The following is a 128970-nucleotide window of genomic DNA, read 5'->3' as shown; positions in this document are numbered from 1 at the left end:
TACTATAACATACACATAGTTTTTGGTGGCCATCACGTGCCTTCAACATCATGCTGGTGTGTTGTCTGCTCCATCGTGCATTGCTTAACACCGAGACGCTCAAAAGCTTACTCAGTAATGTTGCATTTTGCTTCCTCCGAAGCTGTCTGTTCTCCTCGTGGGGAATTTGCATTCATGTTGACAGAGTTGGAGGTCTTACAGGCAGCAGACTGGTTGGGTAACTACTCCCTAGTTGGCTTTGTCTTATGACAATCCTCTGATCCTAACTCAGAGGTAGAGCACCTGTTTTGCATACCTGAGGTCTCAGCTTCAATCCCGATCTTCTGCAGATTGGGTAGGGACAGCCTCCTGAAATTTGGTAGAGGTACTGCCAGTCAATATATGCAAAACTGGCCTTGGTGGATGTATGAGTCTGACTCAACTTTCACAAACTATTCGTGATCTAGTTTGCAAGGTTATTGTATGACCCATGGCTACTATCTGGGACTCTACAACTCTGGTTGGATTTATACTGCCATATAATGCAGTTTGGAACTATATACAGTGGTTCTCAACCTGGGGTCCCCAGATGTTTTTGGCCTACAACTCCCAGAAATCCCAACCACTTTACCAGCTGTTAGGATTTCTGGGAGATGAAGGCCAAAAACATCTGGGGACCCCAGGTTGAGAACCACTGCTATATGGTGTTCCAAATTGCATGATATGACAGTATAAAGGGTAAAGGTTTCCTCTAACATTAAGTCTAGTCGTGTTCGACTCTGAGGAGTGGTGCTTATCTCCATTTCCAAGCTGAAGAGCTGCCATTTTCCGTAGACACCTCCAAGGTCATGTGGCCAGCATGACTGCATGGAGCGACATTACCTTCCCGTAGAATTGGTACCTATTGATCTACTCACATTTGCATGTTTTTGAACTGCTACGTTGGCAGAAGTTGGGCCTAACAGAAGGAGCTTACTCTGCTCCCCAGATTCAAATCGCCAACCTTTTGGTCAGCAGCTCAGCAGTTTAACCCACTGTGCCACCAGGGGGCATATGGCAGCATAATACCTGTATAATGTGGTTTGGAGCTCCTGGTGGTACAGCAGGTTAAACCGCTGAGCTGCTAAACTTGTTGACCGAAAGGTTGGAGGTTCGAATCCAGGGAGTGGCGTGAGCTTCCGCTGCCAGCCCCAGCTTCTGTCTATGTACCAGTTCGAAAACATGCAAATGTGAGATCAATAGGTACCACTTCTGCGGGAAGGTAATGGCGCTCCATGTGAGTAGAGCAATAGGTACCACTCTGGTGGGAAGGTAACGGCGCTCCATGCAGTCATGACCTTGCAGGTGCCTATGGACAACGTTGGGTCTTCGACTTAGAAATGGAGATGAGCATCAACCCCCAGAGTCGGACACGACTGGACTTAATGTCAGGGAAAAACCTTTACCTATAATGTGGTTTAGCTGCATTGAACTGCATTATATGGGCCTATATGGCAGTGTAGACCAGACATGGGCAAACTGGCCTTCCAGGTGTTTTGGACTTTAACTCCCACAATTCCTAACAGTTGATAAACTAGGAGTTAAAGTCCAAAACATCTGGAAGGCTGAAGCTTGCCTATGCCTGGTGTAGACCCGGCCTCAGATGACAAAACTAACGAAACAGACCAAGGTATCTTCTACACTGCCTTATATTCCAGGATCCAATCCCAGATTATCTGCTTTAAACTGGATTATATACATCTCCACTGCCAGATAATTTGGGATCAGATCCTGGGATATAGTGACAGCATAGTATAGACCATAGAATCATGGGTCTGCTTTATCTGGGGTGGTCAAACTTTTTATCAGTTTGTACTTTTAATAATATTTGGTGGTTTGCTTATTTTTTTAATCTTTTATTTAATGTATTTTAATTTCACACTAAACTTTCAAGTGTTAAGTATCATAAAACACCACAAAAAGCCACTTTCATATAATCTAATATGAAGGGTGGGGGAAAACATATATATGGGTCATTGTGGCCCCGGGGTCTTGTTTCTTTCGAGGCTGGATGGCCATCTGTCGAGGGTGCTTTGAATGCGATTTTTCTGCTTCTTGGCAGGGGTTGGACTGGATGGACCACAAGGTCTCTTCCAACTCAAAGATACTATGATTCTAAGATCCCTGACCCTGAAAACATGCTGGTTGACCTTAATCAAGGCACACTCTCTCAGCCTCAGAGGAAATCAATAGCACGCCATCTCTGAACAAATCCTGCCTAGAAAAACCCATGACAAGCTCAACTTAGAGTTGTCGTAAATCCAAAATCCTTGAAGGCTCACAGCAGCAACATTATTGTTTCTGAAATGTCCATATCTTTGCTTTATGAAGGAGAATATTCCTGTCTGCATAGGAGATTCAATCTGAACATTAGGAAGAACTTCCTGACTGTGAAAGCTGTTCAGCAGTGGAACTCTCTGCCCCAGAGTGTGGTGGAGGCCCCTTCTTTGGAGGCTTTTAAACAGAGGCTGGATGGCCATCTGTCAGGGGTGCTTTGAATGCAATATTCCTGCTTCTTGGCAGGGGGTTGGACTGAATGGTCCATGAGGTCTCTTCCAACTCTATGATTCTATGATTCTATATATGATCTTTTTTTATATCCCAATATGAGTTGTACACCCATGTCCTTGGTGCACATGCAGAGAAGGATCTCCATTTAACCAAGTGACGGAAAATCTGGGCCTCAAAAATGAAAAGTACACAGAAATATGATGCACATTACTGCTGCATCGATACAATGTATCTATACCAGGCATGGGTAAATTTCGGCCCTCCAGGTGTTTTGGACTTCAACTCCCACAATTCATAACAGCTGGTAGCTGTTAGAAATTGTGGGTGTTGAAGTCCAAAACACCTGGAGGGCCGAAGTTTGCCCATGCCTGGTATAGATGATTGTCGGGGTTGTACAATGGATGCATATCTGAATCTAGGGTATTGGGAAATGTACCTGAAACTTGTGTGTGCACAATAGTATCATGTTCATTGTTCACATGTATCAAATTCCCATTTTGGAATCAATACTGGATATCATTTCCACCCCCTTAGGAGCCCCTGGTGCTGCAATGGATTAAACCCTTGTGCCGGCAGGACTGCCAACCGAAAGGTTGGTGGTTCAAATCCGGGAGTGGGATGAGCTCCCATCTGTCAGCTCCAGCTTCCCATGCGGGGACTTGAGAAAGGCCCGGATGGTAAAACAGATAATTTCTAGGTTCTATGATATACTGGGAGTGCTCAGGTAATTTAATGGTGTTTGGTTATATCCATGGTTTTAGGTAACTATAGGAGCCCACGGTGGTGCAGGACTGCTGACCAAGAAGTCAACTGGTCAAATCTGGGGAGCTCCCTCTGTCAGCTCCAGCTCCCCGTGTGGGGACAAAAGAGAAGCTTCCCACAAGGATGGTAAAACATCAAACATCTGGACGTCATGGAGCCACCGGTGGCGCAGTGGGTTAAACCCCTGTGCCTGCAGGACTGAAGACTGACAGGTCGCAGGTTTGAATCCAGGTAGAGGCGGATGAGCTCCCTCTATCAGCTCTAGCTCCTCATGTGGGGACATGAGAGAAGCCTCCCACAAGGATGATAAAAACATCAATTCATCCGGGCGTCCTTTGGGCAACATCCTTGCAGACGGGCAATTCTCTCACACCAGAAGTGACTTGCAGTTTCTCAAGTCGCTCCTGACACGACAAAAAAAAATCTGGGCGTCTCTTGGACAACATCCTTGCAGACGGGCAATTCTCTCACACCAGAAGCGACTTGTAGTTTCTCAAGTCACTCCTGACATGAAAAAAGCAACCAAAACACCCCCTTTAAGCATGAGCTTGTTGTATGTCAATGGGTGTAGTGTGTGTGTATAGGCAGACATATTATGTACATTTCTTAATACGCAGTTGTGTATGTGTCTATGTTGTCGTGTCTGGTAAACATGAGAGTTCATTGGCGTATCCAAAATTAAATTAACAGGGAGGGAAGGGGCTAGTGATGGGGGACGAAGGAGAGTGGGGAGGGTCTCTATGTTGTGGTGATAATATTCAGTCTTCCACCCACTCACCTCTCTAAGGCGCTCTGCCCAGGAGAGCCACAGATCCACCCACGGATCTCCACCGCCTCTCCTTCCCCTCCTCCTCGCTCCATCATTTCTTGGATCCTTGGCACCCGAACTGTGCCTTGCTCTCTTCCCCGGTTCTAGGACAACACCCCCCTCCCCAGTTTCCCCATATAGACACATCTCCCTGGCCAGAGAACCCAGGCATCCTGGCACTCTGCTTTCTTCCTTTCCTGGCTTGGGTGGTGTTTATGAGCTAATCATGCACAGTCAGGGCCGTTAGCTGTTCCTGGCAGGTCTGAAGTTGCCGGTAAAGGCACCGGTTTCCTAGCAGTGATTAGGGGGAAGCGAGTGCGTGATGGAATGCTAAACGGCAATAACCACACACACACACACACACACACTGAGGCAGAAGCTCTCCTTAGGGTTTTGGGGGAGAGTGTGGCAAGATGGGGGGAGGAAGGAACCTGAAATGGAGGAATGGAAAGCCAGCCTCAAACCTTTCTTCCCCCCAGCAGTTGTGTATGTGGCTATGCAAAGATATCATTTTTGCACCATGTGAAGACATCACTGAAGGAAGAGTGCCTCTGAGCATGCACAGAATCCTTTTCTGTATGAGCAACTCCCTCCCCAGCCCCATTGGATGGATACCCTCAAGATATATTGAACTGCAACTCCTGTCCCCATTGTCAACTTGCTGGCTAGGCATAGAATCATAGAAACATAGAGTTGGAAGAGACCACAAGGCCATCTAGTCCAACCAAAGCACTCCCAACAGATGGCCATCCAGTCTCTGGCTGATGGATTTTGGATTGTGCTTGCCTGATGGATGCTGTATCAATAGTAAGGGGGTCCCATTACATATGGTTTCGGTATCAACCCGTCTGAGCATAGAAAATAAACCCTTGTGCTGGCAAGACTGTGGGATGAGCTTCCATCTGTCAGCTCTAGCTTCCCATGCGGGGACTTGAGAAAGGCCCGGATGGTAAAACATAGATAATTTCTAGGTCCTATGATATACTGGGAGTGCTCAGGTAATTTAATGGTGTTTGGGCTTCAGTTCTGAACTGTGTCTTAGCCAAAATATAAGGGATCAATCCCATCCCACCCTTACTTTACTTACTTAGGCGATCCCTTGTTGTCTGAGTATGATGGCCTTCTAAGTGTAGTGTCTTGGTGGTGGATACGTAGGTGGCTGTGGAGCCCCATTCTTGATTCACATGTTCTTCCACAGTGAGGGCATCAGTTTCCAGGTGAAAGGCAGTCCTGGTCAGGGTTGGCTTGATGCATCTTCCTCTTGGCACGTTTCTCCCTTTCACCCTCCATTCGTGCCTCTTTAGATTCCGCAGCACTGCTGTTCACAGCTGACCTCCAATTAGAGTGTTCAAGGGCCAGGGCTTCCCAGTTCTTGGTGTCTATGCTACAGTTTTAGGGTTAGTTTTAAGCCCATCTTTAAATCTCTTTTCCTTTCCACCACATATCATTTTCCATTCTTGAGTTGGGAGTATAGCGACTGCTTTGGGAGATGGTGATTGGACATTCAGACAATGTGGCCATTCCAGTGGAGTTGATGGTGTAGGAGCATCACTTCAGTGCTGGTGGTCTTTGCTTCTTCCAGCATTTGTCCGCCTGTCTTTCCAAGAGATTTGCAGGATTTTTCAGAGGCAATGCTGATGAAATCATTCCAGGAGTTGAGTGTGACGTCTGTAGACAGTCCACATTTTGCAGGCGTATAGCAGGGTTGGGAGGACAATAGCTTTATAAGCAAGCACCTTGGTCTCCCTACGGATGTCCTGATCCTCAATCACTCTCTTCATTTGAAAAAATGCTGCACTCGCAGAGCTCAGATGGTGTTGTACTTCAGTATCAATGTTGCCTTTGTTGAGAGGTGGCTGCCAAGGTACCGGAAATGGTCAACATTTCTGGCATTGCAGAGGAATTGAATGGTGACTACTGGAAGAGCACTTTGGTTTTCTTGATGTTCGATGAGAGGCTGAGCTTTTTGCATGCTTCTGCAAAGGAGTTTAGAGTGGTTTGTATGTCTTCTTCTGAATGTGCACAGACTACGCTATCATCAGCATATTGCAGTTCTATAACAGATGTTGTTGTGAGCTTGGTTTTGGCTTTCAGTTTGCTGAGGTTACATAGCTTGCCATCTGTCTGACAGATGATTTCCACTCCGGTGAGAAGCTTCTCATCAACAAGATGAAGTATCACAGCGATGAAGATGGAAAATCCCATGACCCATTCCCACATCACCTGTCTCTTTTCCGTCTTGGAAACAGCTGAAGCCATAAAGCAGCATCTGAGGGTGTGCAAGTACTTCCCTTCCGCCAGGGATATACTGATACTTAAGTGGCTGAGGGGGAAAAGGAAGGGGCCTGAGACTGTTAGGAATTGTGGGAATTGAAGTCCAAAACGTCCGGAGGGCCAAAGTTTGCCCATGCCTGCTATACCAATCTGAAAGGCTTTCTTTCACATTCTTTTGTGAGAGTTTGTTGTCTGGCCACTGCAGTCTGAAGCTAACTTCGAATTGCATTAAATTATCAGTGTAGATGGGGCCTCAATTGAGAACAAGGCATGTTCTTAGTAAGCCACTTAAGTTTCATGCTCAATTGGGACTCAAAATGCAGTCTCCCCAAATCCCAGTTCAGTGCTTTAATTGCTACAAGAGAAACGTAGTTAGGTAGGGACTTGTTCCTGTAGGTTCATGTTAAAAGAAAGGATGGTAGGGAATAACAGAGGACAATGTCTGTGTCAGAATTTACATGCAGTGTGGTTACACAAGTGTGAGCATACTGATAGGTTGGACACAAGAGATTTTTGTACTGCAAGTTACAGCATTAATATTTCTACAAATAAATATGAGAGCGATAAGTTAGACACACGGGGTGAGCAAATACCACAAGGTAAATTCTATTTTATGCCAAATACGCAGTCTTCTGTCTGGCTAAACATGAGCCCTTTGTTTCAATAAGGAAAAGTTACAAAATCAAGGAGATACAGGCCTGGCAGGGAACACACTTGTGCACACACATGCATATAAGATGCAAGACAACAACCAATGAGAAGCATGGAAAAGATTGAAAGTTAGCCAGGTAGAGAACAACATAGGTAATGGTTTCCCCTTGACATTAAGTTTTGTCATGTCCAACTCTGGAGGGTGGTGCTCATCTCTATTTCTAAGCCAAAGAGCCAGCTTTGTCCATAGACGCCTCCAAGGTCATGTGGCCAGCATGACTGCCTGGAGGGCTGTTACCTTCCTGCCAAAGCGATATCTATTGATCTACTCAAATTTGCATGATTTTGAACTGCTAGGTTGGCAGAAGCCGGGGCTAACAGTGGGAGCTCACCCTGTTGCCCAGTTTCGAACCGCCGACCAAGTTGAGCCACTCAGTGGTTTATTCCACTGTGCCACTAAGGGACCCTAGAGAACAACATGCAAGTCTTTAAAATTCTACCAGAACCAGGTTTGGTAGGAATTCATTAAGCTTTGTGCTAGTGACTTCCTCTTTGTGCAAATAAGAAATCAAGTTCTTGTTTCTTCTTTCCTGAATCAGTTTCTTTCTTTCCTTCTTTCTTTCTTTCTTTCTTTCTTTCTTTCTTTCTTTCTTTCTTTCTTTCTTTCTGGCTTGAGGCACTAGAACACATTCAGGGTATCTTGGATTCAGATGACAATATTGATTATTAAGGCCCTATTTACACTGACCACATTTAATGCTGTTCAATGCCAGTTTCAAACTGCAGTGGCTTGACAACAAACTCCCACAAAAGTGTGCACCACTTCTCTGTAGTTTGTGTAATCCCTATTTGGACTTCAAACTGGTTCCATGTCATACACCAGAGCAAGAACACTTCTGACCTTAAAGACCACACCAGCTTGGTAAAATCAGCAAGCAGTTTATTATAGAATATGTGTAGGCAAAGCAGTAAAAAATTAGCAAAACAGTAAAAGTCCAAAATCCAAAATAATCCATAAACTTTAAAGGCAAACAAAATCCAGGAGTACATAGAAATCTATTAACCAAGGCATTTGAAACCATGAAACAAAACAGCAGGAAACTTCCATAGACAAAACTTAAGCTTGGCAAAAACTTGGTACATGAAACTCAGAGCACTTGAAAGCAAGACTGTGATACAATAACAATGTTGCCTCAACTGAGGCAACTCACTCCCACGAATCATAAACATTTTCCAGAACTCAAAACAGAAAGGAAAGCATTTTTTTCTTGAATTTCCCGCTAGATAATGGTTTGTTATCTTTCTTTTGCTGTAGATGAAGTGATCGCCTCATTCTCTGAAAGCTCTGCAGTTTACTAAAACTTCACTTTCTGTCCAAAGTTTCACTATCCTCTCCCTCATTACCTCCTGCGCCTGGCAAATCAATCTCAGCATCATTTTCAGACAGTTGCTCTGAGAAAAGTGGTGAAAGGTCTTTCCCAGGACTATGGCCTTGTGAATTTTCCTGAAACATCTCAGGCCTGTCTTCTGAACTTAACTCAGACTAAAGCAAACGGTCATCCCCAGGCCCATAATCAGGAACACCATTCCCATTCTCATCATGGGATGAGATGTTAATGTTCATAATGTTCCCATCATGAACATTAACATGAACATCAGACACAATCACAGCTTGAACAGGGTGACATACAACATTCCAAGACTTCAATACTGTTTTGAAATTGCATTAAGTTGTCAATGTATGAGTAGCAGCTTAAAGAGCTGGACATGTTTAGCCTGAAGAAGAGAAGGCCGAGAGGAGACATGATAGCCATGTATAAGTATGTGAGAGGAAGTCATAGGGAGGAGGGAGCAAGCTTATTTTCTGCTGCCCTGGAGACTAGGACGTGGAACAATGGCTTCAAACTACAGGAGAGGAGATTCCATCTGAATATTAGGAAGAACTTCCTGACTGTGAGATCTGTTCAGCAGTGGAACTCTCTGCCCAGGAGTGTGGTGGAGGCTCCTTCTTTGGAGGCTTTGAAACAGAGGCTGGATGGCCATCTATCAGGGGTGCTTTGAATGCAATTTTCCTGCTTCTTGGCAGGTGGTTGGACTGAATGGCCCATGAGGTCTCTTCCAACTCTATGAGTCTATAATTCTGTGTAGATGGGGTCTTTACTAGCAAGTGGAGCTGAAATACCCTGAAGGCACCAGATCCCATCTGATCATGGATGCTAAGCAGGGCCAGGCCTGGTTCGCATTTGAATGGGAGACCACCAGGGGATACCAGTTGCTGTATTTCAGAGAAAGGCAACCGTAAAGCTCCTTGCTTATGAAAACCCCAGAAAATTAATGGGGTCATGTAAATTGACAGGTGCTTTGAAGGTATACAGACACACAGGGATGCTGGTGATCACCTTTCCTTGCATGTAGAAAGAGGAGACTCACAGGTAAACAGACAAGGCTGCCCTCTGCTGGAGAAAGTGGGACATGCGCATCAGAGGAAGGAAAAGAACCATTGAAGAATGTGATGCTGGCTGTTGCTATGAGAATAACAAGCCCCGAGAAATGTTAGCTGTTGCCATTTCCAAAAGGAGAGGAGGGGGGGGGGGCCTCTTAGATTTGACCTAGTTTTCTCTTGAGGAAAGAAGAAAGGATGCATGGATCGGAAATGTGTAGATGCAATACATAGCCAGGCTCTAAGGCTGTCTTGAGTTAAATCAAACCGAAGAGAACCCATTCCCATTCTAAGTACAAAAATGAACTGAGATTAAGCCAGTCTGCATCCTTCAGGTGTGTTGCTACTAACACACACACACAAACCTGAAGGCAGTAGGTTTGTTGAAGGCACATCTCTCTAATGGTCTGCTACCACCTCTTGGAATGATGTAGCCTGAGGCAGCTGCTTCGTTTTGCCTTAGGGCACATCTACGATATAGAATTAATACAGTTTGATACCACTTTAACAGCCATAGCTCAATACTATGGGATCAAGGGAGTAGTGGTTTTACAAAGTCTTTAGCATTCTCTGCCAAAGAAAACCGATGTCTCACAAAATTATAAATCCCAGGATTTCATAGCACTGAGGCATGGCAGTTAGTGGTATCAAACTGCATTGATGAGGCTGCAGTGGCGCAATGGGTTAAAGCCTTGTGCTGCTGAACTGCTGACCTGAAGGTAGGCAGTTCGAATCTGCGAGACAGGGGGAGCTCCCATCTCTGAGCTCCAGCCAACCTAGCACTTCAAAAACATGCTACAAATGTGAGTAGATAAATAGATACCGCTTCGGTGGGAAAAGGCAAGAGATGCTCCAAGCAATCTTGCCAACCACACAACCAGGAGATGATAATACAGGCTGCTCAGCTTGAAAATTGAGAAAAGCAGAGATAGCACTGCCCCCAGAAGCCGGAAATGAAAGGAGAAGCCCCTGTCTTTGTTTGTGTTTGTGTATCTCGTTGTATATGATTGTAAAAGCATGGAATGTTTGCCTATGTATGTAAATGCTGTAATTCACTCTGAGTCCCCTAGGGGAGAAGATTATTATTATTATTATTTGAGTCCACAGCAGACACTGCTAGCTGTTGAATTGGGTCACACGTCAGATACTTCCCAAGTGTCTAGGACTGTGTGATGTATCGGCGAATAATGTGTGCATTAAGGCAGCCTTCTGCAGCTGGCAGATGGTAATTTTGTCAGCGCCGATTGTGTTTAAGTGCAGGCCAGGGTCTTTAGGCACTGCACCCAGTGTACCAATCACCACTGGGACCACATTGACTGGCTTGTGCCACAGTCTTTGCAGTTCGATCTTTAAATCCTCATATTGTGTCAGCTTTTCCAGTTGTTTCTCTGCAATCCTGCTGTCACATGGGATTGCGACACTGACGATCCATACTTTGTTTTTTAACATGATTGTGAGGTCAGGAGTATTATGCTCCAAAACTCTGTCTGTCTGAATCCAGAAGTCCCAGAGGAGTTTGGCGTGTTCATTCTCTGTAACTCTTTCTGGCTTGTGATCCCACCAGTTCTTTGTCGCAGGCAGATGGTATTTGTGGCACAAGTTCCAATTAATCATCTGAGCAACGGTGTTGTGCCTCTGCTTGTAGTCTGTCTGCTCGATCTTCTTACAGCAGCTGAGGATGTGATCTATTGTTTCATCTGCTTCCTTGCAGAGTCTAATTTGAGATCTGTTGTTGACTTTTCAATTCTGGCTTTGATGACATTGGTTTGAATGGCTTGTTCTTGGGCTGCCAGAATCAGGCCCTCCATCTCCTTTTTCAGAGTTCAATTTGTGAGCCACAGCCATTATTATTATTATTATTATTATTTATTATTATTATTATTGATTCTACTGTGTATTATTGATTCTACAGTGTAGATGTAGCCTCGGAATTGGTGCAAGGCTTCTGAGTGTTTGGGAGACTCCCAAACTGGAAAATCCAAAAGGAATGCAGCCATCCCCAATGAACAATGGCTGAGTAAAAATGGAGCACCAGGATCAATGTATTTTCCTGGCTTTGCTGAAATACGTGAGCAATGCACAAGTGCATGTACCCCTTTCTTTGACATTTCCCATTTATTTCCCTGAGGTGGGCCATCTTCCTGGCAAGGAGTGCCCCATGGGTCGGATTTGGCTACCTCCCATCACTCTGCTCTCCTTAATGGCACCTAAAACCTAATGGCCAATCCTTTGCCCCGAACACAGCGTATTGTTAAAAGCAACTTTACCTCTATAAGGCTTCAGAGGATAAAACATAGAGTTGGATTGGCAGTGATGACTTTATAGGGACATTGAGTGCAGAGCATGTGGTCCTTTGGATGTTGCTGAATTGCAACTTCCACCAGCCATAGGGAATGATGAGGAATTATGGGAATTTCAAGCCAGTGATCGTCTGTAAACCTTTTTGTAAAGTAAAGAGAGATTATTAAAACTGGGACTGTTTATTGTCACTTTTCTTAGGATATCTCCAGGCGGAATAAAGATATTATTATTATTATTATTATTTTACTGACACAAAAACACAGTATGTCACAGTAAGCGAGATCTATATGCTGGATTTTGTATCACAGAATCACAAGTTGAACACTTCCCAAGCGTCTAGGACTGTGTGATGTGTTTTCGAATTATGCGTGCAGATCCAAGTAAGGTGGCCTTTTGCAGTTGACAGATTGTGATTTTGTCAATGTGTATTGTTTCCAAATGCCCGCTGAGATCTTTTGGCACGGCACCCAGTGTGCCAATGACCACTGGGACCACCTGTACTGGTTTATGCCAGAGCCTTTGCAGTTCGATTTTGAGGTCCTGATAACAGCTGAGTTTTTCCTGTTGTTTTTCCTCAATGCGACTGTTTGACTTGTGATTTTGTGATACGAAATCCAGCATATAGATCTCATAGGCTGTGACATACTGTGTTTTTGTGTCAGTAAAATAATAATAATAATAATAATACTACAATCCAGAGCAGAAGAGAAAACTGGTAAAAGAAGGCTCTTCGTGGACAGTTCCTGCGAAAGATTGAGAGCCAAATTGACCAAGAGAAAACCTGGCTGTGGCTCACAAATGGAACTTTGAAAAAGGAGACAAAGGAGGGCCTGATTTTGGCATCCCAAGAACAAGCCATTAGAACAAATGACATCAAAGCCAGAATTGAAAAGTTGACGACAGATCCCAAATGTAGACTCTGCAAGGAATCAGATGAAACAATAGATCACATCCTCAGCTGTTGTAAGAAGATTGAGCAGACAGACTACAAGCAGAGGCACAACACCATTGCTCAGATGATTCATTAGAACTTGTGCCACAAATACCATCTGCCTGCAACAAAGAACTGGTGGGATCACAAGCTGGAAAAAGTTACAGAGAATGAACATGTCAAGCTACTCTGGGACTTCCAGATTCAGACAGGCAAAATTTTGGAACACCATACTCCTGACCTCACGATCGAGGACTGTAGTCTAAAAATGTAACTTCTTCAGGCCTGGGTTCAATAAAAGTCTGAGTTTTGCCAGCAAGGCAGGTGTTGGACACCCAGCAGACCATGAAACACAGCTAGCAGATCACAGCTGTGTGTGGTTTAATATTTTAATAGATCGGCATAGAGATAGCTAGATGTTTATTTATGATTTTCTATATTTTGCTCAGTCTTATTTGGAAGCGGGATTGTGATGTTATTTTCCCACACATTTTCTGTTGTGGAACAAAAGAAAACATTTGCTATTTTTGAGCATATGTGCATACGAAAAGAGTCTCTCTCTCCCTCTCCCTCTCCAAACACACAAACATACACACTTCTGTATATGTGTCTTACCAGAGCTGGCAGAAATGTTGCGACTCGGTCTCATCTTTTTCTGTGCACCTCATCTGTTCCCATTTGCAGGCGACAGCCCGTGTTTCCTTGAATCCATCCATCTACAATCACCATCTTTATTTTGGGCTTTTAGGGGAAATGCCAAAAATACAGCAGACAAATTGTGTAAATATGGTATGATTCCTATACCCGCAGGACTGATACCTGTGGTTTCATTTATCCACTTGCCACCAAATGGCATTTTCTATGTCCTCCGTGATATTTTTGGGCTGGAAGTCCTTCATTTCAATAAGGTTCACTATTATCTGTTGGTTTGTGTATTCATCTGAGAAGGTATCCCTTGTGGATTTAAAGAATTTTTCTCCCAATGTGAAGAAAATTACCAAAATTATTCACTGTTTCCCTCAAGAACAATTACTCAAGAATTACATCCCAGTGCTCTACTCATGTCTGGACAATCCTTGACTAGAGTTGGGAAATATTTCTGGACTAATGTGTGTGTGTGTGTGACATTGCCCAGGTGCCTTTGGGACTGCTGCCTGTCTACTTTCCCCCTTCTCCAGCTCTAACTCACAACGATAAAATGTCAATACCCTGGCTCTATGGAGCCCCTGGTGACACAGGGAATTAAACCCTTGTGCCAGCAGGACTGTTGGCTGCAAAGTTGGGTTGCTGACCTGAAGGTTGCCAGTTTAACTTTGGGGAAAGCACGGATGAGCTCCCTCTGTCAGCTACAACTCCACATGCCGGGACATGAGAGAAATCTCCCACAAGGATGGTAAAACATCAAATATCCAGGCGTCCCCTGGGCAATGTCCTTGCAGACGGCCAATTCTCTCGCACCAGAAGCAACTTGCAGTTTCTCAAGTCGTTCCTGACACACAGACACACACACACGAAATGCTCTAGCAATGGCTCTGTGGCTTTTCCTTCCATAATTCCTCTGTTTCCATCATACACCTTCTCCCGCTCCCTCTTCTTCTTCCTTTGCTTTCCCTCATATACCTTCCTCCCTTCTCTCTTTTTCTTTCCTTTCTCCTTCCTTCCTTCCTTCCTTCCTTCCTTCCTTCCTTCCTTCCTTCCTCTTGTCTCCCATCTTTCATCCCTTCTTTCCCTTTCTTTCTTCCCCTCTTCTCATACCTTCTCCCCTTTCCTTTCTCTTCCTCCCTCCCTCTTTGTTCTGATTAATGACTGATCCGACTGATGGGCGGAAAGGAAGGAGCCTTAGGCTGTTGGGAATGGTGGGGGTTGAAGTCCAAGGTATGGACAATCTTGAACTATTTCAATGCCTTCATGGTATACCTTAAAATAATGTAAATCAACTGTGGTCATTATTTTTGTTTCCTTAATGTTCAACTGTAAACCTACTTTTGACTTGCTTCAGTAATCTTTCCAAATCTGTGCTATTTTCCACTAGTAGTGTGATGTCATCTGCATACGTTAAATATTTGATGTTCCTTATCAAATATCATGCCTACATCCTCTGATTCTAATCCTGCTTTGTATATGATACGTTCAGCATATCACGTGGAGCCTCTGATGGTGCAATGGGTTAAACTCTTGTGCCAGCAGGTCTGCTGACTGATAGGTCAGTGGTTCGAATCCAGGGAGAGTGGGTTGAGCTCTGTCTGTCAGCTCCAGCTCTCCATGCAGAGACATGAGAGTAGCCTGCCACAAGGATGATAAAACATCAAATAGCCCGGCATCCCCTGGGCAGTGTCCTTGCAGACAGCCAATTCTCTCACACCAGAAGTGACTTGCAGTTTCCCAAGTTGTTCTTGACATTAAAAAGCATGTCACATTAAACAGAAAAGGGTGATAAAATGAATCCTGCCAACTAGCATCCATTAAACATTGAGGAATGTGTGACCACAATAGACTACAGCCATGGATATGCCAACTGTTTGGGATGATTGGATGTTTTCCATGAGCCCATCTGGTCCACAAAATGACTGCGGCTGTGTGCACATAACAACCAATGATGGACAAATGTGTTTCTTCTGGGTGTACTTGCAGCGCATGGCCACCAGGTGGAGAAGGAGGACTGTTTGCAAGGCGCATTGTTGCCATCACGGATCAAGACCAACTGTGACTTGATGTTCTGTAACAATAACTATTACATGCACGAATACACTCTTCCGAGTCCTGGAAAAGACCTCAGCCTAAACTGCAGGAGAGGCACTGCCAGTCACCGTAGAAAATCTCAAGCTAGGTAGATTTAATTGTTAACTCATAGTGAGGCCATTGGGTGCATTCTTTGCCAAAGCTTGGTGGTGCAGCACCTGTGTTGCATGCCAAAAGGCCCAGGTTAAGTCATTTCCAGTAACAACAGGATGAGGTATCATATGGAAAAGACCCTGAAGGAGCCTCTGAGTTCAGTATTGGTCAATTATCATAGATGAGTATAGTCATCTCCAACTTTCCCATACAATCACAGAAGAGATGAGGAGAAAAACGATGCGTTAATTACAGTGTTTTCCAACCTTCCTAATGCCACAACCCTTTAATACAGTTCCTCATGTTGTGGTGACCCCCAACCATAAAATTATTTTCATTGCTTCTTCATAACTGTCATTTTGCTACTGAATCTAATGTAAATATCCAATATGCAAGATGTATTTTTATTCATTGGACCGAATTTGGCACAAATACCCGCTTCTAATGTTGAGCCAGGAGAAAGGGCATCACCATCCGGTTCTTCCTGTGAACTCAGCTCATTGGTTGGTGTCTCCTACAGACAGAAATGGACAAAGATGGCATGAAGAATCCAACACCCTCTTCTTGCACTTTTAGTTTGAACCACTCCCTTTCCATGCACACAGACTTCTACTCTTAGCTTGCTGCATGTACATGCTTAAAGTTTGGTGCTGACCACCACCTGTGTTTAATATTTATCAATCATTTCCATTATTTTTTAAAACCATAGAACGGCCACAGACACCTTAAAACAGTGGTTCTCAACCTTCCTAATGCTGCAACCCCTTAATACAGTTCCCCATGTTGTTGTGATCCCTAACCACAAAATTATTTTTGTTGCTACTTCATAACTGTAATTTTGCTATCGTAATATCTGATATGCAGGATGTATTTCAATTCATTGGACCAAATTTGGCACAAATTCCAGATATGCCCAAATTTGAATACTGGTGGGATGTGGAGGATTGATTTTGTCATTTGGGAGTTGTAGTTGCTGGGATTTATAGTTCACCTACAATCAAAGCACATTCTGAACTCTACCAACGATGGAATTGAACCAAACTTGGCACACAAAACTCCCATGACCAACAGAACATACTGGAAGGGTTTGGTGATCATTGACCTTGAGTTTTGGAGTTGTAGTTCACCTACATCTGGAGAGCACTGTGGACTCAAACAGTGATGATCTGGACCAAACTTGGCACAAATACTGAATATGCCCAAATGTGAACACTGGTGGAGTTTGGAGAAAATGGACTTGGAATTTGGGAGTTGTAGTTGCTGGGATTTATAGTTCACCTACAATCAAGGAGCCTTCCAAACCCTACCAGCGATAGAATTGGACCAAACTTCCCACATAGAACCCCCATGACCAATAGAAAATACTGAGTTTTCTGATTGTTTTTGGCAACCCCACTGACGCTCCCTCGCAACCTCCCCCCCCCCCCAGGGGTCCCAACCACCAAGAAACACTGATCTATCACCCTTTAAGTGCCCAGATTTAGAACCATTCCTCACATTAGGCAACGTGAGGCAAGTGCCTTGGGTAGCAAATTTTGGGAAGCAATGGTAGTCACCCCAGACTTTCTCCTCCATTGGTAGTAGAGGACATTGTGTACCATGCAATCTTTCTCACATACCCTAAACTAGTCAGTTGCCCTTGGAGTGGTAGTGCTAGCTTCCCTTTAGGATCACCATAAGTTGGACATTAGTTAAGAGCACACAAAATTTAACATCAATAGCAATGCGAAAGCAGGAGCTATATCTTTTGCATTACCCACAAGCAGAGCTGTCTTATCAGACACAGTCATGTTCACATGAGCATCCCAAAGTCATTAGAAATCATACATGTATGGATGAAGCGGCCCTTAGTGCCAGACAATGCTTCCCTTCTACAATTCATTATGTGAAGCGAGAAGCAACCTGAAGGCATACGACAATAACAGTGTTTAATTTAGATCCTACCTTTTTCCAAATATGGAACAACAACAAAGGTTTAGAGTCTTTGTAGGATTTTCTGCCTCAGGTCTCAAAATAACATGGCTTGTGTGATACTATGTTCCTTCGGGCTCCACTCTTGTCTCAGACAGAAAAATGTCTTGAATTTGCCCTGCAAATGAGAATAATTGGGGGCCGCTGGGAACTAATTTCCTGATGCACTCCTAAAATCTACACGTCTAGGGCTGGCCCAAGACATTTTTCTGCCTGAGGCAAAATAATATGGGAAGCATTAGGAATTAATGTGCGAGGCAGTGTGGTGCAGTAGTTTGAGCTTTGGACTATGACCCTGGAGACAAAAGTCTGAATCCCTGCTCAGCCATGGAAAGCTGCTGAGTGACCTTGTGTAAGTCATACTCAACCTCAGAAGGCAAAAGCAACCCTGCTCTGAACAGCCTTCCCAAGGAAACCCCATGATAGGTTCACCTTAGATCTGTCATAAACTGAAAACAGCTTGAAAGCACACAACAACATGAAGTAATGTAATCCATACCAAGTGTACCCAAGGAACTGTTCTCCAGAGAAAGACAAGCAAGGCTCCAAAAAGCTACATTCACTTCTGTTAAAAAGAAAGTAAAAAAAGATTTTTTTTCAGTGTGAAATTTTTATTTTTAAAATTCTGTTTTTCTTTTTCTTTTTCATAGCTACATGCCAGAGCTGAATAAAGTTTGGTGTCAAATTTACTGTTTATGATCAGAGTAAAGGTACATAGGAGACTGATGTCGCTTGTATGATTTGTGTGTGGCTTCATGTTGTCTGATGACATATAGCAACCTCATGATTTTCAGAGGGTTTTCTTAGGCAAGGCATACTGAGTAGTGGTTATTCCAGATTCCATTTGGCTTACCTCTAATAAGAAGTCCAGTAACCCAGTCTGTAATCCTGAAAACAAACTATAGCTTCTAGGGCTGGGCGGTTTCGTTTCGTTAATTCGTAATTCGTTAATAATTCGTTAATTTTTTCAATTACAAAACGATAACGAACCATTCTGGAGCAATTATTAAAAAAAACGAATTTTCAAAAACGTTTTGTAAATGCTTCGTATTTCGATATTGTATTCGTTTCGTTATTGTTTTGAGGTCGTTTCGTTATTATTTCCGCATGTCTGGGCCAGTTTTATGGTTTAATTAGTGAAAAAAATTATAATATCACACCAACAGTCAACAACAGAGGGAGAGGGAAGCTTCAGAAGGTTTTGGAGGTTTTTTAGCGTATTTCGCGGTCGCGTCCGCCATTGACGAATCGATTCGTTATTGTTTCGGAAATCGATTCGTTAATTTTTTACCATTTACGAAATTTCGTAAATATCGAACTTTTTAAAAGGAAAATTTTGTAATTATTTTAAATATCGAAACAAAAAAAAACCCCAAACACAAATCGATTTTAGAAACAAATTTTTCCGTTGTTACCCAGGCCTAATAGCTTCTTGTTCCCTGGGCCTCAGTGTGAGCCAAAGCCAGCAGAGGGAGCTTTGGACAGCAGAGACAATATTGCTATAAACTTAGGCTCAAACAAGACTTGCAGCAGACAAACACTGTAGGGTTGTGCAATCTGGGTAACCTTAATCCGTTTTGTGTCCCAGCTTTCGGTGCAGCCCCGATCCATTTTTGGGAGCCTCCCAAAATTGGGAAGGCAGATATCAGTTTTTGTTCTGGGGTGCTGAAGGATCCGTTTTCTATTAGCCCATTATTGGGGGAGGGGGTGCGCTCCCAGGCTCCCCTTCCTGTCATTTTAGGCATTTAAGCTGTACTCTAGAGGAGAGGTGCTCAGTTGCAGGCAAGCACACATTTTAAGGAGGCTTCTTGTATCTTACTCTAGAGGGGATGCTCGGCTGCTGGCAGGCACACGCGCTTTCTGGGCCTGCACACCACACACACTTTCCAAGGCATGCAGGCAAGTTCACTTATTCCAGAGGAGGTGCTTGGTTGCAAGCAGACGCACACGCTTTCTGGACCTGCACAATGCCACATGCACTTTCCAAGGCAAGGAGGCAAGTTTATCCAGAGGAGGCCCTTGGCTGCAGGCAGACGCGCACGCTTTCTGGACCTGCACAATGCCACATGCACTTTCCAAGGCAAGGAGGCAAGTTTATCCAGAGGAAGCCCTTGGCTGCAGGCACACGCGCACGCTTTCTGGACCTGCACAATGCCACATGCACTTTCCAAGGCAAGGAGGCAAGTTTACTTCAGAGGAGGCGCTCAGCTGCAGGCAGGCGTGCGCAATTTCTGGGCCTTCACAATGCCACATGCACTTTCCAAGGCAAGGAAGCAAGTTTACTCCAGAGGAGGTGCTTGGCTGCAGGCAGCCGCACACGCTTTTTGGACCTGCACAAGACCACATGCACTTTCCAAGGCAAGGCGGCAAGTACTCTTACTCCACAGGAGACACTTGGCTGCAGACAGACGCACACATTTTCTGGGCTTGCACATCACACACACACTTTCCAAAGCAAGGAGGCTGGTCACATAAAGCAGGTGAGGAGCCGGGATTGGCTCCTGCTTGCTTTTGTGTCAAGCTGATTTTTGTTTCGGGGGGGGGGGGGGGTCCCATTACGTGCTCCCGAAGGTAACGAAAGTAACAAAAGAACAGATGTAACAAAGGAAAACTGATCCACGCAGAACTCTAAAATGTGTTTAAAGGATGAATCTAGAAGTGGCAAAAGGTACAGGGCAAGAAGTCAAAACTAAAATAAGATTGGGAATGGCCATAAGTCCACTCCTGGTTCAGGAAAACAAATGTTTTTTGAATACAGTGGGCCATGCAACTTGTTTAAAGGGCAACCTCATTCAGGAATGATTCACAGAGGGGCAATTCATTCCCCCTTTTGGCCAAAAAAAAGGGTAATCCGTGGTCTGGTGAGATCAAGGGTTGTAAAAAGAAGCAACAAGGTGGTAGTGTAGGCAATATATGACCCAGGTGTACCTTGCCCATCCAGTGTTAAAGAAAAGCAGCCTTTCAAAAGATGTTAAAATCAGCTGAAATGTAGGAGATGGAAACAAAAAGTGTGAGGTGTGGAAGAAAAAAAAAAGTTCAGGACAAATTATGAAACACATTTGTGCATGTTTCCGAGCAGCTTTCCTTTCGTTCCCAGAGCCAAAACTATTGATCTCTTTGTTCTACCTTAGTCCAACCTAAGAATGATTGAATTCTTTGTACTTTTTGTTCCATCGACTGTAACTAGCTTTGAGTTAGTATTCAGTCTTATTTCTTCATCATCTTTGGCAGCCTGTGCTGTGTTCGTGGGTTTCAACTCTGCTCAAAGATTGACCCAAGATTTATTTGGCTTTCAGGACTGTTCCTCATCAAAATTTCCTGAAAGCATCCTTGATCTGTTCTGCTTCTGAATCCAATTAATAGTAGTCAAACAGAGAATTCAGGCACTTTGGAAACTGCCATTTAATCACTTTTAAAAACCTTTGGATAATATCTTAGCTAACTTGCCTGCCTTGATATAAGCCTCCTTGCCCAAGTATGCCAATAGTCTTATCCAGCACAGTAAATGATGACGAATTCTGGGAGTTGCAGTCCAAGAACATCTGGAAGGCCATATGATTTCCCACCTTGCTTTATATAGAAGAGTGGTTCCCAACCTGTGATCTGTGGACCACCAGTTGTCCGCAAGAACTAAAATATGGTCTGCGGCCTCACCATTACTACACTGTTGCAATGAGAGAGACTGGTCTCACAAAACTCTCTTATAAGGCCAAGGCTTATTAAAAATATGGTTTTATGTGGGCAAGCAGATGAAGACTACTGGATGGCATATGTTCTGTATCAGAAACTTGCTGATATAGTCTATCCAATACATTTTTCTGAATGAGCTCCCCAAATAACCAAACTGAATAAAGTTGATCAAAAACTGATTGGCACTTAGTTAGTACCTTTGATGATTCATACCTTTTGGTACTAATGTTGAAGAGTGATCCCAACAAGTGGTCCCTGGTCAAGGTGGCCCCTTGTCAAGTGGTCCCTGGTCAAGTGGTCCCTGGTCTAAAAAAGGTTGGGAACCATTGATAAAGAGGTAAAGAGTTCTCCATAACTTTCTGATGAATCTTATTTTACCACCCAAACTAGGTATAGTTCAGGAAACAGATGATAGTGCATGACAAAATATACAATGTTTCTCAACCTGGGGGTTGGGACCCCTGGGAGGGTTGCAAGTGGGTGTCAGAGGGGTCACCAAAGACCATCAGAAAAAAAACAGTTTTTCTGTTGATCATGGGGTTCTGTGTGGGAAGTTTGGCCCAATTCTATCATTGGTGGGGTTCAGAATGTTCTTTGATTGTAGGTGAACTAGAAATTCCAGCAACTGCAACTCCCAAATGTCAAAGTCTATTTTGCCCAAACTCCAGCAGTGTTCATATTTGGCCATATTGAGTATTCGTGCCATTGGTACAGATCCATCATTGTTTGACTGCACAGTGCTGTCTGGATGTAGGTGAATTACAACTCCAAAATGCAAGGTCAATGCCCACCAAACCCTTCCAGTATTTTGTCTTGGTCATGGGAGTTCTGTGTGCCAAATTTGGTTCAATTCCATCACTGGTGGAGTTCAGAATGCTCTTCGATTGTAAGTGAACTATAAATCCCAGCAACTACAACTCCCAAATGACAGCATCAATCTCCCCACAACTCCAGCAATATTCACATTTGTACATATTGGGTATTTGTGCCAAATTTGTTCCAGTGAATGAAAATACATCCTGCATATCAGATATTTACATTATGATTCATAACAGTAGCCAAATTAGAGTTATGAAGTAGCAACATGGTTGGGGGTCATCACAACATGAGGAACTGTATTAGGGGCATTAGGATGGTTGAGAACTATGGGTATAATAGAACAATGTTAATGTATTGTCGAAGGCTTTCATGGCCGGAATCACAAGGTTGTTATAGGTTTTTTAGGCTGTCTGGCCATGCTTCTGGAACATGGCCAGACAGCCCGAAAAACCTACAACAATCCAGAACAATGTTATGTGTGGCACATGAAATCCTCATGTGCGTCCCTCATGCTAGACTGCTGCCCTCAGGAGTAGCAGAAGTTGTCCTAATGCCAATGTTGAAGTAAGTCCTCCTGAAATGGGACAGCGACCTTGTCTTTTTCCTCAGGCAGCAAAATCTCTTGGGCCAGCAATGGTTAACGGAATCACAGTTCTGGGTCACTTACAGGAGGATGTTTCCTTTCTTTGGGGATCCCTAGGCATCACACTGCACTGTTAAAATAAATGTATACTCGTGTTCTAATCAAAGGAAGATGAATCACGAGGTTTTGATTTGTCTCTCCAAGTGCTGCTAACTCTGGAGCCTAAACATACAGAATGATGTAGTAGAGTCTTGCCACGGTAAAACACTCTATAGCACTTCAATCAGGGTAGCATTGTTTTATCGCCCCTCACAAACTTCCAGTTTTTAAAACTATTCATCCATTATAATGAAATCAGAATATAATTTATTTTCCTTTTTGAAAAAAAAAAGATACATCAAGAAGAAAGACTTGAGCTCAGCCTACTCACTTGCTATCAGACTAATTTTCTCCTTGTGGAGTGTTTTTCATGAAAGAGTGATTTCCTCACTTCCAGGCTGAAGTGTTACAATCCAACCTACTATCTCAAGTCTCTTAACACCTCATTCGCACCTTATTCCCCTGCACATATATAGACTAGACCTCTTGAACAGGCAAGTTAAGGGGTTGAACAAGTTCAGGTGTTGTCATCGTACATGATGAAAGCTTTTGCTTCGAAAAGACAGGGCAAGGAAAAGTTGAATGAAAGCTTCTCCTTTATTTAAGAGACAAGCCATACTTCTAACACCATCCTCTACAACAGGCTTGGACAAACTTGGGCTCTCCGGGTATTTGGACTTCAACTCCTACAATTCCTAACAGCCTCGGGCCCCTTCCTTTCCCCCTCAGCCACTTAAGCAGATTACAGTAGAAACAAACAAAAATATATGGCATATGATGAGGTTGAATATATTTGCCTTATAAACACAACAGAATGAAACCCTGTGGTAAGAAGACAATTCCCCTAGATCCCCCCCCCCATGGGATGAGTTCCATAGGGGTGCAAAGCTGCATTAATTTCTACAGTATAGATGTCCCCTGAATTAATAGCATTAGTAACACTTGTCATCTTGACTACCTATGGGCCAGTTTTCATCTGCATAGGTGTAACACACATATGAAGGAGAAAGCTACAGACCACTCTATCCCAGGCATAGGCAAATTTTGTCCTCCAGGTGTTTTGGATTTCAACTCCCACAATTCCTGGCCTCAAGCCCCACAATTCCTGAAGCCAGGAATTGTGGGAGTTGAAGCCCAGAACACCTGGAAGGTCAAAGTTTACCCATGCCTGCTCTATCCTCAACAGCCCTGCTCATGTCTTGCAAACTGAGAGCCAAGACTTCCCTGATTGGGCCTATCGATCTGGGATGCAGTCAACCTATTTTCCAGCTGCCCTTTACAATCTATATAAATAAAAATGTAATGTTCGTTTGTGGTATTCACAGAAATCAAAACCACTGGGGGAATTGACACAAAATTTGGACACGACACACCAAACAACCCAATGTATGTCCTTCACTAAAAAAAATTGATTTTGTCATTTGGGGTTGTAGTTGCTGGGATTTATAGTTCACCTACAATCAAAGAACATCCTGAACCCCATCAACGATGGAATTGAACCAAACTTGGCACACAGTTCTCCCATGGCCAACAGAAAATACTGGAAGGGTTTGGTGGGCAGTGTCACTTGGTTTTGGAGTTGTAGTTCACCTACATCCAGAGATCACTGTGGACTCAAACAATGATGGATCTGGATCAAACTCTACAAGAATACTCAATATGCCCAAATGTGAATACTGGTGGAAGTTGGGGGAAATAGAGCTTGACATTTAGAAGTTGTAGTTGCTGGGATTTATAGTTCACCTAGAATCATACAGCAATTTGAATCTCACCAACGATAGAATTGGGCCAAACCTCCCACATAGAACCCCCATGTGGGCCACAGCAATGCGTGGCAGGGGACGGCTAGTATAGATAGATAGATAGATAGATAGATAGATAGATAGATAGAGATATAGATAAAGTTCTGTTTTCTCATGATTTGGCAAAAGTACAATAGTTTCAATGTAGTCATCTTGGCTTCTAGATAATGTTCAGTCTTGATTTGTTTTAGGTTGCATTTATTTGTCTTTTTAGCTGTCCATGGAACCACAGAACCCACCTCCAATGTCAGATGTAAAATAAATTGATTTTCTTCCTATCAGCTTTCCTCACAAACATACATAGAAATGGGAAATATGGAAGGATAATTGCAGGACCTTTTGCTTCAGGTGCCAGAATATCTTAAAGGATCCCTCAGAGTGGTTGAAACTTTTGGAAAATGGAAATCTCCATAACTGTTTTAGAGATTTTATTTTTTTTGTTAGAAGCCACAACCTTTTGAAAAAACGATGCCATAACTTCTTGGTAAAAAGCATGACCTCTTAGAATCATTACCTTTTGGGAAAATGGCATTCACCGGCATTCATTCATATATAGAGAGGGAGGGAGAGAGAGCGAGAGCGCATTGTTTCAGAAGTGTTCTTTTTAGTTGTCCAAAAACATTTACTCTCCCTTAAAATATATTCAACAATAATAATAACTATCATCATCATGATCTTTTATTTATATCCCACCACCATTTCCCAGAGAAACTCAGGGTGGCTCAGAAAAAACACTCAAGGTGTGACAGGCAACACAACAAGTGCAAAACAAAACATCTGTGTAGACAATAAACAATCAACACAACATCATAAATTCACAGTACCCCCTGGTACCATCCTTCCATTCATCAAAAAAGGAGCATGGTTAGTGACAGTGGACCTTCGTGAGGCATATTTTCATATTTACCTTTAAATCATGCTCTCAAAAGACAAAAATAAGTGGACTTCTTTGAAAGCAACATAGTTGGTTTACTCACAAACTTCATGTATTCAGCATACAGGTATTTTGCTTATCAGTCTAGTTACAAATAGGATTTGAAGTCATTTCTCTGTGTAGGTAACACAGGGAATCTTTCTTAGAATCCACAGTCCATGATCTAAAGCATCTCTCTGTTCTGAGAGTCTAAGGGCCCTCCCCCTCAGCCCTATATCCCAGAATATCAAGGCAGAAAATCCCATAATATCTGCTTTGAACTGGGTTATCTGAGTCCACACTCAGGTAATGTGGGATTTTCTGCCTTGGTATTCTGGGATTTAGGGCTGTGTGGAAGGGCCCTAATAGAGAGTGTCTGTCTAGTCTGAAAGTCCAATGGAGTCTAATGGCTTCTGCACAACATACTGTTCCTACTGAAGTCTCTACATTGAAAGTCGAATGGCTTCTGCCTTTCTAAAATGGAGTCTGAGACCTGAACAAGCCCAGTTCTGATCACATTGTTTGCAGCCTCTCCCACAACAAAAAGTTAAGGTCAAATTGCATACCAACACACACATATACAATACAGAAAGCAATATGAACTACAAACACAACAAATAACTAGTGGAGGCTTGAGAAGGTTGCTATTTCCAACAGAAACTTATATTCCTCTAATAGGTTGAGCACCTTGGATAATTCCTTTCCATTTCTCATCAAAATGCAGAATAGATTCAGTATCTTTCCACCGCCCCACCCGCTTTTCAGGACATAGGAAACCCTAATTACCATTGGAACCATGTCTTTCTAACAGCCACTAATGAATGTAGGAAACAACAGAGGAGGAACCATTGGAAGTAGAGGATGTTGCCTTGGTAATGGTGTAGGTCATGGCTTTGTTTGAAAGGAAGATCAAAAGGAAGCCCCAGTCAATCCTCCGGTCTGAGGGTGCAGGGACTGAGGGCCATCTGGAGACCTGGGCCAAGATATCACTCTGCTCCCTTCCTCCCAACGCTGCCAAATTGGCTGTTCAATAAATAATGCTGTGTTTTGAAGCAGAGTCTTTGAAGGGGACGTGAGCTGTGACAGCTGAGCAAAGGGAAACATGAAGCTATTAGAGGAGGAAAATGTACTGGGAGGATTGAGAGAGAGAGAGAAGACAATTCAGCATTTTACGCTGGGGTGCTGAGCTCAGTGTTATCTGACACTGCCCTCTTCTTTGCCCCTGATCTTCCTCCCAAAATTTGACTTTCCAGAACTCCTTTGTAATTGCCAGCTGGCTCCTGTTGAGGACAGAGTTTGGAGATGGACAAATCAGGAACAGGCCCAAGGAACCGAGAAGCATCACCAGGGATGAGACCTTCAGTGCTATTCCAGGCTAGCGAGAGTTGAGCCTCCGCAGTTGGGGGCTCTTTGCCAACTGCTTTATCTTTTGTGACTTTCACTGAAAGGCAATTCTAACTCCTAAGGAGTAGGCATTTCTCAAGAATTTGAAAAAGAAAGAAGGAAATGGATCTTTTTAGGATCCTGAAACGCTGTAAAGTCATTGTAGGACAGTGTGTGTTTCTGTGTCAAATTTCATCCATTGCCAGTCTTGTTTCAAGACCTTGGAAAGGTGACTTTTCTGGATTATAGTAGACAGTTGGAGGATTCTGGAGGATTTTTGGCAATTGGAGGCAACAAATTCACAGATGTAGGTCCGCAGTCTGGGGGTGATCCTGGACTCACAGCTGACCCTGAAACCCCAGGTGTCAGCAGCGGCCAGGAGCACCTTTGAACAGTCAAAACTTGTGCGCCAGCTATGCCTATACCTTGAGACGCCAGATCTGGCCATGGTAGTCCATGCCCTAGTTACATCCCATCTGGACTACTGCAGCACTCTCTGCATGGGGCTGCCTTTGAAGATGGTTCTAAAGCTCCAATTAGTCCAAAGATCAGCAGCCAGGGTTGCTAACTGGAGCGCCGTAAACTCCCAGTTTACAGCAGCTCCACTGGCAGCCGATCCGCTCCTGTGCTAAATACAAAGTGCTGGTTATCTATATAAATAAAAATGTAATGTTCGTTTGTGGGATTAACATAACTCAAAAACCACTGGACGAATTGACACCAAATTTGGACACAATACACCTATCAGGCCAATGAGTGATCATCACTAATAAAAACACTGAAAAACACAGCAGAAGATACTTAAAAAGCCAAAAAACAAAAATTACATTACAACGCATTTACAAATTTATTTATTTATTTATTTATTTACAGTTCTTATATTCCGCCCTTCTCACCCCGCAGGGGACTCAGGGCGGATTACAGTAAACACATATATGGCAAACATTCAATGCCAGTTTGACAAACAACGTTTAACAGACAAAGGCTATTTAACTTTTTTTTTTCTGGCCGCCAGGGGAGCTGCTGCTTTTCATCGTCCATCAACGACACCGATGAAGTTCTTCCGCATTCCACATTCCCCGGAGTCTTTTTTCTTTATGGCCTCATAAATTAGTTAAATTTAGCCTCCCACACAAGGTGGTACCTTATTTTCCTACTTGACAGATGCAACTGTCTTTCGGGTTGCAAAGGTCGACAACGGGCGACAAAGGTCGACAAAGGTCGACAAAACCACATATACACATATACACAAATATATATACACACACATATATGTACACAAAACACATATACACAGACTGTGCCACAGTAACGCATGGCAGGGGACGGCTAGTTACCTATAAAGTTCTAAACCAGTGTTTCTCAACATTTCTAATACCGCAACTCCTTAATACAGTTCCTCATGTTGTGGTGACCCCCAACCATAACATTATATTCATTGCTACATCAGAACTGTAATTTTGCTACTGTTATGAATCGTAATGTAAATATCTGATATGCAGAATGCATTTTCATTCATTGTATCAAATTTGGCACAAATACCCGATACGACCAAATTTGAATACTGGTGGGGTTGGGGGGATTGATTTTGTCATTTGGGATTTGGGAGTTGTAGCTGCTCAGATTTATAGTCCACCTACAATCAAAGAGCATTCTGAACTCCACCAAAGATGGAATTGAACCAAACTTGGCACACAGAACTCCCACGACCAACAGAAAATACTGGAAGGGTTTGGTGGGCATTGTCCTTGAGTTTTGGAGTTGTAGTTCACCTACATCCAGAGAACACTGTTGACTCAAACAATAATGTATCTGGACCAAACTTGGCACGAATACTCAATATGCCCAAATGTGAACACTGATGGAGGTTGGGGAAATAGACCTTGACATTTGGGAGTTGTATTTGTTGGATTTATAGTTCATCTACAATCAACGAGCATTCTGAATCCCATCAATGATAGAATTGGGCCAAATTTCCCACACAGAACCCTCATGGCCAACAGAAAATACTATGTTTTCTGATGGTCTTTGGCGACCCTTCTGACGCCCCCTCATGACCCCCACAGAGCTCCCGACCTCCTGGCTGAGAAATGCTGCCCTAAACCGTTTGAGTCCAGGCTACTTAACTAACTGCAACTATGCATATAAACCTACACAGACACTGTGGTCATTGGAGGAGGCCCTGCTCTCGGTTCCACCCCCGACTCAAGCGCGGTTGGTGGGAACGAGAGAGGGGCATTCTCCATGACTGGCCCCTCCCTCTGGAACTCCCACCCTTTGGAAGTAAGAACAGTTTCCTCACTCCTCTACTTCAAGAAGCAATTAAAAACATACTTCTGTACACTGGCCTTCGAAGAGGAGGATGATTAGCTTTTATTAACTTCTTATGCTTCTATTCTGCCTGATGAGGCTGACTGAGAATATTTTGTGCTAACTCATTGCACAGCCACATTTTTATTGTTCATTTATCATGTTGAGCCTATTAATTCACTATGGTTATGGAATTTATTACCTGTTTTAACAATTATTGTGTTATATGTGAATTATAAATAAAATACATACATAAATTGGTCTCTTTGTGTTCACTAAAAGTCTAGCAGAGGTTGCAGCAACTTGCTTTTAGTTGATCCAAACTAAAGGATCAACTTTAGATGGGGAAGGGTGTTGGGGCATGTAAAATCAGTTGGTGAGTGTGTTAACTGCAAAATGCAAAGCACGAAGCTGATTGGTTGGGCCATGCCGAGAAGCTAGCTGAGCCTGGGAGTTTTGGCAACAGTTACATATTTAGGTTTTTCTGTGCAGGAGCTTGCCAAGACAGTTGGCATTTTCTGCTTCTGAGCTGCTGGAAGAAAATCCTTCACATGGACACCTAAAAACCATTTGAATCTCTCTAAAAGGACATTGTGTGAGTCAATGCAATTGTTCACATGACTGTATATATGTTGCTCTGCATAACAAAGAGTAAACACCTTATTCTTTACTGATCATCTGTCTGGCATATCTTTTCTCTGGCAAGACTGGGTGGATTGGTAAAGACGTTAACTAAGGCCCGATTCTGGTCTCTCCCCCATTCCCCCCGGGGAGTTAAGTGCAAACTACTTTTGTACTTTGCAGCAATTGAACTAAACCAGGACAATGCAAGATGGTATGAAAAGAAAAGACAAACGAGGACATTATAAAGGAAGTTGAAAAATGGGACTACAGAGGATTAATCAGGGCTTTCCCTGCCAAATCAAGACAGTTGGATCTTTAAAGTCAAGAAGGATTAGGAACAAGACCGAAAATGTTACTTCAGTTTTATGGCACTAGGAGGAAGCTTGAACAATGAATTGCTTCCCAGAGTATACATATTCATGTATACATGTCTGTCTATCAGTCTTATCTATTGGGTGATAAAGTAGGTTTTATAAGGTTTTGAAACAATCCCAGGTAAAATGTATCCCAGCAATAATAGTGGGCTGAGTATTCTGATCGCCCATGAGGCCACCTCTAATTCTGTTATTCTATTATTTTCTTGGCCACATATGTTCAACTTCATTTATTATATGTTGAATGCCTTCCTCCCCTTCTTGCACTGTTTTTCTTTTTCGGCTACATTTTTATAGATCGACAGTACTTTAGATGTTTATGTGAATTGATTTGGGGGAACTCTGGCATGAAAAAGCATAAATGAGCAATTTTTTCCGGTGCCTTTGCAACCTGCCATTCAAGCCACCAGGAGTTCCTGGTGGTGCAGTGGGTTAAGGCCCTGAGCTCCTAAACTTGCTGACCGAAAGGTTGCAGGCTTGAATCCAGGGAGTGGCATGAGCTCCCACTGTTAGCCCCAGCTTTTGCCAACTTAGCAGTTCAAAAACATGCAACTGTGAGTAGATCAATAGGTATTACTCTGGCAGGAAGGTAACGGCACTCCATGCAGTCATGCTGGCCACATCACCTTGGAGGTGTCTATGGACGACGTCGGTTCTTGGGCTTAGAAATGGAGATGATCACCAAGCCCCAGATTCGGACACAACTGGACTTAATGTCAGGGGAAAACCTTTACTTTTACCTATCCCAGCCATCTGCTTCTTACCTTGCCACCCAAACATACTCAGGGAAGAGCTTTGAAAACAGGGAGGTCTCTTGATTAAGTCTAATCTTGCCCTTTCATTGAGAAGATTAAGTCTAATCTTGCCCTTGCTTGTTTCCTGCTGCCCTGGAGACTAGGACGCGGAACAATGGCTTCAAACTACAAGGAAGGACATTTCATCTGAACATGAGGAAGAACTTCCTGACTGTGAGAGCCGTTCAGCAGTGGAACTCTCTGCCCCGGAGTGTGGTGGAGGCTACTTCTTTAGAGGGTCTTAAACAGAGGCTGAATGGCCATCTGTCGGGGGTGCTTTGAATGCAATTTTCCTGCTTCTTGGCAGGGGGTTGGACTGGATGCCCCATGAGGTCTTTTCCCACTCCATGATTCTATGATTCTATGAATAGTGAAGTAGTTATATTCCAGGTATCAAGAAGCCAAGAGACTATTAGGTTCGAATTCCCTCTTGGTCATGGATAACCACATGGTGATTAGGCAGCTTGATCAACTGAAAAGAATGCAAAGGTATAACAACAACAGTCAAGGAGCCAAGGAAATGTGATTTTCTCAAGGCACTTGAGCACTTATTATGAATGTTGAGCACCATAATAAATACAAGTCCCAGAGCCGGGTGTCTGTGATGCTGCCAGTATTCCAGATGTCAAGATGTGATGAAAACCTTCCCACTCTGCTACTATCCAGCTGCATAACATAAAATTAGTTACTTGTAATGATTTCCCCCTCCCATTACACAGATGCATGTAAGTTATACAATTGTAGATTAATGGAAGGTAACAATACTCCTACAATTATAGTTTCTTTTATCATTACAGCCTTTGGGTTCACTGAATGGTAGAGAAGAAATTAACATGGGCCCCACCTACACTGCAATATTATGCAATTTGAAACTGCATTGAATGGCCAGAGTAGACATATATAATGCAATTTAACTGCACTGAACTGTGTTATATGAGTCTTCATTGACCGTATACTGCAGTTTCAAATATGGTAGTGTAGAGAGGGTCATCGTTTATGTTATGGCTTGTGATACAATAGAGTCTCGCTTATCCAACATAAACAGGCCGGTAGAACATTGGATAAGCAAAAATGTTGGATAATAAGGAGGGATTAAGGAAAAGCCTATTAAACGTCAAATTACGTTATAATTTTACAAATTAAGCACCAAAATATAATGTTTTACAACAAATTGACAGAAAAAGCACTTCAAAACACAGTAACATTATGTAGTAATTACTGTGTTTACAAATTTAGCACCAAAACATCATAATGTGGATCCGGGTGGGAGGCAGACTGCATTGGATAATACAGAATGTTGGATGAGCAAAGGTTGGATAAGTGAGACTCTACTGTACTTAATAGGAAATACTGAAGTTACTTTTGAAAGTAACTAGTTACTTATGGATTTCCCTTCACACAAAGTTACTTGTATATAAAATTAATATTGCCTGATGGGAAATTAAAATATTACTTTTTCAAAAAAAAATGTTGGGATAATAATAATACTGTCAGAGGCTCAGCACTATGAACTATAATTACTTTTAATAGTAGCTCTCTGAACTGTAATTCAACTGTAATTGTTCGTTTTGGTGAAGCAGTTTGCAAAATTATCTCTTAGAACTGTGGCTATATTTGTGGTGATTATTAGACATAGAATTAGACCCACATTTAAGGCTTTTAAAAGTTTGAATATCCCCAAACTATACAATGTTATCTGCTAACAGGGTAATCCTGTGTGACTCTAGGGAGAGATTTGTCATTGGAGAGAGAGAAAAAACAGCTAGAGTGAGCTTGGCATTTGTATTTCTCTTTCACCTCCTGCTTAGGGTTTTTTTGGGGGGGGGGGGGGGAATGATCACCCTTACATTGCAGAAAACAGGAAGGAAATTAATTATGACAACAACAGAGGTTGGGAGAGGTGTTCTGCACTAACTTCTTCCTCTGAATGTAATTATCACACGGCATCATTCAGTATCAGGAAGCCTGCTAGCCTTTTTAGGACAAGCATCATATGGCTTCACATTCAAGGATAGCCAGCCATGCCCCATCTACACTGCCATAAAATTCAGTTTGAAACTGCATTCTATGATTTGAGTGTAGATTCTTAAAATGGAGTTTAACAAGTGTGTTATACTAATCTATACTGATCATAGAATACAGTTTCAAATGGCATTATTACTTAGGCGATCCTTCATTGTCCGAATATGATGACTTTCCAAGTGTAGTGTCTTGGCGGTGGATACGTAGGTGACTGTAGAGACTTATTCTTGACCTGCATGTTCTAATACAGTGAGGACATCAGTTTCCAGGTGGAAGGTGGTCCCTGTCAGGGTTGATTTGACACACCTTCTTTCTCCCTTTTGCCCTCCATTTGTGCCTCTTCAAATTCCACAGCACTGCTGGTCACAGCTGACCTCCAACTAGAGCACTCAAGGGCAAGAGCTTCCCAGTTCTTAGTGTTGTAGTTCAGTCTGTGATTGTGTCTGATGTCAATGGCGATGATGGTTTTCCTGGGTCTGAGCTTTCAAGTCCTGGCCTTGTTGAATGGCTTGGTTCTGGCCTTGCTGAAAGGCCTGAGGTTTCTAATGAACAGAGTGCTTCTCTTGTAGATTCTCAAGGTCAAATTCCTGAAAGGGGCCCAAGGCAGCCTTTCTCTGGAGAACTGTCTTCTGAGGACAAATTGTCAGGTGCAGATGTTAATGAGATTGTAGATAGAAGACAATATTTTTGTAAACTAAGAGAAAGTTCCCAAGCTTGCCAAAGGTCATTTATTTAGGCAATCCCTCGTCGTCTGAGTATGATGGCCTGCCAAGTGTATTAGAAAAAGAGAAAAGAAGTCCTTATCTGGTTGTAAAGGCAAATGGAATGTTTTCCTTATGTTTAATGAGGCAGGAAAAGTTTTATATGAGACGGGGAAAGGATTTTAGCTCAGTCTGGTCAACGTTGGAGTTTCATGACCATCTTGTTTCCAAGTGGATATCTAGTTTCATGTTTCAAGTTTGGACAGGTTCCTGTTCTGTGTATTGGATCTCCATGCTGTCTTCTTCCTCTGGATTTTGCATCCTTGGATCTTGTGCTTTTACATTTGTACTTTGAAGTTCATGGACTATCAGTTACCTTTGAAGTATACTGTTTTGGACTATACTGTTTCTACCTTTCTTACTGTTTTTCTTTCATATATCCTTCAATAAACTGCTTGCTGATTTTACTGAACTAGTGTGGTGTTTAAGAACTTTCCTGCTCTGGGATACAACACTCAGTGTCTACGCCACACTTTTTAAGGTTAGCTTTAAGTCCATCTTTAAATCTCTTTTCCTGTCCACTAACATTTCATTTTCCATTCTCGAATTGGGAGTATAGTAACTGCTTTGGGAGACAGTGATCGGGCATTCAAACAAGGTGGCCAGTCCAGTGGAGCATCGATTCCATGCTGATAGTCTTTGCTTCTTCCAGCATGCTGACATTTGTCCGCCTGTCTTCCCGAGAGAATTGCAGGATTTTTCAGAGGCAACGTTGATGGAATCGTTCCAGGAGTTGAGTGTGATGTCTGTAAACAATCCATGTTTCACAGGCATATAACAGGGTTGGGAGGACAATAGCTTTATAAAGAAGCACCTTGGTATCCCTACAGATGTCTCGATCCTCACACTTTCTCTGCTTCATTTGGAAGAATGCTGCACTTGCAGAGCTCAGGCAGTGTCAATGTTGACTTTTGTGGAGAGGTGGCTGCCAAGGTAGCAGAATTATAGGACGGCATTATATGACAGTGTAGATGGGGTCCATGTTGGCCATGCAGCAAAATACAACAAAAGTCCCACTTTTTTTGACCAAACCAAATGCATAGCACACACCATGCAACCTTTCAAAACTCCATTGCCTTGAGTTAATCTAAACCAGGCATGGGCAAACGGGCCCTCCAGGTGTTTTAGGACTTCAACTCCCATAAGTCCTAATAGCCAGTAGACTGTTAGGAATTGTGGAAGTTGAAGACCAAAACACCTGGAGGCCCCAAGTTTGCCCGTGCCTGATCTAAACTGACAAAAGATTGGAATAATAGAAGAACATTTTAGCCAAACTGATATATCGCTGTGCAGTAAGAAATGTGTTGGATTTTAAAGTGCCGTTGGATGTTTACTGTTAGGTACTTCATCTTGTGTTCCTATGCTTCAGACATTCTGGGAAAAAAATATCTCTCATCCTACCTATTGTATTGCACAGAGGCCCAGAGGGGAAAACCAATGCAAAATTGTTAAATTGCCAGAGATAATGAATGCATTTTTTTTGCTGTTTCTTCGCTACACCTGGGCCGCCTTTCTTCATTTTGTCTGTTTACCGTCTCAAACGCTTTGCGATTTCTGGTCCCTCGCCTCTGTCGCTGGAGCAGAGGGAGGTTGGGTTTGCTTGACTTGGGGAGGCAGAAAGGGAGAAGCATAAAAAGGCGCCGTATGTTCTGCGACTGTCTGATGATAAATATATCTCCACATTCGCCCACTCAAAATGCCTCGAGGCAAAGAACGAGTGCCGCGCGGTGTTTCTGCAGCACCTGATGTAAAGAAGGCCCAGTTTTGGCACAAGCAGGAGAAGGACTGGTTATAGCAGACATGGGCAAACTTGGGCTTTCCAGGTGTTTTGGACTTCAACTCCCACAATTCCTAACAGCCTCAGGCCCCTTCCTTTCCCCCCTCAGCCACTTAAGCTGAGTCGATGAGATATTCATTGAAAAACTATTGAAATGCTGGACCACTCCAACAACCACCATGTCAGACTACACAGAGAAGCCATTGAAATCCATAAGCATGTGGACAATTTCAACAGAAAGGAGGAAACCATGAAAATGAACAAAATCTGGCTACCAGTATTAAAAAACTCTAAAATTACAACAGCAAAACAACAGAGAGGAAACAATTTGGGACATCTAATCACCTCTCAACAAAAGATTGCCCCAGGCACTGCCAGAGCATCAAATGCTAATCAAGGTGGTCAGTTGAAACATTCACACCTAGCTCCAGCAGACAAGAGTTCTTTGTCCCACCCTGGTCATTCCACAGATATATAAACCCTTTTTCCTAGTTCCAATAGATCTCACTACCTCTGAGGATGCTTGTCATAGATGCAGGTGAAACATCAGGAGAGAATGCCTCTAGAACATGGCCATATAGCCCAAAACAACCTACAACAACCCAGTGATTCCAGCCATGAAAGCCTTCAACAATATATTGAAAAACGATTGCAAAATATGCTGCAGGATGTCCCGCAAAAACAAAGTTTGTGCTGGTTTAATTTTCCGTGATTTTATTATAGAACCAATTAGGAAATGACATTTATAATCCAGGAACAAAAATTGTGATACATAGTGTAATAGGACTTGAGCATCTACAGATTTTGCTATCCATCAAGGGCTTGGAATAAAACCTCAACAGATACCGCTGTATATATTTTGTTACTTTACACAAAATGCATTCCAGGACCATCTATTTCTTTCTTCCCTGCCAGTCTTGCCCCTTGACCAGTGCTACTTAAATCAGTGGTCCCTGAAGCACTGACAGTTTACAAGCCATCAGTTGTGAGTTCCTGGGAAGTTTCTGGGAAAGAAAAAAAACATATCTAGTCAATGAGCACCGATGTGGTAGCAGTATATGGAAAACTGGAAAAATGTTCAGTTTCCCCTACATCAAATAGCTCGGGTGTGCAACTCTAGTAAGGACAGAGACAGGTCACATTTGTGTATAAAAATAATTCAGAAATACATTCCAGAAGTGACCGGGACTAAGCTTGCACTTCTAGTGTTGTTGAAGGCTTTCATTGCCAGAATCACAGGGTTGTTGTGTATTTTTCGAGCTGTATGGCCATGTTCCAGAAGCATTCTCTCCTGACGTTTCACCTACATCTATGGCAGGCATCCTCAGAAGTTGAGGAGTCTGTTGGTAATGAAGTCAGTGAGGTTTATATATATGTGGAATGTCCAGGGTGGGAGAAAGAACTCTTGTCCGCTTGAGGCACGTGTGAAATGTTGCAATTTGCCATCTTGTTACCATCATGGCCATACAGCTCGAAAAATGCACAACAACCCTTGCACTTCTAGGTTTATTGACTGTTTTCTATTTAATTGGGAACTTTGTGGGGAATGTCTTCAAATTCTACCACAATTCAATATTTATTTATATGTTGCCTTTCTCCTGGAGTGGGACCTAAGGCAGTTCACAAAAGAAGTCAATAATTTCCTATTCCCTGATGGGGTTTTTTAAACCAGCCAGCGGCACCTCTGGTTTATGTCTCAGTTTCATTGCCCAAATTCAGTCCATTATTGACATCAGACATGGGTTCGCAGGTTCATTGCCAAGACAGTTTCCTTGAAATCAGATGATATGGTGAGATAAGGTTGGTATATTGGTGATACTGAAACCTAAAGTTCCAGATGACCTCTCTGTAGATGTTGAGGTACCACATAGGATAACAACCAAGGCATTACATAGAAGTCCCCCAGGACTGGCTTTTGAATTCATCTCTCCAAGAAGGGCTGGAACTACTGCAAAATGGCACCCCCCTCTGAACCCCATCACAGAGACGCCATCTAGATGGATACCATGATCCAGTAAAACCAACAGGTATACACCACATTATCCAATTCCCTATGTAGGCCATTCCCTAAGCAGACCAAAGCCATCTCTTGTCCTATAACCAAATCTGAAACCAGACAGAAATAGTAGATTTCAATATAGTCTATCTCATCCAGAAATCTTTGGAGTTTGGAAGGCACCATATACTCCAGAGCCTTGGCATTGGACACTGGCCAATCATGACCCTTGGGTCATTTAATGGATAATACACCGCTTCAAGCTATTCATTTGATAGTCAGTCATGTCTCCAATGGTATCTGTTTCCTTCAGTTCGACATCTACCCCTTTCCTCAGTTGTATACACTCATCTTCCTACCAACCCCAATTTCTTAAATATCCCTTTAGCCAGGTTCTGCTTGCTCCCCATAACCTTAGAAGCACCACCTTCATTTAACAACATCTCCTATCATGCATTGGGACTCTGGCCACTTTGTCTCCATTGCCACAGTGTCTGCTTCCTCCCTGCTTTTGTTGTCCTTTCCCCACAAATTAGGGACAGAATCCAGGGGGAGTCTCTGAAGGTGTCCGGAATTGCACAGGAGTCCGCTGACTCCCTCAGGCCACTTGTAGCCCACAGGCCGTATAATTCCCATGGTTTATTTGGAACAAAACCAACATCTTTTGCAATTCAGAACGTTTAACAAAATGCCTTGGAGCCTTCTTGGCTTTATTTCTGAAATCCACTGGAGATGTGTGTTTTGCTGCTGTTGTGTGCCTTCAAGTAGTTTCTGACTTATGGTGACCCTAAGGCGGCCATCTAGCAAGGTTTGCTTGGCAGGATTTGTTCAGAGGGGGTTTCCATGGCTGAGCAGGGATCCAGACTCTGGTCGTGGTCCAGTGCTCAGTCAATGACACCACACTGGCTCTGGTTTCCTCCGTCATCATCCAAGAAGGTCTCTTCCAGATCACACTTCTCTGAAATGACCTGGAGGTCCTGATCCCTTAACATAGTCAGGATACCTGGGGATGCCCACCCCTTAGACTTCCATGTGTGACTTTTAAAGGGACTTACATATATTTGTGGAGATTTGTCAATACAAGTAACACGATCCATGTGTGTATCTCATAATATGTATTTTAATAGTGTTCTGTTCTATCTCTCTGTTTGAACCATGCTGTGCCCCATTTCGAGCTGCAAAGAGAGGTGGGTAAATTGTTGTTGTTATGAATAATATTTATTATTGTTAGTAATAATAATATTATAATAATATTGTTGTATATTATTTAACAATGTGGTTTTATTAAATTAATATTAATTAAATTAATATTATTATTATTATTAATAATAATAATAATAATAATAATAATAATAGAAAATGGAAAGTTGAGCAGGAGTGTTCCAGTGAATATCAGGTTTATGGAGGAACAAACACCAGAGAACAACTATTGTTCTCATAGGCTGCTTTGAACTTTACAAAGGCACCTATTTAGTCACTATATGAATTCTGGATGAGGGATTAGATCAAGGATGGGAATAAGAACAGGGCCTTTTCTGTGACAACACTCCAACTGTGGAATTAGTACCTTTCTAGGGCAGTTAGACTGGTCCCCTTTTTCCTACTGGTTTCTGGGCAGTTGGTAAAAATATTCTATCCTGCTCAAGTTTTTGTGGTATTTTTTTTTAAAAAAAAAATGATTATTCATTTTGTAGTCCTGAGTATATTACAGACCATACCATTTTTGGCAGAGGTTTAGTACAGCAGGTTAACCGCCAGCTGCAGTAAATCTTGCCAACTAAAAGGTTGACAGTTCAAAGCTCGGGTCAGGGTGAGCTCCTGGCTTTTATCCCAGCTTCTGTCTACCTAGCAGTTTCAAAAGCAGCAATGTGGGTAGATAAATAGGTACTGCATAGTGGGGAGGTATTTAAGGCACCAATAAGGAAATGCCAGAAAAATGTGGGTGATTCAATCAAGAAGGAAGCTTATGAACAAAGCTCTTCAGCAGGGAAAGTGGAGTGACAGCACCCCCTTGTGGCTGGAACCGAGTACAGCCTCCAAGATGCCGAAGATGGAAATGCCTATATATACCTCTATGTACATTTGTTTGCCTTGTCATTGTATAAATGGCATTGAATGTTTGCCACATATGTGTTCTGTGATCTGCTCTGAGTCCCCTTCGGGATGAGATGGGCAGAATATAAATACTGTAAATAAATAAACAAACAAATGTTAAATTAGTTTGCTGATTTATTTTGCTGCACATCACCTTGGACACCCAGTGGGTGGGAGGGAAGCTTATAAACATCTTTGATTAAAAAATAAAGTTGAGCTGTGTGTGTGCTCTTGCATAATTATTAACATTTTTTAATTAACAGCATTTACTGGCAACTAATAGCAGTCGCTGTGAGCTCTCCACTCTGATAGTGTTATGATAATATTGAAAGAAAGCCCAAGTCTCTCTCGGTTACACTCAGTTGTTCAAATGACTGGATGAACTACTCGCATTCATATGCAAGAATACTGACAATGAGATTTATGCAAAAACATGTACTTAGTGGCCTTCTTCTTTCGAAATTTGTAAACAGAGACTGGGTGGCCATCTGTCAGGAGTGATTTGATTGTGTATTCCTGCATGGCAAGAAAATAGATTCCAAACTGTTTTCTTGAAGGCAAGAACTATTTTACAGTGGAATATGCTATCTGGGAGGGCGGTGGTGTTTCCTTCTCTTTCTTTTCAGCAGAGGCTGAATGGCCATCTGTCGGGGGTGCTTTGATGGTGTGTTCCTGCCCACCAGAATGGGATGAGACTGGATGGCCCTTGGGATCGCTTCTTTCAATCCTTCTGTGACAGGCATGGGCAAACTTAAGTGGCTGAGGGAGAAAAGAAAAGAGCCTGAGGCTGTTAGGAATTGTGGGAGTTGAAGTCCAAAACACCTGCATGGCCCTTAGGATCTTTCCCAACTCTAAGTCCATGGCAGTGACACCATGAATATGTATTGTCGAAGGCATTAATGGCCAGAATCACTGGGTGCTGTGAGTTTTTCGGGCTGTCTGGCCATGTTCCAGAAGCATTCTCTCCTGTCGTTTCACCTGCATCTATGACAGGCATCCTCAGAGGCTGTGAGGTCTGTTGGAAACTAAGCAAGGTAGATTTATATATCTGTGGAAGTTCCATGGTGGGAGAAAGAACTCTTGTGTGTTGGAGGCAAGTGTGAATGTTGCAATTAATCACTTTGAATAGCACTGCAAAGCCTTGCAGCTTCAAGGCCAGCTGATTCCTGCCTGGGGGATCCTTTGTTGGGATGTGTTAGCTGGCCCTGAATGATTCCTCTCTGGAATTCCCCTGTTTTCCAAGTGTTGTTCTTTATTTACTGTCCTAATTTTAGAATTTTTTTGAAATACTGGTAGACACATTTTGTTCATTTTCATGGTTTCCTCCTTTCTGTGGAAATTGTCCACATGCTTGTGGATTTCAGTCCAATATATGGTGAGTATTAGATGCATTCACTGCTTCTTGGAGTTCATTGGGATCTCCTTCATTCTCTGGAGGGTTTACAACAGAGACTGGAGGGCTGCGTTGCCATCTGTCGAGATTGCTTCGATTGTGCTTTCCTCCCTGGCAAGGGGTTGGGCTGGATGGCCCTTGGGAGTCTATGATAGTGACACCATGAATTGCCTGTAGGAAAAGTCAGTGCCCTATGGTGGGTATAAGATGCATCCACTGCTTCCTTGGAGTCCAGTGGGATCTCCTTCCTTCTCTGGAGGTTTTGCAACTGGGTCTGGAGGGCTGCGAGGCCATCTGCTGGGAGTGCTTTGATGGTGCCTTCCTCCCTGGCATGGGCTTGGGGTTTGTAATTTAATGAGGCTGTTAAAGTTTCCTCCGTAAACTACAAACCCCAGAATTCTGCAGGAGGCAGCAACCGGATTTCAAGTGGATTCATTCTCTAGTGTGATGAGGTCATATATATGGTGGGCATTAGATGCACACTGCTTCCTTCTTTTGCAACAGAGACTGGAGGGCTGCGTGGCCATCTGTCGGGAGTGCTTCGATGGTGCCTTCCTCTCTGGCAAGGGGTTGGGCTGGATGGCGTTTGGGAGTCCATGGCAGTGGCACCATGAATAGACTGCAGGAAAAGTCAGTGCCTGAACCTGGAGAAATATACTTATGGTGGGCATTAGATGCATCCACTGTTTCCTTGGAGTCCAGTAGGATCTCCTTCCTTCTCTGGAGGTTTTGCAACAGAGATTAGCGGGCTTCCTTGGAGTCCAGTGGGATCTCCTTCCTTCTCTGGAGGTTTTGCAACTGGGTCTGGAGGGCTGCGAGGCCATCTGTCGGGAGTGCTTCGATGGTGCCTGGCAAGGGGTTGGGCTGGATGGCCTTTAGGAGTCCATGGCAGTGACACCATGAAATTGCCTGTAGGAAAAGTCAGTGCCCTATGGTGGGCATTAGATGCATCCACTGTTTCCTTGGTGTCCAGTAGGATCTCGTTCCTTCTCTGGTGTTTCTGCCACAGAGACTGGAGGGTTGCGTGGCATCTGTGGGGAGTGCTTTGATGGTGACTTCCTCCCTAGCAAGGGGTTGGGCTGGATGGCCCTTGGGAGTCCATGGCAGTGATCATGAATTTCCTGCAGGAAAAGTCAGTGCCTGAACCTGGAGTAATATATGTATGGTGGGCATTAGATACATCCACTGCTTTCCTGGGAGTCCAGTGGAATCTCCTTCTTTTTCTGGAGGTTTTGTAACAGAGACTAGAGGGCTGCGTGGCCATTTGTCGGGAGTGCTTCGATTGTGCCTCTCTCCCCGGCAAGGGGTTGGGCTGGATGGCTCGCAGGGTCTCTCTCTCCCAAGCCTGTGATTCTCTGCTTCGCGCACACACAGAGAGAGGACTCTCCCTTCTCCTGCTGCTGGCCCTTTAAGAGTGGTCCCTCTGACATCACGGCCAGCTGCAGGGAGCCGGACTTGCTGGTGGCGGCTCGGGCTCTGGCTTCCCTGCTGCTGGGCGATTGTGAATCCTCCCCGGTTCCCAACCTTAGCGGATCCCGTGATCGAGCGGGATCTGGGAGCCGCGGGGGCGCCCTTTGCCTGCCTCATCCTCCCCTCTTGCTTGTGTGTACGCTCGAATCTCCCCGCTGTGCGTGAGAGAGAGAAAGAGAGAGAGAGGGAACGCGAAAAAGAGCGAAAGGAAAGCAAGAAGTGGAGGGAGGAGGAGGAGGAGGAGGGCAAGAGCGAGAGGCTGCCCACCCGCTTGGGGTCTGACTGCGGCAGGAAGAGGACTCTCTCGGTAGCCGCCGAGAGAAGGGAGCCGCATCCCTTCTCTCTTTCTTTCTTTCTCTCTCTCTCTCTCCCTTTGTCCATCCCTCCATCATCATATCCCCACCCCCTTCCCTTCTTGTCTCCTGCAGCTCAGGGCATATTTCTCCTACTGCGTTTGGAGAAAGGAAAGAAACATTCCTCCTTTTTGGGATCTTGCCCTTCTTTCTCCCTCTCCTGAAGCCTTCTCTTCGCCTTTCTCCCCATCCTTTTGTGCTTCCTTTGGGGGACAGCCCCCTCCCCTTTTCCAGGCATCTCCCCCAGTTTCTGTTTCCTCCCTCCATCTCTCTCTTCCTTCCTCCTCTCCCTCCTCCTCCTCCTCCGCGTCTGCTGCATCCTCTCCTCCCTTTGCTTCCCTCTTCTTCCCCCTCCTGCACTCGTCTTCCGCCCTCTCTGCTCCATTCTCTCCCTTTCCCTGCCTCTCTTCTTCCCCGTTCTCCTTCCTCTGTTTCTCTGCGGCTGTAGCATCCCTCCGTCCTGACTCCTGACGCGCTCTGTTATTCTCTCCCTCGCCTCTTCTGCTGCATCCCTCTGCTGGCTCCCTTTTTCATTCTGTCATTCCCCCCCTCTCCCTCCCTCCCTCTTTTTCCTCGCTTGCTGCATTCTTTCCGCTGGTGCCCGGTTCGATATTTGCCACCCCATCGCCCTCCCCGACCCGGCCTCAGCCTCTGCTGCATCCCTTCCCTTCCCTCCCCTTCCCTCCCCCTTTCCCTCCAGAGAGAGAACACTGCACCCTTTCTCTCCTCCCTACTCTTCTGGAGGGAACCAAACTTCTGGATGGGGCCTTCTGGGTGCTCTTTGGGGGTAGAGTAGCCCCTCCTTGGCCCTGAAAGAGAGTGGCCCCTGAGCCCGCCTGCCTTGCTCCAGCCCTCCCCTTGGAAGTCCCCTTGGAAGTCCCCCAAAAAGGAGCAGGAAAGCAATGCAGGTGCGGTGGAAGAGCAAGGAACTCCGAGCCCCAGTGGGATTCTAACTAACCGCAAGGTGAGAGGTCCACTTTTCCTCATCCCTGGCTCTCCTTTGACATTCTGGTTCTGAAAAGCCTTCTCTCTGGGATGCTGCATGCCTATGTTCCAGAGGCATTCTCTCCTGATGTTTCACCCACATCTAGGACAGGCATCCTCAGAGGTTGTGAGGTCTATTGGAAGCTACCAAGGGAGGCTTATGTATCTGTGGAATAATGTCCAGGGTGGGAGAAAGAACTCTTTTCTGTTGGAGAAAAGTGTGAATGTTGCAATTGTCCATTTTCTAGAAGCATTCTCTCCTGAGGTTTCACCCACATCTAGGGTAGGCATCCTCAGAGGTTGTGAGGTCTAGTAGACACTGGGCTAGGGAGGTTTATGTATCTGTGGACCTGATGTTTCACCTGCATCTATGTCAGGAATCCTCAGAGGTTGAAGGGTCTGTTGGACACTAGGCAAGATAAGGTTTATGTATCAGTGGAATAATGTCCAGGGTGGGAGAAAGAACTCTTTTCTGTTGGAGGAAAGTGTTAATGTTGCAATTGGCCATGTTCCAGAGGCATTCTTTCCTGACGTTTCGCCCACATCTACAGCAGACATCCTCAGAGGTTGTGTGGTCTATTGGACACTAGCAAGGAAGGTTTATGTATCTGTGGAATGTCCAGGGTGGAAGAATGAACTCTTCTCCCTTTGAGGCAAGTGTGAATGTTGCAATTACTCATGTTCTGGAGGCATTCTCTCCTGATGTTTCACCCACATCTAGGACAGGCATCCTCAGAGGTTGGAGGGTCTGTTGGACACAAGCAAGATAAGGTTTATGTATCTGTGGAATAATGTCCAGGGTGAGATAAAAAACTCTTGGCTGTTGGAGGAAAGTGTGAATGTTGCAATTGGCTATGTTCCAGAGGCATTCTCTCCTGATGTTTTGCCCACATCTATGGCAGACAGCCTCAGAGGTTGTGAGGTCTATTGGATGCTAGCAAGGGAGGATTATGTATCTGTGGAATAATGTCCACGGTGGGAGAAGGAACTCTTGTCTGTTAGAGGCAAGTATGAATTTTGCAGTTAGCCATGTTCTGGAAGTTGTGAGGTCTGTTGGACACCAGGCAAGTGAGGTTTATATATCCATGGAATAATGTCCAGGATGGGAGAAAGAACTCTCTGTTGACAAGGTCCTGTCTCTTCTGTGTGGATCTCTCTCTCTGTCCATCTGCATTGGAGACCCAAAATGTTCCCAAACCTACCAGGAGTTTGGAGAGGAGGCAAGCTTCAGAGTTACACAGAACTCTTCTTTTGGGCCAAACCTTGTCAGACAGAGTGTTTGCCTTTTCTAGTCCTGAAGAAGACAACCATACTAGTTATTTTACTGTTGTGGAGTGGAGAAGGGATCCATTTACCTGTAGTATGGGTTGCTGTGAGTTTTCCATGCTGTATGGCCATGTTCCAGAAGCATTATCTCCCGACGTTTTGCCTGCATCTATGGCAGGCATCCTCAGAGGTTGTGAGGATGCCTGCCATAGATGCAGGCGAAACGTCGGGAGATAATGCTTCTGGAACATGGCCATACAGCCTGGAAAACTCGCAAGAGCCCAGTGATTCTGGCCATGAAAACCTTCAACAATAGATCTGTGATATGTTTGCTTGAACAACTTTGGCCTGCGTGTCAGCTGGTGGCCTTTGGAGTGAAATTGTGTAGTACTTCTGTGTGTTGCAGAGGTGTGTTCAGTCTGCTGTTCTGTGACTGGTGCCTTAGATACATTCCTTTAGGTTCTCTTTCAAGGAGTCCGGGTTTTGCTGAGTGCAGAAATGTCATCTTGGCTTTGTGCTCTGATTCCTTTTGCGAGAGCAAGCCAGTCATGTCTTTCCCCCTGCAAACTCTACTAGGGAACAATGAAGGCTTGCAGGATGTCATTTCTATTGACAGAATTGGCCCTCCGCCCCAAAAGTGTGGGGTAACTTTCTCTCCTAGAAGGACAAAGGCAGTGCATTGCTATGCGAGGTGCTGAATGACAGCTTCTATAAGTCTCTGTGTGTGCATAAGATTCCTATTACAGTGAATAATAGTAACTAATGCATGTGTTACTTCTTTGCAAATTTCTGGCTTTAGCATGGGTGTGTTTATATATGTGCATACACATGTATGTGTGTGTGAGAGATTCAGAGCGGACTGTATGTCACTTCCTTCACAATATTGTTTTTTCTTGTGCTTTAATGCCTGTCAACACTTCCCCTATCTCGCGTAAAAAGTGTATAGAATGTGATGTCTTGCCATACGAACAGATTTGTCGAATGCCGTTCCTGCGTCCTGTTTAGGTCGGCGTTGCACATTGTATGCATTGTGGTATGACAGTGTGTGCAGGAGGGGGCACCGCCGTAGCATGTCAGTCCCTTTAGCACCTTTCTCTGTGGACTTCATTAGTAAGCAGCAGAGCTGTGTGTTGTGATCTGAAAGAGCGCCCTGCGTATCAGAATCATTTCTTCTAACGCTTTGGTCCCCTTCCTTTTGCCCATCTCTGGCATTGCGCTAGGATGTGATGATGGTTTTAATTGCCCGCAATACAGGATCCAGGATGGGAGAAGATGGTGCCTTTTTAACACCTTTCCCTGGGGGTGTTGCATTATTGCATTACAGTGTGGTGCATCTCTTTATGAGGTGTGTAATATGTGTGTGTATGTATGAGAAAGGGAGATGATGTTCTTCAGCTCTTTTAACATCGCTCTTCCAGAATTCTTTGTACCCAGAGTACATGTAACTCGCTCTATCTGTCTGGCTTCCTGTGGTTTTGTATGCCGTTTCTCTTCGCTCCTGCTCCGCTACCTTGCAATCTGCACATTGTGTGTGTACAATTCCATATGGTGCCATCAGTGCATATATTTTATGCTTTCCCTCCATTCCTAGCCCTTTTTAGGTATACTCTGTGTGTGTATTTGTATGTCTTTGTGCAAAAGAGAGAAGAGAGAAAGATTTATGGGCTCCCTTGAAGCAGCCTTTTCCAACCCAGTGCCCTCCAGAAGTGTTGGGAGTGATGGGAGATGTACACTACCTTGCATCTGCACATTGTGTGTGTGTACGATTCCATATGGTGCCATCAGTGGATATATTTTATGCTTTCTCTCCATTCCTAGCCCTTTTTTGTGTATACTCTGTGTGTGTATTTGTGTATATCTGATCTGAAAGAGAGAGATTTATGGGTTTCCTTGAAGCCACCTTTTCAAACCCAGTGCCCTCCAGAAGTGTTGGGAGTGATGGGAGATGTACGCTACGTTGCATCTGCACATTGTGTGTGTGTACGATTCCATATGGTGCCATCAGTGGATATATTTTATGCTTTCTCTCCATTCCTAGCCCTTTTTTGTGTATACTCTGTGTGTGTATTTGTGTATGTCTGATCTGAAAGAGAGATATTTATGGGCTTTCTTGAAGCCACCTTTTCAAACCTAGTGCCCTCCAGAAGTGTTGGGAGTGATGGGAGATGTAGTCTGACATGTCTAGTGGGCGCAAGGTTGGAGAAAAATATGTGTTAATATGTCCTGTTAGTTTCAATGATGCCTAAAAACAAGGCTGTTGTTGCTGTGCTTAAGGACTTACATGTGTATGCAGTGCATACACATCCTTGATGTTTTGGTGAATTCAGTCCTTTCCTATTTCTCATCCATTCTCAGTGGATTGTCCTCTGTGAGAGTACCTTTTGTGTATGTAAGTGAATTCCATAACACTACTGGATATTTGGATTCTCAACACAAGTGTATGCGCGCATACATGTGTGTGCTCCATGCTGGCACGCAAGTATATTTTTGGAATGATTTTTTTTGTTTATGTCCAGGATGACATTATTATTGCTTGTTTTGCTCCCTTAAAAATCCTTATGTCCAGGAGCCATTTCCAAACTAGCCTCGCTTTGTGTTCTCTCCCTGCTTGTGCGCATCTATCTGGAGGACAGAAGGGAAGGTCTTAAGTGGGAAATAGATTTGCATATACAGTGGACACCTTCTCTCTCTCTCCCCCCCCCCCCACACCCCCACATCTGCTGCCACCTCGCTGCCACACAATAGCCTTTAATGTGATCCCAGATGGTGATGTTGCGGTGAGATTGTATTCCCCGCCACAAATGAATATGGTACAGTGATTGCTGGAGGGAGGGTGTGCAGTTACTGTGCAATTGGAACTGAGGGGGGGGGGGGCAGGCGGGAGGGGGCAGAGACTTGGGCTAGATCTGGCCTGAGCATTGTGCTAATGGGTGAAAGTTAATTTAGCATATGGGTCCAATAGCTGCAGAAGGGTCATGTCCTAGGATGTATGTTGCATCTGTGCTATTTTTGTTACCTCCCTCTTTCTGTGTGAGTGAGACAGACAGAGAAAGAGAGCAACATTGATACAGTCACAACGCTGAGCTGTGGGGCTGAGCATGAAGAAACCATGGTGATGGTGGTAGTGGAATAGTAATTCTTCCATTCCCTTTAATGGTACACTATGTATATATATGTATATGTCTTCAAGCCTCTTGTTTGTTTTAGGTAAGGAATACTTAGAGGTGGTTTTTTTCGTTCCTCGCCTGAAATATAGGATTCATTGGCAGTCTCCCATCCAGATACTAACCAGGGCTGACCCTGCTTAGTTTCAAACACATATAGTGACCCCTTGGATTTCATTGGATTTTCCTAGACAAGGAATACTCAAAGATGGTTTTGCTAGTTTCTCTTCTGAAATAGAGCCTACAGCACCTGGGATTCAATGGCAGTTTACCATCCAGATACTAACCAGGGCTGACCCTGCTTAGTTTCCAAGACTTAGAATGACCCCTTTAATTTCATAGGATTTTCTTAGACAAGGAATATTCAAAGATGGTTTTGCTAGTTTCTCTTCTGAAATAGAGCATACAGTACCTGGAATTCATTGGCGCTCTCCCATCCAGATACTAACCAGGGCCGACCCTGCTTAGTATTAGGCATTGAGTGTGGAAACACCCCCCTCCCCTTATGATTTGGATTTGGGGAAGGTAAACTAGTATATGGGAGATCACTAGATCAAATTTTGCTTCCTTCCGCCAACCATAACACACATTGGTTGACCTCTCTTATTAGATTCTCTAAGCCTGTCCTACTTCACAATGTTATTGTGGAAGCGAAATGTAGTAGACAAGATAGTGAGTTCCACCCTGAGTTCCCTGGATGGAAAGGTGAGATTAAGATATAAATGAATAAAAGTGGTTACCTTGGCAGCCTTTTTCATAGAATCATAAAGTTGAAAGAGACCTCATGGGCCATCTAGTCCAACCCCCTGCTAAGATGCAGGAAAATCGCATTCAAAGCACCCTTGAGAGTTGGCCATCCAGCCTCTGTTTAAAAGTCTCCAAAGGAGGAGCCTCCACCACACTCCAGGGCAGAGAGTTCCACTGCTGAACAGCTCTCACAGCCAGGATATTCTTCCTAATGTTCAAGTGGAATCTCCTTTCCTGTCGTTTGAAGCCATTGTTCCACGTCCTAGTCTCCAGAGCAGCAGAAAAGAAGCCTGCTCCTTCCTCCCTATGGCTTCCCCTCATATATTAATATGTGGCCATCATGTCTCCTCTCAGGCTTCTCTTCTACAACCTTCTCTCAGCCTTCTCTGTTATCACCGGAGTCCTGGGATTCTCCCTCCTATTTGGGAGGAGTTACAAAATATATTTTATCAGCTCTATCGGCAAACATTTGGTTTCCCTTGAAATACATTAGAATTGCTTTTAACAACCTAGTGCTCTCCAGACACATTGGACTACAGCTCCCATAATTCCCAACCCAGTTGCCATCTTGGCTGGAAATGATGGTAGCTCAACTCTGGCACATCCAAGAGCACTGCTGAATTTGGGAAAGCCATCAGAGAAGTTTCTCATGAAAAGAAATCTACGTATTCATTTTGGATGTTGCTTTCATGACATTTCTTTCTAAATTTCTATATAACTCATCTAAGGATCCTTCCAGACAGGCCCTATATCCCAGGATCCAATCACAGGTTTTCTGTTTATCCCATATTATCTGGCAGCGTGGACTCATATAATCCAGTTTAAAGCAGAAAAACTGGGATCAGATCCTGGGATATAGGGCCTGTCTAGAAGGGGTCCTAAGACATCACAGTTCAGTCAGCTCCCCAAAGAAGAGTGACTATATGGGCTTATCCTATTTTATAACAGCACACAGGTAAAGGAGATACACTTGGGAAAATAAAGCCCTTTTTTACTAGTACGGTCATTATTTCATGCTTATTTAATCATTCAGTGAGCTCAAACCAGTGGAAAATGTTCTATGTTGGAGCTGGAAAAGATATGACCCCCTGATATTTCTGGACTGTCGTATCTATCTTCCTTTCCTTTGGGCGATAATGGTTAGGGGAAATGGGAGCTGCAGTCCAACCATAATTGAGGAAAGCATATTCCTCACTCCTCACTCCTATATATGTTGTTGTTTTGTGTCTTATCTCCAACTTAAGGCAGTTCTTCAGGTCTGCCATTGCCTTCTTCTAAGGCTGACAGAGTATGACTTGTGGAAGGACATCCAGGGAGTATCCAAGGTTAAGTGCAGGTTTGAACTCTGGTGTCTCAATGTCCCTGTTCAGCACTTAAACCACATCATCGCCATCTTCTATATGACCTCCTTGGTGTTGATTTCCTAACCCTGTAAACTGGTTATCTTGAATGAGCCAACTAACCCAATGGGAGCTTTTCCTGCCATGGACCTAAATAGTGGCAAAAGCTTCCTGTGGTCTAGGCTTTTATGAAGTGCATGGGAGAAAATGAATGACATGTTATTTGTTCAAAACCCTAGAGTTGTAGAGGACACCTTCTCTAGCCTCAAACACCCAGAGAGACATAGGAAACTATGTATTGTCAAAGGCTGTAGAACAGGGGTCCTCAAACGTTTTAAACAGAGGGCCAGGTCACAGTCCCTCAAACTGTTGGAGGGCCGGATTATAATTTGAAAAAAAATGAATGAATTTCTATTAACACTGCACATATCTTATTTGTGGTGCAAAAAACACTTAAAAACAATAAAATAATTAAAATGAATAACAATTTTAACAAATATAAACTTATTAGTATTTCAATGGGAAGCCTGGGCCTACTTTTGGATGATGAGAGAGGATTATTGTTGTTGTTGTGTGCTTTCAAGTCATTTCAGAATTAGGTTGGCCCCGAGTGAAGGCCAGGTAAATTACCTTGGAGGGCCGCATCCAGCCCCCCGGCCTTAGTTTGAGGACCCCTGCTGTAGAAGATAGGAAACTATCTTCTGCAGTTTGGATATGTTCATTTTTAAAAAAACTGTAACTCTCAGACTACTATGGCCAACACTGCAGCAAACTGTCCTAGCAGCATCATGGTCCATAAAGATAACTTTTCCAAGCTCTCCTACCAATCTAGGGAATTAGCCTATCTACCCTAACCTGATTGACAGTGACTCCCAGTAGATGTCCTTTAATACTCTTCAACCATCCCTTTAGACCAAGCGATACGGTTAAAAGAAAAATCAAGTGACTTAAGGTACCTTCTGCCCTTCCAAAACATGCAAACAGAACATGGATCTGACTGGAGCCTCTGGTTGGTATTACCAGGCATAATAGCTGTTCTGGGGCAGTCACTTGATCATAGAAGTAGACTGACTTGTGAATTGCTGCTGTAGTTCTCAGCATTTGACTCTCTAGATCAGTGGTTCCCAACCCTTTTTTGACCAGGGACCACTTGGACCAGGGACCACTCTCCAACATTAGTACCAAAAGGGTTACAAATCAGTTTTTGGTCAACTTTAGATTCAGTTTGGTTATTGGGGGTACTGATTCAGCAAATTTCATTGGATAGGCCACATCAGCTCTAGTTTCTGATACAGAACATATGCCATCCAGGAGTCACCATCTGCTCACCCACAGAAAACCATATTTAATAATCTAGAACTCATATGGTAGTAGTAATCTTTCATGGTTAGTCAGCTTCTCCCCTCCCGACATCTCTGTTTCCTCGACACTATAAGAGGGTTTCACAAGACCAGTCGCTCTCGTTGCTATCTGGTTTCGAGGCAACAGTGTAGTAATGGTGAGGCCATGAACCATATTTTTGTTCTTGTGGACCACTGATGGTCCACAGACCACAAGTCGGAAGCCACTGCTCTAGAAGTTTTGAATGTCATAGAAGCAGAGAGTTGGAAGGGATGCTCGTGTTGCTGTTGATTATGATCATCATTATCCTTATTTAAAGTGTGCCTTTCTTTCCAAACATTGGAACTCAAGGCAGTTTACAAATCAAACCAAACACAATTACAAATGCAGTACGAAGACTCAGCATTAAAATGTAAATTGAATTGTCAATAGAATCACATTAAAAACCATTTGAAATATACAGTCAAAGCAATAAAAGCAATTTTAGCAGGGTGGTCTAGCCCAGCTTCTACTACTACAGGAAACCATTGCTAAACACCTCTGATTGGTGGCCATCTGATCTCTACTTAAAAGTCAATTGCCTTCCAGGATAGTCTCTTCTTCCAATGTTCTGCCCTGGTTTAGTTGGAATCTTCTTCCTGGTTATTTATTCCATTTGTTTAGGTCCTATGCCCTGGAGCAGCAGAAGGCAAGCTCACTCCATCTTCCACATGATGACCCTTTAAACATGTATGCTAGTTTTCTCTTCTCTGGAATATTTCTACGTAATTCTCTTACAAGACACTACTGTCCAGAGAAGGTCTGACCAAAGCAGAATAGACTGTTACTGTTACAGTAGAGTCTTGCTTATCCAACATAAATAGGCCAGTAGAACATTGGATAAGCGAAAATGTTGGATAATAAGGAGGAATTAAGAAAAAGCCTATTAAACATCAAGTTACGTAAAGATTTTACAAATTAAGCACCAAAACAGCAAATTGACAGAAAAAGCAGTTCAATACACAGCAACGTTATGTAGTAATTACTGTATTTACAAATTTAGCACCAAAACATCGCAATGTATTGAAACAGCTGTGGATCCGGGCGGAAGGCAGACTGCATCGATAATATACAAAGTTGGATGAGCGAAGGGTGGATAAGCGAGGCTCTACTCTATATTTTGGCAATATGTTGCCTAGAATTGCATTGGCTTGTTCTGCTACTGCATCACACTGTTGGCTCTTACTTAAGTTATGGTCTATTTAAATTCCTAGATCCTTTTCACATACATTACTTTTCATCCAAATGCCACCAAGCTTTTGGATTAAGCTTTTGCTCAGTTGTAAAACCTCAATTTAGGCATAGGGCTCCAACCTGTTAGGATCATCTCATAGGTAAAAGTAAAGGTTTTCCCCTGACATTAAGTTGTGTCCGACTCTGGGGGTTGGTGCTCATCTCCATTTCTAAGCCGAAGAGCTGGCGTTGTCCATAGACACCTCCAAGGTCATGTGGCTGGCATGACTGCATGGAGCACCATTACCTTCCCACCGGAGCGGTACCTATTGATCTACTCACATTTGCATGTTTTCAAACTGCTAGGTTGGCAGAAGCTGGGGCTGACAGCGGAAGCTCACGCCGCTCCCCGGATTCAAACCCGGATCATCTCATACTTTCCACCCTTTCACAGATGAAAACAGGAAAGAGCCAACCAACATGGAAGTGTGGCCAAGATGGCAAAAATGATGGATGAGGAAAAATAGACAAACTAAAAGGGTCTGCAGCAGTTTGCTTCTGCTAAGTCTACTGGGAAGGGCATGATTCTATCCAATTTTCTCCTCTCTCCCCCTATCATTTCCCTACAAACTCCTTTAATAGGTAGGCAAATTATTTTGCCTAGAAGGGGGAAAGTAGGAGAGAGAAACTGAGATGACTGAAAAGAGTAGGGCAACTGATAATAATTAATTACACCTGTCCCTGCAAATGGTTGAAAGGCATGTCATCTTTAAACCTGTTTCTGCTTTCTAAGCTATTCATTTTGCCTCCTAGTTTGGTATCCCAATCTCACTCATCCAACCTTCATTCATCCAATGTTCTGTATTATCCAACGCAGTCTGCCTTCTGCCCAGATCCACAGCTGTTTCAATACATTGTGATGTTTTGGTGCTAAATTTGTAAATACAGTAATTACTACATAACATTACTGTGTACTGAACTGCTTTTTCTGTTGATTTGTTGTAAAACATGATGTTTTGGTCCTTAATTTGTAAAGTCATAACGTAATTTGATGTTTAATAGGCTTTTCCTTAATCTTTCCTTATTATCCAACATTCTGCCAGCCTGTTTCTGTTTGATCAGTGAGACTCTACTGTATGTGCCAATTTGATGATGCTGTCTATATTCCTCCATCAAAATACTTCATGAAGACGTTGAACCACACTAGGCCAGGGTTGATCCCTAAAGCATCCCATTTGTCACTTGAATGATAAAGAGCAATGTTTGGTTTCAATCCATCCACCATGGTGGCATAATGGGTTAAACCCTTGTGTCAGCTGAACTGCTAATCTGAAGGTTGGGGGTTCGAATCCGCAAGATGGGGGTGAGCTCCCATATGTCAGCTCCAGCTTCTCATGCTGGGACATGAAAGAAGCCTCCCACATCCAGGTGTCCCTTGGGCAACGTCTCTGCAAATGGCCAATTTTCTCACACCAGAAGCAACTTGCAGTTTCTCAAATCCACGTAATAGTAGTATCATTTTGTCCACATTTTACCAGCATGTCTATTAGAATATAAGAGTGGACCTTACCAAAGGCTTTACTGAAGTCAATATATATAACTCCTAAGAGGCATCTACACTGTAAAATCAATGCAGTTTGGCACCACTTTAACTGCCATGGCTCAACGTGAGCTGTGGTTTTACAAGGTCTTTGGACTTCTCTACCCTCCCAAAGTTCAACTCCTAGAGTTCCATAACATCAAAGCATGGCAGTTAAAGTGGTGTCAAACTGCATTAAGACTACAGTGTAGATGTACTCCTATTCAATATGACTTGAAAGTGAGGAATTCTGCAAAATGAAGTTAAGAGGCTCTGCTGCAGCGATGAAAATGAGTTACTTGTACTTCAGAATGTGTGGAATCTGTCTATAGTCACAGTGGATGCACTGCATGACAAAACTATGCTTTTGCATGCGCCATCTTTATGAATGGTGATGCAGGTACAACAGAGAGCATTCTATCAGTCCCAGTTTAAGTGAACATCTTTTTCATGGAATCTGTAATATTTTAATGTGGGTAATTAATTCATCAGTGAGAGCAGAAGGTCACTACATTTAATCTTTCCAATCCTAGCAATTGTGCAACAAATACCATACACACACTGTTCGGGAAATTGTTCATTCATCAAACCAGACCTCAGAGGAAAACTAGTCCATCTTTGTCAACACCTGTGTAAACATACTCTCTTGTAAATATGTACATATCTTTCCCCTCTCTTGAGCACCCATCGGAGGGAAGGCTGGAAATCATATAGTCCAACCCATCTCTATCTGCTGTCCTGCAAATGTGTTGGACTACAAAACCTATCATTCTCATAGTTGAAATTAGAATAGGGTGGTGTTCTCTCTCTCTTTCACATACACACATTCCTACCTTGATAACACAAAATCCAAAGCTTTGATATCCTTTAGCAGAGGTGAGGATGAGAATCTTTCTTTATGTCAGGGCATCTCAAGCTATCTGATATGAATGTCCAGCAATGCGCCAGGGACCATGTTTGTGCCCATTGACTACAATGTTTCCTAGAAACTTACAAGTGACCAACACCAATGGATTGGGTACTGGTAATAATAACAATAATACACTTTATTTATATTCCGCTTTATCTCCCTGGAGGGACTTGGAACGGATTACAGTAAACATATAAGGCAAGCATTCAGTGCCTTTTACACACAATGACATACAAGACAGACAACGGTAAAGGCCTTCTACTTTCTTCATCTCTGGTGTTTGGAGGAAATGCTTAACTTCGGCCATGGGGACCTGCTGTTGTTCCATTTTTCCATGCCAAGGAGCCTGTTGTCCATAGACATCTCCAACTGTGTTGCCGAAATGTCTGCATATCTGCATGGGGAACCCATTTACCTTCCTGCCTATTGATCTACTTGCATTGAATGCTTTCGAACTGATAGGTTGGCAGAAGCTAGAGCTGTCAGTCGGGAGCACACTCTAACTCACGGCTTCGAACTGCCAACCTTCCAGTCAACAGCTTTCCTGCAGCTAGCGGTTTAACCCACTGCGCTACCACTTATTCTGGGATGGTACTTGTCCATTGACTTGTACTTTGAGTAGCACTGATTTATATTGCACTTTTCCATCCCAAACTGGTACTCAATGTGATTTACAAACTGCTTTACTCCCTAAAAATGTCAGAATAATTTTTTTCCCCTGCAAATGTAAGTACAGCAAGGAGCCATTCTAGTCTCATCAAAGGCTTTAATGGCTGGAATCACTGGGTTGTTGTGAGTTTTCCAGGCTGTATGGCCATTTTCCAGAAGCATTCCCTCCTGACTTTTCACCTGCATCTGTGGCAGGTATCCTTAGAGGTTGTGAGACCTCTCAGTCTCTGAAGATGCCTGCCACAGATGCAGGCAAAATGTCAGGAGAGAATGCTTCTGGAATATGGCCAAACAGCCCAGAAAATGCAACACAACCAATTTTAGTCTCCTTAGGAAGGAATTTGGGGTAGCCACTGGGAAGCCCCTATCCAGGCATTGCTGCTAATGAGACCTGATAAAGTTGGGCATCTCCAGAGAATGTCATGGTCCAAGGAGGATGTCCAGCCTTAGTCAAGGGTTCTTTGATGAACAACAGAAAGATAAGTCTTTGGACCTCATCCAAGGGTATATCTATAGTCTACACTGTAGACTTCATGAAGTTTGACACCTCTTTAATGACAATAGCTTTACGTTATGGAATTCTTGGTTGCTGCTGTTTGTTTATTGAGGCACCAGCCCTCATTGGCAGAGCAGGCTGAAGACCATGTAAAATGACAACTCTGGTGATTCCATTCCATAACCATAGTAGTTTAAAATAGTGTCAAACTGTATTAAGTCTATAGTGTATATCAGGCATGGTCAAACTTCGGCTCTCCAGGTGTTTTGGATTTCAACTCTCACAATTCCTAACAGCCTACCGGCTGTTAGGAATTGTGAGAGTTGAAGTCCAAAACACCTGGAGGGCCGAAGTTTGACCATGCCTGGTGTAGATGCACCCTTAAACAGTAATTTTTTGAATTCCTGCTTCCAGTTTCCCAGCAAACAGCTCTCAGCTTTTGTGAACTCAAATGTTTGGGAGAAGGGAGTGGTGTCAAATAGGTACAGCTTGGAAGAAATATATATTCAGGGTGTGCTGATTGGGTAATTCTCGTTGCTTAAGCCAAAAAATTAATATTTTTACAAACCATGTTCTATCTATCTCATTAAACCTTGCTCTGTAGTGAGCATACCTCTAGCGAGCTTCTTTTGTTTGCTTTATCTATTCATCTGTTGTGCCTTTGTCTTAGCACTGCTTACAGGCATCCCTCCTCCCTCCTTCAACCCATTTCCCCATAAACCTATAATTTATTCCCTCCTGCGTTGTGTGCAAACATGTGCAGATCTGGCATACGAAGGGAAATGTGCGTGAATCGGCTGACCATATTGTGCCACCTTCTGTAACTGAAATGAAATCATCACAGATGGGAGAAATCAAATAAAGTTCCTCAAGTGAAGGATGATGCTTCATTGCCAAGGACTATAAACAAAGATTGTTATGGGCACATAGTAGAGAATACGGTTGAACATGGAGGAGCGGGGAGGAGATGCGTGAAGATTACAAAGAAAGGGTGAATAATATAACACAGCGTTTCTCATCCTGGGATCAGGACCCTGGAGAGGGGGTTGTAAGGGGGTTTCAGAGTGGTCACCAAAGACCATCAGAAAACACATATTTCTGATGGTCTTAGGAACCCCTTTGGCTGAGAAGACTGAAGATTGCTTCCCTTGTCCTTCTCTTCCTCTTTGGAAACAGACAGCGAATCCTCCCACCAAAAGCCCTCCTCTACAGTGATTGGCAGGTCTCTTGGCTGGCTTCTCAGCCTAGAGGAGGGCTTTTTCTGAGACTCCAAGTGGGGGAGAGGAGAGCAGGTGTGCTTGACGCATGGCAGCATGGTGCGCATGTGCGAGTGAGGGAGAGCGTGTGAGGCTGGAGGGAGGCTCGCACCAGCAAGTCCCTTCAGGGCATGTGGGTTCTGTGTGGGAAGTTTGGCCCAATTTTATCATTGGTGGGGTTCAGAATGATCTTTGATTGAAGGTGAACTATAAATCTCAGAAACTACAACTCCCAAATGTCAAGATATATTTTCCCCAAACTCCACCAGTGTTCACATTTGGGCATATTGAGTATTTGTGCCAAGTTTGGTCCAGATCATTGTTTGAGTCTCTGGATGTAGGTGAACTATTTATTTATTTATTTATTTATTTATTTGCAGCATTTATATTCCGCCCTTCTCACCTCGCAGGGGACTCAGGGCAGATTACAGTGTACACATATATGACAAACATTCAATGCCAATTTTGACATACAACATATACAGACATACACAGAGGCTATTTAACGTTTTCTGGCCATCAGCGGAGCTGTCGCTTTCATCGTCCATCTGCGACACTGATGAAGTACTTCCGCATTCCCTGCATACTTTTTTTGCTGGAGTGCTTTGCTGGAGTCCTTTTTATGGCCTCATAAATTAGTTAATTTTGCCTCCCCACACTTTAAGGTGGTACCTAATTTTCCTACTTGATAGATGCAACTGTCTTTCAGGTTGCAAAGGTCGACAACAGGCTACACAATTGGTTGGAAACCCACTCCAACCCAGGCTGGCTTCGAACTCATTACCTTTTGGTCAGAGTGATCTTAATGCAGCTGACACTCAGCCAGCTGCACCACAATCCCAACTCCCAAACTCAAGGTCAATGCCCACCAAACCCTTCCAGTATTTTCTGTCGGGCATGGGAGTTCCGTGTGCCAAGTTTGGTTCAATTTCATCGTTGGTGGAGTTCAGAATGCTTTTTTATTGTAGGTGAACAATAAATCCCAGTAACTACAACTCCCAAATGATAAAAATCATTTCCCCCCCCCCCCCCAACTCACCAGTATTCAAGTTTGGGTATTTGTGCCAAATTTGGTCCAGTGAATGAAAATACATCCTGCATATCAGACATTTACATTACGATTCATAACAGTAACAAAATGACAGTTATGAAGTAGCAACGAAAATAATGCTGTGGTTGGGGGTCACCACAACATAAGGAACTGTATTTAAAGGGCCGCGGCATTGGGAAGCTTGAGAAACACTGATATAACAGATCTGTTTCCTTAACAGAGTCCAAAATTCAGTCTCTCTTCTTCCCCCTTATCCTCCCCTCTCAGCATCCTCTTTTATAGCCCAAATAATTCTCCCCTATCCTCCAACACGCACACTTACACATGTATTCACAATTTAGGTCTTTTTCTTTTTCCGGGCCCTGTCTTCAGCACAGATGCAGTCGAGGAGGGCATAAATAGAAACCCCTGGAGACACAAGCAAGGAAAAGTGCTTGAAAATCTATTGTGAGTGAGTTGATGTTGGCCTCTGAAAGCACAAACATATCTTGGAGAAAACTGTAACTATGTGACCGAACAAATCAGGGCTCGATGGCACGGGAAGGGATGTGAGTGTGCGGCAGAGAGGAGAGTGGAGGAGAGATGGGTCAAGGGGAAGGTAGGATTTGAGATCGGAAAGGTCTACCTCCTTGGAGGAGAGAGGTTCGGTCGTGCGCTTGAGCAGCCGAGACCAACACACACATCCCACTCCAAGTGTCTCAATTTTCTCATGTGACTCCCATGTACTTGTCTTAAAATTGAGGACGTTTGGCAGCATCTTCATATTCTGTGCAAGCGAGAGGAATAAACAGGAGTGTAGCTATGGGAGGAGGGGAAGGTAAGGATGCTCTTCTCCAACTCCAAAGAAGAATTCTCTCTTGCCATTCAGTCCCCAAATGTCTAGCTTTGCAGTCATTTAAAACTTCAGTTGCACATTTAGAAATACAATTTTGTCATCAGAAGAAAAGGAACAAGCAATGTTATCCAAGGAATGTCATGAAGGAGGGCTCTTCATGCTACCTCTCTATTCTGCCTTGGTCCCACCACACCTGGAATACTGTGTCCAGTTCAGGGCACCACAATTGAAGGGAGATGTTGACAAGCTGGAACATGTCCAGAGGAGGGCGACTAAAACGATCAAAGGTCTGGAGAACACACCCTATGAGGAGTGGCTTCAAGAGCTGGGCATGTTTAGCCTGCAGAAGAGAAGGCTGAGAGGAGGTACGATAGCCATGTATGAATATGTGAGGGGAAATCTTAGGGAGGAAGGAGCAAGCTTGTTTTCTGCTGCCCTGGACTCTAGGATGCAGAACAATGGCTTTAAACTACAGGAAAGTAGATTCCACCTAAACATCAGGAAGACCCTCCTAATGGTGAGAGCTGTTCAACAGTGGAACTCTCTGCCTCGGAGTGTGGTGGAGGCTCCTTCTTTGGAGGCTTTAAAACAGCAGCAAGATGGCCATCTGTCAGGGGTGCTTTGAATGTGATTTTCCTGATTCTTGGCAGGGGGCTGGACTGGATGGCCCACAAGGTCTTCAACTCTATGATTCAATGAAATGAGCCCAGCAACTTTTGTACTGTCTTTCTTTCTGCAATACTAGAAATTTGGGGAAAATTCACTTGGGAGAGGGGAGAGTTTGTATTGATGGGACAGTCTATTTTGCCTCCTCCTTTAGCTACTGCTCTAGATTTTTTTTTTAATTAATTAGCAATAACTTCTTCCAGACCTGTATGGTAAAAGCTGCCCTGATGATTTTGTGGCCTCAGTTTTGAATATAGCCTCAACTAATGTAGACTTGTTGAAATAAATGGGATCAATATCCATGTCAAATTGGGATAGTTGGAGGGTATGACACAGATTTGCTTAAAATATGGCTAGCATCTAAAGAAAAGTATAATATGTGCCATTATACTCAGGGAAGCATGAAAATGACACGCGTGTCTGCTTTACTGTCCAGTGCAGACAGGCAACTTTAGGCTCTCTGTTTTCCCTTTTTAGCCTTTTTTCATGGGATCCCAAATTGCTTCTGAGGTAGTAGGCCTAAACACTGGCAGGCAAGTTGTTACTAATTTTGCCAAATTGCAAGTTCTTGTTTGTGTGTGTGTGTGTGGGGGGGGGGGGTTGTGTTTCATTCCCCATCCATTATCACTAACATAATTTAATATGAAGACCCAAACAAGCATGTGTTCAGTGTTGTTTAATGCTTACTCCCAAATTCATGTGCATTGGATCAATTGCAGGTAGCCTTTGCTATACCTGGGGGGTTGAATGACAATAAATGTCTTATATTTCTTAACACTTAGAATCATAGAATAAAAGGAGACCACACAGACCATCCAGTCCAAGTCTGTGTCATGCAGGAAAAGCACAATAATATTACCATTCAGCCTTTGTCTAAAAGCCTCCAAAGAAGGAGCTGCAAGGTAGAGAGTTCCAATGTTGAACAGCCCTCATGGTCAGGAAGTTCTTCCTAATGTTCAGATGGAATCTCCTTTCCTGTAACGTGATTGTTTAATAACAATCTGACTGATAATGTCCAAAGAGGCGCCACAAAGAGGCCTTGGTGTCCAGTTTTGTCGGATCCTTTCAGTTGGGTCTCAATCATCCATGCTCAATCATCCACCTCATTCAAAGGTTCATGGTTCCTCATCTTTAAACCACACATGGTATTAACAGTTCTCTGAGAAGATGTTCTGAGAGCTCCTCAGTTAGAGCTGCTTCTTCTGCAAATAAGGACATATGGCCATTGCACCCCACTAGAAAACTGACAGTATGAACCGAAGGCATGGGAGATATGACATTAGGATTGAGCAGTGGCTCCCAACCTTTTTTGGACCAGGGATCACTTTAACCAGGGGCCACTTTGACCAGGGACCACTTGACCAGGGACCACTTGGACGAGGCACCACTTTGACCAGAGACCACTTGACCAGGGACCATCCTCCAACATTAGTACCATAAGGGTTACAAATCAGTTTTTGGTCAACTTTAGATTCAGTTTGGTTATTTAGGGTGGTGATGCAGCAAATTGCATTGGACAGACCACATCAGCTCTAGTTCCTGTTACAGAATATATGCCATCTGATAGTTGCCATCTGCTTGCCCACAGAAAACCATATTTAATAAGCCTCGGCACTATAAGAAGGTTTTGTGAGACCAGTTGTTCTCGTTGCAATGGTATAGTAACAGTGAGGCCACGGACCATATTTTAGTTCTTGCAGACAACTGGTGGTCCACGTAACCACAGGTTGGAAAACATTGGGATAGAGGGAGGGATGTTTTGGTGCTAAACTGAGATCTCATTCCTTTCCAGTTCAGGAAAAAACCTCCATGCAAGAATATTCAGCCTAAGAATACATTCAAGATTGACTCTCAGCATCCACAGAAGTCTCTTACTTGCTCTCTGAGGATAGCCTTCTCACCCCGAAGGGGACTCAGTGTGGATCGCAATGCACACATACATGGCAAACTTTCAATGCCATTTTTAGATATACAAGACAGACAGCTAGAGGTATTTCAGCATTTTCCAACTTTTGTGCCTGGAGGTTATGTTCAATTCCAGCCACAGAGGGGTGCTGTCACTTCATCCCCTATGCTGCTGAGCCCTTTTGATCGTATTTCCCCCTTGTTCTTTGATTGCCACATTTTTATGGTGTCGCAAAATATCTCCCCACTTTAAATGGTGCTTAATTTCTCTATTCACAGCTCAGCTGTTTTCAAACTGCTTAGGTGGACAGTAAGATGGGCTTAACAGTTGGGTGCTCAATCTGACTTCGGTTTTGAACTTGCCACCTTCTGGTCGATAGTGATCTACTGCTGCTGGCAATTAACCAGGAGTGTTACAGCTGATCACATGACCTTGGAGGTGTCTATGGACAACACCGGCTCTTTGGCTTAGAAATGGAGGTAAGCACCACCCCCTAGAGTTGGACATGACGAGACTTAATGTCAGGAGAAACCTTTACCTTTACTAAACATTGGCAAACCAAGATTTGGTTGTTTTAATTCAGTCCATCTGAACTTAGAACTGCCCTCAAACATTTTTGCTGCCTGTGTGTTTCCCCATCTGTTTTCAATTGCAAAAGTTTGATATCCCAATGGTTGAACCTTACTGGAGACAGAACAGTACCCTCTACCACATTTGTGGGCAGCAGGGAGGTTTAGGGGATGCAAAGGAGAGCATGTCACATAGCACATCAAACCTCTCAATTTTACATCCCTCAGCCTCTATGCCTTGAAGAAACCACCTCACTTTGATAGGGCCAGCTTTGAATACTGGCCCCTCTCCCCTCTATAGCTCTTCCAGAGTATCCAGTCAGAGTATCCAATACCCACCCAAAATATTTTTAAGTCTCCCTTCTATTTGTGTATTTTGCTGCTGTTATACATTCATGATGTATAACAGCAGCAAAATACCCCTCTATTCTGCCTTGGTTAAACCACACTTTGAATATTGTGTCCAATTCTGGGCACCACAATTGAAGAGAGATATTGAGAAGCTGGAATGTGTCCAGAGGAGGGCGACTAAAATGATCAAGGGTCTGGAGAACAAGCCCTATGAAGAGCGGCTTAAAGAGCTGGACATGTTTAGCCTAAAGAAGAGAAGACTGAGAGGAGATATGATGTGAGAGGAAGTCACAGGGAGGAGGGAGCAAGCTTGTTTTCTGCTGCCCTGGAGACTAGGACACGGAACAATGGCTTCAAACTACAAGGAAGGAGATTCCATCTGAACATTAGGAAGAACTTCCTGACTTTGAGAGCCATTCAGCAGTGGAACTCTCTGCCCCGGAGTGTGGTGGAGGCTCCTTCTTTGGAAGCATTTAAACAGAGGCTGGATGGTAATCTGTCAGGGGTGCTTTGAATGCAATATTCCTGCTTCTAGGTAGGGGTTTGGACTGGATGGCCCATGAGGTCTCTTCCAACTCTATGATTCTATGATTCTGTGTTGGCAAGGGAGTCTGCCACACCGGAAAGGCATGCTAGGGGCTTTGTGAATCCGGGTGCTGTCAGGCTAAGCATGGTCATTTCTAGTGTGCTAGAATCACACCATTTTAATTTATCTAGAGCATTCAGATTCAACAATGGGCCTTATCTCTATACCTCTATACTGATCTTGGTCAATATGAGCCATTTATTTATGTAGAAGTTGACTAGTGGGAACAAACAATGAAAAAACATGATCTTTCAGTATTCATACTGATGAAGATTATGGATGCCTTCTTTGCCTTCCACCCTCCTTTTGAAAATCCTCATAAAATAATTTTAGGTACAGTGCCTTATATTGAGTCACAACATTGGTCTGACTACACTGACTGTCTGTCAGTGGCTCTCCAGAAGGGTTTCCTAGCCCTCTCCGGAAAGGGATTGAACCATTGGTACCTTGTACATTTACTATTGCACCTCCTGGTGGTACAATGGGTTAAACTGCTGAGCTGCTGAACCTGCTGACCGAAAGGTCAGTGGTTCAAATCCAGGGAGCAGGGTGAGCTCCCGCTGTTAGCCCAGCTCCTGCCAACCTAGCAGTCCGAAACATGCAAATGTGAGTAGATCAATAGTTACCACTTCTGCAGTCATGCTGGCCATGGACAGCACCAGCTCTTGGGTTAAGAAATGGAGATGAGCACCACCCCCAGAGACACAACTAGGCTTAATGTCAAGGGGAAACCTTTACCTTTACATTTACTATTAATTATTTGCATCCCTTTCTCACATTCATTTTGTGTATTACTAGGTTGATCTCAAGAGCCTCTCGGACTTTTATTTTGCTTGATGGGTCTGCATGTTTGTTTAGACCAGAGTAGTCAGGGCAGCTACCCGAATTTTCAGAACAGAACTAGGCAATTTATTTCTGTTAATCCTTTTGTTACTCTGGACTAGTGTTAAATTCCATTGGATTTTTACCTATGACTGACTATTCAGCAACTGATTCAATAATTTAATTTATTTATTTATTTACGGTATTTCTATCCCACCTTTCTCAGCCCGAAGGTGACTCAAGGCAGCTTACAAACTGGGAGCAATTTGAGTCCACAACAGTCATAAAATACAATTTAAAACATTTAGCACAACATTATAACAATCTATAAAAAAACATTAAAAACATATAATCACCAGTGTCTTCCTGTTAAACTCATTTTTCCAGTAGCATTGTCTAGCGTTCCATGTTCACTCTTTCATAGTTCCATGTTTATCTATTACACCACATTTCCAAAAGCTTGTTCAAAGAGCCAGTTCTTTACTTTTTTTGGAAAGTCCGGCAGGAGGGGGCCAGTCTAATATCCCTAGGGAGGGAGTTCCACAGCCTCAGGACAACCACTAAGAAGGCCCTGTCTCTCGTCCCCACTAGACATGCCTGTGAAGAAGGCAGGATTGAGAGCAGGGTCTCCCCAGATGATCTTAAGTTCCTAGATGGTACATAAGGAGAGATACGTTCAGACAGGTGAGCTGGCCTGGAACCATTCAGGGCCATTTCTACACTGGATACTAACTAGTATTATTCAGGACTTGGTCACTGGCTGAGGACCCATTTCCTAATAGGGATCCATCAATGATACTTGTTCTGTTATGGTCTGCTGGATGATAAAACATGTCACAATGGACATTTGGCTCCTTCTCTTTCTGAAGAATCTCTATAGGCTAGAAACTCCAAGAACTGTTTGCTAGACGATCAGCTGTGAATCTTACTTCATATCTGGCATAATTGGTCCTGGACCGTGTGGAGTTATAAGGAGAACTGAAAGATATCAGGTTGGGAGAAGGTGGAAGAGCTATAAGAAGAATTTTCAAATTGTATATCTCGGAACCTTAGGTTTCTTGATGGCACAATGGGGATTTCTTGCTCATTGAAAAGAAAAATGGGTTCCCTTGGAACTAGAAAGACCAGTATCCACTAACTGCAATGAAACACATAGAAGTTCAATGTATACACACAGATACAAATGTCAGTAAAACATAGGATTGTTACATTCACATTAAACAGAAAAAAATGTTCACGTGTGTGGAAATAGTTCTTGTGTCTTTACTACAGATGAGTAGACGCCAAAACCTTGCATAGTAGATGTCCTATTTCCTTTATTACATAAGAGTGGACTCCAACATTCACTCACAACCTGTTTCGACTCTCAGGAGTCTTCATTAATACACACATCTCCTGGGCAACGTCTTCGTAGACGGCTGATTCTCTCACTCCAGAAGCAACCAGAAGCAACTGGCAACATCAAGCTTGTATGTATGTATATGTATGTATATATACTCACTCACTTATCAAAAAAGCTCAATATTTGAGGCAAGTGGTTTATTAACAGTGCTCGTGAAAAGTGGATCCTAAAGGGAACATACATAGTGACTGAAGGGAGTTCTACATAGTTACAAGGAACATACATAGTTACATGGAACTTATAACATGCATAACAAAGATATATAATATTCACAACAAAAATGATATATGAATACTGCTGTGAGTAGTATCACTGCAGTTAGTGGATACTGGTCTTTCTGGTTTCTTGCTCATACCAGTCATGGCAGAAAGGGACATGCAGAGAGAGTTGCGAAAACCCAAATTGATGTGGCCATGCGCTCTAGGAGGAGTGATTGTTGTGACCCTCTGGACTGACTCTTGCTTCTTTCTGTTGCAGGTCCTTGCGCTGCACTTGGCCAGTGACTCCCCCTGTCGCCTAGGATGAGTAACTGCAGCAGCCGCGCCCTGACCCTGCTGTCTAGTGTTTTCGGAGCGTGTGGGCTGCTCCTGGTGGGCATCGCTGTCAGTACGGACTACTGGCTCTTCATGGAGGAAGGGATTGTGTTCCCACAGAACCAGACCACGGAGATAGTCATGGCGCTCCATGCTGGCCTTTGGAGGGTCTGCTTCTTTGCTGGTAAGGATTCTTGGAGAATATATTGTTGAAGGCTTTCATGGCCGGAATCATTGGGTTGTTCTATGTTTTTTGGGCTGTATGGCCATGTTCCGGAAGCATTCTCTCCTGACATTTCTCCTGCATCTATGGCAGGCATCCTCAGAGGTCCAGGGTAGAAGAAAGAACTCTTGTAGGTGTGCCTGTAGCAATTGGCCATCTTGATGAGCAACCCATTTTCCTAGTTTTCAACAGACCTCACAACCTTTGAGGATGCCTGCCATAGATGCAGGCAAAATGTCAGGAGAGAATGCTTCTGGAACATGACCATACACAGGGGTGGCTCAACCCATTACACAAAGTAAGCTTTTGCAGTATAGTTGATTTTGCCCAGGCACTCTTGGGGGAAAATAGACCTTGACATATGTGAGTTGTAGTTACTGGGATGTATAGTTCACCTACAATCGAAGAGCATTCTGAACACCATCAATGGAATTGAACCTAATATGGCACACAGAACTCCCACGACGAACAGAAAATATATATCAGTGATTGGTTGGGGGGTGGGACAAAATACTGTTTGCTTACCGTTGAAAATTACCTAGGGCTGCCTCTGACCATACAGCCCAAAAAACGTACAACAGTCTATTTTTGGATAATGTCTCCTACTTCGGCCTGTAGGAGGTCAACATGTCATCTGCAAGACTAGGTGAGATCAGAGCTTTTGGCTCTGATATTTATACCGTGGTGAATCCTGCTCCAGGTTTAAATCTGAACCTTAAAGATGTCTATTGATACTGCTCAGCACCTTGGATAGTTTCTTTAATGTTCAGACAAATCCCCAGGGTTTAATCACCATTCCAAGCCTCTTCCACACATTTATTTTACCCAAAATATCAAGGCAGATAATCCACAATATCTGCTTTGAATTGGAATATCTGCGTCCACACTGCCATATATCCCAGTTCAAAGCAAATAATATGGGATTTTATTCAGCTGTGTGGAAGGAGCCTTAGTGAGGAGGAAACTGCCAGACACCCCTGGGTCAGGGCTTTGGAAAGTTACTTCTCTGGAACTGATCTGCAAAAATAGCTCATGCTGGCTGGGATTTCTGGGAACTGCAGACCCAAAAAGTTACATTTCCATGTTCTCGGCAAGATCCAAGGTGCTTCATAACTCTTGCATAATGCTTCCAGCTTCCATAATGAAGGTTTGCAGATATGAATTTGATAACTAGTGACAAACCCATACATTGAAGCTAAATGCCATGCTCTGGTCACAAGTCTCAGTCTATATATACTTGCAGCCAAACTTTTGGAAATATGAAGTTGCAAGTCATAAGTGACTTGCATAAAAGTGGCAGTTTTTTTTCATGGATCTTTGATTCAATTCGTCAACTCAGGCCCTCCAGGTCCTCCAGACACTCATAATTCAGAAAATGTAGATGATGAATGGGACCTTGGTGCTGTTTGAAAAGGTTGGAAAGGTAAAGCTGCTTGAATGCTGGTAGCATCTACTTCTGAACATGATTTGGCAGGTTAAGAACTGTCATCGGTTTAAGGAGATCTGGCCTACATTTCAGTAAAATAATAATAATAATAATAATAATAATAATTATAATAATAATTATTATTATTTATAATCGGCTCTATCTCCCTGGGAGGGACTCAGAGCAGATTCCAAACAAAAAGTGGCAAACATTCAATGGCATAATAAAAACAAACAGATAGAGAAACCAAAACAAAACAATAAGTAAAACAACATCAATATAAACTTATAATAACTAGCCAATATATATATATAAGTACTTAAATAAATCTCATCAAACACATTTGCAACATAATAAAATCTAAACAACTAAAATGTATTAAAAGTATAGAATTATTTATTTTATTTTATTTACAGCATTTATATTCCATCTTCTCACCACAAAAGGGACTCAGGGCAGATCACAGAACACATACACGGCAAACATTCAATGCCATTAGACAGACAGGACAGACAACAGATAGAGGTATATGTTGGCATTTTCCCCCAACTTCTGCATCCTAGAGGTTGTGCTTGATTCTGGCCACAGGGGGGTGCTGTCGCTCCATCCTCTATGAGAAAGAGCCCTTGATCACAGACTTCCTCCTTCCTTTGATTGCCGGCATTTTTCTGGTATTTCTTTTTTATAGTGCCGTAAAATACCTCCCCACTTAAGCGGGGAGTAATTTCTCTACTCACAGCTCACAGATGTTTTTGAACTGCTTAGGTGGACAGTGAGCTGTGCTGAAGGTCACCCCGACCCAGGCTTCAAACTGCCAACATTTCAATTGGTGTGATCTATTGGTGCTGGTGATTAACCAGCTATGCTAAAACTTGGCCCATGGTTTACAGCAGAAAGGAAATCCATCTTCCTTTCAATTTTGGAGCCACTGGGGACCTGTATCCCAAGGCTTGGCTGATTAGTTCAATTTATAATGCGATTTCTTTCCCATCCACACCCACTCCAACATGCACATTTGGCTTCTTGAGTCCACAGTCCTCCTTCCACACGTGCCAATATTTCACAGGTGAAAACCAGGACACATGTAGCCAAAATAGAAGGTGTTATTAATACTAAATGTCTTGCAGGCAAACAGAGGTTGCAGCACTTTGTCTTTGTCTCAGGGCCCTTCCACACAGCCTTATGTCCCAGAATATCAAGGCAGAAAATCCCACAATATCTGCTTTGTACTGGGTTATCTGAATCCACACTGCCATATACTCCAGTTCAAAGCAGATAATGTGGGATTTTATTCAGTTGTGTAGAAGGGGTCCTAATGGGAAATGAAAGACTCTTCTCTTTCTTCTTGCTGCATTATTTTAGTGGAAAATGAGATTTGCATTTTGACCTCTGTTGCAGCAACTAAAGAAACCTGAAGGCAAAGTTGGAGGAAGATAAAGAAACCGGGGCATTTTAGAAGCATCTGAAAAAGTCAGATGGCAGAGGACTAATTGATACTCTCCTTATCACACTGGGAAATTTGGGGAAAAAATGTTCTCTTTTCCATAGCCACTCCAGTCCTTCCCCTACACTCCAAGTCCCTTTTCTGTTTGGCCTTCCTTCTTTCAAATCTGTAATGATTTGCTTCTTTTTGCTGAGTCAGATTAGCCCATGAGAAGGTTTAAAAATAGATAGAAATGCAAACTTGATAAATAAAAACCAGAGGAAGGCTGTAAATAGCAGGATCTATTGTTGGACTCTCAGTCACGGGGCCACCGTATACTGGAGCCAATATGATGGCACATGACAACAATAAATGAAAACCTTGAGTTTGACACATGTGTCATAGCCAGAAAAGCACAGAAATTGAGAGTTTTATTATAAGGCTCCTCCACAACAGAGATGCCTTGTACTTAGGCAAGTGACTAACACTTTAGATGAAAAATCATTGGGATTATATCCTTTCCAGGAAAAAGAAATGTGCTCAGTTAGGGAAGTACATGGGACACCCTGGTGGCACAGCAGGTTAAACCGCTCAGCTGCTGGACTTGCTGACCAAAAGGTTGGCAGTTCAAATCTGGGGAGAGGGTGAGCTCCTGCTGTTAGCCCCAGCTTCTGCCAACCTAGCAGTTCAAAAACATGCAAATGTGAGTAGATCAATAGGTACTGCTTCTGCAGAAAGGTGATGGCATGCCATGTATACATGCTGACCACATGACCTTGGAGGAGTCTATGGACAATGCCAGCTCTTTGGCTTAGAAATGGAGATGAGCACCACTCCCCAGAGTCAGACACAACTAGACTTAATGTCAGGGGAAATCTTTACCTTTATCTTTTGGGGCAAGTACAGCAAGGGAAATCAATGACCGGTCAATCCCTGAGAGAAGGCCAGAGGGAAGCCATTGACGTAGTCAAACCTCAGTGCAGCTCTCAAGATACAAACCTGCTTTCACTCCATTCCCAGAATTTGCCTTTCCTCTTAGGGCCCTTCCACACAGCCCTATATCCCAAAATATCAAGGCTGAAAATCCCACAATATCTGCTTTGAACTGAGTTATCTGAGTCCACACTCAGATAATGTGGGATTTCCTGCCTTGATATTCTGGGATATAGGGCTGTGTGGAAGGACCCTTAGTGACTTAATCGACTGCTTCTATTGCATGGCATTAATCTGCTTTTTTTCTCTTGCAGGTCAGAAAAAAGGCAGCTGTGTTGCTTCTGAATACTTCCTTGAACCGAGGCCCGACCCTGATCCCGAAGGTCCTCTTGTTACAGAGAACACCGAAAACATCCTCAGTGAGTGGATCATCTTTCAGTTTGTTCAGCATTTTACAAAACATAGAGGCACAACAGTCCCTTAAGAGCAGTTCTTTCAGAGACGTCCCAGACACAAGGCCATTTAGGAAATCAGCAACTATGTAAACAGCTCATTTGAAGGAAATAGCAGGTGTGCCTGGGAGTGTGTGTGGTGCTTTCCAGATCAGGACCATAGCCGGAGCAAAAAGATCCTCCCAAATTCTCCACACCAGGATCCTGATCTAGATTAATTCCTTTGGCATATCTTTCAAAAATTGGTAGTTATATGAGTGACAGCTTGTCTTGTTTGGCTCACGAAGGCCATCACTTAATCTTAAGTGTGAAGAGTGGGGAATCCATGTTTACAAAGAGACCTGTTCAGTTTGGCATGGGAGGACCAAGGACTTATACTGGGCATGGGCAATCTTTAGCCCTCCATGTGTTTTGGACTTCAACTCCCACAATTCCTAACAGCCTCAGGCCCTTTCCTTTCCCCCCTCAGCCACTTAAGCGGCTGAGGGGGGAAAGGAAGGGGCCTGAGGCTGTTAGGAATTGTGGGAGTTGAAGTCCAAAACACATGGAGGGCCAAAGTTTACCCATGCCTGACCTATAGTGAGGATGGTCTTCCATAATTCTCTAACCTGCATGTTGATTAGAATTCTGGAAGGTGTAGTGCAAAAAAATAACTTTTCAAAGCTCTGTCTCTACTACTATTCAAGTCTTCTTTCCCTAAGAAAAGAGGGCAAAGGTCCTACAGATCCCCAGCAACAGCTCACATCTAGTGAGCAGACTGAGCACACCTCCAATGATCACCTGGCCATGTCTTTCATTTCTATTTTAATTATATTTCTAAATCTGTGTCTCCACAGATAAATTAGCACATGAAAATTGTTTATGCAGCTCTTCTTCCTCTCTTCTTTCTCCCCTGGCAATGCAATAGCCTGCCCTCCACTAATTTCAAAGCTGAGAGGTAATTGTTTCTCTCGGGTCTCTTTCAACCACACTGTTGATACCAGTTTAACTGCCATGGCAGTGAAAAGTGGAGTCCTAGGGCCATAATTGGCTAGTGTTAAAGTTGTAGGTCCACAAAGCTCTTACTTCCTTTGCAATATATTGCCAAATGTTCAAAAGGCAGTGTGACAACTAGATCTTGTGAAATGAGCAGTGGCTGTTGTTCTGTCAAAGGCTTTCATGGCCAAAATCACGGGGTTGTGAGTTTTCCAGGTGGTATGGCCATGTTCCAGAAGAATTCTCTCCTAACGTTTTGCCTACATATATGGCAGGCATCCTCAGAGGTTGTGAAGTCTGGTGGAAACCCCATTTTCCTAGTCTCCAGCAAACTTCACACCTCTGCTGATTCCTGCCATAGATGCAGGTGAAATGTCAGGAGAGAATGCTTCTGGAACATGACCATACTGCCCGGAAAAATCACAACAACGCACTGAACAGTGGCTGTTTGGAAAAAGAGTTGATTGAAATGAGATGAAATCAAACATTTAGAAATCATGAAGAATGACAACTACACCATTTAAGATGTTGTCCCAGCTGAAATCTCCTCCCAATATCCAATCATGACTCCAAGGAGTTCAAGAATAGAGCAGAATTTTCTCCCGACTTCACAGCTATTGATCTGCAGTGGACCTCAAGGATGAGTATGGATTTGAAACCAGGCTTCCCCGCTTTTGCTCAGAAGTGGAAACCCTACACAGCTAGCACCTTTCTGCATGCAACTCCTGTGATCTTTCTTCTTGGAGGACCAAGGTTCAAATCCTTTCTCAACCTCATGCCCACTGGAAATCCCAAATCTCTCCCTTAACTTTGGCTGAGAAAAAAAATTCTAGGAGACTTCCAGAAGTATCCAATTTTGGATTGCTATGAGTATCCATTTTGCTTTAAAACAAAATGTATGCTCAATCTATGCACCTTGTTTTACTCAAACCACCCCCCTCCATATGTTTTCCAAAGATAGTGTGGACTATTTTCCCCCCTGGAGTTTGGTGGACTGGTCCCCAATTGGCTTCTAGATCTCCTAAGCTTGTCCACCCATATTGTAACCACTCTCCCCTTTCTGGCTTGAATAGGGAAAAACAAGGATGATTCATTTTCTAGGCACAGAGACCAGAAGGTGGGGTGTTATAAACAGGGATGGTATGATCATAGGCATCTTTGGACTGTACATGTTTGCAGATACATACTCAATTGTAGCTGATGTTGTCCTTGGCAGCTAGTCTTATGTTGTCTAGTAATAAACATATATGTGATTGAAGTCTGGGAGGTGTGACCTGGTGCATCCCCAGATCAAGCCTCATTCCAGCCACGAACCTGATCAGAACACCATTGTTTCAGTCTGGGCTGGCCATCTAGAATACAAAGCCCATAAGGCAGTGGTTCTCAACCTGTGGGTCCATAGGTGTTTTGACCTACAACTCCCAGAAATCCCAGTCAGTTTATCAGCTGCTAGGGTTTCTGGGAGTTGAAGGCCAAAACAACCGTTTTAGAACCACTGCCATAAGGAAATATAACAGTATGGAGCTATTATTTAAAAAATTACTAAAAACATAGTTCAGTTCAAATGTCACAGCAAAATGGGCTCCAAGCTTCTGTACTTACCCTTCACATGCTCCTGAGTCCTATTCCTCGTTTTTTGGTTCATGGTAGTTCTAGTTTGCTGTGATCTCCAAAGCAAGTTTTGTGTCTTTCTATGAACTTGGGTGAATGGGATGTTGTTCATAGACAGTGTCTAAAAACATTAAAGTGCTATCAGACTTAGACCCCTTATGGCCTTTCCATCTCTTGGCAAGCAGTACTGTATGTGTATGTGACCAACCCCTAAACCTACTGGTTTCCCCCAGATATAGGCTAAGCGTTGATGTCAGGACGAATTGCCAGTCATCAATGTCTGTATGTGGAATGAAGGGTGTTTGTGTGTCTAATCTTGTCATTTGTTTTCTGCTGATCCAACTATTCTCCTTTTAAATCAGGAGTGGGGGAGATGTGCTGCACATATTCTTCATGCAGCCTGCAACCCCTGTTTTGCAATCCTTGAGATTGGCAATGCTCCTAGATGCCTGTAAAAATTGTAAATTTCCATCTCTAAAAATTATCAAACTTTCCCCAGAGGCAAGCATGACTTGTGGTTGGGATGTAGTGGGAGATTTGCCTCCATAATCTTCAAAATTGCATCTTCCTCCACACTGAATTTTGGGCAGAATTTGCAAGTGATGCCATGTCCTTTCTGTGTCACCTGTGATGCCTTCATATATCCTAGTGGATGTGTGCAGGTTTGTGACCCTTCTCTGTTCAATAGGGGGAGTCTACCCAAGACATCTGCCCTCAATTGATTGCTTTGAGTCTCCTTGAGAGAAAAAGCAGGGTAATAATAATAATAATAATAATAATAATAATAATAATAGGATCTGGAACACAGATAAATCTAAGCTTTCATGGAGGCTTCTACTTACATTCAAGACAGCATAAGAAGACCCCCCCCCCCCCCTATACTTCTTTGCTCAACCTGAGATGGTCAAGAACATGGGTTGTGGAATTGGTGTTCATTGTTCCCATACTTCCTTCTCATGATAATGTCTACTATCACACTTAAACTTTTAGAATGGCAAGTGAGATCAGACCTTCAAAAACAAGCCTTTTGGACCCTTAGAACCTCCTACCGGCATGATGAATGCATTTTAGTCCCAAAAAGTAATTTTGTGAATGGATTACCTTCAAACCAGAACTATTTATGTTAGTTGCAAACTATAGTTTGCAGTTCTGGTATGGTAGAGGTGAAATATGTTTTTATTTTGGTGTTGTAATGTGATCTGGGCTAACCACACTTTGTCCAACTGGGACATTATGGCAAAATACAGTTACCAAACTAGGGATAAGATGGTAGAGAATGAATAGAGACCAGGAGAGGGGAGAAGGATGGGAACCAGAGTAATCGAAACCAGCAGCCAAAGAAGACTGTGAAGTGCCTCAATGGCTGGGAGGGAAAATAAATAATGACAATGATTTCATATTATATGTTTGTTTATTTTATTTCTCCGAGCTGTATGTATAGTGACAGGAGCACCCTCTGGTGGCTCCACCACAATGGTTAGCTTTGGGAAAAGCTGCAGAGGCCTCTGTGACACAGACCGTCTCCCACTCTCATGGCATTACACTGCCCTTGTAAGCCAAACCTCACTGATTTCAGTGGAACTGGTTAATAAAGCAGTCACTATCCAGTGACCCTAGCTGGTGAAGCCATAGTAGCCCAATCTTGCATCCTTGCAAAGACTACAGCAACTCTTAGTACCTTCTCCCCTATCCACACATTTCCAGCATGCTGCAAAAGCTTAAATGGATTTTAATAGCCTAGACTGCAGAGCATTGCAGCAAAAATCCAGTAGCAGATAGATATAAATGGGTAGATGTTTGCCAGTAGGCCGATAAATAGATAGCTAGGCAGGCAGGCAGATGGACACTGGCTACCTTCAACCTGCACAATCCATTCAATGTTGTGGCCCAACACAAAAGCAAGAAAACTCCTGTTTTTTGCTTCCTGTTTGCAAGGGACTGTGTGTGTCAGGAAGGGCAGCCAACTGGCGGCCACATAAGGCTTCAGCACCTTGGAGAGCGTCTTTGACTCCTAAAGAATAGAGACTAGATTCATCACGCCTCACAAAGAAGCTACCATTAGTGACGACTGTTGGCTTGGTGTGGGGTTTAAGCACTGGACCATGATTCTGGAGACTAGGGTTCAAATCACCGCTCAACCATGAAATCCATTGAGTGACCTTGGGCAAGTCATGTGCCTCAAAGGAGAATATGGGAAATTGGGAAATGGAACATGGTTGTACAACCCGGAAAACTCACAACCATTTAGTTGAGAAGAAAATCTAGTGATGAGTTTGCCTCATGGTTGCCATAGGTCAGAAACAACTTGAAGGTACAACAACAACAACAACAACAACAACAACAACAGCAACAGATGATATGGAAAAATGGGACAAGATTCCCTGGTTTTTTTTTGGGGGGGGGGGGTGATGGACAGTAACAATGATTATATAGCTCTTCCTTTCTTCTGAACCACATCATCATCATCATCATCATTATCACTATTAGTCTGCATCAATAGCAGTATAGATCAAAAGGAGTCATATCCCACTCTATTCTGCTTTGGTCAGGCCTCACATGGAGTACTATGTTCAGTTCTGGGCAAAGGAATTCAAGAAGGGTATTTATTGACAAGCAGGAAGGTGTCCTGAGAAGAGCAACCGAAATGATCAAATGTTTGGAGCTGGTATGTTTAGCTTGTAGAGAAAGGAAGGCTGAGAAGGGACAAGACAGCCATGTTTAAATATTTGAAAGGATGTCACATTGTGTTCTGCTGCCCTGGAGACTAGGATACTGAGCAATGGATTCAAATTGCAGGGGAAAAAAGATTCTACCTAAATGTTAGGAAGACCTTCCTGATTGTAAATGTGTTTGGCAGTGGAACATGCTGCTTCAGAGCATGGTAAAGTCTCCTTCTCTGGAGATTTTTAAACAGAGGCTGGATGGCCATATCTCAGGGGTGCTTTGGTTGTGTTTTCCTGAATGGCAGAATGGGGTTGGACTGGGTGGCTCTTAGGGTCTCTTCCAACTCTGTGTTTCTGTGAGCCTATTACTACTACTACCATTAATACCCTATGTTTTCCTCAGCACTAGTGACATGCTATAATTAAAAAGCAATTTGTTGTTGCATATTCCCAAGCATTTCTGACTTATAATGACCCTAAGGTGAATCTATTGTGGGGTTTTCATGTCAAGATTTGTGCCACGAAACCATCATAAAATTTAGAACCTGTTACAGTATTTCTCTGCAGTGGGGTCCTTGGGTGTGTGTGTGTGTATATATATATATATATAACACAGCCTGTTCTGAACCTTATAGACCAAGCATGGGCAAACTTCAGCCCTCCAGGTGTTTTGGACTACAACTCTCACAATTCCTAACAGCCTACCAGCTGTTAGGAACTGTGGAAATTGTAATCCAAAACACCTGGAGGGGCAAAGTTTGTCCATGCTTGTTATAGACTAAGGGAATGTGCCCCTTTATCTCACTGCTGTGTGGCATAATGTAAAATTAACCATGTGTAGTTCATGTTTGATCAGCCCACACACTGCCTTGTCAGAGAAAGAAAATATGTCATGCAGATGAACAGTAAAGAACAAGTACTTTACTCTTCACAGTTCAGAACAACATAAGTACAATGTGATCAGATGCACCAACTCACATAATGTCCTTTTATGAGATTTAAAATAGTCTTTCTCTGTCCACGGAGATAAATTCCTTCAGCAGCTTATGAAGTGAGAGTACAAACCAAATTCCGTCCCTTTCTGCTTCTCTCTTTAAACTCTCTCTCTCTGCACTTGCATAGCTCAAGCCTGAACAAAAATGCAACAGTATCCAAAATTCCCAGACTTAACCATCTCCCTGGGCATTGCCCGACCAATCAGCTTCATGCATCTTATTTTACAATTGAAACACACACATTAATTGATTCCTTGCATGCTCCAACATGCTGGATCCCTAGAATCACTGGAAGGAAATGTGTTTTGTGCTTTGGAAAGACTCAGGAGGGCCTTTTCTTTATATGTTACTGCTATATATCAAGAATAGTTGTCCAACAGAACAGGGATAGAGGAGAGACCATCGAGGAAGCAAAGAACAGACAAGACTCTACTGGTTTCAACCCGGTCTTCCATTGCCACCCCCCTTTTCCTTATGCGTCTGTCTTTTCACATGGTAAGCCTGAGGGCAGGGAATGGTCAAATTAGCCATGTGTGAGCTGCTCCGGGAGCCTTATTGGCTGAAGGGTGAGATATAAATACTCAAACAAATGAACTTTTAACTCTATCAAAAATCAATAGGACATAGGAAGTGAAAAATATGGCTGTGGGGGAACATTATTGAGAAATGCATGGTCATTTTTCTTGCAGAAATGTGTTACGTAAACCTTGTTGCACCCCAGAAATGCCCTTTAACTTATTTATTATTTATTTATTTGGAAGTTTTCTATACCGGCCTTCTCACCTCAACCGAGGGACTCAGGTCGGTTTACAGCATATATGCAATTACAAAATATACAAATACAACCAAGTGGAACATCATTAAAGATTAAAACAAAACAATAAAATACAATAAAACATCATCATTACAATTACCCAGGCCAGAACGTCAATACAATCGCAGTCGTAGTCACAGTTCATCAAAGATTCAGTCCTCAAAAGCCACATTCCAGAGCCAGGTCTTTAGTAATTTCCTGAAAGTCAGGAGGGAGGGGACAGATCGGATCTCTAGTGGAAGGGAGTTCCAGAGCCGGGGAGCCACCACCGAGAAGGCCCTGTCTCTCGTCCCCACCAAGCGCAACTGCGAGGGTGGTGGGACCGAGAGCAGGGCCCCTCCGGAAGATCTTAATAACCTTGATGGTTCATAGGGGAGAATCCGTTCGGACAGGTAGACTGGGCCGGAGTCGTTTAGGGCTTTATAGATCAAAACCAGCACTTTGAATTGTGCTCGGAAGCTAATCAGCAGCCAGTGGACCTGGCGTAACAGAGGGGTCGTATGGTCTCTGTACCCTGCTCCTGTTAGCAATCTGGCTGCCGCTCGTTGGACTAATTGAAGCTTCTGGGCAGTCTTCAGAGGCAACCCCACGTAAAGAGTGTTGCAGTAGTCTAAACGGGATGTAACCAGAGCGTGGACTACTGTGGCCAAGTCAGACTTCCTCATCTGCCATTTCCCCACATCTTATACCAGCACCACCACAGTTTTAAGGTCAGGTTTTATTTTATTCTCTTGCACACGGATGCCTTAACTCTGCAGTGTAAACTCTGGGCACCACTGTTAAAAAAACTGATAGGTAAAGGTAAAGGCTTTCCCTGACATTAAGTCCAGTCGTGTCCGACTCTGGGGTTGGTGCTCATCTCCATTTCTAAGCCGAAGAGCTGACATTGTCCATAGATACCTCCAAGGACATGTGGCTGGCATGACTGCATGCAGCGCCATTACCTTCCTGCCAGAGTGGTACCTATTGATCTACTCACAGTTGCATGTTTTCGAACTGCTAGGTTGACAGAGGCTGGGGCTAACAGCGGGAGCTCACCTTGCTCCCTAGATTCAAACCTGCAACCTTTTGGTCAACAAGTTCAGCAGCTCAGCACTTTAACACACTGTGCCACCAGGGGCTCCAGGTCAACCGATATGTTTGGGGATTCTGGAAGCTGTAATGTCATGAAATAATTTTTCAAAGTTCAACGAGAGAGGGCAAGTGGCATTAAGGTTGCTTACTTCTCAGTGAATCTTTCCTCCTGTGTCTTGAAAGCCAACTTGATGGGAAGCCAGATTCAAATGAATTGCCTATGCTCTGAAAACCTTCCTCTGCTGATTTCTTGGAACATGAAGCTCTTTTGAAAGGCACGATATCATTTTTTTTCCCTTCTCAGTTGACACTCCTATGTTTCTTCTCGGATGTATGCGACACATTCCAATATTTTCTTCCCCCAGGACCATGAATGAGCTGCACATTAAAAAAGATCACAGAATGGAAATATTTTTGAGAAATAGAAATGGAAGATTTCTGTGTTTATGTGTCAAGAGGGACTGATACATAAATATGAATATATTTCCGCCCCCTGCTGGCAGATATGAGAAATAGCCAAGCACTGAGATCATTCAGAATGGAGAAATGTTTCACATTTCTAGAGACTAATGCAGGTCACAAAGTGGTGCAGTCTTGGCATGCAGGCAACACAGAAGCTCCTGAAACTCAGTGTTAGTGATAGCTAAGAGGAACTAATATTTGAAAGAAATTAGGAATAGGAATAACTGTCCTGCGTACATTCATTTTTCAACCCACAAACTGTGATTAGTATGCAGAGCCTATAGAAAACCATTGTATGTAAAACATGCCCATTGAACACAGTACAATTGTATGTGAAATGTGTTACAAGATGGAAGAAAAACCCTACATGTAAAGAAGGTGCAGAACATTTCAACTGAAAAATAGACCAGTCTCTTTATCTCCGTCCAACCCAATAGCTTCCATTTGTTTTGGACCACAACTCCCAGCATTCCTCAGCATTAGCCACAATGATGGGCTGATGGGGATTGATGAAGATAGCACATTAGAGAGATCTTTACTATGCATCAGATTAATAGTGGGAAATAGGAAGTTCATGAACTGTAAATTGACTTTTTAGGGTTGTATATCCCGAATTCTGGGGTAGGAAATGGGAAAATGTACAAACTTTCTGTACTACAGCTCCCATAGACCTCCTCTGTCATACCCAGTATTTTTGGTTGATGGAGATGGCATTTTATATGTGGTTTTTAATCTGCTTAATAGATTGTTATGTGTTTTAATTGTTTTAAATGCTTAGATTGCTTATATTTTTATGAGATGTGTTTTATTGTTTACCTGTGCAGCACTGGATTTTTGCCAAATTTGTAAGCGGCCTTGAGTCCCCTCTTGGGATGAGAAAGGCAGGGTAGAAATGAAGTAAATAAATAAATTTCCATAAATCATCCGAATGAGATGACAGCGTTTATCTACCTCAACTCTAGATTGGTATGAAGGTAGATAGCTAGAGTGACTGTGGTGAATTGACAAACGTTTGTGCCCTCAAATGGCAGTGAAGGAAAAAGGCCCTTCTAATCCAAATTAGAAGATCCGCCTAGTCCAAGCCATGGTATTCCCTGTAGTAACCTACAGATGTGAGAGATGGACTTTAGGGAAGGCTGAGCGAAGAAAGATAGATGCTTTTGAGCTGTGGTGTTGGAGGAAAGTTCTGAGAGTGCCTTGGACTGCGAGAAGATCCAACCAGTCCATCCTCCAGGAAATAAAGCCCAACTGCTAATTAGAGGGAAGGATACTAGAGACAAAGTTGAAGTACTTTGGCCACATCACGAGGAGACAGCAAAGCCTGGAGAAGACAATGATGCTGGGGAAAGTGGAAGGTAAAAGGAAGAGGGGCCGACCAAAGGCAAGATGGATGGATGGATGGCATCCTTGAAGTGACTGGACTGACCTTGAAGGAGCTGGGGGTGGTGCCGGCCAACAGGGAGCTCTGGCGTGGGCTGGTCCATGAGGTCACGAAGAGTCGGAGACGACTGAACGAATGAACAACAATCCAAATTAGGTTTCTGAAGAAGACTAACCAGCAATAAGACCAAGAGCAAGTGTATGGGTGACGGACTATGATGGTGGATGGTGATTATGGTGATGGATAGTCATAGGGAGGAGGTAGTAAGTTTGTTTTCTGCTTGCTCTGGAGACTAGGATGGAGAACAATGGCTTCAAACTACAGGAAAGGAGATTCCACCTGAACATTAAGAAGAACTTCCTGACTGTGCGAGCTGTTCAGCAGTGGAACTCTCTGCCCCAGAGTGTGGTGGAGGCTCCTTCTTTGGAGGCTTGAAACAGAGGCTGGATGGCCATCAGTCAGGGGTGCTTTGAATGCGATTTTCCTACTTCTTGGCAGGGGGTTGGACAGGATGGCCCACGAGGTCTCTTCGAACTCTTTGATTCTATGAACTCATGGCTTCTATTGGGGAAAAAAGTCTTTAGCTGATCATGTAACCTTAGGTACCCCCACCCTTAATTCTAGCTATTCGTTTTTATTTCAGTTCAGTTGGTGGAACCTGAAAAATACCATACATAGGTTTTGTGAGCCTGATATCTATCTAAACTTGCCCTGGATATTACTGGAGAGGGGACAGCATCTGCCAAGATGCTTATTGGATACACACGTATGCCAGAAAGAGTTTGAAATGAGATGGTAGAAGAATGCTGATGTGTTAGAATGGATTATCCTACTTCAAGCTGTTTTAATGCATTCAAAATCCCTGCAAGTGAAAGCAGAGAGCCTGTGCAGTTTTTTTCTGTTGGATTAGAACTTTGTAGATCAAGGTTCATATGCCTATTCAGCCATGGATATCCCCTAAGTGGCTGCATTATTTATGAATAAGTCTTGCTCAGAAAACCTTATGAAAGAGTCACCATAATTTGGAGTCAACTTGAAGGCACACAGCAACAACAAAGTAGGGAAATGCGTATAATGAAGCAGGAAGGGGAGAGAAAACCCAGCTAGAACTTTTCTCGTTTTTTTAAAAGTCAACCCCAGCACAAAATTTTATATGCCTGCATATTCACATCCAATAGATTTTCTTCTAGTCCCAAATACCTGGGAGCTTACTATGCTGAATCAAAGAGAAAGGCAATCTCTGCATATTCAACAATGCTGGTATAATCAGCAATACTTTATGCAGTGTAAGTTGATGGGGTTTTTTGCTTATGTCAAGATACAGGACTTTTTGTGTTTGTGAAATGAAGGACTCCTAATATTAGAAACTATTGTGCGCCTGTTTCATGTTTCCCTCCATAGTAAATTTTCATTTCTGGATGACCAGAAAAAGAGGCACAGTGGGAGAATTCAAGGGGAATATACATCAAAGACAACATTGAATGGATCCCTGAAAAACCGTGAATGGGGCAGGATGACTTTGTTCCATTGTTCAAGGGCTCTTTCAAACTACACATTATAACTATGGTTGGACTTTAACTGCCATATTTCCATTCTGTGGAATCCTGGATTTTGTAGTTTAAGGAGAGGTACGTAGATTTCTGATCCAGAAAGCTACAGTTTCACACTCAACTATGAACCTTAAGCTTCCATAGGATGCAGCTTAGGTCATAGAATCATAGAATCAAAGAGTTGGAAGAGACCTCATGGGCCATCCAGTCCAAACCCCTGCCAAGAAGCAGGAATATTGCATTCAAATCACCCCTGACAGATGGCCATCCAGCCTCTGCTTAAAAGACTCCAAAGATGGAGCCTCCACCACACTCTGGGGCAGAGAGTTCCACTGCTGAACGGCTCTCACAGTCCCCAAATTACTCAAAATCCGTAAACCTGAATGTGCAAACTTACTTTCTGTTGCACTCTATTTATTTATTTTATTTATTTGGAACATTATCCCATCCTTTTCAACGGTTCTGGCGCAACTTACCTATCCGAACGTATCTCAGCCTATCAGCCCGCCAGGACCCTTAGATCTTCTGGGGAGGCCCTGCTTTCTATCCCGCCTGCTTCACAGGTGCGGCTGGCGGGTACGAGAGACAGGGCCTTTTCTGTGGTGGCCCCGCGGCTATGGAACGCCCTGCCCTTGGAGGTAAGATCAGCCCCCTCATTGATGGTATTCCGAAGAAGATTGAAGACCTGGATGTTCAAGCAGGCATTTGGTTAACTCAGTGCAATGAATGGTAATTGACTAAAGGACTGGCAATATGGACGACGAACTGGATCACGTTTTTAGTTAAGAGTTGAACTGGATTGGTATTGATGTATGAATTGTGTTTTATGTTTTTTATGCTTTTAACTGTATATTGTTGATTGTTATATTATGTTGTAAACCGTGTTGAGTCGCCGGCTAGGCTGAGAAACGGCGGTATACAAATATAGCAAATAAATAAATAAATAAACCTCCGAAGAGGGACTCAGTATGGCTATCAACAGGTGTTATTCAATGCCAATACACAACACACACACACACACACAACATAGCATAAAATACAGTTAGTAGAAATTAAGACAGTTAAAAATATACATTGCATTAAAACAGTTTGCCAGTTCAAAACGTTATCCTAAAAATAGTCCATTGTCATCCATTAAAACATTGTCTTTTCCAGCAAATCAGTCTATTCTGCAAATTCTTGATCCCACATCCAGAATTTGAGTTTCTTCCAGAAGGTCAGGAGGGAGGGGGAGTATCTTATCTCATTAGGGAGGGAGTTCCACAACCAAGGGGCTACCATGGAGAAGGCCCTGTCTCTTGTCCCCACCAAACGCAACTGCAAAGGTGGTGGGACTGAGAGCAGGGTCTCTTTGGATGATCTTAAGGTCCTTGATGATTCATAGAGGGAGATACGTTCGGACAGGTAAACCTTTTCACCCCACACCTCGCCAGAGTTCAGTACTAACTGTTGGAATTCAACCCCACACTGCCCAAGTCTCAAGTCCTCAAGGATGAACAATTTAGTTAGCTTGGAATAGGCTGGTTTCCATTCCCTCATGTCTCCTGTATGACAGTTGGGAATGTACGGTATCTATTTCTTCTCTCCTCTCTGTTTCTGCTCTCATTCTGATTGGTTGTGTAGAATGGATACTACTGCAAGTCTTTACTTTGACTTCTGTTTCTTAATAATAATAATAATAATAATAATAATAATTTATTTATTTATTTGTACACTACTTTAGCTCCCTGAGGGGACTCAGGATGGTTTCCAACATAGGTAAAGCATTGCACTTATCAACATGAAGACATACAGAATACTCATTAAAAATCATTAAAACACACAAAAAACCATACTATATAACAGGCATACATATTCAAAAAGCCAGTTCAGTATTAATTTCTTACATCTGAGTATGTGCTGTGTGCTTTGAGATCTCTCTCTGCATGTGTGTCAGAGAGATGTAGTGATTGATGTTTTTCCCCCTCTCTTGAAACCTTTGAAGAAATGGGTGTTAGAGTAGCTCAGACCCAGTTCTTTACCATGAAGATGTGTAATTAGTTCTTTATTATTGTAAATAAACCTTTTGTGAATTTTTAAAAAATTGCACTCTGCATCTTTGCCTGCCTAAGCTTTGAATTCTTTACAGCCGCAACCAATGGCACTTCATGCTCAGCTCGCTAATGAGCCGAATGCTCAACTTTAAGTATCCTGTTTATATTTTGGATGCTCTGCTTTATAGGATAGTTTTCCCCAACACTAACTACAGCAGCTTATTGAGTAAAGCATGTACAAAGAGAAAAAAGGCATTTCCCAAAAGAGCAGCAGAGAAGGAAATACAAAAGAGCAGTAGTCCATAAACAAAACAGTAGCAATCCAAAAATGGAAAGGTACATAGAATCAAGAGACCCAAAAACTCAGGCATAAATCCATAAGCATGAAAACAGGAACTTTTTCAAGGCAAGCCCTTCCAGGAACATAGGCAAACACAAGAATCACGAACTTGAACATAGGCAAATACAGAAACTTGAGAGCTGAGACAGGATTCACTTCCTTATAGCAATGTTGTCTCCACTGAAGGCACCAAGTAAACATCACTTAATTTGAACACAAGCCTGACCAAGAAGCCATAAGATCATGTTTAACATGTTTAGCACTTCCCACAGGCCTTCTCACGGACTCGCTTAGAATGCCTAATTTCATTCCCTCCATCTGGAGACTATCAACTGAAAGTCATTTCACATGGGAAGTGCAATCTTCACTGTTTGTAGCTTGGGAACAAGCACAAGAATCCCACACAGGAGCCTCTTCGGCCTGCAGTTCCCTCAAGTCACTAACAGATGCTGCACTTTGAAACCCATCAATTCCCCCATTCTTTGAAAAATGCCAGAAAAATCCCCCGTCACTTGCTGAGCCATAATACTTTCAGTGTTTCTGGCATGTCTTTTTAATTGATTTTCAGTGAAAAATGTGTATATGTTGCCTATCTCAGGCATGAAAACTGCTCCCCCCACCCCAACCTCACCAAAGCAGCTCACCTGTGCCTCAGAACATGTTTGCTGGGGGATGTTGTCAAAAAGAAACTTTCCCCAAAGGAATTGGTAGGTACATCAAGTGCAAAATTGGGAGGGAATCCTACACCTTTCATGTGAGAAGTTTTTGGCAGTTCCTGAAAAGTTCAGGGGGGGATGCCTGCATCTTCCCAACAGGATTATACAGACAATAGAGGAGCCCTGTTACCTAACGTGTAATTAGCTTTTATAAAATGAGCAATACAAATACAAGAAAAAGTAGATGACAGGCAGTAATTATACCATCTTAGCATAGTAACTAGCATATAGTTTGAGGAATAAGTGGAATTCAGGGAATGGGGTTGTTTGAGGACACTTAAAACAAAAAAGAAATCCAGTTTTTCAGTCATTGGGTTGCTGTGGGTTTTCTGGGCTGCATGGTCATGTCCCAGAAGTATTCTGTTGGAAACTAGGCAAGTGAGTTTTATATATCTGTGGAATGTCCAGGGTGGGAAAAAGAACTCTTGTCTGCTTGAAGCAAGTGTGAATGTTGCAATTGGCCACCTTGATTAGCACTTAATGGCCTTGCAGTTTCAAAGTCTGAATGGTTGCTTACTTGATGCCTTTATCGAGCCATTATTGTTAAAATAGATACCTGTGTTTTATCAAATAAAATTTTTGTTTTGTTATCTGGGAATTATGTAAATAGTACCTCAACCCATCTGGAGGGTTTTGGGTTGGCACCAATATATATTATCTCCCTTTTCTGTTGTGGGGAGGAGAAAGGCAGAGTTTAGAGACCGTGTTATTATTATGACCATGTTAGTATTATTATCTCTGCTTGGATACCATATATCCCAATAACTACCTCACATTCCTGAGTAAGCACTTATTATTCACAGGATACTGCTTCCTGATTACACTTTCTAACCAAAACTCAACCATGAAATTTTCTCAGAAATGTTCTAAGCTTCATCCTGGTTTGTCAGAATTAAGCATTTCCCTGGTTCTGAGGGCATAGGAGAGTTGTTTCAGGGTCATTTAAAACACTGTTTAATTCTGCAATTGGTGATATTTTCTGCTAAGCTGACTCACTTGAACTTTCCCCATTTGATCGGGTACCACATCTAAACTCATCCAAAACCTGCCAGGAATATACCTGTGATTGCTTAGCCAGTAGGCAGAAATGATCTTTAGACAAAGATCTCTTATAGTTGGGTTGTTGTGTTTTCCGAGCTGTATGGCCATGTTCCAAAAGCATTCTCTCCTTACGTTTTGCCTTCATCTATGGCAGACATACTGAAAGGTTGTGAGGTCTGTTGAAAACTAGGAAAATGGGGTTCATATATGTCCAAGGTGGAAAGAACTCTTGTCTGTTTGAGGTAGGTGTGAATGTAACAATTGACCACCTTGATTCGCAACCCCATTTTCCTAGTTTCCAACAGACCTCACAACCTCTGAGGATGCTTGCCATAGATGCAGGTGAAACGTCAGGAGAGAATGCTTCTGGAACATGGCCATACAGCCCGGAAAACACACAACAACCCAGTGATTCCGCCATGAAAGCCTTCAACAATACATTCTCTTATTGTTATTGATCAAAGTTACGTCATAAGGCTGAGCTGTAGTATTCAGTCTCTGGGACTCACTCCTTTTAGACTTTTGTGCTCAGTTGAGCCGGGTTCAGTTTGAGTTGACTTGAATTTAACCTCAAGACGTTCAACTTCTTCTTTTCTTCTTTCCTCTCCCTACCTTTCCCTTTCTTTCTGAGCAGAGACCATCCGCACAGCAACCCCTTTCCCCATGGTCAGCCTCTTCCTCGTCTTCACAGCATTTGTCATTAGCAACATTGGACATATCCGCCCCCAGAGGACCATCCTAGCCTTCGTTTCTGGGATCTTCTTCATCCTCTCTGGTAAGACGTGGAGGAGAAGCATTTGACAGTGGGCTATTTCACCAGAGTCTGTGTTGTTGGCAATGACTGGAGGATTCAGGGAGGTGTTGTCCAAAAAAGAGTGTCTGTGTTCTGATGATAACTTGGGATAGTGTAGATCAGTGGTTCTCAACCTTGGGTCCCCAGATGTTTTTGGCCTACAACTCCCAGAAATCCCAGCCAGTTTACCAGCTGTTAGGATTTCTGGGAGTTGAAGGCCAAAAACATCTGGGACCCCAGATTGAGAACCACAGGTGTAGATCAAGGAAAAATGTAATGAGGTGAACCACAATGTTCACTTTTCTTGGGAAAAATCTGGGGATACATGAAAAAAATGTAGGATTCTGGTGAAGACCTTGAACAGAGCAAGTTTAGATGGGACAGTGAGATGAGACTGATCTTCAGATGAGTGGATGAGGAATTATACTTTCAAGTTCTGTCTTCAGCTCACCTACTTGAGTAATTTCATTGTCACCAATGCCATACCACTGTATGTAGCATAGTGGTTATCTCTGCCTGTCTGCGACACCAGAACATCAAAACATTAAAAATGTTACCTTTTTGGACTGCATTGCCTAGAATCTCTAAACTCAAATATATTGAATGACACTAGCCATGCTGACTGAAGGATTCTGGGAGTTGTTTCAATCTTAGCATTGTGTCTCACCAAACCAGCTGAATTTGTCTTTTGGCATTGAAGCTGTGTACCTTCTCTTTGTTGCATGTTATCAGGGCCAAGAAGAATAACCTAGCACCAGGCTTATTTATTTATTTACATTATTTCTATCACACCCATTTCAGCCCAAAGGCGACTCAGGGCGGTATACATAGTTGGCACAATTCGATGCCGAAACAAAATACATACATTAATAAAGCAAAAACATTAAGTGCAATTAAACATAAACGACAGTGCATAATAAACAATTTAAAAAAGAACTATGGCTTGAAGTTATGAGATGGAATTAAGTAGATACGAACAAGTTTAAGCCTTAGCAGTTCAGTGTTAGACAAAATAAAAAGATTGCAATTTGAGGACACTATAAAAAAGACTCTATAAAAATGTCAGGAGGTATGTAACATACGCACACACCAGCACATACATGTATAATTTCTTGAATGATAGCCAGTTCACTCTGTGCTAGAGGGTCAGCAGAGAAAACGAGTGTTTGCTTTCTGGGCATTTTTTTTTCATGTCAGGAGCAGCTTGAGAAACTGCAAGTCGCTTCTGGTGTGAGAGAATTGGCCGTCTGCAAGGACGTTGCCCAGGGGACACTTGGGTGTGGAACCATCCTGTGAAAGGCTTCTCTCATGTCTCTGCATGAGAAGTTAGAGCTGACAGACAGAGCTCAACCCTACAAATAAGATATGTGCAGTGTACACAGGAATGTGTTCATTTTTTTCAAACTTTAGTATAGCCCCAAACAATCTGAGGGCCTGTGAACTGGTCCTCGGCATAAAACATTTGAGGACACTTGGTTTAGGTGATGCATGGATATAAGCTTGATATGATTCACAGACCTGGGTTATATGGCAGGGTGGACTCAGATAACCCAGTTCAAAGCAGATATTATGGGATTTTCTGCTTTGATATTCTGTGTTATAAGGCTGTGTGGAAGGGCCCTCTGTTCTCCTTCACCTTGTTGGTCTTTGGGTGTCTGCCACCTGAAGAAATAAGTTTGCTTTGTCTCATGATAGGGCCGGGTTGGCTCTGTGCCTGGAAACAGTTGACTCCCTGGTCTGCTGAACGCAACTATGTACACCTGTTTTCTTGCCCAGGAAACAGTTATATGGCCAGTGTAGGAAGCTGCCCTCGCAGGCCAGCCTTGGAGTAACATAATAAGCTCTCTCCCCTCCTTCTTCCTCTCCTCCCTTTCTATACCCTTTTTTGCAGGGCTCTCTCTGGTGGTGGGCTTGGTCTTGTACATCTCCAGCATCAATGATGAAGTGATGAACCGTCCCAGTGGCTCCGAGCAGTATTTCCAGTACCGCTATGGATGGTCCTTCGCTTTTGCTGCTTCTTCCTTCTTGCTCAAAGAGGTACAGGAGAGAAGGCAATGCTTCTTGCTTTCCCGGATGCAGCACATTTATGTATGGATCCACACACACACCTGCATGCAGTCTAAAATGAAAGAACTAGATTTGGGTGAGAAGTTTGTTTTGGCCAAAGTGGCCACATTGAGTATCAGAGAAGCTCACTGGAGCAAAGGGAAAAAGATGGTATCTGAAATATCATCATCTTCTAGCCTTTAGCTTAAATCTGTTATTGCCAGTAACCCATCAACCCAAGATTGACGAAACCCTACAAACTGAGATCCCACAAATCCCACAGGACATGAAGTTCCCTACCTCAGACTTTGGGTCAGTATGGAAGCAGGTGTTGCTTTTTAGTTTATGATCTTAAAGACTGTTAAGCCCAAGATGGATAAAGAGTCCCTTGTGTGCACAGACCCTTTGAAGAGGAGGCCATGGAAGTTTGAGTCCCTTCTATAATTAGGGTGAGAACCCTGAACCAAGATCTGGAAAAATTAGCCAACAAGGCCTCTTCCACATAGCTGAATGAAATCCCACATTATCTACTTTGAGCTGGAATATATGGCAGTGCGGACTCAGATAACCCAGTTCAAAGCAGATATTGTGGGATTTTCTGCCTTGATATTCTGGGTTATATGGCTGTGTGGAAGGTCCACAAGACTTCTATGGAAATGAACTTCTGGAATTTTGATTGGAGGGACACTAAATGATCAGCCACTAAGAAATATGAAGATACTTATTATTGTTTAGCCTTCCCAGGAATAATAAAAGTTTATTTCAATCAATTTGATACACACCTATTGAGAGTAAGCTACACTGAACACATGAAGAGCACTTCTAAGTATACACATGGTGCCTTCAGGAATTTTCATATTTAGATTTGTTTGAACAATAACACAACCCAATAAAAAAAAAAATCTCGATGTCTTGGTTTTTAGGCCTGTTCCTGGGGTTATTTGGCATTCTGATGGATAGACTGCATCAGCTCTCATTTCTTAGATATGGTTATCATGATTTCTTTTGGGTGAGCAAATGAAGACTGGTATATGGCATGTGTTCTGTATCTCAAAAACTACAGCTGATATGGGGAAACTGGTGGCCTTTTTTGAGTTAGCAGCAGGTCAAATATACCAAAAACAGGTTTAGCATTTGAGGCACCAAAATGTGTGTTAACCACATTGTTAAAATCAATTGCCCTCCCTTTGCAAATATAGCAAGTATGTAAAGGTAATAATTGTTTGCAACCTTGTAAATTGTTTTGGGGGTCCTTGGCTGTGTAGCCCTCATATGATTGATTTTCATCCACTAGCTATTTTAAAATATTAAGCTGTCTTTAAATAGCTAAAGCAGGCATGGACAAACCTTTTAACTTGGGAGCCGCATGGCAGGCTGGAGCAGGGTGGGTGGGCCAGGAGGGAGGGGTTCTTTCCAAGCCCCCTCCCTGCCCTTTCCTCCATTTCCTCTTCTCTTTTGGAGGCAGAAAATGAAGGAAAAATGGGAAACATTTAGCTCTCAAAAATGTTAGCCTTAGTCAGGATGAGATGATGGAGGAGATAAAAAGTGTCTCCATTAGACCCCGTATTGCCTACTCTTGATATAGAATCCTAGAGCTGGAAGAGACCCCCAAGGGTCATCCAGTCTAACCCTCTGCCATGCAAGAAGGCACAATGAAAGCATTCTCGATAGACAGCATCTGTGGAAAAGCCCCCAGAGAAAGAGACTCCACTACACTCCAAGGCAGCCTATGCCACTCTCCAACAGCTCTTACTCTCAGGAAGTTCTTCCTACTCTTTTCAGTCAAATCTCTTTCCCTGCCATTCCAAACCATTGCTCTTTTCTGCTCTGGTCTCCAGAGCAGCAGAAAGTCAGTTTTCCCGCTCCTACTCAATGGGAACCCTATTTTGAAACATGGTTTTCATATTCCCTCTCTTCCATTTCTTCTCCCAGCTAAATATCCCCAAGGAGGAAAGAAAAAGAGAAGGAAGGAAGCAAGGAAGGAAGGGGAGAAGGATGGAGAAAGAGAGGAAAGGGGAAAAGAAAGAGGGAAGGAAGGGGGAAGAGAGAAAGAGGGAGGTAAGGAAAGAAAGGAAGGAGGGAAGGAAATAGAAAAGGAAGGAAGGATTGGATGGTGTGAGAGAAGAGGGCCTGAGAAAATAGCCCAAGGGGACACATCTGGCCCCTGGACCTGGATTTGCCCATACCTGTTCTAAAGGGATATCATGCAGAAGAGGAGCCAGTTGTTTTCTGCTGCTCCAGAAACTGAAACATGAGGCAGTGGATTCACATTACGCGTACAAGGAAAAAATTAACCTAAACACGAATATTTTTTTAAAATTGTAAGAATGGCTCTACAGTTAAATAGCTTGCCTTGGAGGGTGGAGGACTATTCATCTTTGTAGCTCTACATGTACAGTTTAGATGGGCAATTTTAAAAAATGCTTTAGTTGAGTATTGCTGCATGGCAGGGATTGGACAAAATGGCCCTTGCAGTCCTTCCAACTCTAAGATTCTGTGTTTCTATGGCATTAGGGTTGCAATTTATGAGATTCTGATTGTGTCTCAAGGGTTCCTGCTGACCATCATCTCAAAGCAAAATACCCCATTCCCTGAAGCCCACTTATTCCATTTTATTTTCTTTTTCAGCTGTCATTCTACATGAAAAGTAGATAAAGTGTGACCACAGGCAGCTGCCAAGACTGTTTTAGCAGCCCTTAGCAGCTCCCTCAATTTCCCTTTTCTACAAAAAAGTGATATTTTTGTTTGTTTCTGGAAACCTCCCAGATTAGCACTTTGCCTGTCAAATAGGCTGGAAGCTCCCCTTCCCCATCCCCATTACTTAGCCTTTTTTTCCAAGCCAGAAAGGGATTTTCGGCCATTCTTGATTTTCTGTTATGAGAGTGTTGGCATTTGTTGTTCTGGGAGAAGATTGGTCTCTGAAACCCCCACAATTGGCCTCTTTTTATGCTCATTCCTCATTGTGCAGTTTTGTTCTGTTTTCCACTTTGTAGAATGGGAAAAATAACCCTTTAGGTCACTTTAAAAAACTTTTTTCTTAGTGCAAATTTGGCTCCCAAGACATGTGGATATCTCAGCAGGTCTGTTTTGAATCCAATCCTCCAGACACTAGCTTTGAACATTTACAACCACTCTTCATGCAAATTGACAGAACATGTGGCATCTCCATATAAGTGAGAATTCGATTTATCTTGGATTTAGTTCTGAGAAGGTATTTAAAGTGTATCCTTGCTGCTCCTTCAGCTTAAGAGATAGGGTACTTTTTAATTGGAACCAAAACCAGTCTTAACCTTGCCTGTGATCTTTATATTAAGAGTGGGCTACCTTGCAAGATTGATGTTCATCATCAGAGTTGCTTGCTAAAAGGACTTTTATACTTCTGTGTAGTACAGGCATGGGCACACTTTGGCCCTCCAGGTGTTTTGGACTTCAACTCCCACAATTCCTAACAGCCTCGGGCCCTTTCCTTTTGCCCCTCAGCCGCTTAAGCGTCTGAGGGGCAAAAGGAAAGGGCCCGAGGCTGTAGGAATTGTGGGAGTTGAAGTCCAAAACACCTGGAGGGCCAAAGTGTGCCCAGGTTGTTGTAGTAGAGTCAATCTGCTTAACACCTGGTAACTACTGTGGACTACACTGCAGTGTAACCCTTGAGAATCTACAATATGGCAGGAATGAACTTGGAATTGGCATGACAGAATTGCTGCTTGAATGGCTCACACTAAATAAGAATTTAGGGGAAAAAACAGGAACCCATCTCACTGTATCAGTCTGTGGGCAGGCATGTTGGGGCCCAATCCCAGTTCCATCTGTAACCCTGATATCTCCATCCCCTTCCACGCAGCTGTATACAATTCACGTTGAACTGGATTATATGGCAGTGTGGACTCAGATAGCCCAGTTCAAAGCAGACATTGTGGATTATCTGTCTTGGTATTCTGGTTATACGGCTGTGTGGAAGGGCCCTCAAATGTCTCTGGCCTGCTCTTGCTTGCTGAGACATTTTAAAATGACTTCTCACTATGATCTAGGACAGAAGTTCCCAACCTTTCTTTGACCAGGAACCACTTTGACCAGGGACCATTCTCCAACATTAGTACCAAAAGGGTTACGAATCAATTTTTGATCAACTTTAGATCTGGTTTAGTTATTTGGGGTGCTGATTCAGAAAATTTATTTGGATAGACCACATCAGCTCTAGTTTCTGATACAGAATATATGCCATCCAGTAGTCACCATCTGCTCACCTACAGAAAACCATATTTAATAATCCTCGGCACTATAAGAGGGTTTTGCAAGACCAGTCACTGTCGTTGCAACGATGTAGTAACAGTGAGGCCATGGACCATATTTTTGTTCTTGCAGACCACTGGTGGTCCATGCACTACAGGTTAGGAACCACTGATCTAGGACATGCACTTTTCAGCCAGTTATGTGGTTCTCTCTGTCCTTTTAATCTATGGACATCTCTTCATCAATCTTCTTTGTCCATTTCAGAGAAAGATGGAAAGGCAAGGCTAAGGTAGAGATAGACAGACAACAGCTTCCACTCTTCTTAGCTTTTCCGTGCTTCTTGTTTTCTTTCTCAGCCAACACTTTCTGCCTGCCTTGTTTTTTATTGTTTGCTTTATTCTTCTTGTTTTGTTTGCTTTATTCAAGGTTTGCTTTATTCAAGGTCAGTTTTCACAACCACATAAAGAAATCCAAAATACTATAGTCTAGCTGATTTTGATTTTGGTGTTTAATTATTTGTCTTTAGGCATGAGGGTCTAACCTGGGCATAGGCAAACTTTGGCCTTCCTCCAGGTGTTTTGGACTTCAACTCCCACCATTCCTAACAGCCTCAGGCCCTTTTCTTTCCCCCCTCAGCCATGTAAGCAGCTGAACGGAAAAGGGAAAGGGCCTGAGGCTGTTAAGAATAGTGGGAGTTGAAGCCCAAAACACCTGGAGGAAGGCCAAAATTTGCCCATGCCTGGTCTAACCTATCTCCTTCATGGCAGCCCTTCCAAGTCTATTGATTTCTTGCCTACAGCCTCAATTTTTATTAATAACTGGGTCAAGATATAAGAAATTTTTAAACATCATGGGCACCTGTCATACTCTCATCTTTGCTGAATATTTCTATAAAACCCAATCCTTTCCCAACCTTTCTGTTTCCCAGTTTTCTTCTCCAATTGACTCAAGATTCATGCTTAGTCCTCACCAACCTTCCCCATATTGATTGACTGTCACATTGATTGACTTCTGTAAAGCTTAGATTCTTCCTAGTTGTATTGATATCTCCCATGTGTGCATGGAGGGTACCCTTCTGGTTACATAAAGGTAAGCATTCACCTCTGAATATGAGTTCATTTTGTAAGTGGTCCAAAAGGTGGAGAACCAGACTACGGAAGGATATTGGTGAAATGAGCCCAGATAGGTGCTTACATTTGAGGAATCAGGGCTGCCAAAATTCATTCTTTCTGGTCTAGGATTAGTTCTTTAAAACCAGGATGAGAAGTCTGGCTCACCAAACATTGTTGGACTTCAGTGGTTCCCAACTTTTTTTTTTTTGACAAGGAACATCATTGACCAGAGACCACTCTCCTACATTAGTACCCAAAGGGTTATGAATCTGTTTTTGGTCAACTTTAGATTTGGTTTGGTTATTTGGGGTGCTGAAAACTGCATTGGATAGACCACATCAGTTCTAGTTTCTGATACAGAACATATGCCCTCCAGTGGTCACTATATGCTTGCCCATAGAAAACAATATTTAATAATCTAGAGCTGATGTGGTAGTAGTAATCTTTCGTGGGTAGTCAGCCTCTCCCCTCCTGACATCCCAGTTGCCTCGGCACTGTAACAGGGTTTCGTGAGACCAGTCGCTCTGGTTGCCGTGTGGTTTTGAGTCAACAGTGTAGTAATGGTGAGGACACTGACCATATTTTTGTTCTTGCGGACCACTGGTGGTCCACAGACCACAGGTTGGGAACCACTGGACTACACAATTTGTCAGCCCAAGATAGCATAACCAATGGCGACAAATGATGGAAGCTGTAGTCCCATCACAGCTACTGGTCCACAGATTCTGGCAACTCTTGTGAAAACCTCACTGAACGTGTATACCAACCTCTTTGTGGGTGGAGATGTGCAAATACTTGTTTTATATTTCAAAAGTGAGACATAATAAGCTGGGATGTATAATTGTCTAAAAGGTCTCTACAGATATACGAATTCATGTAACACATTATAACCATGAAAATCTAAAATAAATATTTGTTAACATTGTTGTTGAAGGCTTTCATGGCTGGAATCATTGGGTTGCCATGAGTTTTCCAGGCTGTATGGCCATTTTCCAGAAGCATTCTCTCCTGACGTTTCACCCACGTCTATAGCAGACATCTTCAGAATTTGTGCGGTTTGTTGGAAACTAAGCAAGTGAAGTATATATATCTGTGGAATGTCCAGGGTGGGAGAAAGAACTCTTGTCTGTTGGAGGCAAGTGTGAATGTTGCATTGGCCACCTTGATTAGTGCTGAATAGCCTTGTAGCTTCAAAGCTGGCTGCTTCCCATCTCAGGGAATCCTTTGTTTGGAGGTGATTAGCTGACCCTGATTGTTTCCTGTCTGGAATTTCCTGTTTTCTGAGTGTTGCTCTTTATTTACTGAGCTAATTTTAGTTTTTAAAATACTGGTAGCCAGATTTTTTTTCATTTTCATGGTTTCCTCCTTTCTGTTTCCCATCCTGGGTATTCATCTTTTGGCTGGTGTTTCTATGGAGGTGCCACAGTTCATTGCACATGTTTGCTTTGAAGCAGGCAGGAAGCAGCAAGGCTTTAAAGCTGCAAGGCCATTCAAGGTGGTCAATTGCAACTTTCACACATGCCCCAAACAGGCACAAGTTTTTTCTCCCACCCTGGACATAATTCCACAGATATATAAACCCCACTTTCCTAGTTTCCAACAGACCCCTCCACCTCTGTGGATGCCTCTATAGATGTGAGCCAAACATCAGGAGTGAATGCTTCTGGAACATGGCCACACAGCCCAGAAAGCTCACAGCAACCCTGTTAACAGTGTTGTTTTCCAAGCTGTGAATCTGCTTTGAATATTATGTATTTTAAAATCATTTTTACATCTTTAAATCCTTCTTAATAATTAATTTTTTTCATTTATTTTGCAGGTGACACTACTGATATACTAGTGTTGGTGTATTACAATTTGGGCTGAAAGGCAGGGTATTGTCCTTTATGTATTATATGAAAATTGGGGTCATTAAGATTTTACTATTAGACTGTGCTGGGGGAGAGACAGAATTTGGTCAACAGATGTTTGGTTGTTCATTATTATCTGAAATTATCTGTGTTTACTTACCCATTAGTGGGTATTTGTTCCTTTTTTTTAGAATGGGATTCATGTATATTTGTCTTAAAGTAGCTGTCAGGCTGTTTGTTTTTAATTTGGATGTTATAAAATGTGTTACATGATTTTGTATATTTTGTAGTTTGAATGTTTTACTTTTTTGAGACATTATATATCCTGACTTGTTATGTCTTTCTTTACAGTTTCGCTGTTGGGTATGGTTTCCTTTGTGTATTCCTCCTGACTTGATGTAAATTTCCATAATCGAGGATGAAAGTATTTGTGTGTGTGACATCACTGAATGGAAATGGTTGTCCACGTTCCTCAGTTTGTAGAGGAAATGAATAGGCTACACCAGGCATGGGGCAAACTTGGGCTCTCCAAGTGTTTTGGACTTCAACTCCCACAATTCCTAACAGCCTCAGGCCCTTTCCTTTCCCCCCTCAGCCGCTTAAGCGGCTGAGGGGGGAAAGGAAGGGGCCTGAGGCTGTTAGGAATTGTGGGAGTTGAAGTCCAAAACACTTGGAGAGCCCAAGTTTGTCCATGCATGGGTTACACAGCTATGCAATGTACCATAAAATAAAACTGGCATGAGTGTATAGCCCTAAAGAAATATAAAACACGGATAATTAATTCAAGGTTGTCTTGTTTTAACCTATAAAGAAATGCACACAAATATAGCAATGTACAGTTCCAGGATATTCTAGTTCAGGGGTTCTCAACCTTCCTAATGCCACGACCCCTTAATACGCTTCCTCATGTTATGGTGACCCCCCAACCATAAAATTAGTTTCACTGCTCCTTCATAACTGTCATTTTGCTGCTGTTATGAATAGTAATGTAAATATCTGATATGCAGGATGTATTTTCATACACTGGACCAAATTTGGCACAAAGACCCAATACACCCAAATTTAAATACTGATGGGATTGGGGGAGGGTATTGATTTTGTCCTGTGGGAGTTGTAGTTGCTGGGATTTATTAACCTACAATCAAAGAGCAATCTGAACTCCACCAACAATGGAATTGAATCAAACTTGGCACACAGAACTCCCATGACCAAGAGAAAATACTGGAAGGGTTTGGTGGGCATTAACCTTGACTTTTGGGAGTTGTAATACACCTTCATTCAGAGAGCACTGTGGACTCAAACAATGATGGATCTGGACCAAACTTGGCACAAATTCTCAATGTTCCCAAATGTAAACACTAGTGGGTTTGGGGAAAATAGACCTTGACATTTGGAAGTTGTAGTTGCTGGGATTTATAGTTCACCTACATTCAAAGAGCATTCTGAACCCTGCCAACGATTGAATTGGGCCAAACTTCCCACACAGAATCTCCATGACCAACAGAAAATACTGTGTTTTCTTGTGGTCTTTGGTGACCCCTCTGACACCCCCTCGCAACCCCTCCAGGGGTCCCGACCCCCAGGTTGAGAAACACTGCTCTAGTTGAAGATGACAATGGAATTCAGAGTCATGTATAAACTAAAACTAGGTAATGAAACAAGAATAGATGTGAATTGAAACAGGATTTGCTGACTTAGTGTGAGGGGGTGGAGAACAAAATTTATATTCCCAGGGACATTATGTACCAGTAAAGAGAATGCAATTGTAACAGTTAATGGAGTTGGTCTGTATTATGTAGGTAGCTGTTTGCAAGGCACTGTTCATTCTGTGCAAAAAAATACACTTGGCACACAGCTACACAATTCGATTGTCCTGTAACATTGCAAATATGCTTTGAATTGCAACTTGAATTATGTCCACATCAATTAGACCAGTGTTTCTCAACCTGGGTGATGAGACCCCCCCGGGGGGGGGGGGTCACGAGGAGGATTTCAGAGGTTTTGCCAAAGACCATCAGGAAACATATATTTCTGATGGTCTTAGGAACCCTTTTGGTAGAGAAGGCTGAAGATCTCTCTTCCTGTCCTTCTCTTCTTTTCTGGTGTTGGTGAACTACAGCTCTCAGAATTCAAAAACAGCCCCCTCCCAACCCCACCAGTATTCAATTTTGGTCATGTAGGCAGTGTGCCAAGTTTGATGCAGATCCATTGAGGACTGAGTTTACAGTGCTCTTTGATTTTAGGTGAACTATAAATCTCAGCAACTACAACTTCCAAATGTCAAGGTCTATTTTCCCCCAACTCCACCAGTGTTCACATTTGGGCATATTGAGTATTTGTTCCAAGTTTGGTCCAGATCTATCATTGCACTGGACCAAATCTCTCTGGAGGTAGGTGGACTACAATTCCAAAACTCAAGGTCAATGTCCACCAAACCCTTCCAGTATTTTCTCTTGGTCATGGGAATTCTGTATGCCAAGTTTGGTTCAATTTCATTGTTGGTGGAGTTCAGAATTCCCTTTGATTGTAGGTGAACTATAAATCCCAGCAACTACAACTGTCAAATGACAAAATCAATCCCACTCCCAAACCCACTAGTATTCAAATTTGGGCATATCAGGGATTTGTGCCAAATTTGGTCCAGTAAATGAAAATACATCCTGCATATCAGATATTTGCATTATGATTAATAACAGTAGCCAAATTACAGTTATGAAGTCACAACAAACATAATTTTATGGTTGGAGGTCATCATAACATGAGGAACTGTATTAAGGGGTCACAGTATTAAGAAGGTTGAGAAGTTCTTATTTAGACTAATAGGTAGGTATGTCAACCCAAAACAGGATATTGCCATGTAAAATCATCCCACAATAAAGACTTATTAAAACCCGATGGGATACTACCCACTTCTATGTGTGTGTAAATATGCCTTCAAATCATTTGTTAACATGAATTTCATAGGATTTTCTTAGGAATACTCGGAGATGATTTTGGCAGTCTCTCCTTCAGGAATGGTATAGCCCAGGGATGGGTAAACTTCACCCCTCCAGGTGTTTTGGACTTCAACTCCCACAAATCCAAAACACCCGGAAGGCTGAAGTTTGCCCATTCCTGGTATAGCCTAAAGCACCTGGTCTCCAATCCAAGCAGTAAGCCATGGTTCATTTCTAAGATCAGGCAGAATCCTGTGTATTTATGTTGGCTCAATTCTATATCTTGTCAGAAAATATGGATGAACCTATTATCAGACAAGATATAGTGCTGGCTGGTGTAATATCACCTTTAATAAGTCCTTACCATGATATAATTTTACATTATAACAGACGTACCTTATAAAGATGGGTCCCCTGGAGTGCAGTGGATTAAACCACTGAGCTGCGGAACTTGTTGACCGAAAGGTTGGCAGTTTGAATCCAGGGAGCAAGATGAGCTCCCACTGTTGGGCCCAACTTCTGCCAACCTAGCAGTTAAAAAACATGCTAATGTGAGTCCATCAATAGATACTGTTTCTGTGGGAAGGTAACAGTGCTCCATGCAGTCACGCTGGCCACATGACCTTGGAGGTGTCTACAGACAATGGTGGCTTTTCAGCCTAGAAATGGAGATGAGAACCACCCAACAGAGTCATACATGATTAGACTTAATGTCAGGGGAAACCTTTACCTTTACATTATAAAGGGGTCTGCCACAGTTTTGATCTTTCTGTCTGTCACTCCTCTGCAGGGCGCAGGCGTGATGTCTGTCTACCTCTTCACCAAGCGCTACGCTGAGGAAGAAATGTACCGTCCGCACCCGGCCTTCTACCGCCCGCGGCTGAGCGACTGTTCTGACTACTCAGGCCAGTTCTTGCACCCCGAAGTGTGGCACCGCGGACGCAGCCCCTCTGACATCTCCAGCGACGTTTCCATCCAGATGACTCAGAACTACCCACCAGCGATCAAGTACCCCGAACATATGCACATATCCACCTCACCTTGCTAGACGCACCAGAGAACATGCTGGACAAGGAGGCCAGCCTTTGCTTGCAGACTATATTGTCCTACCCCCTACCTGCCTAGGAGACTCCTGTGAAGACATAAGTGGGGGCGTCTTTCCCCCTCTCTGAAGACTCTTTACCATCTGCTCTGCTAGAAACGTCTTCTCTCTTTCTTTCTCTCTTTCTCTTTTTCTTTATCCAGCTGGTGGGAACTTCAACCAACTTTTAAGATTGCCAATGCCTCCCCTCCTCATTCCTGCTTGGAAATAGTCCTAATCTTTTTCTCTCTGCTGGGAAACTTGGCTACCAAATTGAAAAAATCCCACCTCAAAGACTCAGTCATATATGTCCTCCTCCTTTCTCCACAGAGCAGTGGAATTTCCCAGTTCGGTTATGCCGCCTCAGAATACCTCTCCTTTCACTCAGGTGGTTGGAAACCCTAGCAGGAAGCGGCTCATTTATTTAGCATGTTCTGTCCCTCTCAACGTTCTCCTCAAAAAAGACTTGTCAAGAAGTAAGTTCCAAAACCATCTATATCATTCAGTACACAAGAAGAAGAATCCAAACAGTAATTTCCCCCATGAAGCCAATACCTGACCAGAAATGGTTCCAGGCCACCTTTTTGGTGGATCACAACAAAATCAACAACATAGATAGGAAGTAATTAGCTTAATAATTCTTGTTTTCTCACTAGATATAAATGACACCTCTTTGCCATATTCACCCTCCACCCCTAAAGGCTCTATTTCTTCAGGCATATCCACTTTAAAAAGATAATTTATATCCCAGTTTCTTAGGTGATGGCAAGAATTTTAGTTTGGCCCAAAATGAGCATCTAATTCTGCATTTTCTTTTTCACCATTCCGGTTTGTGACATAGCCCTGAGATTATCGCTATGTTCCTGTGTCTCAAGATATCTAGCCCTTTCCAAAAATAACTCTTCGGTTGATTCCTTCCAATATTTCAACCTTGGACAATCAACATTTAGCATGAAGCTATTTCCTTGCCATTTTTCTGTATCTTAAATATCCTGACAGGAAATAAACAGGTCACCATTTTGGTGTGCTCAGCTATGACCAATTGGGCCACTGTCCTTTTTTATGTCTTTTCTTATTGCCTCAGACATTTTCCCCTAAATTCCAAAAAGCAAAGTGCCACACCATTTTAGATTTGCTAAACTATGGCCTCTTTCTGTCAAAAAATGACCTGATTGTCCTGTGTTTTCCCCCCTCAGTCTTGTATAACATTTCTCCTAATGCCTCACACACCATTTGCCTTCTTGCTGCTTCCTCTTCCTGGCTTGTCCACAGTATTTACTTTCTACAACAGTTTGAAGGAGAATCTACCATCCTGTTTGAAGAGACATTTTTATTTATAACCCCCACAAGTGAGAGACAATTAAAACACCATAATAGAGGGGTGAGGAAATAACTGTCTTCCAGCCGTCAATGCCTCAAATATTCTCACCCCGCATTCACTTGTTCATGGCATGGTACCCGTGGAAACTTTTACAAACTCAAGACCTTTTGGCAAGCATGCTCCCTTCAGTTGTGATATTGCTTTGGGTTATTGAGGCTAAAACTAAGGATGGAAAGAAAGAGAGAGAGAGAGAGAGAGAGAAGGAATATATTATCCAGCTTGCCAAGACAGAGTAACTTTCAGCTTCTTTGTTTCCCTTTTCCTTCATGTATTTTTTACTCCCCGTATGCATTCTTTAATTCAAAAACTTCTTCCTTCTATGTCATTCTTATACATTTCACTTTTGTGTGCCAATTCCTCCTTCTATCCATTCTTTCTACATTCCTTTGTGTTTTTCCAGTCTGTTCAGTCTTTCTTTGTGAATCCCCCAGTTAACCATCTTCCTGTGCTTTCCTCATTATATCAGCATTTCTCACCCTGGGGGTCAAGGCCCGGGGGGGGGGGGGGAGGTCACGAGAAAGTGTCAGAGGGATTACCAAAGAACATCAGAAAACCACAGTATTTTCTGTTGGTCATGGGGGTTCTGTGTGCCAAGTTTGGTTCAATACCATCATTGGTGGAGTTCAGAATGCTCTTTGATTGTAGGTGAACTATAAATCCCAACAATTACAACTCCCAAATGTCAAGGTCTATTTTCCCCAAACTCCACCAGTGTTCATATTTGGCCATATTGAGTATTCATGACAAGTTTGGTCCAGATCCACCATTGTTTGAGTCCACAGTGCCCTCTGAATGTAGGTGAACTACAACTCCCAAACTCAATGTTAATGCCCACCAAACAGTTCCCATATATTCTGTCGGTCATGGGAGTTCTGCGTGCCAAGTTTGGTTCAATTCCATTATTGGTGGACTTCAGAATTCTCTTTGATTGTAGGTGAACTATAAATCTCAGCAACTACAACTCCCAAATGACAAAATCAATCCCCTTCAACCCCACCAATATTCAAATTTAGGCATATAAGGTATTTGTGCCAAATTTGGTCCAGTGAATGAAAATATATCCTGCATACAAGATATTTACATTATGATTCATAACAATAGCAAAACCACAGCTATGAAGTAGCAACTAAAATAATTATATCATTGGGGGTCACCACAGCATGAGGAACTGTATTAAGGGGTCACAGCAATAGGAAGGTTGAGAACCACTGCATTATATTATAGTGTTTCCACACTTCTGTAAGGACTCAGGATGCGCAACAGTGTTTTTCTTGTCCTTCCCCCCACCCTTTCCTTCTACATTTCTTCAAGAAGTTCTTAAGATTTGTTTTGAAACCAATGTATTTCCATTTCAATCCCTCCTTCTTTCTAAAATTATTTCCTTTTCATTACTTCCTTTCCTTTTCTCTCTGTATTACACAGTTCCAGCTCCTATTCATCCAAGAAAGCACAGGGCTCAGGAAAGAAAGGAAAAATGGAATGAATTTTGAGAAGAATGTGGCTGATACAAATGAGGTGCGATAGAGAAACTGAACTGAAGGAATTTGGCAGAAGAGAGAGAAAATTGTGTGTGGTGGAGAAATTATAGGATACGGTACAAAGAAATGGTACAATAAATGGGGAGATATGTGTTGTTGAAGACTTTCATGGCCGGAATCACTGGGTTGCTGTGAGTTTTTCAGGCTGTATGGCCATGTTCCAGAAGCATCGTCTCCTGATGTTTCATCCACGTCTATGGCAGGCATCTTCAGAGGTTGTGAGGACCTCACAACCTCTGAGGATGCCTGCCATAGATGTGGATGAAACGTCAGGAGATGCTTCTGGAACATGGCCATACAGCCCGGAAAACTCACAGCAACCTAATGGGAAGATACCTTTAAATGAGATGTCATATCAAAAGGAAGACCTAGCTCCTGGTGGCATAGTGGGTTACACTGCCAAGCTGCTGAATTTGCTGACTGAAAGATCAGCAGTTTGAATCCTGGGAGCAGGGTGAGCTCCCGCTGTTAGCCCCACCTTCTGCCAACCTAGCAGTTCAAAAAATTTGTATGCAAAACTTCCCCAAAACCTGGAAATAATTTCTAGGGTTCCTCCAAGGAAAAAGGTTTTGGAAGAGCCATATTAGAAAATTAAAAAGGAAGGAGTGATATTCTATTAGGAATGGAAAAGTTGGATTATATCAGCAACCGATATGGAAATGTGTCCCCTTGTGGAGAGTGGGAGTGAGGACTGCCTGCAGGCACTCCTTTTCTCAGTTTGATCCTGGCTTGGTATTCACTACATTGGAACCAGAGTGCAAACCATCTTATGCATATGCAGTAGGAATGGAAGAGGAAGAGAAGCCAACAAGGACTTTTGAAGGGTAAGGAGCAGATGCCTGCGACTGCTCTCATACCATGGTTATGAAAAGGGATGGGAGGAAAAGATGCCGCTGAATCAGCTTACGACAGGAAAAAAAAAGTTCCGTTTCATCCCCCCCCCCCCCCCCCCGTCTTCTCTTCCTCCTGCTGCTGAGTCAGCTCCAGCTGCAGTTAAATTCACCTTCACGCATTGCTTGGGAAATCAGAATCCAGCACTGGTTCTGTTATATATGTATGTGTAAGTGTGCATGTTTGTGTGTACACTTATTCTTGTTTATCTAGTAGTCCTATCTGCAGCATCACCCTTTCTCCAACCCCTCTCACGTGAAAAGTAAGACAGGGGCAAGCAATATTATCTACTGCAAGAGAGTGCCTATTGTTTTTGTTTTATTTTAGGACTGCATTCCTGCAGGGCTATAAATAATACAGAAAAAAATCTGAGCTGGAATGTAACTATGGGGTGGGGTAGCTGAAAATATTGCTATTCCCACCCCCCCCCCCCCAATACAAATTCTGTTCCTCCATGTTCAATTCTTCCTAAGTCCCCAAAGTTCAAGCATTGCAGAGAGTGACAACTGTTCACAGTTTGGAAGAGAGTAAGTGAGCAGACAGTGAAAAAAAGAGGAAGAGGAGATGGTCCAACAGGCAAAGGAAGTCACCCAGTAGTCACAGAACTGGAGCAACCAAGGCAAAAGTCTTGTAGGCACCGAGTTCTGCTCACAGGGACTGGCTTTTGGGTCAGAAATTAAAAATTGGCAGCTGTCCATGCTATAGTTTCCTGCCTGATTTGGCAAGGGTGGCCCTGGTTAAACCTCTGTTAAAGCACTTTCACAGCCACTTTCAAAATGTCCCAGTTTTCTTCTTCTCCAACTTTACACCTTTGTCTTGTGCTAATTCAGTTTGTATCTGTCAAACATCACAACCTCTGAGAATGCCTGTCATAGATGCAGGTGAAACGTCAGGAAAGAATGCTTCTGGAACATGGCCATACAGCCCAGAAAACTCACAACAACCCAACATTTGTGAAGTGTTGATTGGGATGTATTTTATTTCCCCTCACAGAGCCAGTAAGTGTCCCTTTATACCTAGACAATTGGAGCAGCAGAGCTGGAGTTCTGAAGTAAATAAATTAAAAAGCCTGAATAGAACCCATGCTAACAGGGGTCTGGGAAACAGAGTTCATCCCATCTTTCAGCCTAGCGGCACAGTCTTTTACATGCCTAATCAGTAGTCACTTAGACGATCCCTTGTAGCTCAAAGATGATTGTCTTCCAGATATGGTGTCTTGACAGTAGGTTCGTATGTGGTTGTGGAGCCCTATTTGTGATCTGCATCTTCTCTCGCATCGAGGAGTTCGGTTACCAGGTGGAAGGTGGTTCTGGTCAGGGTTGGCTTGATGTGCCTTCCTCTTGGCACGCTTCTCTCTTTTACCCTCTGTTCGTGCCTCTTCGAATTTCACAGCACTGCTGGTCACACCTGACCTCCAGTTAGAGCATTCAAGGGCCAGGGCTTCCCAGTTCTCAGTATCTATGCCACAGTTTTTAGAAGTAATCACCACCAAGTTTAATAGGGCTTTTCACTGTTTGAGATAGGACAAGGCCAAGGAGATCATGAATGAATAAAGTGTCCCAGCAGCGTCTAATAGACTAAGAATCTCTTACCCCATGTCCTCCAAAATTTCAGTGGTGAAAACTGGCACACAAACAGCCAAGAAATATCAGAATGTGGTCAAGATGGCAAGAGTTATTGCTGTGGAAGAACAAAGAAGCTAGGACATACTGTAACCGTTTGCTCTTCTCCGAGTCTATAGGAAAGGGCAAGGTTCTGCACATCCCGATCTTCTCCCCTATTAAGTTAACTGAGTTCAAACCAGTTTTGAGCTTTGAACTCACTTTGCAAAAAGTAAAGAAAGGAGAGGGCAAAGGGGAGAAGTGGAAAGAGGAGAGGAAAAGTGGGACATTTTGAAAGCAGCTGAAGAAGTGGTCTGACAGAAGATTTATAAGGAGTGCTGTTGCCAAATCAGAACAGTTGGAGTTTATGTTCCCCACTTTTTCCTCAAGTCGCTACCTTTTGCACAGGCATTCTCTTGTTATCTTCAAAATGCTGCAAAAAGGGCAAAAATCCAAAAGCAGAACGGGTTCTTCTCTTGGAGATGCTGCAATGGGGGGAAGGGAGAGATCGGCTGGGAGTTATGCAGCTCTTAAAGACACAAAAGCCTGTCCATTAAGAGTTGCGGCAATGGGTAATTTTCTCAGCTATCGGTAGTATGCTGGGGAAAAAATTACACGGACTGCTGAGGTGATCATCTCATACAAAGTCACTTGAACTTCTTGCTGCAGAGCTCCTTTTACATTACTCAGGGTAAAAATGGTCCATCTTTCCCCACTTCAGTGCTTAACTCCTCTGGTGATGTAAGCTCTAAATGTGTGTATGTCATCTCCATTGAGAAAGTGTTGTGTATAATGGAGTTTGAGCCTTGAAGGCTGATACACACACCATCACCACTTGCATCCATTAAGTGAGAGTAACTATGCATGTGCCCTCTCTGTTTTTCTTCCATATGTCTGTGTATATGTGCCGAGCTGTGATTCTTCTGAGAAAAGGACAAAATCCCAATATAGAAATGGGGGAAAGTAGCAAATCATTTTGAAGGAAGTTGGTAGTTCTGTTTCTGAGAAACCCCTGTGCCTTTAAGACAGGGGTAGCCAATAGTAGTCAAGTTGGGAGCCAACTCATCCCCAGATGTGTAATGGTTAGCAGAGCCTGGATGACATCACAAAGTAACTAGAAGTGACAGAAAAAAGCACACCCAGAAATAACTAAATGTCTGGGTTGTTGTAGGTTTTTTCGGGCTAAATGGCCATGTTCTAGAGGCATTCTCTCCTGACGTTTCGCCTGCATCTATGGCAAGCATCCTCAGAGGTACTGAGGTCCTCAATACCTCTGAGGATGCTTGCCATAGATGCAGGCAAAACGTCAGGAGAGAATGCCTCTAGAACATGGCCATTGAACCCGAAAAAACCTACAACAACTCAGTGATTCCAGTCATGAAAGCCTTCGACAATAAACTAAATGTCTATTTCCAGATATATATATATTTTTCTATGTCAGGAGTGATTTAAGAAACTGCAAGTCACTTACGGTGTGAGAGAATTGGCAGTTTGCAGGGATGTTGCCCAGGGGATGCACAGATATATTATCATCCTGTGAGAGGCTTCTCTCATGTCCCCGCATGGGAAGCTGGAGCTGACAGGTGAGAGCTCACCCCTTCAGGTCAGCAGTTCAGCCAGCACAAGGATTTAACCCATTGTACCACCACGGTGCTGATTTAGATGATATCCCTGATCTGTGCTTACATCAGTTCTATGCTTCCAGCTTGGCCCTTAAACCAAATCTTTAGTTTGTAAAACCTGATCAAGATATCTCTTGTAGAGTTTGCTAGAATGACCTTGGAACTAATGTGTTCCTTTATTGTTAAGTGCTTCCTAAGAACTAGTTTAAGCTGGCGTCCTGCAGAAGTTTTCGTCATTTCACTGATGAAAATCAGAAAATGCAGGGTCAAGATAACAAAAGGTATCGGTGAGAAAGAACACAAACTAGGGGCAATTTTCTTTCTGCCTGAATCCACACTGAAGGACAAGAGGTTTTCTTTTCTCTCCTTTCATGTCAGGAGCAACTTGAGAAACTGCGAGTCGTTTTCGGTGTGAGAAAATTGGCCGTCTGCAGGGACGTTGCCCAGGGGACATCCGGATGTTCTGATGTTTTACCATCCTTGTGGGAGGCTTCTCTCATGTCCCCGCATGGAGAGCTGGAGCTGACAGAGGGAGTATTTTCAGATGAGACTTGGGTTATTTGAGTATGTTTAAGGATGGGTAGAAGATGTAGAAGGGGCTTCAGAAGATGTAGAAGGGGCTTCAGAAGCAGAATATGGCAGTTTGGGGAGCAATCTGGTCCAGGGCTTGATAGGAGGTTCTTGGAGGTCTGATAAAAGGTTGACCTGCTTCCCCCACCCCTGCTTCACAAGTTGCATGGAAACAGAACCAATGCTACTCTTAGGTACAGTGAGGACACCACCTCCAGCTCCAAACATTTGAGAGCAGCAGTGATAGTCCCCAACCAAGTCCCTTGACCATTTACTTTCTTGAAACACTTGTATGCTAACCTGGCTTCCTACTCTCAGGTGTAAGGGAGAACCTTGCCTCAATAGTACCAGCACTGAAGTTAAGTTTTGTAGATGGAAGGTAGGAGATGTCCTCTTACCCTGTGCCTCAGAGGCAGCAACATTTTTCAGGCATTTTGTCTTTGCATAAGAGGGGGAAATGCTGTCACAAGGTTAGGGAAAGTGTGGCTCTCCACAACTTGATGAACTCCCAACTCTGAGTTCAAATTAGCATGGCGATTTCTGATGGGAGGTGCTGTCCAACAGCATCCAGAGGGCCACACATTCTTGCTCTAAAGGTACAAACAAAAACCCCATCCATAACCGATGATAAGATTTTCTCCTATGCTGTTCCTTGAGGCATCACAATCTAGCTTTGACAAGCCGGTATTTGAGCTGCCCAGGTCTGTCAAATAGGAAAGACCTCAAAGCAGTGAAGGTAAAATGTTTCATGTGGAACAATAAATAAAGTGTTCTTTAGTCTGCCATTGTGAGGCAGGCATTCCTGGCTTTTCGTAGGTGCATGCCAAGAAAAAGGCGAGACTTTAATCATCCCGCTCTTTCCAGGTCTTGAAAGAACCCCACTTGTTTAACTTTCATCCCCCACAAGTTGTTAAAAATTGTAGGATCCCTGCGAACGAGGAGAAAAGGTGGCCCATGAGGACTTCAAGACTGAAACCCCCCTTTTAAAGCCTCACTTCCTTATGGACACAATCACCTCTGGGGTTTGTGGAGGAAAAAGTCTTCTAAGGGCTAAAAGCCATCTTGTACATTTACACAAACGAAAGGGAATGGAAACAGGAGCGTCTTATCAGCACTGAATCTGAAGGACTGTTTGGGGGCCGACGTGTATGCGGCGTATGCATACAATTCCCAAAGGCAAAATATTACCTGTTACAGGATCTCCACCAAACTAAAGGAAAGGAAGTAGGGCTGTTCTGGTGGTGCTACAAGAGTTATATTTGCACACACACACACGCACGCACACAGGTCTCGGTAGCCGCTGAGGATATCCTTCTCTATAAGCAATTAAGAAGTTAAATAGGGAATGTAACTTTCGAAAAAAATGGGGAAGGCAAAGAAACCTGCCACTGTGAGAAAGGCGAGTTTGTAGCGGAGCCTACAATCATGGAGGCTGAGCTGTGGTGCTGGATGGGACGGGGGCACTGATTCTATTTTCTTAGTCTGCATCCTAGAAATTTTGGGGTGAATGGGGTTAGGGGACAAGGGGGACTTAAGGGGAGGGGTAGGGGTTTAATTAATCAACCAAGGGAACTGGGTTTTTTAATTAATTACAATAAAATTATTATTATTAATTATTATTATTATGAATTATGATTAATATGATTAATAAAATGTCCCAACCCCACCCTCTCCTTGCTATGGAGGAGGGATTGGGCCATGACAGTCCATTATTTACTCTGTATTATAATGTAAATAAGACTTCAATAAACTTTATTTCAAACAAGAATATCTCCTCTTCCTGAATGTGGAATTCTCTATGAAGTGGGGCCTAGATCAGCATTTCTCAACCTGGGGGTGGGGGGGTCACGAGGGGGTGTGAGAGGGGGCATCAAAGACCATCAGAAAATGCAGCATTTTCTGTTATTCAGAGGTTCTGTGTGTGACATTTAGCCCAATTCTATTGTTGGTGGGGTTCTTTGATTGAAGGTGAACTATAAATCCCAGCAACTACAACTCCCAAATGTCAAAATCAATCCCCCCAACCACACCAGTATTCAAATTTGGGTGTCTTGGGTATTTGTGCCAAATTTGGTCCTCTGAATAAAAATACATCTTGCATATCAGATATTTACATTAGGATTCATAACAGTAGCAAAATTACAGTTATGAAGAAGCAATAAAAATAATTTTATGGTTGGGGCTCACCACAACATGAGGAACTCTACTAAGGAGTCGTGGCATTAGGAAGGTTGAGAACCACTGGCCTAGATGGACTGATAAGAGATGTCAAAGCAGAAATCAAGTTACCCTAAAACTACAAAATCACCCGGGAACTCACATATTTGTGATTTTAAGGTATGGTCAAGAAACAACGATTCTTTGGGTACGAAGAAGCCCTCTCAAATCTGATTGCTTCACCTGATCCAGAACCGAGAGGGCTGAAACCAAGCTGTCTGAGAAGAGGGAACAACTGAAGCATAGCAGGGTGAGGTGGTAACAGGGCCTCTGAAGCTTCCAAAAACTGGAAGAAGAGAAAATTCTAGGAACGAGGACTTTGAGGGTGCATCTACACTTTGAATTAATGTCACTATGCTGTCTGTTGTATTTGATCACAGCTTGGACACTTCCCAAGTGTCTAGAACTGTGTGATGTATCAGCGAATAATGCATGCAGATCTGAGTAGGGGGGCCTTTTGCAGCTGACAGATGGTAATTATGTCAGCGCTGCTTGTTTTTAAGTGCATGCCAAGGTCTTTAGGCACTATACCCAGTGTGCCGATCACCACTGGAACCACTTTGACTAGCTTGTGCCAGAGTCTTTGCAGTTCTATCTTTAAATCCTCATATCATGTAAGATTTTCCAGTTGCTTTTCGTTAATCTTGCTGTCACCTGGAATTGCAACATCAACGATCCATACCCCCCCCCCCACACACACACACACAATTGTGTGGTCAGGAGTATTGTGCTCCAAAATTCTGTCAGTCTGAATGCAGAAGTCCCAGAGTAGTTTGATGTGTTCTTTTTCCATAACTTTTTCAGGCTTGTGATCCCACCAGTTCTTTATCACAGGCAGATGGTATTTGTGGAACAAGTTCCAATGGATCATCTGAGCAACAGTGTTATGCCTCTGCTTATAGTCTGTCTGCACAATCTTCTTGCAGCAGCTGAGTATATGGTCCATTATGTCATCTGCTTTCTTGCAGAGTCGACACTTATTATTATTATTATTATTATTATTATTATTAGTATTAGTATTATTATTATTACCACCACCATCATCATCATTGTTATTTTATTTCTTACTCGCCTCTCTTCATGGCTCGAGGTCAGTTACAGAATAACGAAAACACATAAACATTGTAAAAATACCACAAATACACATATTAACATGTATTTCTGGAGAAGATACATATTGAAACATATTTCTAAACGTATTAAAATACACAAAACAGATTAGACAAAGGTCACACATCTAAAATTGATGTCTAAAAACTGTCTGGGTAAGTCTGACAGAAGAAATAGGTCTTTAGATGTTTTTAAATTGCAACAGATCATTTAGCTACACCCCGTCTTTCACATAGAGGTTGATAATGTTACAATGGAGATATTACAGGAGGTAAATGTTACAATGGAGATATTACAGGAGGTAAAAAATAAATTTAGCCAGAGTCCTGTATGGAAGCTTGGTCTCCATAAGTGGGATTATACATGTGCAAATTAGAACTTCACAATTTTGTAATATCTAACAAATGAGGAAAATGACCTCACAACCTCTGAGGAGGCCTGCCATAGATGCAGGTAAAAAATCAGGAGAGAATGCTTCTGGAACATGGCCATACAGCCCAAAAAAACTTACAACAACCCAGGAAAATAATTCACTAAAGCATGAACTAATCATGAATGCATAGCTTTAGGTTAAACATTTGTAGAGTTACATATTTGAAGTTACAAATGTAGTTACAAATGTGTAATCTGAGTTACACATTCATGACTAGTTCATGTGCGTGTTCTTTATAGATTAGAGAATACATAGGAACCATGAAAGTTCCTCAGCTCCAATTTACCAAGAAGCAGCTACTGCAAATGACAGGCTCCGTTATGCTTCAATTAGGCTGAATGGTTCCAGCCATTTTCTTTCATGTCAGGAGCAACTTGAGAGAAACTGCAGGTAGCTTCGGGTGTGAGAGAATTGGCCGTCTGCAAGGACGTTGCCCGGGGGATGCCCGGATGTTTTGATGTTTTACCATCCTTGTGAAAGGCTTCTCTCATGTCCCCACATGGGGAGCTAAAGATGACAGAGGGAACTCATCTGCGCTCTACCCAGATTCAAATCTTTGACCTGTCAGTCTTTAGTCCTGCCGGCACAAGGGTTTAACCCATTGCGCCATGAGGGGCTCCTATATTATATTATTCTTAAACCACACATACATTTCAAGGCAGTGCTCTCACCCTGAGATTCCTTCCCTTGCCTTGGAAAAGAACCATCATGTCCTGGGACCTGGCAATTTTAAAGTTCACAGTACTCAAATCAGACCAAATTATTTCAACACATGAGCCAGAAAAAAAACCCACAGGTACCCCTCTCCATCCCTTGGATTAAGAAAAGGCAAAGCACATAAGTAACAATTGGGCTGCCCTTTCACAACCTCCAAAATCTGCTGCTAAGCACGGCTGCTTTGCCTTATTTAATGGTAGAGCTGACCTTCCCTGGGTGGAAATGGCAAGGAAGGAAATGGGTAGAAGCCAAAATTCTGTCTCTTTCTCCCATCCTGTGTGGGTTGGCTTTTATGTGGTTCATTTCCCCCAGTCTGCATCAGGAAGCAATTAAAGGAGCTAAAGTCGAGAGAGATAATTGTTCAGCTGCACCGTTCGGAAAGGAAACGAAGCACAGCATCCTAGCAAATGACAAGAGCAGAATCCCGGCAAGGACCCAGAAGGGGTTAATGGTCACCATGGTGACGAGCTGGGAATGTGGTACCTTGGATGCACACGTGGCAACGGCAACCGAGGAACTGGCAGCTGAAACCGTGCCGCATAGAGGAGCATAGAGGGAGGGGACAAAAGGGGGGATTTTGTGGAATCCGGAAGGATGCAGTGAATTTGACATGTTGGGAGTAAGGGTGGAGGAAATGGAGAAGAAGAGAGAAGAAGAGCACAATAGTGGGAGCTGACTGCAGGATGCTGAAGGAGACATGTGCACTTGGAGGAAGACAGGGATGCTACAGGGTCCAAGAGGAGAGGGACTGGATTGGATCATTGTTCTAGAGGAAGGAAAGGGGATGAAAAAAGAAAGGGAGTGAGGAGGAAGCAAAGAAGGAAGGAAGGGAGATAGACATGTCCTGGGTATTTCTGTGGAACAATGAACGCAGCTGTGTTAAGAGGCAAAAAACAAGGAGGATAAATAGATGAGAGGAAGAAAACAACACTCAGGCTGCATAAAATAAAATAATAATAATGCAATAGGGGAATGAAAGGAGTATGGGGAAGAAGAAGTCTAGCAAAATATTAAAATGGAGAAAAGAAGGAAAATAGGGATTCTGAAAAGGGAAAGAGCAGAAGCAGCAGCAAAAGAGAATCTTTGTCAGAACTGGACGGTGGGTCTGTTAAAAGAGAAGAATATATAGAAGAAGCACAAGACTTTTCATTAATTAATTGATTGATTTTTGGTGGGAGAGAACTAAATTGACGCAGAATTAGCTACAGAGATAGAGAGCATGGGAGGGCAGGTATGGAAGAAGGGATTAAGGCAAGAGAACGTGTGGGTGGAAATTAGGGAGGGAAAGGATGGCAAAGAAAAGAATAAATTGCTTGTCTGGAAGACAGTAGAAGGGAAGACTGAGGACTGAGTGGGTGCTGTGTGAAAGGAGGAAGAACAAGTGAGGCAAAAAGAAGGGCCAAGATTGCAAGAGATACAATGGAAGGGTCGGCAAGGCAAGTTGTGATCAAAGGGAACTGCAGAAAAGTTACTTCAGCCCTTTCCATGGAGCACAAGCAATTACTAAAGAATAAGATGATAGTTTGTTTAAACTTTTTTATCACTCAGACACAGTCTGATAAGAAATCTAGGAACAAAGAACCATGGTAAATATTGCTCCTTTACCGAGCCGAATGCTATGACGTACACACACATGGCTCATATGTGAAGTTAAATTGGTTCTGTGGAGCAAACTTTGGAAGGGTTGTTGTGAGTTTTCCGGACTGTATGGCCATGTTTCAGAAGCATTTTCTCCTGACATTTTGCCTGTATCTATGGCAGGCATCCTCAGAGGTTCTGAGGTATCCTCTGAGGATGCCTGCCTGCATAGATGTGGGTGAAACGTCAGGAGAGAATGCTTCAGGAACATGGCCATACAGTCCGGAAAACTCACAACAACCCAGTGATTCTGGCCATGAAAGCCTTTGACAATGTATTAAACTTTGAAAGCATTGCTCTTTTAGATGATAACTCTCCAGAACAGTACTCTGGATAGAGCTGTCCCTATAGATCCCTATAGCATGGGTAAACTTGGGCTTTCAAGGTGTTTTGGACTTCAACTTACACAATTCCTAACAGCTGGTAGGCTGTTAGGAATTGTGGAAGTTGAAGTCCAAAACACCTGGAGGGCCCAAGTTTGCCCATGCCTGCTATAGATTTTTCTATCACAGAAGCAACGCTCCTCCTCACAACACAATGCATACCATTCATGTCCAGGCAGACAGCTGAATTCTACTTCAGCACTGGCCCTGGGACAGCATCCCTTCCTCTTCAGCTCTAGAAAGTGTCAGGCTAGTTGCCAGGCAGGCATTCAGCACACATGCATGGGAGCAATCATAGGAAAGAAATGAAGGCATTGCTGCCAAATAACAATTGTTTTCCATCAATAAATTCATCCTAAATCCTAAACATCTAGCACTGAAATAAGTTAAAACTTCAATTGAGCATTTAAGAATAGTTCAGGCCAGTGTTTTCCAACCTTCCTAATGCCCTTATCCCTTAATACAGTTCCTCATGTTGTGGTGACCCCCAATCATAACATTATTTTCATTGCTACTTCATAGCACTAATCTTGCTACCGTTATGAATTGTAATATAACTATCTGATATTCAGGATTTATTTTCATTCACTGGACCAAATTTGGCACAAATACCTGATACGCAGACATTTCAATACTGGTGGGGTTGGGGTGGGGGATTATTGATTTTGTCATTTGGGAGTTGTAGTTGCTGGGATTTATAGTTCACCTACAGTCAAAGCGCATTCAGAACTCCACCAACAATGGAATTGAACCAAACCTGGCACACAGAACTCCCATGACCAACAGAAAATACTGGAAGGGTTTGATGGGCATTGACCTTGTTTTTTAGAGTTGTAGTTCACCTAAATCCTGAGAGCACTGTGGACTCAAACAATGATGGATCTGGACCAAACTTGGCAAGAATACTCAATATGCCCAAATGTGAACACTGGTGAAGTTTGGGGAAAATAGACTTTGACATTTGCTGGGATTTATAGTTCACCTACAGTCAAAGCGCATTCAGAACTCCACTCCCTGTGACACTCTGTTCGCGACCCGCCTAGGGGTCCAGGCCACCAGGTTGAGTAACATTGGTTTAGGCATTAACGCAAAGAGGCAAGCAAAGTGACCTAGGAAAGGCAAACATAGCAAGGAGAAGAGGTGTGAACAATCTGCAGTGCCTCACACTCTGCAATGCTAGACATTTGGGGACTAAAGAAGCCCTCATGTTACCCCCATCCTGCAGCCAGACCTTCTGACATTTCACTGCTGACCTGTCAGCACCTGCTGCCTGAAACAACCTCCCCACTTGACCTAACCCAGCCATCCCTGACTGTGTGGACTTTGCAAGTGAAGTGACCATGACATAAATGTATTCCATAAATATACAGTCACCTACTTGAGAAATAGAGATGTGTGGCGGATGGATGCAGAGCTGAAGAACTTCAAAGGAAGCTGCAGCTAGTGGTAAGGAGCTTTGTGAAAGTCACCGCAAGAAGAAATCAAGAGAGAGGAGGACAAAGCAATATGTGATCTCCAGAAAGAAGAACTAGAGAAATATATGAGTTCAGTAGGTGTTTGTGGGGGCAAGTGCAAGAAGAGATGCAGAGCAAAAAAAAAGATGAATGGAGGGAATGGGAAGCACAGAGGCATTGCTATTTCAAAATAATCAAAGAAGTTTGAAACGTAGGGCCCTTTCACACAGCACAGTTATAGCACTATGATTCCATATTAATAGCTATGGTCAAAGGGTTTGCAGTTTAGGGAGATGTGTTTAGAAATTTCTACCAGAGAACACCAGTGTCCCTCCAAACTGCAAACCCCAAGATCAATAGTATGCAGCCATAAAGTGGAATCATAGCACTATAATTGCAGTGTGAAAAGTCCCTTAAATGTGCAGGAAGAGGCTCACAACTGACCAACCCCATTACTGATTTCATATCGCTTTAACTGCCACAGTTCTCCCACTCATCACCCATCCCCAAATCTAGGGGACTGTAGTTTGGTGAAGATGCTGAGAGCTCTTGAAACATACTCTTTGAACAGAATTATAGTTCTCAAAATTATATGGGCTGAGGACATTCCATAAATTAGTCTAATGCTGCATGTGGGTACACAACTATCCAGTAATAAAGTCCATTTAGTGTAGTGGGGCCGAAGAGATGCTGAAAGCCATTTCTCCAGTGTAGACATACTTCTAATAGGAGGAACAGGGCAGAACTGAAAATAAAGTGGAGCTAATATCACAGGTGCAATATAATCCAAAAAAAGTAGAAAGTGCTGGTTCAGGAAATGTTCTAGTCAAATAAAGATAGAACAGGAATTATTTCAGAATAGAGGAAGCAGATGAGCAGGTGGCATCCTAGCAAAAAAATAATAATAATAACAAGGGAAGAATAATGGAGAAGTGATGAGGTTTCTTTCCCTAGATGTTTTCAAAAAGAGCTGCTACCTAATGGTGATGTTATGATTTGGTGTTTCTCAACCTGGAGGTCAGGACCCCGGGGGGGGGGGAGCGGTCACCAGGGAAGTGTCAGAGGTCTCACGAAAGACCACCAGAAAACACAGTATTTTCCGTTGGTCATGGGGGTTCTGTGTGCCACGTTTGGTTCAATTCCATCATTGGTGAGGTTCAGAATGCTCTTTGATTGTAGGTAGAATCATAGAATCATAGAATCAAAGAGTTGGAAGAGACCTCATGGGCCATCCAGTCCAACCCCCTGCCAAGAAGCAGGAATATTGCATTCAAATCACCCCTGACAAATGGCCATCCAGCCTCTGCTTAAAAGCTTCCAAAGAAGGAGCCTCCACCACACTCCGGGGCAGAGAGTTCCACTGCTGAACGGCTCTCACAGTCAGGAAGTTCTTCCTAATGTTCAGATGGAATCTCCTCTCTTGTAGTTTGAAGCCATTGTTCCGCGTCCTAGTCTCCAAGGAAGCAGAAAACAAGCTTGCTCCCTCCTCCCTGTGGCTTCCTCTCACATATTTATACATGGCTATCATATCTCCTCTCAGCCTTCTCTTCTTCAGGCTAAACATGCCCAGTTCCCTAAGCCGCTCCTCATAGGGCTTGTTCTCCAGACCCTTGATCATTTCAGTCGCCCTCCTCTGGACACATTCCAGCTTGTCAATATCTCTCTTGAATTGTGGTGCCCAGAATTGGACACAGTATTCCAGATGTGGTCTAACCAAAGCAGAATAGAGGGGTAGCATTACTTCCTTAGATCTAGACACTATGCTCCTATTGATGCAGGCCAAAATCCCATTGGCTTTTTATAGGTGAACTATAAATCCTGGCAACTACTGTACAACTCCCAAATGTTAAGGTCTGTTTTCCTCAAACTCCACCAGTGTTCACATTTGAGCATATTGAGTATTTGTGCCAAGTTTGGTCCAGATCCATCATTGTTTGAATCCACAGTGCTCTCTGGATGTAGATGAACTACAACTCCAAAACTCAAGGTCAATGCCCACCAAACCCTTCCAGTATTTTCCCAACCCCACCACTATTCAATGTTGGTCATGTAGGTAGTGTGCCAAGTTTGGTACAGATCCATTGAGAACTGAGTTTACAGTGCTCTTTGATTTTAGGTGAACTATAAATCCCAGCAACTACAACTTCTAAATGTCAAGGTCTATTTTCCCCCAACTTCACCAGGGTTCACAATTGGGCATATTGAGTATTCGTGCCAAGTTTGGTCCAGATCTATCATTGCACTGGACCAAATCTCTCTGGAGGTAGGTGGACTACAATTCTAAAACTCAAGGTCAATGCCCACCACACCCTTCCAGTATTTTCTATTGGTCATGGGAATTCTGTATGCCAAGTTTGGTTCAATTTCATTGTGGGTGGAGTTCAGAACGCTCTTTGATTGTAGGTGAACTATAAATCTCAGCAACTACAACTCCCAAATGACGAAATCAATCCACCACCAACCCCACCAGTATTCAGATTTGTGCATATAGGGTATTTGTGCCCAATTTGGTCCAGTGAATGAAAATACATTCTGCATATCAGATGTTTACATTATGATTCATAACAGTAGAAAGAGCTGTTACATGATGGAGATGTTCTAACTCCTGCATTGAGCAGGGATGGGGGTTGTATTAAGGGGTTGCAGCATTAGGGTATTAGCGCCAAGTTTGGTCCAATGAATGAAAATACATCCTGCATTTCAGATTTTTACATTACGATTCATAACAGTAGCAAAATGACAGTTATGAAGTAGCAACAAAAATAATGTTATGGTTTGGGGTCACCACAACATGAGGAATTGTATTAAGGGGCCGCAGCATTAGGAAGGTTGAGAACCTCTGTCCTAGATGTTTTCAAAAAGAACTGGAGATGTTCTAACTCCTGCGTGGAGCAGGGATGGGGGTTGGACTCAACAACCTTCAGCACCCTTTCCAAATCTGTATTTTTAATGTGAACTGGACACATCCATGAAGGGAGAGGTGATGTAGAGGTTATGGTCAAGTCTAGACAACCTTAGCTGAAAAGAAATGGGGTGAGGGAGAACCTTTTTCCTATAAAAGTGTTTTGACCCATGGTAAAGAACCAGGGTTTGTAGCCAATGTTGGATGGAGTCAGAACCCCAAATAGACAAGAATTGGGTGATACCGCAGGTTTTATGGCACTCTGACAACACGCAACATAGTCTAGCTTCATGTCTCTGTACATTCCATCTCTGCAGCCTGTGTGGTGTTAGCTTACCCAGATAAGGATCTTCATGTGCAAAGCTGGTACTGAGATTCCAGAGAGGGTGAAGCAGAGCAGGATGTGCCACTGAGATTAAGAAAAGTGCTAATTAGAAAAATCAGCCACTGCAAAGGCAAAAGGATGAATGTTATTTCTTCAGAAGCTTCTGTTAATTTCAAATTCAGTGCTTCCATCATCTCAGTAGGGTAGAAACCTGGAAATCATGGCAGGTCTCTAGAAGAGGCACGGGCAAACTTGGGTCCTCTGGATGTTTTGGACTTCAACTCCCACATTAAGCAGCCGAGGGGCAAAAGGAAAGGGCCTGAGGCTGTTAGGAATTGTGGGAGTTGAAGTCCAAAGTACCTAGAGGACCAAAGTTTGACCATGCCACAATGCACCTATCAGACCAACAAGTGACCATCACTCATAAAAACACTGAAAAACATAGCAGAAGGGACTTAAAAAGCTAAAAAAAAAAGCCAAAAGATGCTACAGCACATGTGCAAAAACTACTCCCCCTGGCAAACAAAACACACAATAGCATATCCACACTCTATTCTTAGCTTAAGTGGCTGAGGGGCAAAAGGAAAAGGCCTGAGGCTGTTAGGAATTCTGGTAGTTGAAGTCCAAAACATCCAGAGGACCCAAGTTTGCCCATGCCTGCTCTAGAGTTTATGCCCCTTTTTGTGGTATGTTTATATTGCCCACACCCAATGCGAAAAACTTTTTGTGGATCAACTTTGGATCTCCCCTGATTGCAATGTGCTCCCTCTCACAAAGTATGTCAAGAATGGATGATGCTAAACTTTATTAGATTGACAAACAGCAGACGATAACGATGAAGAGGCATTCAAAGGTCTGACTGCCTGGATCAATGTGTCCTCTGATGACATGTGTGGCAATCCACATCTCTGGCAACCCATGTGGCTTTGACGCAGTGCTGTCAGAGATGGAAATGCAGGGGGATGGATCTTGACATTCAAAATGGGGAGAAGTGGGGGAGAGCGAGGAGACGAGGAGTTTACTAGCATCGTCGTCTCAGAATCAGTTCCCACTGCACCTCAGCCGAGACTTTTGGGTGGGGAAAGGGAGGAGGTGGCATTGTTGGAGCGGGCATCTGCTGAACACAGAGATACGGCATTGTGTGTTGGCATAGTAACCGAAGCAGGGGAGGGAGGCAGCAGCTTAAAGATGTCTGGAGCCCACACACAGCAGCATATGCTGAAGGAAAAGGGACAAGCCACCATCAGGGCAGCAGTGCACCATGTACTGCAATGGACGGATTTCCATAATGCCTGGGATGTTGTGTCCTGACATTACGCATTGCCACAATAAGGTTGTGTGCAGCTTTGTTACACAACCCCAGCAGGCAGTCATCCACAGTGACAAGGCAGTTTGCATGTGCAAACTACCCATGTGCAAACTACCCAGTCATGATTTGGGTGCAATGAGCATGAAGAGAGAATAGTGCAGAAGATTCAAGGTTCTCGACCGTGCCCCCCTCTATGATGGCCAATGATAAAACACACAAAAAGGCAGCACGAAGAGTCATCTGTTTCCAAGTTGTCCAAGGTTTGAAATGCTGTCACAACAAACCACAGAAGTGTGTCCGAGTGTGCCTCATTGTGAAATTCTGGCACACTTTTTGTGTACATGCATCAGATCCAATGCATTGTAATGGTCTGAATCTGGACTCTGGAAAACCAGGATTCAAATTGTCGCTTGGACTTGGAAACCCACAAGGCAACCTTGGGCAAGTCACACTCTCTCAGGCTCAAAGGGAAGCAAGGACCAATTCACTTTGAATGAATCTTGCCAAGAAAACATAACTATAGGGCAACTTTAAGGTAATGTCAGAAGTAACTTGTAGCTGGTACCAAGAACAATAAGCTTACATTGCATTGAAAAAGATAATGCTATTTATTTATCGTGTCAGAAGCGAATTGAGGATAAAGTTTTAATATATTTAAAAACACAAAGTTAAGAACTTGTCATTATACTGTATGTCCTTTGACCAGAAGCTGGCCACTTGAAGTGCATTAGGTGCCGCTGAAAGAAGGTCCTCTATTGTGCATGTGGCAGAGCTCAGGCTGCATTGTATTAAGTTGTTTGTAGTTTGCTCTTCTCCACATTCGCATGTCATGGATTCCACTTTGTAGCCCCATTTCCTAAGGTTGGCTCTGCATCTCGTGGTGCCAGAGCACAGCCTGTTCAGCACCTTCCATGTTGCCCAGTCTTCTGTGTGGCCAGGAGGGAGTCTCTCATCCGGTATCAGCCATGGATTGAGGTTCTGCATTTTAGCCTGCCACTTTTGGACTCTCGCTTGCTGATGTGTTCCTGAGAGTATCTCTGTAGATCTTAGAAAGCTATTTCTTGATTTAAAGTGTTGGTGTGTTGGCTGATATCCGAACAGAGGATGGGCCAGAGATGTCACTGCCTTGGTCCTTTCATTATTGGCTGCTACTTCCCAACAGATGTCAGATGGTACAATACAGGCTAAACAGTATATTTTCTCCAGTGGTATGGGGTGTAGACATCCCATTATAATGCGGCATGTCTCATTAAGAGCCATATTCCACTGTTTTAACATGGTGAGATGTGTTCCACACTGGGCATGCGTATTTGAATGTGGATGGGCGACACTCCTCCCGCCCGCAGAACCAGAGATGACACGGACACATAGATGGAGTAAAAATGGCCACAACTTAATTTATTAATTACAGGAACACAGGGTTGGCTGCTAGGCATGGGTTCTGGATCAAGATCAATTGGCCCGCTGCTGACCGATACCTGATGAGTCCAACAGGGGACCCACCGGCACAATACCGGGCCACATGGGTGGGGCTGGCCGCTGGTTGGCCAGCTAACCCAGTGGAGGGGGGGGGGGGACTTCCTGCCACGCAGGGGCTTATGGGAAGGAAAAGCCCCTGCTACCAACATGGCCAGAGGGAAGTGCACCCCCCTCCGCAACAGGACTTGCCCGGTAAGTCGAGCAATGAATTCAGCAGCAGAGTAGCAAAGGACAAGGGCAGATGTCTTCACTGTGTCTGATTGTGATCCCCAGGATGTGCCAGTCAGCTTTTCTATTATATTATTTCTAGCACCCACTTTTTGCTTGATAGTCAAGCAGTGCTACTTATAAGTCAGAGCAGAGTCCGGAGTGACTCCCAGGTATTTGGGTGTGCTGCAATGCTCCAGTGAGATTCTTCCGAGGTAATCCTCAGAGCTCGAGATGCTTGTCTGCTCTTAAAATGAAAAGCACACGCCTGCATTTTAGATGGATTAGGAATCAGCTGATTTTCCCTATAATAGGCAGTAAGAGCACCTAAAGCTTCGGAGAGCTTCTGTTCAACCATTTCAAAGTTTCCTGCTTGAGTGGTGATGGCATGATAGTCAGCATAGATGAAACTCTCTGATATCATAGATGAAAGATAATACTGATCTGCAGGAATTGGTGATGAGATCTGTGGCAACTAAACAATTATCAGTGACACAATACCAAATGTATTATGCAGAATAGACAGAGAAGGTACAACTAAACACGTTCACAAAGCAACTCAACATAAGACAACCAAACTGCGTTGTTAAGCTAATGGATCTATCACCCATTCAAGAGACCAAATACATTACATTAACAACAGGCATGGCTCACAACAATATGTTGCTGCTAGGAAAATCTATCCCATCCACTTCTTGTGATGGTGAAGGCTGCAGAGAAATTCAGAGAAAACAGGGAAGCTTGAAAGGGGTGGCGGGTGACATCTTTTTCTTCTTAATCAGAAAGTATGGGTTCTTCCATAACGTGGGTGATCAGCTGATGGGGATTTGTTGACGACAAAACTTAGCAAAAAATGGAGTTTTGGACCACAAAAAACATTGACCCTCAGCCATCTTATGACTGGGGAATTCCAGAAGCCATGGTCAAATTTTTCAAACTGTGGATAAAAGTATCAAGTCTTATTCTCAAAGCCTGCCATGGAGTTCTCCATGTCACATTCGAACAGCAGTCTTTTGGTCAGCAGTCTTGCCAGCACAAGGGTTTAACCCATTACGCCATCAGGGGCTCCTAGATACACTGCTGAGTAGTACCAAGGCAGGTAAAAGGCAGGTTTGTACAAATTCGGGGAGTAGTATAGAATATAGTAAGTTCAAGAAAGAGGCAAAAATGTCCCTTGCCCTAAATTTTGAAAAGGGCAGCATAGAATGTTCCAACATTCAGAGCCAACCTGCCCCACACTTCCACTTCATCATTCCTTATCCACAATTCCTTTCAGATTACAAATTCCACTGGAAGCTTGTGGGAAGGTCAAGATAATACTGCCCACACCATGCATATTCAGTACACTGTCTCAGACATTACGTTAATACATGGAGTGGGAAGTAGGATTACACACTTCATTGTCTCATGCTAATGTCTGAGATAGAGAGCCAGCATGGTGTGGTGGTTTGAACACTGAATTATCACTGGAGACCAGGGTTCGAATCCACCATCAGCAATGGAAACCCACTGGATGACCTTGGAAAAGTCAATCAGCCTTTAAAAAAGGAAAAGACCACCCCTTCTGCACAACTCTTGTCAAGAAAACCTGATGGTAGAGATGCCTTAGGGTCACGATAAGTCAGAAACAACTTGAAGGCACAAAACAAAACCTCTAAGAGGACCACAGATGTTCAGTTGTATACACAAAAGCTTCCCACAACTCAGGTAGACTCTGAAACTGCCACAAGTTAAGAAGGCTCCACATATCAGGGTACAGGCTTTTCTAGACATTTTCAAGAAATCTGTGGAGGTCAGAAGGGTGTAATCCAACTCTGATATTCATATAGCATGCCAACTTCAATCCCATTTATAGGAGAATGCTGGAATAGAAATCAAATCAAACCAGTCAATGGCAGCAAACAACATCCACATAGTGTTGTCGAAGGCTTTCATGGCCGGAATCACTGGGTTGCTGTCAGTTTTCTGAGCTGCATGGCCATGGTACAGAAGCATTCTCTCCTGACGTTTTGCCTACATCTATGGCAGGCATCCTCAGACGTTGTGAGGTCTGTTGGAAACTAGGCAATCAGGGCCAGCTAACACCTCCCAACAAAGGATTCCCCCAGGCAGGAAGCAATCAGGCTTTGAAGCTGCAAGGCTATTCAATGCCAATCAAGGTGATGAATTGCAACATTCACTCCTGCTTCAAACAGACAAGAGTTCTTTCTCCCAGCCTGGACATTTCACAGATATATAAACCTCTCTTGCCTAGTTTCCAACAGACCTCACAACCTCTGAAGATGCCTGCCATAGATGTGGGTGAAACGTCAGGAGAGAATGCTTCTGGAATATGGCCATAGAGCCTGGAAAATTCACAGCAACCCAACATCCACAACTAAAGAAGACTTCAAAACAGATTCCACGTGTGGGCTGTACACAATCAGACAGACTTCTACACTATAATGGCTAATAAGTTTCCATGTTTGGCCAGTATACAAAATTTGGGTGAACAGAGAACAGTAGCAATTATTTTTGTATTACAAATGCTTTGTTTTTAAAAGTATCCAGGTCTAAGGTGGCTAATGGGTCTCATACCAGTGTTGCTGTGAATTGACCTCAAATTTTAGTCAAATTTTTAATCAAGATGAAGCTATTTTAAAGGTAGGGCTTTCAACATTTTGGAAAGCTCATTTGAAGTTGAGATGAAAATCCAGGGTGGATTAATCACAACATCGACATGGAAGCCACCCGGCCTTCACCAGCAAACAATAGGGATGTATAAACTTCTGAAACTCTACTACTTGTTCTTTGGTTTCTACGCCAATACAAATTGCAGAGGTGTTGGGTTTAACCTATAATGTTCGGTACACTGTGACTGTTGTATGACTCAGGGGCTTCTCATCAGTCAAGTCCTCTGAAATTCCCTGATGAAAGTCCAGCTATTTACTTTCGAAAATGTTGCAGGGTCTTAATAATAGTGGGCCCTTCACTGTACAATGCAATTTCAAATGATACCTGCCTGCTCTAGTCAAGTGTTTGAGTCAACTACGCTAAAACTTTTTTAGACAAAGGCAAACTAGGATTGTTGGAATCAGTAAACAAACCCAATAAGCACACAGTGCACTGGGAAAAGTCAAAGACATAAAGATTATAACAGTAACCACTACTGCCTTTAGGTAAGTGTTTCACCTTATATTACCCTTTCCCCCCAATTTTTGTCATCTGGCACTTGCACTTTATCTATCAGCCCTTCCTCACAACTGATTGTATGGACCCCCAACCCAAGCCCGGAACTGAATTACTATTTCAGGCTACTGGTTGTCTGATGGTTGTTTTTGTATTATGTTATACCGTTGTTGTTTTATTTTGCTTGTGGCTGTTTTATGAATTTTTAATGTGTTATATTTTAACTATGTTGATTGGGCTTGTCCACATGTAAGCCGCCCCGAGTCCCTTCGGGGAGATGGGGGTACAAAAATACTTCAGGGGTACAAAAATAAAATTATTATTATTAATTATTATTATTATTATTATTATTATTATTATTATTTTACTGACACAGTGTGTCACAGCAAATGAGATATATATGCTGGATTTCGTATCACAAAATCACAAGTTGAACACTTCCCAAGCATTTAGGACTGTGTGATGTATTTTTGAACAATGCACGCAGATCCAAGTAAGGTGGCCTTTTGCAGTTGGCAGATTATTGCTATTATTATTATTATTTCTAATAATTTTCCGTAGACCTCTGGTTAATAATGCTCTGCGAAGGTGGGTTACCTCAGGGACTAAAGAAAGGAGGTTACCTTGCATGGAGGTATTGGTTTTAAATGTTTATATGTTAGTGTTGATTGCTTATTGTCTATTTTGTTCATGTGATTATGATTTATATTGCATTGATTGTTATTGATGTTCTTTATTGATGTTCTGTTTATTGATGTATTGTGGGCTTGGCCTCATGTAAGCCGCACCGAGTCCCTTGGGGAAATGGTAGCGGGGTACAAATAAAGTGTTGCTGTTGTTGTTGTTATTATTATTATTATTATTATTAGGCACTACGTACGACCTGTTCAGTGGAGGCCCCTTTCACACAGCTGTATAAAATCCACATTGAACTGGGTTACATGGCAGTGTGGACTCAGATAATCCAGTTCAAAGCAGATATTGGGAATTATCTGCCTTGATATTCTGGGTTATATGGCTGTGTGGAAGGAATCTGAGAAACCATATTTCACTCCAGAAAATCAGTGGTACGTTTGCATAGCCATTCATTCACCTATCGTGCATAATACACCAATGCATTATTGAAATGAGGCTGGAAATTTCAGCATTAAGATCTAAATATAAGAGTTGTTGTTTCTGATTCATACCTTCAACTCAACTCCTATTGATGGTGATAAAATGCTAGGTTTTTCTTGGAAAGAATAATTTGGAAGGGGTTTGCCATTGCCTTCTTCTAACATTGAAAGAGTGTAACTTGCTCAAGGTCAACCAGCAGGGTTTCAGACCTGAGAAGGGATTTGAACCCTGGTTTCCTAGGGTTCAAATCCCTTTTCAGGTCTGAAAATCCTACACTCAGATAATATGGGATTTTCTGCCTTGATATTCTGGAACATAGGGCTGTGTGGAAGGGCCCCTAGAGTCCTTGTCCAACATCCAGCTTGCTAGACCAAGTTGGCTTAGGGCTCTTCCACACAGCCCTATATCCCAGAATATCAAGGCAGAAAATTCCACATTATCTGAGTGTGGACTCGGATAACCAAGCTCAAAGCAGATATTGTGGGATTTTCTACCTTGATATTCTGGGTTTTATGGCTGTGTGGAAGGGCCCTTAGATGCAAGATACCTGAGTTCTGATCCTCACTTGGACATGGCTAGGGAATTCATTCTTTTAACCTAATCTACCTTCCAGGATTGTTGTGGGAAAAAATACACAAATTGAAACTGCTTTGGAAAGAATCATTAGGATGTTAATAATGCGTACTCTCAAATTTTACAGGAGTGTTTAATGCAGCATGGAAGCCAGATGTGACCCATGGTCAGCGCACAACTAGCAATACAAAGACAAATAGAATGCAACAAATCTTAAGGATGAATCGGGCTCTTCAATAAAGCATCTACACCAGGCATGGGCAAACATTGGTCCTCCAGGTATTTTGGACTACAACTCCCACAATTCCTAACAGCCTCGGGCCCTTTCCTTTTGCCCCTCAGCCGCTTAAGAGGCTGAGGGGCAAAAGGAAGGGGTCTGAGGCTGTTAGGAATTGTGGGAGTTGAAGTCCAAACTACCTGGAGGACCAATGTTTGCCCATGCCTGATCTACACACATCCACACTAGACTAATCAAAGTGAGGGATAACATACAATTCCAAGTGTAACAACATGCTCCAAACTTTAGATTGTGTTACACACAATCTAACACACAACATTAGGTAAAAGCCCAGGTTTGTGTGCAGTGATAAACAATGGAAACTTGAGCAAGGGAACCCACATCATCAAATCACAATGGGTCACATTCATGTATTTCTTTGATGCAAAGTACATGAGCATACTTTGAGTGAGTGAAATTTTTACTAGGATGTATAATCATAGCATCATAGAGTTGGAAGAGACCTCGTGGGCCATCCAGTCCAACCCCCTGCCAAGCATCCTAATGATCCTTACCGAAGCAGTTTCAATTTGTGTATTTTTTTTTCACAACAGTTCTGGAAGGCAGATTAGGTTAAAAAATGACTTCCCCAGTCATGGCTGAGTGAGGATTGCATTCAGAGCCTCCCCAATCCAGGCTCTGTCTAAAAGCCTCCAAAGAAGGAGCCTCCACCACATCGATAATCATGGATAAGTATACATAAAAACAGGTAAACACAACCAGAATCTATATAAATAAATATGTAATGTTCGTTTTTGGGATTAACATAACTCAAAAACCACTGGATGAATTGACACCAAATTTGGATACAATACACCTATCAGGCCAACGAGTGACCATCACTCATAAAAACACTGAAAAACATAGCGGAAGGGACTTAAAAAGCAAAAAGATGCTACAGCACATGTGCAAAAACTACTCCCCCTGGCAAACAAAACACACAATAGCATATCCATACTCTCTTCTGGACTACAGCTCCCAGCATCCCCTAGACCAGGCCCTCTAGGAGAGGAGGAGGATCCAAATGCACTGCTTCCAAGCTTTCTTCTCCTTGGATTCTTTGAGAGCATCCCAATCCCTGCATATTTCCAATTTCCTATTCCTGGACTACAACTCCCAGCAGTCCTCCAGATAGATAGATTAAGAGATAGGTAGGTAGATAGGTAGATCGATCAGGAGGACTGCTGGGAATTGCAGTCCCAGAATAGGTAGAGAAGGAAGAAAGGGGAGGAAGAGGAAGGGAAATAAAAGTTGGGAGAGAAGGAAGGGAAAGAGGAGAGAAGGAAAGAAGGAGAGAAAGAAAGAAAGAAAGAAAGAAAGAAAGAAGGAAAAAGGGAAGGAGGAAGGAAGGAAGGAAGGAAGGAAGGAAGGAAGGAAGGAAGGAAGGAAGGAAGGGGAGAAAGAAAGAAAGAAAGAAAGAAAGAAAGAAAGAAAGAGTGAGCGAAGGAAGGAAGAGAAAGA

The 128970-nt window shown here is 43.0% G+C and overlaps 1 protein-coding gene across 1 annotated transcript; it reads left to right on the top strand.

Moving 5' to 3' along the window:
- Nucleotides 1-42337: 42337 nt before the first annotated feature.
- Nucleotides 42338-102488, top strand: CACNG7 (calcium voltage-gated channel auxiliary subunit gamma 7). The gene is made up of 6 exons (XM_060780420.2): nt 42338-43720; nt 66386-66625; nt 70761-70865; nt 87188-87328; nt 89238-89383; nt 100308-102488. Exons 2-6 carry the CDS (start codon nt 66430-66432, stop codon nt 100563-100565), a joined length of 846 nt encoding a protein of 281 aa, XP_060636403.1. The 5' UTR covers nt 42338-43720; nt 66386-66429; the 3' UTR covers nt 100566-102488.
- Nucleotides 102489-128970: the final 26482 nt, after the last annotated feature.

Source organism: Anolis sagrei, chromosome 6 (assembly GCF_037176765.1).
Source record: "Anolis sagrei isolate rAnoSag1 chromosome 6, rAnoSag1.mat, whole genome shotgun sequence".
Classification (NCBI taxonomy): domain Eukaryota; kingdom Metazoa; phylum Chordata; class Lepidosauria; order Squamata; family Dactyloidae; genus Anolis; species Anolis sagrei.
This window is presented reverse-complemented; position numbering and strand designations above follow the sequence as displayed.

Excerpts from the sequence above, each read along its gene's own strand:
- CACNG7 (XM_060780420.2), top strand. The coding sequence starts at position 66,430 with ATGAGTAACTGCAGCAGCCGCGCCCTGACCCTGCTGTCTAGTGTTTTC. Across the intron at positions 87,329-89,237 it reads GATCTTCTTCATCCTCTCTG|GGCTCTCTCTGGTGGTGGGC; the intron begins GTAAGACGTGGA and ends CCTTTTTTGCAG. Across the intron at positions 89,384-100,307 it reads CTTCCTTCTTGCTCAAAGAG|GGCGCAGGCGTGATGTCTGT; the intron begins GTACAGGAGAGA and ends ACTCCTCTGCAG.